The 144,179-nt window shown below is 42.3% G+C and overlaps 1 protein-coding gene across 4 annotated transcripts; it reads right to left on the bottom strand.

Annotated features, from left to right (window-relative positions):
• FAM81A (family with sequence similarity 81 member A) lies at nucleotides 64,315-143,955 on the bottom strand. 4 transcript variants are annotated; one of them, XM_018054284.1, is made up of 10 exons: nucleotides 143,846-143,938; nucleotides 121,911-121,978; nucleotides 120,539-120,812; nucleotides 119,793-119,798; nucleotides 99,634-99,752; nucleotides 81,674-81,803; nucleotides 79,995-80,101; nucleotides 71,832-71,967; nucleotides 70,073-70,268; nucleotides 64,315-66,588 (listed from the first exon to the last, which is right to left on the bottom strand). In XM_018054284.1, exons 2-10 carry the CDS (start codon nucleotides 121,955-121,957, stop codon nucleotides 66,464-66,466), a joined length of 1,140 nt encoding a protein of 379 aa, XP_017909773.1. In that variant the 5' UTR covers nucleotides 121,958-121,978; nucleotides 143,846-143,938; the 3' UTR covers nucleotides 64,315-66,463. The 4 variants fall into 4 exon arrangements, with proteins under 4 accessions (XP_017909773.1, XP_017909775.1, XP_017909776.1 ...); XM_018054286.1 differs by having other exon boundaries at nucleotides 121,882-121,978; nucleotides 143,846-143,918; XM_018054287.1 differs by lacking the exon at nucleotides 119,793-119,798 and having other exon boundaries at nucleotides 121,882-121,978; nucleotides 143,846-143,955.

The raw sequence follows: 144,179 nt of genomic DNA, 5'->3' as shown, positions 1-144,179 counted from the left end.
TAGTCAAAGCTATGGTTTTCCCAGCGGTCATGTATGGATGTGAAAGTTGGACTGTGAAGAAAGCTGAGTGCTGAAGAAGTGATGTTTTGAACTGTGGTGTTGGAGAAGACTCTTGAGAGTCACTTGGACTGCAAGGAAGTCCAACCAGTCCATCCTAAAGGAGATCAGTCCTGGGTGTTCATTGGAAGGACTGATGCTAAAGCTGAAGCTCCAGTACTTTGGCCATCTCATGCAAAGAGTTGACTCATTGGAAAAGACTCTGATTCTGGGAGGGATTGGGGGCAGGAGGAGAAGGGGACGACAAAGGATGAGTTGGCTGGATGGCATCACTGACTCGATGGAGGTGAGTTTGAGTGAACTCCAGGAGTTGATGATGGACAGGGAGGCCTGGCATGCTGCGATTCATGGGGTCGCAAAGAGTCAGACACGACTGAGCTACTGAACTGAACTGAGATATGGGAAGAGGCAACAAGGGAGATATCTCCTGGATCCTATTAGGTTACAAGACAGAGGATCCAGAGAATCTTTTATTATTTATTAATGGGCCTAATCCAGAAATTAACACCTGGAGTGACTTATCAGTGAGGACTTTCACCTGATCTGGGATGAGGCTCCCAGCACCCTGGAACCAAAAAAAAAAAAAAAGAAAAGAAAAGAAAAGATCATGAAATCTCTCCCAAATATGGTCAAATTTATGACTATGGGGAGGGACTATGACAATATCTCTTGCCTTATTAATAAATAAGAAGTGCCACTGCCATCAGTGATTTCTGGCCTCCAAATGTGAATGAGGGCTCCCAAAACTTGGATTCAGGGGATGCTGCCATCGCCCATGGTGACTGCTGAGGAGCTGGAGGGAATGCAAGAAAACAGGTGAACTAGGAAGAGAGACTGGCCCAGATAGCTCAGGTACATATGAAAGGAATGACTTTGGTGAGCACAGAGGACTGCAGTTTCCCAAACATAGAACGCGAAATTCCTTAACTTGATATCTGACCTTTTATGTACACACTACCTTATCCCTTTGTTGCAAACTTGTATATGGTCTAACTTCCCCTCCTGCCTTCTTGAGGCAGTTTTCTCCAAGCTACTGAGATGCTGTATCTGGGGCTCAGAATCCTAAACATTCCCACCAAATAAAATAACTCTCTACTTTTGTTAGGGGAAGCACACTGGCTGGAACCGCCCACCCTGGCCAGGCATCATAGTAACCATCTGCATGAGTTGTTTTATGACAGGAGGTCCTGCTAAGGAACACGGAACTAATAAGCCACCGAACCAGAAGAGTTCGGGAAAGGTCAAAAGGAGACACCACATGTCCAACCACCTCCCAGAATCCTTCTCTCTGACATCCAACTTGGCTGAACAAGGCGTGCACCACCAGGAAGGACTCTGAGTCAGAATAATTGGCTAAAGACAACCCGGAAACTAATCCCATCACCATAAAACCCGAGACTGCAAGCCATGTGGCAGAGCTGTTCTCCTGGGTTCCCTTTCCCTGCTGCTCTCCACCCGGGTGCCCTTTCCCAATAAAATCTCTTGCTTTGTCGGCAGTGTGTCTCCTCGGACAATTCATTTCCAAGTGTTAGACAAGAGCCCAGTTTCGGGCCCTGGAAGTGCTCCCCCTTCCGCAACACTTTCAGGTTGTGACTACATTTTTTAGGAAACAGCTCTAAAGAAAACATTAAAGAATGATCTTAAAGCTGGAGAATTCAGTCCCAGGTAGAAGCAAGAAATGAAGACAGGAACAAGGAAGAAAAAACCAATAAATCTAAATGAATAGAAAACAGTCACAGCTACATCTCATGGGGTTTTAAGTGAATTAGAACTTAAACATTTGGCAAAAATAGCATGTAAGTCAGGTGGGATGGAAATGGACTCAAAGTATCTTAAAATTTCTAAGGTTATTAGTAACAAGGTAAAAGCACCAACTACCATTAGTTTTCCAAATTGATACATAGGCTCACTGAAATCAATTCCAATATAAATCTTGGCCTTTTTGTAGAAAGAATCAAGCTGATTCTAAAATTCATGCAAAGGACTTAAGTTAGCCAAAACAACTTTGGAAAAGAACAATATTGAAGAGCTCACACTATCTGATCTCAAGACTTATCTTGAAGCTACAGTACTGAAAACAAGCTTAATATTAGTATAAAGATAGAAAGATAGATCAGGGAATAGAACAGAAAAACCCATGTACATATGAACTGAGTTAAAAAAAACAATAACATACGCCAAGCCGGTGCACTGGAGGAGGATAGTCTTTTCAAGAAGTAACCTTCAAAAAACTGAATATCCATATATCAAAGAAGAAGAAGAAGCTTGGACACATACCTCTAACTCAAAATCATATAAATGTAAAGTTTAGAATGATCCTGTCTAGAGGAAATCACAGACAATCTTTGTGACTCTGGGTTAGACAAGAATTTCTTCAATAGGACTTTGAAAGCACAATATATAAAAGAAAAAATGATAAAACTGGATTTCAAAATTAAGTATTCCTTCTCTCTGCAAGACTCTGTAAAGAGAATGAAAAGACAAACCACAGACTAGAGGAAAGATATTTATGGAGGTATTTTAAAAGACTTCACAACAGAAAACTATTCAAAAGATTTCTCAGCTCAGCAGTAAGAAAACTACCTAATTTAAAAATAAAATAGGCTTAAGATCCAAACACTTCACCAAGAAAGATATAAAAGTGGCACACTAAGATGCTTAATCTTTAGGAAAATGTAAAATAAGACCACAGTACCTCTGTACTCCTATTAAAATGGTAAAAATTAAAATGATTGGTCCTATCAAGTGTTGTTAAGAATATGGAAAAATTGGAACTTCCAATGAGAATGAAAATAGTACAACTGATGAGAATGAGAAAAATGGTGCAGGTACTTCAGAAAACAACTTGGAAGTTTCTTTAAAAAGTTATATACCTATGATAAAATCCATCCATTTCATTCCTACATGTTTACCCAGAAGAAAGGGAAATACATGTCCATACAATGACTGTACACAAATGCTGGTAACAGTTTTTGGAAGAAAAAAAGAAAAGAACCCTGAAAAAACTCCAATGTCCATCAACAGGTAAATGGACAAATTGATAAATCCCAACTGAGATATGACTTCCCTGGTGGCTTAGATGGTAAAGTGTCTGCCTACAATGCGGGAGACCCTGGTTCAAACCCTGGGTTGGGAAGATCTCCTGGAGAAGGAAATGGCAACCCATTCCAGTATTCTTGCCTGGAAAATCCCATGGATGGAGGATCCTGGTAGGCTACAGTCCACGGGGTCGCAAAGAGTTGGACACGACTGAGCAACTTCATTTGCAACTGATATATAGTGATGGGCTTCCCTTGTGGCTCAGCAGGTAAAGAATCTGCCTGCAATGCGGGAGGCCTGGGTTTGATCCCTGTGTTGGGAAGATCCCCTGGAGAAGGGAAAAGCTACCCACTCCAGTATTCTGGCCTGGAGAATTCCATGGATTGTATAGTCCATAGCGTCACAAAGAGTCAGACAGGGCCAATCAATTAAGTTCGTCACTGTGTATCTATAGTGACAGGGGCTTCCCCTGTAGCTCAGTGGTAAGGAATCTGCCTGCAATGAAGGAATCACTGGAAACGCGGGTCCGATCCCCAGTTGGGAAGATCCCCTGGAGCAGGCTACGCAGTCTACTCCAGTATTCTCGCCTGGAGAATCCCCGTGGACAGAGAAGCACAGGGAGCTAGAGTCCACACGGTTGCAAAGAGCCGGACATGACTGAAGCAACTCAGTGCAAACAGCGCAGTCTACAGAGACTGGTGTCTTAGGGAGGGAAGGGGTGAGGAAGGAAAGTGAAGGAAAGGGACGGGAGAAAACTTGGGGGCACGATGGACATGTTCATTCACTTGATTGTGGTGATGGTTTCACAAATGTTGACAATCAAAACTTAAATTGCACGCTTTGAATATCTGCACTTATTTTATGTCAGCCATACCATAGTAAAGTTGTTTAAAACTACATTAAGGTACGATTCGTTCCCTATTAGATATTTAAAAATTAAAATATGACCGAACACACAGATGAGACTGTCCAGAATGTAAGGAACTCTCTCTACAGAGAGCATGATAATTAGAGACACTAATTATCAACATGAAAACTATGCCTCCTCTGACCTGAAGTGCTATTCCTAGGAACTCATCCTATGGCAGGAAGTATGTTAATATGCATAACAGATGTATTAGGATAAGACTTATTGAAGCATTGCAGTAAATAATTGCCAAGTAGTAGAAATACATCCACGTCCATCAATAGAGTTTAAAGCTAATTAAAATCAGTTATGGTAAATTGCTGTAAGAACACATTATAGCTATAAAAAGCAGGAGGGAGTTTATATTCTGAGAATGGAAAGATCCTCAGGATATACATTTGACCCCTGGACAACATGGGTTTGAACTGCTGAAACAGGTGAAGTTTTTTCAATAAATTTAAATACCTGTTTTTTCATTTTACAAATGAACACACAAGTCAACTGTGTGGCAAAGTTTGTTTGGTGAGAGACCACAGTATGTGGAACCACAAGAAGTAGAGTTTGAATCCTGATTCTATCAAAACTACTTCAGCTTTCTACCCTTGAGTGAGTCGTTTTTCAATTCCTTCATTTTTGAGACAGACAACAGTCCTTAGATTTTCAACTGGGGAGCAGGCACCCCTAATCCCTGCAATGTTCACAGCTCAATTATACTTTTAAAGGACAAGGTACAGAACAATATGCATATGTTAACAAGAGAAGAAAGGGAGGCTGGAAGAATAAGAGTGAAGACTGGCCACAAAGGTGAAGATAATATTTGCAATATAACATGACATTTCTTTGCACAGTGAGGAAAAAAAGACAAGAAACTAAGAGGCGCAAAATGGTAAGAGACCAGGCATTTACAAGAGAGGATATCCAAATGGCCAATAAACATGAAAATGTGCTGAGCTTCATGTGTGATAGGAAAATCCAATTAAAACCACCACACTGCTGATTGGCTTCAAGTTTTAAAGGATAACAGCAAGTTTTGGTGAGGATGTGAAGTAACAAATTCTGCTACACTGCTGGTTGGACTGTAAGTTGGTGCAACCACTATGAAGACACTTTGGTAGTATCTACTGAAGTGAAGATACTCACACTCTGACTCAGTAATTCCATTCCTAAGTATATAACCATCAGAAATGTTTGTACATGTTCACCAAGATAACATACAAAATTATTCTCAGTTAAGGGGCCTTAACTTCAACAGCCCCTGTAAATTCTGCACACTCAGCTTCAGTGCCAGAGGAGGGTTTTCCCCACACCACCAAGCTATTCTCCAATTCCAGCTGTGTGTCCTACCCCTCAACTCAATTCTGATACAATCTATCCAGTGATAGTATCTAATTCCACAGGTTAAAGACTTAGTCCCACAAGATAGCCCTCTACATCATATGATACTTAGAAACCCATATTAGCTTCTGACCAAATGGCTATAAATTAGAGGTTCTGCAACCCCTTCCTTAGGTTCAATTAGTAAACTGGCTCATAGAAATCAGGAAACCAGTTTACTCACTAGATTTCTGGTTTATTATCAAGGATATTAAAGGATACAAATCAAGAACCAAGTGAGTCTTCAACAAAGTAGCTTCTGTGCTCATGGTACTTTAAAGCCTGCATGGTGGCATGTGGAAACTCTGGTTGCCTAATCTGGAAGCTCTCCCAAACCCCTCCTTTTGTGTTTTTATGGAGGCTTCATTGCACAGGCACTGTTGAGTAACTTATTGGCCATTGGTGATTGATTCAATCTTCAACTCCTCTCCCTTCCCTAGAGGTCATGCAACAGGGGAGGTGGAAAGGGGACTGAAAATTCAAAAGCTCTAAATATATGATTTCTTGCCTGACAACTATTGCCTATTCTTAAGGTGCTTCCCAAATTCAACTCATTAACATAAAACCAGTTGCGGTAGAAGGGGTCTTGTTATGAATAACAAGACACCGATTTTGCCTTTATGAAGCTACCATGAACAAGGGAATAAATATTAGAACAAAAAAACATGCTACCATTGCTCTTATTTCTCAGAAAATTCCAAGGGTTTGGAAAACAATGAGCTAGGAACCACAGACAAATACCAAATACATATTTGTTCTATATCACTATATCATAGCCTTAAACAGGAAACAACTCAAATATTCACCAAGAGTAGAATATATAAATTGTAGCATATTTACATAGTGGAATAGTGTATCCAGCAATAAAAGTAAAAAACTATAGCTATGTACAATATGATCTTAAATAAAATAAGCAAAGAAGCTCATTATAAAAGGATATATAACATATCCATAAGCATATGATGTTATCCAATACCTCCACAAACACCAGTGTTTAGAGATGCAGTGTTTAGAGTCATATCTGACTCTAAGTGACTCCATGGACTGCACCCTGCTGGGCTCCTCTGTCCGTGGAGTTTTCCAGGCAAGAATACTGGAGTGGGTTGCCATTTCCATTCCAGGGGATCTTCCCAACCCAGGGATCAAACTTGTATATCTTGCATCTTCTGTACTGGCAGGCAGATTCTTTACCACTAGTGCCACCTGAGAAGCCATGTGATGTATACATAGGTGATAAAACTATAAGGCAAGGAGGTGTTGACCAATTAATTAGGACAGTAGCTACCCTTTGGGACAGGTCATGACGTGGAGGAGAAGACTGACTCATGCGCTGATGCAGGGCTCTATTTCTTGACCTGGATAGTAATTTCACAGTGTTCACTTTGTAATAACTTGGCAAAGCATTATACATTCTGCTCTTTTCTGCATGTCACATCACTGTACAAGTGGTTAAGGTATACACTGAAAAATCCTACCTGCCACCCACCCTTTTCCTCTGCTATACAGTTCCCATATCCTCTCTGATGTGGAACTTCTTTAATCCCTCTCCTAATATAGGAACATTTTTTACATGGATATACAGATCATGTCCTGGTAACTCATCTGGTAAAGAATCTGCCTGCAATGATGGAGACCCTGGTTTGATTTCTGGGTCTGGAAGATCCACTGAAGAATGGATAGGCTACCCACTCCATTAATTTTGGGCTTCCCTGGTGGCTCAGCGGGTAAGGAATCTGCCTGTAATGTGGGAGACCTTGGTTCAATCCCTGGGTTGGGAAGACCCCCTGGAGAAAGGAACAGCTACCCACACCAGTATTCTGACCTGGAGAATTCCATGGACTGTATAGTCCGTGGGGTCACAAAGAGTCCGACAAGACTGAGCAACTTTCACTTTCACTGACAGGTCATATCAATATTTATTATTACAAGCCTAGTATTGGTCCCTACCTTGATATTTGTCACCTGGGTTGTTTGCTCTTTTAAGTAATAGATCTTAGAGACCCTGCCACATAAATATTCTCTTCTACAGCTGCATAGTTTTACACTGTATCTGTGTACCAGGGTTAGTCCTTTTCTGAAAGACGTTTGATTTGTTTCTAATCTTTCTCTATTGCAAAGAATGCTACAGTGAGTATCTTTGTATACTAAATTTCACGTGAGTGTGCATATATCTAGAGGATAAAGCCCCCCAAAAGTGAATTGCTATAATGAAGAGTGTGCATTTGTAACTTTGATATTGTCAGCATAGAACCTATTTGCACTTCTACCAGCCGTGTTTAAAAATGCCCATTTCCCCACTGCCTTGTCAATAGTGTGTTACTCAACGTGGCAATTTCTGTCAATTTGGTATATCAGCATTGAAGGAGTTCTTGGGCCTAGAAAAGAAAACAGTGGTCTCAAAAGCCCTTGCTGAATCATCTAACTTTGAGGAAAACCAAACTTTAAGGCCCACCCTGATGCTCCTGGCCAGTTGCATCCACCTGGGACTTATCCACCCAAAACCTCCCACCCCCCGTTCAACTACAAATGCCACCTCAACTAAAGATTACCCAAAATGTCCCGCGTGACTAACGTTTCCCTTATCACTTCCACAAACCTCCCTTTAAATATGAAGCCTCCCTGATCCCTCCCATGCTCAGCCTGCTCATTAGGCTGAATGTCGCCCCTCCTTGCCTTAATAAAGGTAAACGTACTTCCATCTCTCCTCCTTTTCTGCCTCGGCCCGAACTATACCTTACAAGCATAGTGTTATTTTCTCTCTAATTACGTGTAAAGTTGAGACTTATCTTTCCATGTATTTTAGAGCATTTTTGTTTCCTTTTCTGTGAACTACTGTTCACTGTTCATGTTCTTTGCACATTTTTCTTATGAGGTTTATTCCTTTTCTTTTTGGTTTCTAGGAGTTCTTGCCATACTGGAGAAATTAGCTCTTTACTCTTATTCTGCGAAACGAGTTGGAGCTATTTTTCTCCATGTTGCTATTTGCTTTTCTTCTTTTCTTAGAGTGTATGTTTTGCCGATTGCAGATGCTCTCTCTCTCCTACTCTCCTTCCCTTAAAGTTATATACCTTCTCCTTATGGATTCTGACTTTTGAGTCACATTTACAGAGATCTTCCCCACCCTAGACATATAAAGGAATTTACCATATGTTCTTCTAGTACATTTATGATTTCCATTTTTAACATTTAAATCTTCAACCCACTTAGAATTTATCTTCGTCAATAAAGTGAGATGTGTATTCAACTTAATATTCTCCTGGATTATCACCTACTATCTTCTGTTTAGTCAATAATCCACTGTTAACTACTTCAGTTCAATTCAGTCACTCAGTCGTGTCTGACTCTTTGTGACCCCGTGGACTGCAGCACGCCAGGCCTCCCTGTCCATCAATAACTCCCGGAGCTTGCTCAAACTCATGTCCATCAAGTTGGTGATGCCATCTAACCATCTTATCCTCTGTCATCCCCTTCTCCTCCTGCCTCCAATCTTTCCCAGCATCAGGGTCTTTTCCAATGAGTCAGTTCTTTGCATCAGGTGGCCAAAGTATTAGAGTCTCAGTTTTATCATCAGACCTTCCAATGAATATTCAGGACTGATTTCCTTTAGGACTAACTGGTTGTATCTCCTTGCAGTCCAAGGGTCTCTCAAGAATCTTCTCCAACACCACAGTTCAAAAGCATCAATTCTTCAGCACTCAGCTTTCTTTATGGTCTAACTCTCACATCCATACATGACTACTGGAAAAACTATAGCTTTGACGAGATGGACCTTTGTCAGCAAAGTTTTGCTTAATACTTTAAGTCTCCCAACAGTAAAATAAAGAATTTATCGTACAGAAGAGATTTTAAGTTATCCACATTCTATGCCCTCAAAGTGCCAAAGATACACAAGTATCTCTTCATCTCTAAGTGGAATGAAGGAAAATCACAGATTCCCCTGTCAAGTATCAGGAATGGTGTAGCCTGAGTAATAGGCCAGCCTCCAAAGCCCTAAGAATGCCAAGTCAGTACTGTTTTCCAGGCTTCCAGATGAACCAACTGAGGTTGATTCATCAAACCTGCCTTTTACCAAAAACTCAGGGTTGAGAAATTCCACTAAATTCTTCACAAGATTATGGTAAGCAAGAAGCTGGTTTACAAAACCAAAAAACTCATTCAATTCATTCTTGCAATGCATTCCTTGCCCCCAACACACCCCTTCCCCCACCCTCCCACTGAGTTATTAAAATCCATCAAAATATTATACAATGGCCAATCTCCATTGAAAATACAAGTAGTTAAAAAAGGGTGTGATGACATTATGAATACATTGTTCTCCCCACGAGCTTAATAACCATACCAGAGTCACAAACAAAGGCATATCAGCAAGGTTAGATGAAAAGATTGGAAAGGAATGCAAGAACATAAACTGGAAAGAAGCCAGATAGCCCAGAGTTTTATTTTCTCCAAAAATATTTTTTACTTATCTCCCTCTCTCGTTTAACCAACAATGTCGAGCACATCCTATGGGGCAAATCCATGTTATCCTCTACTTAGGTGTGGTTGGATCTTGTTTGGAGGACATGTCAACTAAGAGGTGGCTAAAGTGAAATGCCTTCTTTCATTTATGTGGTGTAATGGAAATGGCAATGATGGAGGAGTCCAAAACTTGGGTTTTGCTCTTTACTCAGTGAATGACGGAGAACAAGTCACATAATCCTTTGTCTGGTAAGAAATTGCTCAGTTCTGTCTGACTCTTTGCAGCCCCATTGACTGTACCCACCAGGCTCTTCTGTCCTTGGAATTCTCCAGGTAAGAATAGTGCAGTGGGTTGCCATCCCCTTCTCCAAGGGACCTTCCCAACTCAGGGATTGAAACCAGGTCTCCTGTATTGCAGGCAGATTCTTTACCATCTGTGCTACATGGTAAGTGCTATGTAAGTGTAAGCTAATCCTTGGGTTTTGCTCTTTACTCTGTCAACTTAAAATATAGTCACATCCTGAAGTAGAGACTATTTTATTTGTTGAAAAATCTTAGGACTTCAAGCCCAGCAGACAGCATCCCAAGTAGCAGTAGCCGAGGGAGAAGGAGACAAGGCTATATATAAATCTGCAACAAAGAGGGCAGGTAGGCTCAGTTCCATTCAGTCGCTCAGTCGTGTCTGACTCTTTGTGACCCCATGAATCGCAGCACATCAGGCCTCCCTGTCCATCACCAGCTCCCAGAGTTCACTCAGACTCACGTCCATTGAGTCGGTGATGCCATCCAGCCATCTCATCCTCTGTCGTCCCCTTCTCCTCCTGCCCCCAATCCCTCCCAGCATCAGTCTTTTCCAATGAGGCAACTCTTCGCATGAGGTGGCCAAAGTATTGGAGCTTCAGCTTTAGCATCATTCCTTCCAAAGAACACCCAGGGTTGATCTCCTTCAGAATGGATTGGTTGGATCTCCTTGCAGTCCAAGGGACTCTCAGGAATCTTCTCCAACACCACACTTCAAAAGCATCAATTCTTCATTGCTCATCTTTCTTCACAGTCCAATGCTCACATCCATACATGACCACTGGAAAAACCATAGCCTTGACTAGACGGACCTTTGTAGGCAAAGTAATGTCTCTGCTTTTGAATATGCTATCTAGGTTGGCCATAACTTTTCTTCCAAGGAGTAAACATCTTTTAATTTCATGGCTGCAGTCACCATCTGCAGTGATTTTGGAGCCCCCAAAAATAAAGTCTGACACTGTTTCCACTGTTTCCCCATCTATTTCCCATGAAGTGATGGGACTAGGTAGTCTAAACATCAATAATTATTGTTAAGTAAGGAAAACCAGATAGCAGGTTAAGGAATTTTGTGTTTCCTATGTATGGGAAGATTCAAGAGTCTGGGATTATTGAAGTCATTTCTTTCATATGCATCTCAGCTATCTAGGGCCAGCATCCTGCTTTTTTACAGAGATATTCTCTTTCTTGAATTGCCTTCAGTTCAGTTCAGTCGCTGAGTAGTGTCCAACTCTTTGGGACCCCATGGACTGCAGCACACCAGGCCTCCCTGTCCATCACCAGCTCCCGGAGTTTACTCAAACTCATGTCCATTTAGTTGGTGATGCCATCCAACCATCTCATCCTCTGTCATCCGCTTCTCCTTCTCCCTTCAATCTTTCCCAGCATCAGGGTCTTTTCCAAGGAGTCAGTTCTTTGCATCAGATGGCCAAAGTATTGGAGTTTCAGCTTCAGCATCAGTCCTTCCAATGAACATTCAGGACTGATCTCCTTTAGGATGGACTCCTTGGATCTCCTTGCAGTCCAAGGGACTCTCAAGAGTCTTCTCCAACATCACAGTTCAAAAGGATCAATTCTTCAGTGCTCAGCTTTCTTTTTTTTTAGCTACATCCCTTTAGGATTTTTTTTTTAAATTTTAATTTTTACTTTATTTTGCTTTACAATACTGTATTGGTTTTGCCATACATTGACATGAATCAGCCACGGGTGTACATGAGTTCCCAATCCTGAACCCCCCTCACACCCCATATCATCTCTCTGGATCATCCCCGTGCACCAGCCCCAAGTATCCTGTATCGAACATAGACTGGCGTTCGTTTCTTACATGATAGTATACAAAAGGATCAATTCTTCAGTGCTCAGCTTTCTTTATAGTCCAACTCTCACATCCATACATGACCACTGGAAAAGCCATATGGACCTTTGTTGGCAAAGTAATGTGTCTGCTTTTTAATATCCTGCCTAGGTTGGTCATAACTTTTCTTCAAGGAGTAAGCGTCTTTTTATTTCATAGCTGCAGTCACCATCTGCAGTGATTTTGGAGCCCCCCAAAATAAAGTCAGCCACTTTTCCACTGTTTCTCCATCTATTTGCCATGAAGTGATGGGACCGGATGCCATGATCTTCCATTTCTGAATGTTGAGCTTTAAGCCAACTTTTTCACTCTCCTCTTTCACTTTCATCAAGAGGCTCTTTAGTTCTCCTTCACTTTCTGCCATAAGGGTGGTGTCATCTGTATATCTGAGGTTATTGATATTTCTCCCGGTAATCTTGATTCTAGCTTGAGCTTCCTCCAGCCCAGTGTTTCTCATGATGTACTCTGCATATAAGTTAAATAAGCAGGGTGACAGTATACCGCCTTGATGTACTCCTTTTCCTATTTGGAACCAGTCTGTTGTTCCATGTCCAGTTCTAACTGTTGCTTCCTGACCTGCATACAGATTTCTCGGGAGGCAGGTCTGGTGGTCTGGTATTCCCGTCTCTTTCAGAATTTTCCACAGTTTATTGTGATCCACACAAAGACTTTGGCATAGTTAATAAAGCAGAAATAGATGTTTTTTTTCTGGAACTTGCTTTAGGGCTCTGTAATCACTGATGACTGTAACATCCTTAAATTCTATAAGAAGTGGCCTGCTTGTCAGAATGGCTCAGGAACTCGTGGCTGCTACTTCCTGGCATGACTCAGAAATTCACATTTGAAAGGAAAGAATCACAGACAGCTGTGACATCCTTGTTTGTTGATATGGCAGGAGATATCCAACTTGATGTACGCGAGTTTAAGCAAACACTGGGAGTTGATGATGGACAGGGAACCCTGGCATGCTGTAGTCCATGGGGTTGCAAAGAGTTAGACACAACTGAGCAACTGAACTGAAGTGATCCCATTTCACAACTCATTGAATAACCTAGAATAAGGCACTTAATCCTTTTCCAAACCCAAATTTCTTCTGTAGCATCAAGTAAGATCTCTTTCATCTACAGCCACTATTGGATTGAGTTAAATGAGCTACTATGGAACAAAGGGACTTTTCAAAACACAGAATTATGGGATTTAGACTGTGTGAGTAGACAAGAAAAACAATCCATATGCCCTAACCCAGTAATTCAATATAGAAACTGCCAATCTTGGGAGGGTATGGAAGCCACAGCCAGGGCAGAGTTGGAATTGGAACGCTGACTTCCCAATACCAATCTCAGTGCTTTTTCCAAGCTGTCGTGTTACAGGCCTTCAGCAGGTTGACAGTGAGGGTGGAGCATATCAGTCAGTCACACAGCTCAGGTGTGTCTCCACACCTGCACTTGCCACTAAAAACAGCCTCACACTCTCTAGGTCTTGGTTATCTTTTCACACAAAAGAGTTGGGTTATATGCCCCTTTAGCAATGACATTCTAAGGAGTGACCCAGGGCCAACACACACACACACACACACCCCCACACACATACACAAAAACCTGGCCACAGAAAGGTCTTTGCAGGTCTATGAGTTCCCAACCCACCCTCATCTTCAAGGACTGCTCATTGCCTTAGATCAAGTCAAGTCCAAATACCTCTTTTTAACATTCAAAGCCCTACCATTACCAAACTGCCTTTCCCACCTGAACATAGCCTAATGGGATCCTCACAGTCCCCATATGTTCCTGCCACTTCCCACCTCTGTGTTTTGATTTATTCTATTCTTGAATTGCCATCATTTCCACACTGTTTTCAAGACCCTGGCTCTCTTTAAGGTCGGAGGATGATGGAAAGGATCCTGGTTCCCCTGACATACCACAAGCGTGTGCCATGTCACCAGGGTGTGATGCTGCAGGGGACCTTGTCCATATTCTGTTCTTCTCACTTTGTCCATAGTGTTCAGAGATATGCCTCCAAGCACAAAGCAGGGGCTCCACTACAAACACTTTCTGCTTTTGAGTTTGAATTTTTTTATGTGTACTTGGGGGGGAAAGGATCCAGAGAAGGGATGGGATTGGCCTAACATCACATGACCAATCAAGGACACATCCAAGATAGCTGAGCTGAAAAGGAAGCCTGGATCCCCTGACTTCTAACCAACAAGCTTGATTTGTTTTTCCCCCATGTTGATGAGTTGAATAATTTAGCATTTAAAATATGTGCATGTATGTTTATTAGGGTTCCATTTTTAAGAGTAAAAAAGTCAAAGCCACCGAAATAAGAATAATTATGGTACCATTAGACTATAAAAGCTTATGAGGTCATTAAAACATTTTAATAGAATTATCTGGACTCTTTAAAAAATTATTTAAAAAGTGATTTGTTTATTTTTAATCTTTTGGCTACTCTGCATGGCAAGTGGGGTTTTAGTTCCCCAAGGGATAAGAACCATGTCCCTTGCATTGGGAGTGCAGAGTCTTAACCACTGGGCCACCAGGGAAGTCTCTAAAAGGGATTTGGAGCATAGAAAAAATGAGATAGCTTGTGAAATTAACCAGAATGGGTTGTCAGTGAAAACAAGTGTAGGGGGATGTGTGAAATAATTCATCTGCATGAAAAAGAAAGCATTCACATTTACACACAGGTATGCAGGCACACACTGAACGCCTGTATTGGAAACCAACCCACACTATTGTCAGAGCTTCACTGCACTGGGAGGAGTACATGGAAAATTTTTGTCATTTTTTGTGCTTGTGTGGAAGGAAATGGCAACCCACTCCAGTATTCTTGCCTGGAGAATCCCAGGGAGAGAGAAGCCTGGTGGGTTGCTGTCTATGGGGTCGCACAGGGTCAGACAGAACTGAAGCAACTTAGCAGCAGCAGCAGCATGCATGTGTGGTTTATAATGAACATGCACTATCTTCATAGTCAGAAAAAATAAGGATCCATCCATTTGAAAAGTTAAAATGCAAAAAATCTTAAAACTTTTATGGAGACACAAAAGACCCTGAATAGGCAAAGCAATTTTTAGAAAAATATAACTAGAGGAATCATACTTTGACTTCAGATTACACGACAAAGCAACAGTCATCCAAACAGTATGACACCGGCATTAAAACAGAAATATAGATCAATGGAACAGAAAAGAAAGTCCAGAAATAAACCCACACACCTATGGTCCATTAATCTAGGAAAAAGAAGGCAACACTATACAATGGAAGAAAGATAATCTCTTCAATAAATGTAAAACTGGACAGTTCCATGAAAAAATAAATGAAATTAGAACATTCTCTAACACCATACACAAAAATAAACTGAACATGCATTAAAGACCTAAATAGAAGACTGGATACTATAAAATGGATACTATGTTTTCTTAGAGGAAAACATAGGCAGAATACTCTGACATAAATCACAGAAAAATCTTTTGATCCATTGGAAATACAAGCAAAAATAAACAAATGAGGCCCAATTAAAATCAAAAGCTTTTGAACAGCAACGGAAACCATAATACAAAAAAGTGAAAGTGAAGTCGCTCAGTCGTGTCTGACTCTTTGCAACCCCGTGGACTGCAGCCCACCAGGCTCCTCCATCCATGGGATTCTCCAGGCAAGAATACTGGAGTAGGTTGCCATTTCTTTCTCCAGGGGATCTTTCCGACCCAGGGATCGAACCCAGGTCTCCTGCATTGCAGGCAGATGCTTTAACCTCTGAGCCACCAGGGAAGGCCATAATACAAAACAGAAAACTCACAAAATGGGAGAAAATGTTTTGAAACAATCTGACTGACAAAAGATTAATCTCCAAAATATACAAACAGCTCATGCAGCTCAATACTGAAAAAAAAAGGAAAAACACCCAATCCAACAACTAGGCGGAAGACCTAAATAGACATTTCTCTAAAGACATACAGATGGCCAACAGACACATATAAATTGATCAACATTAGAGAAATGCCAATCAAAGCTACAATGAAAAAAAAAAAACAGCTACAATGAAGTATCACATCAGTGAGAATGGTCATCATCAAAAAGTCTACAAATAATAAATGCTGAAGAGAGAAATGTGTGGAGAAAAGGGAACCCTCCTACACTGTTGGTGGAAAAGTAGATTGGTAGAGACACTATGGAGAACAGTGTGGAGGGTCCTTTAAAAGACTACAAATAGAGCTATCACATGATCCAGCAATCCCACTCCTCGGCATATATCTGGATAAAACCATGGCTAAAAATGATATGTACACCCCAATGTTCACAGAAGCACCATTGACAAAAGACAAGGAAATAAACTAAATGTCTGTAGATAAAGATGTGGTACCTATATAATAGAATATTACTTATTGAAAAGAATGAAATGATGCCATTTGCACCAACATGAATGGACCTGGAGATTATGATACTAAATGAAGTCAGTCAGACAAAGACAAATATCATAATATCACTTATGTGCAGAATTTTTTAAAAAGCTATAAATGAACTTATTTACAAAATGAAAACAGACTCACAGACTTTGAAGGAAAGAGGGAAGAGGGGATAAATTGGGAGTTTGCGACTGACACCTATACATGGCTACATTTAAAGTACATAACCAACAAGGACCTACTGTGTAGCACAGCAACTCTGCCCAATATTCTGTAATAACCTAAGTGGGAAAAGAATAGACATTTGCATAAGTATAACTGAATCACTTTACTGTATACCTGAAACTAATACAACATTTTTAATCATCTATACTCCAATATGAAATGAAAATTTTAAGAGAAAATATGAAATGTATAAAGAGAGAATTCTCTGATAGGTGTACATCCCACCCAGTAGAGGAAATGACAGAGAGAATGCAAACAGGCTCAGCATCGAGACTGTCACAGTCACTCTACTAGGTGAACTCAGACCTCACAGCTTAATTGCTCCCCTGGTTTAAAAGCTTCCCCATTAAGCCCTTAGCAACTGTGTCAGATGATCAAAGCCATTCTTTAGTGATGGAACCTGAGGACAGCGAGGAGGAGAGGGCTACAAATTTCCTCTGTGGCCCCTGGATAGTCTGAGTGTCCCTCCACACTATTTCTAACAGATGAATTTGCTTTCTGCTCCTCTCACTCTTGAGGATGCTTTCTTGGTTATGGTAGGAATTATTAACACAAGGAACTGACCCAACACTTGAGTCTTACTTAGTTCTCTCACTGATTGCAAAAGAAAGGGCCAGTGACCTTCTCTTCCTGAAGCAGTTTCCTCTTTTACAAAATGACACTAACTCTGCTTAGCCCCTGAGATTTTCTCATCATGTTATTTATAATATGTGCAAAAGGATTAATCTCCAAAATATACAAACAACTCATGCAGCTCAATGTCAAAAAAACACATAACCCAATGAAAAAAAATGGGCAGGAGACCTAAATATACATTTCTTCAAAGAAGACATTCAGATGGCCAACAGTCATACCAAAAGATACTCAACACCACTAATTATTAGAGAAATGCAAATCAAAACTGCAATGAGGTATCACCTCACACCACTCAGAAAGACCATAATCAAAAATTCTACAAATAATAAATCCTAAAGAGGGTGTGAAGAAAAGGAAACCTCTTGCACTGTTGGTGGGAATGTAAATTGATACAGCCACTGTGGAGAACATTATGGAGGGTCTTTAAATACTTTAAAGTAGAATTAACATATGACCTAGCAATCCCACTACTGGCCATATAACCTGAGAAAACCGTAATTCAAAATGACACATGTACCCCAATGTTTACTGCATCGCTGTTTACAATAGCCAGGACATGGAAACAACTTACAACTTAAATGTCCAATGGCAGATAAGTGGATAAAGAAGATGTGGTGCATACATATGATGGAATATTAGTCATAAAAAGGAATGGAATTGGGTCATTTGTAGAGCTGTGGACAGACACAGAGTATGCCATACAGGGTGAAGTGAGTCAAAAAGGAAAACAAATATCATCTATCAATGCATACATGTGGAATCTAGAAAAAGGTACAGATGAACCTATATGCAGGGTAGGGATAGAAACGCAGACACAGGAAATGGACATGCGAACATGGCTTGAGGGAGGGGAGGGTGGACAAACTGGGAGATTAGGACTCAAATAGATACACTACCATGTGTGGAATAGGTAGCTAGTGGGAACTGCTGTACGACACAGGGAGCTCAGCTAGGTGCTCTGTAGTGACTTAGGGGGGTGGGGTGGGAGGGAGGCTCAAGAGGGATGGGATAAGAGTTGGACTGTATTGATGCTTTTGAACTGTGGTGTTGGAGAGGACTCTTGAGAGTCCCTTGGACTGCAAGGAGATCCAACCAGCCCATTCTGAAGGAGATCAACCCTGGGATTTCTTTGGAAGGAATGATGCTAAAGCTGAAACTCCAGTACTTTGGCCACCTGATGTGAAGAGTTGACTCACTGGAAAAGACTCTGATGCTGGGAGGGATTGGAGGCAGGAGGAGAAGGGGATGACCCAGGATGAGATGGCTGGATGGCATCTCAGACTCCACGGACGTGAGTCTGAGTGAACTCTGGGAGATGGTGATGGATAGGGAGGCCTGGCATGCTGTGATTTATGGGGTCGCAAAGAGTCGGACACAACTGAGCAACTGAACTGAACTGAACTGAATATATATAGCTGATTCACTTTGTTATACAGCAGAAACACAACATTGCAAAGCAATTATACTCCAATTTTAAAAAATCTAAAAGGAAAAAGAAGCTGGCTTCCAGTTCAAGATGGCAGAATAGAAGGATGTTTGCTCGTCTCCTCTGCAAGAGCACCAAAATCACAACTAGCTGTTGAACAACCATCGACGGGAGGACGCTGGACCCCACCAAAAAAAGATACCCCAGGGCCAAAGACAAAAAAGAGGCCACAACAAGAGGAAGGAGGGGCGTAATCATGATAAAATCAAGTTCCATACCTGCTGGGTAGGTTACCCACAAACTGGAGAACAATAGTACCAAAGTAATTCTTTCTCTGTTATGAAGGTTTTGAGTCCCAGTTCAGGCATCCTAGTCTGGGGATCTAACCTTGAAGGCCAGCAGGATTTAACTATTGTCAATCAAGTCCAAGAAGCACAGAGTACTAGGCAGAATAAACCCAAGCAGGAACGCACCAAGACACATAGTAAAATCAAACTTGCAAAAATTAAAGACAAAGGTAAAATATTAAAAAGCAACAAGGGAAAAACAAATAACATATAAGGGAACTCCCATCAGGTTATCAGCTGATTTTTCAACAGAAACTCTACAAGCCAGAAGGGAATGGCATGATATATTTAAAGTGAGACTATAGTCTCACCGTAGGTGAGGAGACCCTACAGCCAAGAAGAGGCTATCCCACAAGCTTCTCCTTCAGATTTGATGGAGAAATCAAAAGCTTTTGAGGCAAGCAAAAGTTAAGAGAATTCAGCACCACCAAACCAGCTTTACAACAAATGCTAAAGGAATTTCTCTAGGCAGGAAACACAACAGAAGGAAAAGACCCACAGAAAATAAACCCAAATTTTCATAATTGTTTTATTAAGAAAATGGTATAGGATCATACATATCAATAATTACCTTAAATATAAATGAATTAAATGCACCAACCAAAAAGACATAGACTGGCTGGGCAATGAAAACCTAACCTGCGCATGTATGTACTTTGACTTACCACATCACTCTGCTTAACCTTCTGAACTGTATGGAACTCTTTTATATTGTAGGTTAATCATGTTCCCATTATGGCTTGCAATTGTAATTATCTTTTTTTTTCAATCTGGCTCCTGACTGTGAAAACTGATAAACATCTTTTACTGTTGTGATTATGTAACTATTATTCACTTAATATCATTGTAACATGATCTGTCAACAGAAAACTAGACTTCTGTATCACCAAAACTACCATTTAGTAGAAAACTCTGTAATCACTTTTTAAAATCCAGATGCATATTAGAATTATCTTGGAATTTTCTGGAAAATACAAATGCCCAGGTATTGCTTTTTTCCTCCAAAGCTCCAGATGTGTTTCTAATGAGCAGCCATGTTTAAAAACAACTGGACTATATGATGATCTTTAATCTAGTTTTTTCACTTTTTCTATTTCATAGTCGGTGCTCTCATTTCATTTGGTTTATGTTTTCCAATTTCTCTTTTTTTCTGATTTCTTTCTCACACCTTTATCAACTGTAGTAGAAAAGCTTTTGTGCATGTGTCTGTGTGTATATATATATAGTATGTATAACATATATTTTAGAAAACTTATAGAATTTTTGCCTAACTAAAAATTTGACATTTTAATTCCACTTGTTTGACTCAGTATGAACAGAACGTTAGATTTCTAATTTTAAATAAATAGATACACAACAAAGGTTTACTGGATAGCACAGGGAACTATAGTCAATATTATAATAACCTGTAGTAGAAAATAATTTGAAAAATAATATAAACTGAATCACCTTGCTGTACACCTGAAACATTGTATGTCAACAATACCTCAATGAAATACATATATTAAGAAAAAAATAATGAACCCCTGTGCTATCCACTTGAAAGAAATGTAACATTTTAAATCAATTGTACTTCAATAAATCAACTTTTTACGTGCAAAAAAACAATGTCATGTCCAGAACTTGGAGTTCTGTGACCGGGGATTGATTTCCTCTGTGAATGTGAAGGGCACCAAGATTAATTAATAAATGAAAAAACAAGGCCTAGAAGAATGTGCTGTGTTCATCCTTTTTGGGTGGGGATATAAATGACATGCTTTTATGTGCTAGAGGATTTCTCTATAGACTCAAACTTAGGTGGTCTGAGGGAAACATGGTTGACATGAGCAAAGAAGCCCTTCTCATTTTAGTGTCATTTTGTTCTGTCTGAATTTTATCTTGTACTACCTTTCAAACAATTTAAATTAAAATAGATAACGCTATCTACCTCATGAGCTAATTAAAAAGACTAAATGAAGCTGTCTGTATACAACTTTTCTGTAAAGTTCGACTCACGAATGTCAATTTTATTCTTCTTAAGAGAAGCAAATATTTATTGGATTCTAGTCTAAATCACCTGAATTAGAACTTTCATCTTTAATATTCTTGATGGTTTGAGACGGGAGACCAGTCACCATCTTAGGGTGTTGTATGGGCCACCAAGGGTTGGCCCATCTCCCCCCACCTTCCCCCCCCACCCCCCGACACCGAGGTCACCACCCTGAGGCCATATCACCATCTAACCAGGCTCCCTGCTCCCTTGCTCCTAGCTCTTCTCACAGCGGTTACAGAGAAAGAGCTCAAACTCAAGCAGTCACTGCTCTGCTCATGCCCTTCCAATGGCTCCTAAGAACGTTGCTCAGTCGTGTCCGACTCCTAGCGACCCCATGGACTGTAGCCTACCAGGCTCCTCTGTCCGTGGGATTTTCCAGGCAAGAGTACTGGAGTGGACTGCCATTTCCTTTACATCAGCCAAAATCAGATTCCTTACAAAGGTCTTACATCCTCCACCTGCCCCTTCCACGTTGCAAACCACTTCGCCCACCCCTTTAAGCATGGCTCCAGCCATGGGTCTCATGGCAGCTCCTGGCCCACCGACGCCTCCCTTCCTCAGAGCCTCTGTTCTTACTCGCATTCCACTATCTGTACCCGTGTCCCTGGTTACCTGCATGGCTCACTCCTACAACTCAGGGCTCAAATGTCACCTTCCCAGGGCAACCTTCACTGATCCGCCACTTCCATGTTATATCCCTTCACACACACACACACACACACACACCCCTTTCCTGGTTTATTTACCTCCCTAACACTTACCACCGTGTTTTTTATACTTTTCATTATTGCCTCTCTCCCCTTACTGCAAAGTTCACTCCATGAAGCAAGGAAAGTCATCGCCAGTCCCTAGAACAGTATGTCACACATAGAAAAGAAAAAGTGAAAATGCTAGTCACTCATTCCTGTCGTACTCTTTGCGATCCCATGGACGATAGCCTGCCATGCTTGTCTGTCCATAAAATTCTTCAGGTAAGAATCCTGGAGTAGGTTGCCATTCCCTTCTCCTGGGGATCTTCCCAGCCCCGGGATTGAACACTGGTCTCCTGTACTGCAGGCAGATTCTTTACCCCTGAGCCATCAGGGAAGTCATGACACATAGAAATTGCTTGATAAATCTTGTTTTACCTAATTCTGGCCATGGGGAGAGTAAGTAATGAATTAAGCTACCAGTCAGAAGAAAAGACAAGAACTCAAGTAGGTAGTTTGGACACCCTCTTTGGCAGGGAGAGGAGGGGGGGGGTCTTTTTAAAATTGGCAGAGGGTGTTACACGATGAAAGCAGAAAGAAAACCATCTCAATGAGATAATAGAACTATTCGCTTAATTGGTAGGAGTTTAAGGTTAGACATGAGCCATGCAGTTGCTAAAGTTCATAAAGGGCTTCCTGACAATATTCAGAGTGCAGTCTTCCAGGTTGGAGATGAGGAAATATTCTTGTAACAAGTAAACACACAATCAACACAGTCATTAGGATAAATACTGATACTGTGTGCTGATTCATGTTGACATATGGCAGAAACCAACACAATATTGTAAAGCAGTTATCTTCCAATAAAAAAAGTAAAAAAAAGTACTAATTGATAAAACAGGCAAGGTTAAACATTTACTCTGCCCTCACAATAAATGTATTAGCAGATCATAGATCAGGAAATACTGGGGCATTTCCTGGATAAAGTCAGATTAGAAGCAATAATTACTTCTCTTTTTTTTTTTTTTTTACTTTATTTTCCTTTACACAGTACTGTATTGGTTTTCTTTTGATCACTTCACCGGGGTGGTTTCCCCTAGTGTCAGGGTTGCTGTCAGTTTTACAGCTGTGCCCACCCAGCTAGTGGCTCAGGCATGTGATTTTATTGCCCTGATCACAAAATGAAGTGCATGAGAAATGAACAATGGAAAGAAAGCCCTCTAAGAGTCAATGAGTCTTCTTGGGATGGTATAGTCAGTCACAAACAGGCAGAACCCCCACTCTTGTGCGTCATGAGGAAACCAGAGAGGTCTCCAGAACTTGAATGTGAGATAAGACCATTAGATATTCCCAAACAACCCAAGCAAAGAAGCTGCACTTCCTTTAACACACCTGTGCAAATCACCTGTGGTCATCCAGGCCACCATGGGAATGTCCTTTGTATTTCATGAGGTCAGATCTTGTATAATAAGAGGGGTGATCCCATTCTTGGAGAAGAGTCATTTCATTCTGCTATGAGCAAAGCTCTGCTCCTCTTGCCACTTATTTCCAACCTTCTCTTCAGCCTGTTCTATCTCCTGCCCTTCCTTCTCTGTTAGATCCCAGTTGCATTTCTCTCCCACTTGTATTTCTCTCCCAGTTCCCAGTGACTATCACACAGTACATGACACCTTTGAGTTGGAGGGTCTTAGTAGGAAAAAAAAAAAAGGGGGGGCTGGGCAACTGGTCTATTTATTCTGGATGTCATTCATACCTAAAAGCCTGAGCAAGTCAGTGATCAGTTCATTTATTGGAGGACCAAGTAAGAAACGTGATACAAAGATATGAAACGGACAAGACATAATGTAGAACTGGAATGTGTCTAATACAAAAATGTATGCCAGAACATCTCATGTCTTTAAGAGGGTTACAGATTAAATTCTAAATTTTCTACCTGGAAAAAAGGACTATCAGTAACAGAAGTCCTAGGGTCTATCCGATTCAAAAATAAAATGATTTGAGAAACACATACCAGACATGATACCAATGGGAGAAAACAAATTACAATGTAATGAACAATGTCTCATTACATTTAGAATGTTCTAAATGAGTTTCATGAACTACTTCTTAGAAAGTGAAAGTGAAGTTGCTCAGTCATGTCCGACTCTTTGCAACCCCGTGGACTATAGCCTACCAGGCTCCTCCATCCATGGACTTTTCTAGGCAAGAGTACTGGAGTGGGTTGCCATTTCCTTCTCCAGGGGATCTTCCCAATCGAGGGATTGAACCTGGGTCTCCCGCATGGCAGGCAGACGCTTTACCATCTGAGCCACCAGGGAATCCAAGCCCTCCAGAAAACCCATGGCACCTCTCCGCGGAGCCCTTTATTGACAGCAACTCGAGGAAGGCCAGGTTTGGAGAATCAGTCCATCTGACAGCCCGTCACATGCTAGCAGCACATACACGGCTCTGGTGTAGCTGGGACTGTTTTGTGATTGCTACTGCTGTTAAGTTAATCCCCTGAGCAGGGATGTGTGTGCCTCAACTCTCCTCCCACTTTTGCGTTCACTCCAGTCATTTTGTCTATTTATGTTATACAACTGGCCTCTGAAGACATTGTGTTGGAGACAGTCATTCATCTGCTCACGTAGGTATGTCAGTATCTCTTACTGCCTGATAGTGTTCTCTGCAAGTAAGCAAACAACATCCTACCTCAGAAAGCTTAAATCCTAGTACAAAGGAAGGGGCATGTGGTATCAGATAGGCAAGAGTTACAGAAAATAACAAAGCAAGAGAAAGGAAGGGCTGGAGGGAGGAGGAATCTAGGGAATAGTTAGGGAAGGTCTCACTGAGGAGGTCACATATGAGTCATGACCTGCAAGAAGTGATTAAACTATGTGAATGGCTGGGGGAACGGCAAGTACAGTGGCCCTGAGGTAGGGAAAAGAAAGTGAAAGTCATTCAGTCATGTAAAACCCTTTGCAACTCCATGGACTGTATAGTCCATGGCCATGGAATTCTCCAGGCCAGAATCCTGGAGTGGGTAGCCTTTCCCTTCTCCAGGGGGTCTTCCCAACTCAGGGATCAAACCCAGGTCTCCCTCATTGCAGGTGGATTCTTTACCAGCTGAGCCACCGGGGAAGACCCTGAGGTAGGTAGAGGATTGCCTAGTAGGACAAATGGAATACAAGCTAATGTGACCGCAGTAACAAGTCTAGGTGAGCCAAGAAGCCCGTGAGAGAGAGAAGGAATGGTAGGAGGGCAGGGCAGGTAACATGGGACCTGGTAGATCACCGTAGGTACTTTAGAAAAAGTCACTGGAGGGTTTTGAGTGAAAAAGCGACGTCATCTAACTTAAGTATTAGAAGGACAGCTCTATATAGCAGATGCAGCTGAAGCTCATCTAACGACCATTGCATTCATCCACTGATTCAGAGAAATAGAAACTGTCTATTATGTGATGGCATAAGTCCTTTTGAAGGAGGTTGCCACTATTGCTATTAACCCTATCACAGTTTGGCCTCAGATCAAACTACAGGGAGGGAACACAGCCACATCCAGTAGCAGAAAATTGGATTAAAGATTTGCTGAGGATGGCCATGTCCACCAGACCAAGACCCAGTATGAAAAGGCAGAAAGACAAGACACTGAAAGGTGAACCTCCCAAGTCAGTTGGTGTCCGACATGACACTGGAGACAGTAGAGAAACTGCTCCAGAAGGAATGAAGAGGCTGAGCCAAAGCAGAAACAACACCCAGTTGTAGATGTGTCTGGTGGTGAAAGTAAAGTCCGATGTTATAAGGAACAACATTACATAGGAACCTGGAATGTTAGGTCCATGAGTCAAGGTAAGTTGGAAGTGGTCAAACAGGAGATGGCAAGAGTGAACATCGACATTTTAGGAATCAGTGAACTAAAATGGACTGGAATGGGCGAATTTAACTCAGATGACCATTATATCTACTACTGTAGGCAAGAATCCCTTAGAAGAAATGGAGTAGCCCTCATAGTCAACACGAGTCTGAAATGCAGTACTTGGGTATAATCTCAAAAGTGACAGAATGATCTCAGTTCATTTCTAAGGCAAACCATTCAATATCACAGTAATTCAAGTCTATGCCCCAACCACTAATGGTGAAGAAGATGATCAGTTCTATGAAGATCTACAAGACCTTCTTGAACTAACACCGAAAAAAGATGTCCTTCTCATCATAGGGGACTGGAATGCCAAAGTAGGAAGTCAAGAGAACACTGGAGTAACAGGCAAGTTTGGCCTTGCAAAATGAAGCAGGGCAAAGGCTAACAGTCTGCCAAGAGAATGCACTGGTCATAGCAAACACCCTCTTCCAACAACACAAGAGACGACTCTACACATGGACATCACCAGACAGTCAATACCAAAATCAGACTGATTATAATTTTTGCAGCTCAAGATGGAGAAGCTTTATACTGTCAGCAAAAACAAGACCAGGAGCTGACTGTGGCTCAGATCATGAACTCCTTATTGCAAAATTCAGACTTAAATTGAAGAAAGTAGGGAAAACCACTAGCCCATTCAGGTATGACCTAAATCAAATCCCTTATGATTATACAATGAAAGTAACAAGTAGATTCAAGGGATTAGATATGATAGAGTACCTGAAGAACCATGGACAGAGGTTCATAACATTATACAGGAGGCAGTGATCCAAATGATCTCCAAAAAAAAGAAATGGAAAAAGGCAAAATGCTTGCCTGAGGAGGTCTTACAAACAGCCAAGAGAAGCAAAAGGCAAAGGAGAAAAGGAAAGATAAACCTATCTGAATGCAGAGCTCCAGAGAACAGCAAGGAGAGATAAGAAAGCCTTTTTAAGTGAACAATGCAAAGAAATAGAAGACAACAGAATGGGAAAGACTAGAGATCTCTTCAAGAAAATTAGAGATACCAAGGGAACATTTCATGCAAAGATGAGCACAATAAAGGACAGAAATGGTATGGACCTAACTGGAGCAAAAGATGGTTAAGGAGAGGTAGTTAAGAATACACAGAAGAAGGTCTTAATAACCGGAATCACCAAGATGGTGTGATCACTCACTTAGAGTCAGACATCCTGGAGAGTGAAGTTAAGTGGGCCTTCGGAAGCAACACTATGAACAAAGCTAGTGGAGGTGATGGAATTCCAGTGGAGCTATTTCAAATCCTAAAAGATGATGGTATTTCAAATCCTAAAAAATGCTGCACTCAATATGCCAGCAAATTTGGAAAACTCAGCAGTGGCCACAGGACTGGAAAAAGTCAGTTTCATTCCAATCCCAAAGAAGGGCAATGCCAAGGAATGTTCGAAGTACAGCACAATCATACTCCTTTCACATGCTAGCAAGGTAAGGCTCAAAAACCTTCAAGCTAGGCTTCATCTGTATGTGAATCAAGAAATTCCAGATGTACAAACTGGATTTAGAAAAGTCAGAGGAACCAGAGATCAAATTGCCAACATCTGCTGGATCACAGAAAAAGCAAGAGAATTCCAGGAAAACATCTACTTCTGCTTCATTAACTACGCTAAAGCCTTTGATTGTTTGGATCACAACAAAGTGTGGAAAATTCTTAAAGAGATGGGAATAGCAGACCACCGTACCTGCCTCCTGAGAAATCTATATACAGGACAAGAAGCAACAATTAGAACCAGACATGGAACAATGGACTGGTTCTAAATTGCGATAGGAGTATGTCAAGGCTGTGTGTGTGTGTGTGTGTGTGTGTGTGCGCGCGCGTGTGCGCGTGTGCGTGCGTGCGTGCGTGTGCGTGTGTGTGTATCTTTAAATAGAAGGAAAAGAGACCAAACATTTTATAGAAAAATAAAAGTCACAGAGAAAAGTCAATTGATATAAAATGATATAAAAAGGACACTGAAATATGTGAAATCTATAAGCAAAAACCTGAGAAACTGTATGTAGGTCAAGAAACAGTTAAAACTGAACAGGGAACAATGAACTGGCACCAAAAATCAGGAAAGGTGTACATCAAGGCTGTATGTGGGCACCCTGCTGATTTAATTTATATGCAGAGTACATCACATGAAATGCCGGGCTGGGTGAAGCACAAGCTGGAATCAAGATTGCCGGGAGAAATATCGATAATGCCAGAAATGTAGAATACACCACCCTAACGTCAGAAAGTGAAGAGAAACTAAACAGCCTCTTGATAAATCTGAAAGAGGAGAGTAAAAAAGTTGGCTTAAAACTCAACATTCAAAAAACTAAGATCATGGCATCCAGTCCCAATACTTCATGGTAAATAGATGGGGAACCAATGGAAACAGTGACAAACTTTCTTTTCTTGGGTTCCAAAATCACTGTGGACAGTGACTGCAACCATGAAATTAAAAGACGCTTGCTCCTTGGAAGAAAAGCTATGACAAACCTAGACAGTCTATTAAAAAGCTTTTAATTTTGCTGACAAAGGTCTGCATAATTAAAGCTATGGTTTTTCCAGTAGTCATGTACTGATGTGAGAACTGGACAATAAAAAAAGCCTGAGCACTGAAAATTGATGCCTTTGAACTGTGGTGTTGGAGAAGACTTTTGAGAGGCCCTTGGATGGAAAGGAGATCAAACCAGGCAATCCTAAAGGATACCAACCCTTAAATATTCATTGGAAGGACTGATGCTGAAGTTGAAGCTCCAATATTTGGCCACTTGATGTGAAGATCCAACTTACTGGAAAAGACCCTGATGCTGCAAAAGATTGAAGGCAGGAGGAGAAGTGGGCAACAAGGGATGAGATGGTTGGATGGCATCACCAACTCAATGGATATGAGTTTGAGCAAACTCTGGGAAATAGAGAAGGACAGAGAAGTCTGGCGTGCTGCAGTCCATGGGGTCACACAGAGTCAGACATGACTGAGTGACTGAACAAACCACCTATTCAAGAAGTCCCTCATAGGGAGAGTTTCTTGCAGACTTTGTGGCAAAGAGCAGACATGTTGCTAGCTCAGGACAAGCCATGATATTTAATCAACAGCAGGGCTGAGAGTACAAACTTCAGAGGGCGACTGAGATGGGTACCGGAGACAGCTGCTCTGCCCCTCCCATAGGAGAACCAACAGAGCCTTCACAAGTCAATCTGCTGCTGCTGCTGCTGCTAAGTCACCTCAGTCGTGTCTGACTCTGTGCGACCCCATAGACGGCAGCCCACCAGGCTCCCCCGTCCCCGGGATTCTCCAGGCAAGAACACTGGAGTGGGTTGCCATTTCCTTCTCCAATGCATGACAGTGAAAAGTGAAAGTGAAGTCGCTCAGTCGTGTCTGACTTTTCGCGACCCCATGGGCTGCAGCCTACCAGGCTCCTCCGTCCATGGGATTTTCCAGGCAAGAGTACTGGAGTGGGGTGCCATTGCCTTCTCTGAGAAGTCAATCTAAGTCAGCACAAACAGGAGTGACTAATACCCACTGGAGCTGGGCTACAACTGTTGGCTGGAAACTCCAAACAGCAGGTGCAACAAAACTTTTATCAACTTCCTCCTAAGAGCAAGGTGCCCAGGGAACATGGAGGTCTGAGCAAAGCTACTTCCTGGTGAATCTAGACTGGGAGGTAAATGAAATCTAATGCTGCCTTCCTGGGATCATAATAATCAGTTAAAACATGATTAAAAGCAAAGGCTTCTGAAGGAAAGTTATTGTCTGGAGAACAATAGCCCTTTCTTCTAGTCTGTAAGGGTTTCTACCTGTCCTAGCAGTTCAGGCACCTGAGCAGGAAGAGCCCTGCCCCCGCCACCCCCCTCACCACACACAAATGGCCCAAGCCTCTGTGAGGCACCTGAGTGCAATGCGCAAGCACTCTGGGTGCCCCAAGGCTGCACCTCATAGCAGGGAACGTCAAGCAAGTAGTGTCTCTGAGGTACAGTGTCATCTCCAAATGGGGAGTTTCATGAGGATTTGATGAGATTATAAATACGAGAAACAGAGCACAGTTCATCATGAAAATTCTTTCAAATCACAGGCTCCCTTGGCCTTCCTCTGATCTACGCTGACCAAGAAGGGTCCCCAAGTAGGGCCCCCAGCACCTCTGACTGCTTTTCCACGTGACCTGCATTTCCCAGGTGCTGGCTAGAGAAGTCTGAAGCTCCCCAGTCTGTGTGTTCAGTTCAGTTCAGTTGCTCAGTCGTGTCCGACTCTTTGCGACCCCATGAATTGCAGCACGCCAGGCCTCCCTGTCCATCACCAACTCCCGGAGTTCACTTAGACTCACGTCCATCGAGTCTGTGATGCCATCCAGCCATCTCATCCTCTGTCGTCTCCTTCTCTTCCTGCCCCGAATCCCTCCCAGCATCAAAGTCTTTTCCAATGAGTCAACTCTTCGCATGAGGTGGCCAAAGTACTGGAGTTCCAGCTTTAGCATCATTCCTTCCAAAGAAATCCCAGGGTTGATCTCCTTCAGAATGGACTGGTTGGATCTCCTTGCAGTCCAAGGGACTCTCAAGAGTCTTCTCCAACACCTCAGTTCAAAAGCATCAATTCTTCAGCGCTCAGCCTTCTTCACAGTCCAACTCTCACATCCATACATGACCACAGGAAAAACCATAGCCCTGACTAGACGGACCTTAGTCCGCAAAGCAATGTCTCTGCTTTTGAATATGTTATCTAGGTTGGTCACAACTTTTCTTCCAAGGACTAAGAGTCTTTTAATTTCATGGCTGCAATCACCATCTGCAGTGATTTTGGAGCCCCAAAAAATAAAATCTGACACTGTTTCCACTGTTGTTTCCCCATCTATTTCCCATGCAGTGATGGGACTGGATGCCATGATTTTCATTTTCTGAATGTTGAGCTTTAAGCCAACATTTTCACTCTCCACTTTCACTTTCATCAAGAGGCTTTTTAGTTCCTCTTCACTTTCTGCCATAAGGGTGGTATCATCTGCATATCTGAGGTTCTTGATAGTTCTCCCAGCAATCTTGATTCCAGCTTGTGTTTCTTCCAGTCCAGTGTTTCTCATGATGTACTCTGCATAAGTTAAATAAGCAGGGTGACAATATACAGCCTTGACGCACTCCTTTTCCTAGTTGGAACCAGTCTGTTGTTCCATGTCCAGTTCTAACTGTAGCTTCCTGACCTGCATACAGATTTCTCAAGAGGCAGGTCAGGTGGTCTGGTATTCCCATCTCTCTCACAATTTTCCACAGTTTATTGTGATCCACACAGTCAAAGGCTTTGGCCTACTCAATAAAGCAGAAGTAGATGTTTTTCTGGAACTCTCTTGCTTTTTCCATGATCCAGTGGATGTTGGCAATTTGATCTCTGGTTCCTCTGCCTTTTCTAAAACCAGCTTGAACATCAGGAAGTTCACGGTTCACGTATTGCTAAAGCCTGGCTTGGAGAATTTTGAGCATTACTTTACTAGCATGTGAGATGAGTGCAATTGTGCAGTAGTTTGAGCATTCTTTGGCATTGCCTTTCTTTGGGATTGGAATGAAAACTGACCTTTTCCAGTCCTGTGGCCACTGCTGAGTTTTCCAAATTTGCTGGCATATTGAGTGTGGCACTTTCACAGCATCATCTTTCAGGATTCGAAACAGCTCAACTGGAATTCCATCACCTCCACTAGCTTTGTTCATAGTGATGCTTTCTAAGGCCCACTTGACTTCCCATTCCAGGATGTCTGGCTCTAGATGAGTGATCACACCATTGTGATTATCTTGGTCATGAAGATCTTTTTTGTACAGTTCTTCTGTGTATTCTTGGCACCTCTTCTTAATATCTTCTGCTTCTGTTAGGTCCATACCATTTCTGTCCTTTATCGAGCCCATCTTTGCATGAAATGTTCCCTTGGCATCTCTAATTTTTTTGAAGAGATCTCTAGTCTTTCCCATTCTGTTGTTTTCCTCTATTTCTTTGCATTGATCACTGATGAAGGCTTTCTTATCTCTCCTTGCTATTCTTTGAATCTCTGCATTCAGATGCTTATATCTTTCCTTTTCTCCTTTGCTTTTGGCTTCTCTTCTTTTCACAGCTATTTCTAAGGCCTCCCCAGACAGCCATTTTGCTTTTTTGCATTTCTTTTCCATGGGGGCAGTCTTGATCCCTGTCTCCTGTACAATGTCACAAACCTCATTCCATAGTTCATCAGGCACTCTGTCTATCAGATCTAGGCCCTTAAATCTATTTCTCACTTCCACTGTATAATCATAAAGGATTTGATTTAGGTCATATCTGAATGGTCTAGTGGTTTTCCCTACTTTCTTCAATTTGAGTCTGAATTTGGTAATAAGGAGTTCATGATCTGAGCCACAGTCAGCTCCTGGTCTTGTTTTTGTTGACTTTATAGAGCTTCTCCATCTTTGGCTGAAAAGAATATAATCAATCTGATTTCAGTGTTGACCATCTGGTGATGTCCATGTGTAGAGTCTTCTCTTGTGTTGTTGGAAGAGATTGTTTGTTATGACCAGCACATTTTCTTTCTTTCACACACAGTCTGTGTGTAAGGCCAGGGAAACCCACCGAGACCTGATGGGTTTGTTGCTAAGGAAGACCAAGCAGATTCTTGGTAAGTTCTGCTTGACCCCCTACCTATCACCCCCACGCCCAGCCCACACACTGCCCTTGCCCAGCACACGCACCACCGAGGAGAAGGCCCTGGGCAAGCCTCCCTGAGGAAGGTTGTGGCAGCTCCAAACCAATAGCACCTCAAGGCCCGAACACTTAGCACAAGTATTTCTCTCTACCAAATACAGAACATGCAAGGTTGCCTAAGAGGTTTCGAGAAAGATAAACAGGAGCCTCTTCAAGGAAAAGGAGAGTTTTTCTGGGTGTTACAGAGGTCAGCAAAGTCCCAAGGTCTCATGTAGAATACAAAAGAGGGAGGGCTCAGGCCACAGCTGCCTGGACACAGGATCCCCACCCTCTGCAGCCTCTGCCCTGTGTGGCTCTTGGCCTCACTCATAGCCCCCTCCCAAGGTAGTAGAAGCCAGATTCAACTGGCAGATAGCAGGACAGAGAGGGGAACCAAACTGCTGCAAAGATGAAGCCCAAGAAATAAGATCCAGAAGGCCAAACTGCCAACACCTGTAAAGCCACCTGGGGCCCAGACCTCTCCTTCCTTTCAGGTCTCCCTGGGCGGCTTCGCTCAGCTTCTCCTGCTTACTCCACAGGAACAATGAACCCACATTTCCTGAAACAATGGACTCTAGTCCTTCCACACAAGGACGTCATGGTGCTACCGTGCACCTCCCCTTTCTAGAGCTGTTTCTATCTGAAGCATCAGGACACTCCAATCTGAGCTCCCCTTCTCTGGCTTGTGTGACATAACCACCTCCCAACTTCATTCCAGTTCTTGGCCCCACCTCCCATTTCTTGCTCCTCACATTCACACATCATGACCCCAGGTGCCAGAGCACAGCAGGACAGGCCTCAGGACTTTGGGGTCACCCTTGCCGGATTTGGAGGTATCCAGAGTCTCCTCTCACACACTCCTATGTGAAATATGTCTCTCCTGTAAGGAAGCTGGATTCGCCACCCTGTAATACGTCTCTTTGACATATTAATTGTTCTAAGCTGGTCATTTTCTGAGAAATAACATGGAAAGGGCTCTGAAAATATATAGGAGTTGCTCTTTTGTGAGAAACACCGTTGTAAGGGGAATCTCCATTTTTATGGGCAACTGTCTGTACCTGGAAGTAAAAGATGACCAATTATCTAGCAACTGATCAATGGACAAGGCAATGGCCTAAGTCCTTATGCCCTGCCGCTGTTTACTGTGCTTTTCCTGGCCACTTCCCAAAACTGACTCTCCCCACCCTCCACCTCCGCCCATGTCTTCAGTTGAAAGCGCTACTCAAGGTGAAGGTTTCACCCATTTTGATGAGTTACTCATTTTTCCCCAGTCTCTCTCACATACCTATGTTATTAAACTAAAATTTATTTATTTTTAATTGGCAGATAATGACTTTACAATATTGTGTTGGTTTCTGCCGTATCTCATATTATTAAACTTGATTTTTCTTCTGTTAATCTCTCCAATGTCAATTCAATTCTTAGACCAGCCCGAAGAACATAGAAGGGCAGAGTAAAAGGTCTTCCTCTCCAGCACCACCCTTTGGGCATCTCCTGACATAGGTCTGGCTTTTATCAGTTTCAACCCAAAATACTGCACCTCTCCAGACTCCAAACTCAAGTTCTGATATGTCTCGCCTCAGCTCCATGGGGACTAGGTCCCCAGGTGACCCAACAATCCTACCACTTCAGCTCCACAGACTCAAAATCTCAGAGCAGCAAGACAGCTCAGAAGTCATCACATCTTTACAATTTTTTAAATTCCTTCTGCCATAATGGAGTGTGACCTCCTTGAAAAGAAGCGTAGCCCCCACAGTCCCAGGGGGAACCAACCAACCACCCTTGCTGGACATAAATGAGTCCCCTTGATATCCCATGTCATCCTTTGGATGACACGTTGTCCCTCAGGCCCCTCCTCCTCCCGAAGCAGCCTGTCCAGTGTCAAAGTGCTTACCTGCCTTCTCCTGTTCTTTCTCCTCTCCTCCTGGCTCCACATCCTCAATTTCTTTCACGCCTGCTCAGATGCCTCTGTTTTGAATCCCCTCATTAGCTTCATTTCTCTCTCTTTAAATATACCCTGAGCTCCACATGCTTCTTGCACCTTGACATACATGAAAATCACCCAGCCTCTCCCTGGCATTCCTGCTTGGGTTCCACAGTCTGGGATCTCACTTGGGATGTTTCTACTCAGAATCAGCTGGAGCTTGTTAGAAATGTAGCTCCTTGGCCTCATCCAGACTTTTTGAATCAGGATCTGCATTTTAACAAGATCCAAAGGTATATTATATGCCATTTAGATTATGAAAAATATATATACGCTGGTAGCCATGACTGAACATTTTACTCATTGGAGAAACTGGAAAACCCATCCCATGATCCAGCAGTACCGCAGACCACTTACATCAGAGGCTGGAATCCAGGCATCAGTGATTTTAAACCTCCCCAAGTGATTGTAACATGCAGCAAGGATTGATAACTCTGCTATCGAGTATGTTAAAGTGCAGACCCTCTCTTTGGGACCACTGCCAGGGAATGCCAGGATGGTGCGGGGGACTGCCCGTGAAGGGTTAAGTCTTGGGAGCTGCTCGGCGTTATGCAGAGCCTTAGGCACGTCCCTAAGCTCCCTGTCCCGCCCCCCTGAAGAATTTACTACCCTTAAGGCTCCGGGACGTCTCGGTCTTGCAACATTTCATAGAAGATAGATTAGCTTATTGATAGAAGATAGATTATCTATTTGTGATCTGTACACAATGGTAAGGGTCTTGTGATTGTATCTGGAGATTAATATACAATCTTGTGAATGTCAGAAGTCACGTACTTTATCCTGTATATACTGCACCACAATAAAGGAAGGCATCAGCCATTTTGGTCTGATCCTCTCAACCCCATCTTTTGTCTCTCTCTTATTTTTCTTAGCGGGGACGCTCCGTTCTCTCCCTGTGCAGGTGCGACTCTTGCTTGTGCTGGCCACGGCAGGATGGTATGCAGGAAATGCTCTGCAACCTTGAATTCTTCAGGTCCTAGCAGGAGGCCCCATTTGCTCAGGGCAGCCCTCCACACTCAAAGAGCAGGACCCCATGGTCCTTCCTCCCTATGTCCTCTGCCTGCCTTTTGTCTACAGAAGAACGTTAGTCGAAAACAATTTAATCAGAGAAATGAGAAAATGCAGAAGCGAAGGAAACAGGCAAACAAGACCAAGTAATAAAAGTTTATTCATTAAGCAAAGTCAAGGACCTTTAGTTCTTCCTCAATGGCCCTAGGTAGATAATATTCTGAGCAATATGCTTTGAGCTGTTCAGTAGATACTGAAACTCACTCATACTCAAACTACATGATAACCATGTAGTTAACTAACTGTAGCCATGATGTAAGCTGCTACAATCTGAGAACTGGCTTCAAGAAAATGGAAACCAGTTGACTCTGGAACTAATGATTAACTAACTGTATTTTTAAAAATCAAGATAATGCTGATTAGACCACTGGATGATCAGTTTCAAGATGACCATCAGAGCTAACTGCTGTTTCTGTATGCAGCTCCTTCCCTCTGCCTACAACCTTGAGACTCTTCTTTGATTGTCAGGGGGAAGCTAGCTGTTGTCTGCCATCCTCCCCATCTGCCCACCTCTGAAATAAAGCAACCCTGACTCTTAAGTATTGGCTTCTGAGGAGCGAGCAGATGGACCCAGTTTTGGTAACCACAATGCTGACTCTTTGAGGCAGTACAGAGAAATGATTAGGAGCACTATTCTGGAGTCAGGCAGACCTGGAATGAATCCGGAGTCCAATTTAATTAGCTGCATGATCTCAGAAAATGTACCTCATTTCTCTGGGCCTCATTTCCTTGGGAGTAAAGTGGAGCCAAGACAACTACCAACTAAAGTCATTGTCAGGGCTGAATTAAATGAGAAGGGCATGCACAGGTCTTAGCACAGCACCAGCCCCAAGTGACAGGCAGTGGCTCACTGCAGTTACTAACACTGACGCTGAAACTCCCGACAGTTGGCATGTGCAGCTGCTACACCACAGGGACTCGGGGTATGCATCGAGGTTTCCCTTCACAAGGAACTCCAGCTTAACCAGTTCTGGGCAGGAGAGAGATGTATCACAAGACATGCCCAGAACTAAACACAGGAATGGAGCCAGCTCCAGGGGTCTCACTGGGAAACTTTCAGTGATGTCCTGGGAAGGATTCAGTCTCAACAGCATCCATGAGCCACTCAGCTCAGGGTTCAGGTTTTCAAGCCAATGTCTGCTCTGGTCAGCCAGGGTCACCTGCCCGCTATGTGGTAAGTAAGGGTCCCTGTAACTTAGACTCCCAACAGGACCAAGCTCATTCTCCAGAGAAATCAGAGACTGTCACCTAGAGAAGTGGAGGCTGGCCAGACAAAAGGAGATGTTCACTTCATCCCCTTAAATCTTGGATCCAAAGGCAGGACCACACATTTATTCTTACTATATTTTTATATTATTTTAATATTTATTTTATTATAGTGTTTTGGCTGTGGAGCATTTGGGATCTTAGTTGCCCAACCAAGGATTGAACTGATGTCCCCCACAGTGGAAGCTCAGAGTCTTAAATACTACACTATCACGGAATTCCCACTACATTTTAAAAAATATTTTTTACTTATTTATCTTTGTTGCTGCTTGGGGGCTTTCTCTAGTTGCAGAGAGCAGGGACTACTCTCTAGCTGCCATTCAGGGGCTTCCCACTGTGGTGGTTTCTCTCGTTATGGAGCACAGTCTCTAGGCTCACCAGCTTCAGTACCTCCAGCATGTCGGCTCAGCAGTTGCGACCTGTGGACTCCAGAGCAGGGGCTCGATAATTTTGGCCCACAGAGCTAGCTTCGCTGCAGCCTGTGTAATCTTCCTGGACTACGGCTCAAACCTTTGTTCCCCGCACCAGCAGGAGGATTCTTATCCACTGAGCCACCAAGGAAGTCACCCACTACATTTTTTAATGGAAGCATTTCTTTCTTTTTTGAGTGTTCTAATGACAGCTTTCCTGAGATCTAATTCACTCTTAAAGTGTACAATTCAGGGGACTCCCCTGGCAGCCCAGTGATTCCACTACAAGGGGTATGGGTTTAATCCCTCCTTGGGGGAACAAAGATAGTACTCTTGCCTAGAAAATCCCATAGACTGAAGAGTCTGATAGGCTACAGTCCATGAGGTCACAAAATTCAGACATGAGTGAGCAACTTCACTTTCACTTTCATGTCACAACTAAGACCCAGTGTAGTAAAATAAATAAAAAAATATTTCCTTAAAAAAATAAGAGGGATTCAGGACTAACGGGGTGGGGAGGATCACCAGAAAGAAAGGACTTCTTCCTACTAAAACGTGTTTTCAATCTGAGAATAATGACTACCTGTGAGGCTTTACTCATGGGGCCAAGCACCTACAATGGGCTTCCCAGGTGGCTCAGTGGTAGAGAATTTGCCTGCCAAGCAGGAGACTTGGGTTTGATCCCTGGGTTGGGAAGATACTCTGGAGAAGGAAATGGCAACCCACTCCAGTATTCTTGCCTGGGAAATGCCACGGACAGAGGAGCCTGGCTGGCTACAGTCTGCGGAGTCTCAAAGAGTCAGACACAACTTAGTGACTAAAAACAACAACAAAGAGTTTTCCTGTTTGTGTATAGCTCAGCAAAGTCCCCTCAAGGTCGCATGTAGAAGACCAAAGAGGGAGGGCTCAGGCCACAGCCGCCTGGGCACAGGATCCCCACCCTCTGCAGCCCCTACCTATGCGGCTCTTGGCCTCTCTCCCAGCCACCACCCAAGGTGGCAGAGCCAGATTTAACTGGCAGACACCAGATCCACACCAGGACAGAGAGGGGAACCAAACAGTTGGAAAGAAAGAGTGTAAGAAATAAGATCCAGAAAGACAACCTGTCAACACCTGTGAAGCTGCCCGGAGCCCAGACCTCTCCTTCCCAAATCTCCCTGGGTGACTTCCCTCAGCTTCTCTTGCTTACTTCACAGGAACAATGAACCCATGTTGCCTGAAACAATGGACTCTAGTCCTTTCACACAAGGACGTCATGGTATTACCGTGTACCTCCCCTTTCTAGCTGTTTCTATCTGAAGCATCAGGACACTCCAATCGGAGCTCTGCTTCTCTGGCTGGTATGACATAACCACCTTGCAAATTCACTCCAGTTCTTGGCATCACCTCCCATTTCTTGCTCCTCACGTTCACACAACATGCCCTGGGTACCAGAGCACAGCAGGACAGGTCTCAGGACTTTTGGGTCACCCCTGCTGGATTTGGAGGTATCCAGAGTCTCCTCTCACACACTCATGCATGAAATATGTCTCCCCTGTAAGGAAGCTGAATTTGCCACTGTGTAATATGTCTCTTTGACATATTAATTGTTCTAAGCTGGTCATTTTTCTGCATGGGAAGGGCTCTGAAAAACAAATAAGAGTTGCTCTTTTGTGAGAATCACCGTTGTAAGGGAAATCTTTACTTTTTATGGGCAACTATCTGTCTACACCTGGAAGAGAAGGATGACCAATTCTCTAGAAATTGATCAATGCCGAAGGCAATGATCTAAATCCATATACCCTGCCCCTGTTTACTGTGCTTTTCCTGGTCACCTCCTATAACTGACTCCCTACCCTCAACATCCTCCTGTGTCTTCATCTGGAGATGCTATTCAAGGTGAGGATTTCAGCCATTTTGATGAGTTACTCAATTTTCTCCAGTCTCTCCCACATACACAAGTTACTAAACTTGTTTGATTTTTCTCCTGTTAATCTCTCCAATGTCAATTTAACTCTTAGACCAGCCCGAAGAACATAAAAGGGCAGAGTAAAAGGTCTTCCTCCCCAGCACCACTCTTCAGGCATCTCCTGACATAGGTCTGGTTTTCATAAGTTTCATCCAAAATACTGCACCCCTCCAAACTTCAAACTCAAGTTCTGACATGTCTCATCTCAGTTCCACAGGGACTAGGTCCCCAGGTCACCCAACAATCCTACCACTTCAGCTCCACAGACTCACAATCTCAGAGCAGCAAGACAGCTCAGAAGTCATCACATCTTTACAATCTTTTGAATTTCTTCTGCCATAATGGAGGTTGACCTCTTTGACAAAAAACGTAGCCCCCACAGATCCAGAGGAAACCAACCAACCAACCACCCCCGCTGGACAGAGTCCCCCTGACCTCTCAGGTTGTTCTTTGGATGACACGCTGTCCCTCAGTCCCCGCACCCCGCCACCACCCCCCGCCTGAAGCAGCCTCTCCAGGGTCAAAGTGCTTACCTGGCTCCTCCTGTTCTCTCTCCTCTCCTCTTCTCCTGGCTCCACATCCTCCATTCCTTTCATTCCTGCTCAGATGCCTCAGTTGTGAATGCCCTCATCAGCCTCTTTGCTCTCTCTTTAAATATACCCTGAGCTCCGCATGCTTCCCACTCCTTAACATGCATGAAATTCACCTGGCCTCTTCCTGGTGTTCCTGCTGGGGTTCCATAGGTTTGGGTGGGGCCCAGGAGTCTAAATTACTAACAAGCTCCTGGTGAATCTGCTGCTGCTACTGCTCATCACTCTGATTAGGAAGACTTCTACTCAGGGTGGCATTTCTACTTGGAATTAACAGGCACTTATTAGAAAACTGACTCCTGGGCCCCATCCAGATCTCCCATAGCAGAATCTACATTTTAACAAGATCCACAAGTATATATTATGCCCTTCAAATTTTGAGAAAACAGAAGTCAGCAACCATGCCTGCATATTAGAATCACAGGAGAAATTGGAAAATTCATCCCATGGCCCAGGAGTACTGCTGACATAGTACATCAGAGGGGGGAATCCGGGCATCAGTTGTTTTAAACCTCCCCGGATGGTTGTAACACACAACAAGGATTGATAACTCTGCTATGGAGTATCTTGAAGTGCAGACCCTCCCTTTGGGAAACTGCCAGGGAATGACAAGGTGTGCCCTGCAACCTGGATTCCTTGGGTCTCTGCTGGGGGCTCCATTTGCTCAGGACAGCCCTCCATACTGAGAAAGCAGAATCCCATGGTCCTTCCTCCCTATGTCCTCTGCCTGCCTTTCATTTATAGAATGTCAGTCGAAAATAAGTTAATCAGAGCAATGAGAAAATGCATAAAAAAAGGAAACAGGCAAACAAGACCAAATAATAAAATTTAGTCATTAAGCAAAGTCAAGGACCTTTAGTTCTTCTTCAAGGGCCCTAGATAACATTATGAGCCATATGCTTGGAACTGTTCAGTAGATACTGGAACTCAAAGCATGCAGAAGCTAACTACATGATAACCAAACTGTAGCCATGATGTAATTCTCAAAATCCTTCAGTTAGACTTCAACGGAACTTACAGATTTATAGGCTGGGTTTGGAAAAGGAAGAGGAGCCAGCGATCAAATTGCTGACATTCTCTGGATCACAGAGAAGGCAAGGGAATTCCAGAAAAATATTCACTTCCATTTCATTGACTACAGGAAGTTTTTTGATGGTGTGGGTCACAACAAACTGTGGAAAATTCTTAAAGAGATGGGAAAACTAGACCACCTTACCTGCCTCCAGAGAAATGTGTATGCTGGTCAAGAAGCAACAGTCAGAATCTTACATAGGAACAACTGACTGGTTTAAAATTAGGAAAGGAGTATGATAAGCCTTTATATTGTCACATTCTTTATTTAACTTCTATGCAGGGTACATCATGCAAAATGCCAGGCTTGATGAATCACAAGCTGGAATCAAGATTGCCAGGAGAAATATCAACAACCTCAGATATGCAAATTACACCACCCTAATGGCAGAAGTTGAAGAGGAACTAAAGAGCCACTTCATGAGGGTAAAAGAGGAGAGTGAAAATGTTGCCTTAAAACTCAACATTCAAAAAACTAAGATCCTGACATCTGCTCCCATCACTTCATGGCAAGTAGAAGGTGAAAAAGTGAAAGCAGAGACAGATTTTATTTTGGGAGGCTCTAAAATCAGCATGGCTGGTGGCTGTAGCCACAAAATTAAAAGATGCCTGCTCCTTGGAAGAAAAGCTACAACAAACATAACCAATGCATTAAAAAGCAGAGACATCACTTTGCCAACAAAGGCCTATATAGTCAAAGCTATGCTTTTTACAGTGTGGATGTGAGAGTTGGATCATAAAGAAGTCTGAGTGTTAAAGAATTGATGCTTTTGAACTGTGGTGCTGGAGAAGACTCTTGAGAATCCCTTGGACAGCAAGGAGATCAAACCATTCAATCCTAAAGGAAGTCAACTCTGAATATTCATTGGAAGCACTGATGCTGAAACTGAAGCTCCAATAATTTGGCTACCAGATGTGAGAGTCTTTTCGTCGGAAAAGACCCTGATGCTGGGAAAGATTGAAGCCAAAGAAGAGGATGGTAGAGGATGAGATGGGTAAATAGCATCACAGAGTATATGGACATGAATCTGAGCAAACACTAGGAGATAGTTCATAACAGGGTAGTCTGGCGGGCTGCATTCCATGCAGTCACAAGAGTCAGACATGACTTAGTAACTGAACAACAACAAAAACAAAAAGCTGCAACAATTCTGAGAACTGGCTTCAGGGAAATGGGAACACATTGCCTCTGGAACTAATGATTAACTGCACTTTAAAAAGTCAAGATGACTCTGATCAGACCATTGCATGATCACTTTCAAGATGACTGTCAGAGCTGACTCTGCTGTTTCTGTACGTAGCCTCTTGCTCTGTCTACACCCCTGAGACTCTCCTTTAAAAGCTCTTGCCCACTGATTGTCAGGGGGAAGCTGGCCTTTGGACATGAGTCTGCTGTCCTCCCCATCTGCCCACCTCTGAAATAAAGCAAACTTTCCTTTCTACCAGCCCTACCTCTCAAGTACTGACCTTGAGCCATGAGCAGACGGACTCTACTTTCTGTAACCACAATGCTGACTCTTTTTGAGGCAGTACAGAGAAATGATTAGGAGCACTATTCTGGAGTCAGGCAGACCTGGAATGAATCCGGAGTCCAATTTAATTAGCTGCATGATCTCAGAAAATGTACCTCATTTCTCTGGGCCTCATTTCCTTGGGAGTAAAGTGGAGCCAAGACAACTACCAACTAAAGTCATTGTCAGGGCTGAATTAAATGAGAAGGGCATGCACAGGTCTTAGCACAGCACCAGCCCCAAGTGACAGGCAGTGGCTCACTGCAGTTACTAACACTGACGCTGAAACTCCCGACAGTTGGCATGTGCAGCTGCTACACCACAGGGACTCGGGGTATGCATCGAGGTTTCCCTTCACAAGGAACTCCAGCTTAACCAGTTCTGGGCAGGAGAGAGATGTATCACAAGACATGCCCAGAACTAAACACAGGAATGGAGCCAGCTCCAGGGGTCTCACTGGGAAACTTTCAGTGATGTCCTGGGAAGGATTCAGTCTCAACAGCATCCATGAGCCACTCAGCTCAGGGTTCAGGTTTTCAAGCCAATGTCTGCTCTGGTCAGCCAGGGTCACCTGCCCCCTATGTGGTAAGTAAGGGTCCCTGTAACTTAGACTCCCAACAGGACCAAGCTCATTCTCCAGAGAAATCAGAGACTGTCACCTAGAGAAGTGGAGGCTGGCCAGACAAAAGGAGATGTTCACTTCATCCCATTAAATCGTGGATCCAAAGGCAGGACCACACATTTATTCTTACTATACTTTTATATTAATTTTTTTATTATTATTTTTTGGCTGTGGAACATTTGGGATCTTAGTTGCCCAACCAGGGATTAAACTCATGTCCCCTGCAATGGAAGCTCAGCATCTTAACCACTGAATACCAGGGTATTCCCACTACATTAAAAAAAAAAATTTACTTATTTATCTTTGGCTGCACTGGATTTTGTTGCCACTTGCGGACCTCTTCTAGTTGCAGAGAGCAGGGACTAGTGTCTAGTTGCCATGCACGGGTGTCTCATTTTGGTGGTTTCTCTTGTTGTGGAGCATAGCCTCTAGGCACACTGGCTTAAGTACCTGCAGCAATGTGGGCTCCAGAGTAGGGGCTAAATAGTTCTAGCCCATGGACCTAACTGCTGCACAGCATGTGAGATCTTCCTGCACTAGGTGTAGAACTCATGCCTCTGCACTGTCAGGAGGGTTCTTATTTACTGGGCCACCAGGAAAGTCCCCCATTACTTTTTGTTAATGAATTTTTTTATGTTTTCTTTGTATGTTTTCTTAATGACAGCTACATTGAGGTTTAATTCACTCTTTTAAAGTATAAAATTAACGAGAATTCCCTGGTATTCCAACGGTTAGGAACCCACGCTTCCACTCCAAAGGGCACTGGTCTGATCCCTCCTCGGGGAACTAAGATCCATGCCACATGGCAAGCCAAAATAATAATAATAATAATGTGCACAATTCAGTATTTTTAATAACTTACCGAATATCACCACCATCCAACTCCAGAACATTTCATCAGCCCAAAAAGAAACCCTATTCCCATCTTCCCACTACCTATCACTCCTCATTCCTTCTCCTCTACAGCCCCCGACAACCACCAATCTACTTTCTCTTTGAATTTGCCTACTCTGGACATTTCATATAAGCAGAGTCATAATATTTGTCTTTTTGTGTATCAAAATTCCATTCCTTTTTATGGGAAAACAATGTCCCGTTATATTTATATACTATATTTTGTTTATCCATTCACTACTGGATGGCCATTTAAATTGTTTCCACCTTTTAGCTATTATGAATAACACTTCTATCCAACATTCTTGTACAGATTTTTGTACCCTAGAATGTACACTAAGCAGCTGTGGAATAAATATCCACATAACCCAGATATTAGCTAATTTATATCAATCTTATTTCACCATCTCATCCCCTAGCAAGTGGAAGGGATTACCATGCAAGTTTAAATAGCTATAGACACAACAGCTTTTTAAAAAACTCAACTTTTCACACCTGTGAGTGGCTCTCTTTGATAGGGTGTCCACCTTGGTTCAATCAGCTGTGACCAGGACCATAAGCCATCTGGGCAAAAGATTGTGTGCAGAATCATATCATGTAAAGAGCTGTGGCAAAGAAGTCACCCAAACTGACATTCCTAGAATAACTCAGAAGGTGCCCAAGTCACAGAAGGTCTTCTGAATGTAAATTTTATGATAGAGTGCTCCATATATTTGGTGTTATTTGCTGAACTGCTGATGCTTCAAACCATCCACTTTCACATTTCAATATGTGTTCAGTAATAACCATTATCAAACAAACTTACTGATTACCTATTGGTTCCTTGCCCTTTTTCTAAGCATTAGAATAAATTTATATTTTAAGAGGGATTCAGGGGACTTCCCAGGTGGTCCAGTGGCTAAGACTCCATGCTTCTGATCTAGGGGGCCCTGGTTTGATCCCTGGTCAAAGAACTAGATCCCACATGCTGCAACTAAGAGTTTACATGCTACAACTGAAGATCCCTCATGCCCCATCTAAGAAACACTGTAGTCAAATAAATAAATAAATAAATATGAGGGATTCGGGACTAAGGAGGTGGGGAGGATCACCATAAAGAAAGGACTTCTTACTACCAAAAAGCATTTTCAATTTGAGACTGACTACCTGCGGGGCTTTACTCAAGGGGCTAAACACCTACAATGGGCTTCCCAGGTGGCTCAGTGGTAAAGATACTGCCTGCCAAGCAGGAGACTTGGGTTCAGTCCCTGAGTTATGAAGATCCCCTGCAAGAAGGAATGGCAACCCACTCCAGTATTCTTGCCTGGGAAATTCCTTGGACAGAGGAGACTGGTAGGCTACAGTCCATGGGGTGCCAGAGAGTCAGACACAACTTAGTAACTGAACAACAGCAACAAAGAGTTCTCCTGAGTGTTACACAGGTCAGCAAAGTCCCCTCATGGTCTCATGTAGGAGAGCAAAGAGAGACGGTAAAACCACAGCCACCTGGACACAGGATCCCCACCCTCTGCAGCCCCTGCCTCTGTGGCTCTTGGCCTCTCTCCCAGCCACCACCCAAGGTGGCAGAGCCAGATTTAACTGGCAGACACCATATCCACACCAGGACAGAGAGGGGAACCAAACTGTTACAAAGATGGAGCCCAAAAAATAAGATCCAGAAAGTCAAGCTGCCAACACCTGTAAAGCCACCTGGGGCCCAAACCTCCCCTTCCTTCCAGGTCTCCCTGGGAGGCTTCACTCAGCTTCTCCTGCCGATGTCACAGGAACAATTAACCCACACTGCTTGAAACAACGGATTCTAGTCCTTCCACACAACGACATCATGGTGCTACTGTGCCCCTCCCCTTTCTAGAGCTGTTTCTATCTGAGGCATCAGGACACTCCAATCTGAGCTCCCCTTCTCTGGCTGGTATGACATAACCACCTTGCAAATTCACTCCAGTTCTTGGCCCCACCTCCCATTTCTTGCTCCTCATGTTCACACATCATGACCCCAGGTACCAGAGCACAGCAGGACAGGTCTCAGGACTTTGGGGTCACCCTGCTGGATTTGGAGGTGTCTAGCACAGAGTCGGACACGACTTATGCGACTTAACAGTAGCAGTACTCTCCTCTCAAACACCCCTGTGTGAAATATGTCTCTCCTGTAAGGAAGCTGAATTTGTCACCCTATAATACGTCTCTTTGACATATTAATCGTTCTAACCTGGTCATTTTCTGAGAAATAACATGGGAAGGGTTCTGAAAAACAAATAGGAGTTGCTCTTTTGTGAGAAACACCATTGTAAGGGAAATCCCCATTTTTATGGGCAGCTTCTATGTGTACCTGGAAGAGAATGACTAATTCTCTAGAAACTGATCATTGGCGAAGGCAATGACCTACATTCACATCATAACCTTATCCCTATTTACTGTGCTTTTCCTGGTCACCTCCCATAACTGACTTGCCCCACCCCCAACATCCTCCTGTGTCTTCATCTGGAGATGCTATTCAAGGTGAGGGTTTTAGCCATTTTGATGAGTTACTCAATTTTCTCCAGTCTCTCCCACATACACAAGTTACTAAACTTGTTTGATTTTTCTCCTGTTAATCTCTCCAATGTCAATTTAATTCTTAGACCAGCCCGAAGAACATAGAAGGGCAGAGCAAAAGGTCTTCCTCCCCAGCACCACTCTTTGGGCATCTCCTGACATAGGTCTGGTTTTTATTAGTTTCATCCCAAAATACTGCACCCCTCCAAACTCCAAACTCCAGTTCTGACACGTCTCGTCTCAGTTCCACAGGGACTAGGTCCCCAGGTCACCCAACAATCCTATTCAGCTCCACAGACTCACAATCTCAGAGCAACAAGACAGCTCAGCAGTCATCACATCTTTACAATCTTTGAATTTCTTCTGCCATAATGGAGGTTGTCCTCTTTGACAAGAAATGTAGCCCCCACAATTACAGGGGAAACCAACCAACCAACCACCACCACTGGACAGAAATGCATCCCTCTGACCTCCCAGATCGTACTTTGATGACACGTTGTCCCTCAGTAACCCCCCTCTCCCCGAAGCAGTCTCTCAGGCATCGAAGTGTGTACCTCCATCCTTCTGTTCTCTCTCCTCTTCTCCTGGCTCCACATCCTCCACTCCTTTCATACCTGCTCAGGTGCCTCAGTTTTGAATCCCCTCATTAGCCTCATTGCTCTCTCTTTACACATACCCTGAGCTCCACATGCTTCCCACTCCTTAACATGCATGAAATTCACCTGGCCTCTCCATGGTGTTCCTGCTGGGGTTCCATAGGTTTGGGTGGGACCCAGGAGTCTGAATTATTAACAAGCTCTAGATGAATCTGCTGCTGCTGTTCACCACTCTGAGTAGGAAGTCTTCTACTCAGGATGGCATTTCTACTTGGAATTACCCGGCACTTGTTAGAAAACTGACTCCTGGGCCCCATCCAGATCTCCCAAAGCAGAATCTGCATTTTAACAAGATCTATGAGTGTATATCATGCCCTTTAAATTTTGAGAAAATAGAAGTCAGCAATCATCCCTGCATATTAGAACCACAGGAGAACCTGGAAAAGCATCCACGGCCCAGGAGTGCTGCCGACACATCACATCAGAGGGCGGAATCCAGCCATCAGTGGCTTTAAACCTCCTCAGCTGGTTGTAACGTACAGCCAGGATTGATAACTCTGCCATCCAGTGTCCTAGAATGCAGGCCCTCCCTTTGAGACCACTGCCAGGGAAAGGCTAGACGTGCTCTGCCACCATGAACTTCAGGTCACGGCCTGAGGTCCCATTTGATTAGGGCAGCCCTCCACAATGAAACAGAGCAAGACCCAGTGGTTCTTCCTCCCCAGTCCTCTGCCTGCCTTTGTCTATAGAAAACTGTTAATCAAAATAATTTAATCAGAGAAATGATAAAGTGCAGAAACAAAGGAAACAGTCAAACAAGACCAAATAATAAAAGTTTAGTCATTAAGTAAAGCGTAGGATCTTTAGCTGCCCTACAAGGGCCCTAAATAATATTCTGTGCCATATGCTTTGAGCTATTCAGTAGATACTGAAAGCAGGCAGAAGTTAACTACATGATAACAAAACTGTAGCCATGATGTGTAATTCTCAAAAATCCGACAAGTTAGGCTTCAGCAGTATGTGAATCGAGAACTCACAGACATACACATTTGGTTTAGAAAAGACAAAGGAACGAGAGATCAAGTTGCCAACATTCACCGGATCACAGAGAAAGCAAGGATATTCCAGAAAAACATCTACTTCTGCTTCATTGACTACAGATATGCCTTTGACTGTGTGAATCACAACAAACTGTGGAAAATTCAAGAGATGGGAATACCAGATCACCTTACCTGCCTCCTGAGAAGCCTGTATGTGGGTCAAGAAGCAACAGTTGGAACCTTACAAGGAACAACTGACTGGTTTAAAATTGGGAAAGGAGTACAACAAGGCTGTATATTGTCACCCTGTTTATTTAACTTCTATGCAGACTACATCATGCAAAATGCCAGGCTGGAGAATCACAAGCTGGAATCAAGATTACTGGGAGAATTATCAACAACCTCAGATATGCAGATGAGATCACCCTAATGGTAGAAAGTGAAGAGGAACTAAAGAGCCTCTTGATGGAGGTGAAAGAGGAGACTGAAAAAGTTGGCTTAAAACTCAACATTCAAAAAACTAAGATCATGGCATCCAGTTCCATCACTTTATGGCAAGTAGAAGGTGAAAAAGTGAAAGCAGAGACAAATTTCATTTTCGGGGGCTCAAAAATCACTGTGGATGGTGGTTGTAGCTACAAAATTAAAAGATGCTTGCTCCTTGGACAAAAGTCTATGACAAACCTAGGCAGCATATTAAAAACCAGAGACATCACTTTGCCAACAAAGGTCTATATAGTCAAAGCTATGGTTTTTACAGTAGTCATGTATGGATGTGAGAGTTGGATCATAAAGAAGTCTGAGTGTTAAAGAATTGATGCTTTTGAACTGTGGTTTTGGAGAAGACTCTTGAGAGTCCCTTGAACTGCAAGGAGATCAAACCATTCAATCCTAGAGGAAGTCAACTCTGCATATTCATTGGAAGGACAGATGCTAAAAATGAAGCTCCAATACTTTGGATACCTGATGTGAATGAAAAGTTAAAATTTTACATCACCTCCTGCTTGTTCTGCCTCTGTAACTCAGCTTGTTCCTTGCAAAGTCTGGATCATGAAGGTCATGTAGTCTCAGAAGGTGGGGACTTACTAGGAACTGGAGCTTATCTCACTGACCCTTGTCCTGCTCTTTGCAATTGCCCAGTCCCTGCAAACCTGCTTAATCATGCCTGTTCATGTAAAGGTCAGGTAACCCCCTCCCCAACTTGACTGCTGTTACTGTGTGCACAAAATCCCTTAGTTTAAACCAGTCTATTAGCAGCTAGTGTTGCCCACTATAGTTTATCTATAAGAACTCTTAACCCCTTTGTTCAAGGCTCAGACCTTACAGTGTTAACTCCTCTGGACCCACCAGCATAATAAACCTGAGTTCTCCAACTCTCTGAGTGTGGTGCTTGGTTTTTCGAGTACTGGTTTTCTGCAACAGGAGAGCCAACCTACTGGAAAAGGTTGGCTTTTTCAACCTTTTGGAAATCTTTCCCTAGGAAAGATTGAAGCTAAAGGAGAAAAGGGTGGTAGAGGATGAGATGGTTAAATAACATCACCAACTCAATGGACATGAATTTGAGCAAACTCCGGGAGGTAGTTCATGACAGGGAAGCCTGGCGTGCTCAGTGGTCACAAAAGAGTCGGACACAACTTAGTAACTGAACAACAAAAACAACAAAAAAGCTGCAAAGGTCTGAGAACTGTCTTCAAGGCAATGAGAACAAATTGACTCTGGAACTAATGATTAACTTAACTGAACTTTAAAAGATCAAGATGACACTGATCAGAACACTGCATAATCAGTTTCAAGATGACTGTCAGAGTGGACTCTGCTACTCCTATATGTAGTCACCTCCTGCCCACACCCTTGTTGATGCGTGCCACGTAGCTTCAGTCATGTCAACTCTTTGTGACCCCATGAACTATATAGCCTGCAGCCTGCCAGTCTCCTCTGTCTATGGGATTCTCCCAGCAAGAATACTGGGGTGGGTTGCTGTGCCCTCCTCTGACCCAGGGATCGAACCCGAGTCTCTAATGTTTCCTGCATTGGCGGGTGGGTTCTTTATCACTAGTGCCATCTGGGAAGCCCTCTACACTGCTGAGACTCCCCTTTAAAAGCTCTTGCTCACTGATTGTCAGGGGAAAGTTGACCTCTGACAAGAGTCTGCCGTCCTCCCCATCTGCCTGCCTCCGAAGAAAAGCAAACTTTCCTTTCTACCACGTCTGCCTCTGAGCAGTATTGGCCTCTGAGCGGTGAGTAGCCAGACCCCACTTTCGGTGACAACGCTGACCCTTTTTGAGGCAGTACAAAGAAACAGTTGGGAGCACTACTCTGGAGTCAGGCAGACCTGGACTGAATCTGGAGTCCAACATTAACTAGCTGCATGATCTCAGAAAGTGTACCTAATCTCTGTGTGCCATATTTCCTCATTGGTAAACGAGAGCTAAGACAGCATCCACCAACTACAATCATTGTGAACATTGAATTAAATGAGAAGAAGCACAGTTCTTAGCACAGCCCAGTCCCACATGTGACAGGCAATGGTTCACTGCAGTTACTAACAGTGACACTTGAACGTCTGATATATTGCATGTGCAGCTGCTACAACATAGGGACTCAAGGTATCCATCGAGGTTTCCCTTCACAAGGAACTCCAGTTTAACCAATTCTGGCTAACCTAGGCAAAAGAGAGGTACATCATAAGACATGCCAAAAACTAAACACAGGAATGGAGCCAGCTCCAGGGGTCTCACTGGGAAACTTTCAGTGGTGTCCTGGGAAGGATTCAGTCTCGACAGCACCCATGAGCCACTCAGCTCAGGGTTCAGGTTTCCAAGTCACAGTCTTCTCTGGTGAGTTGGGGAAAGAAGGGGCCCTGTAACTCAGGCTCCCAACAGAACCACCGGAAGGGAGCTAACTGTCCAGAGAAATTGGAGACCTAGAGAAAGGGAAAGAGGAGAGTGAAAAAGTTGGCTTAAAGCTCAACATTCAGAAAATGAAGATCATGGCATCTGGTCCCATCATTTCATGGGAAATAGATGGAGAAACAGTGGAAACAGTGTCAGACTTTATCTTTTTGGGCTCCAAAATCACTGCAGATGGTGACTGCAGCCATGAAATTAAAAGACGCTTACTCCTTGGAAGAAAAGTTATGACCAACCTAGAAAGCATATTCAAAAGCAGAGACATTACTTTGCCAACAAAGGTCCGTCTAGCCAAGGCTATGGTTTTTCCAGTGGTCATGTATGGATGTAAGAGTTGGACTGTGAAGAAAGATGAGCACCGAAGAACTGATGCTTTTGAACTGTGGTGTTGGAGAAGACTCTTGAGAGCCCCTTGGACTGCAAGGAGATCCAACCAGTCCATTCTAAAGGAGATCAGCCTTGGGTGTTCTTTGGAAGGAATGATGCTAAAGCTGAAACTCCAGTACTTTGGCCACCTCATGCGAAGAGTTGGCTCACTGGAAAAGACCCTGATGCTGGGAGGGATTGGAGGCAGGAGGAGAAGGGGACGACAGAGGATGAGATGGCTGGATGGCATCACTGACTCGATGGACATGAGTTTGAGTGAACTCTGGGAGTCGGTGATGGACAGGGAGGCCTGGTGTGCTGCGACTCATGGGGTTGCAAAAAGCTGGACATGACTGAGCGAGTGAACTGAACTGAACTGAATTCACTTAAAGTTTACAAGTCAGGGCACTTCCCTGGCAGTCCAGTGGTAAGGGCTCTGTGCTTCCGCCACAGTAGGCACAGGTTTGATCCCTGACTGGGGAACTAACTCCTGCTTGCCATGTGGCACTGCAAAAAAAAAAAAAAAAAAAAAGTAGAATTCAGTGTTTTAATATATTTACTGAGTATCACCACCATCCAATTCCAGAACATTTCATTACCCCCAAAAGAAACCCCATTCCCATTAGCCATCACGCCTCATTCCTTCTCCCCAGCAGCCCCTGACAACCACCCTACTCTGGACATTTCATATAAGTAGAATCAGAATATTTGTTCTTTCATGTATCAAAATTCCATTCCTATTTTATGGCTAAACAATATCCCATTGTATAGATACACCACATTTTGTTTAACCATTCATCACTGGTTGGCCATTTGGGTTTTGGTCCGCCTTCTGGCTATTATAAATAATACTGCTATGAATATTTTTGTACAGATTTTTGTACAATAGAATCTATACTAAGCAGCTGTAGAGTAAATATCCATATAATTCAGATATTAGCTAATTTATATCAATCTTTCTTCACCACTTCATCCCCTAGCAAGTAGAAGTGATTGCATACAAGTTTAAATAGCTATAGACCCAACTCAGCTTTGTTCACCTGTGATTGACTGTCTTTGACAGGGTGTCCATCTTTGGTCCAATGGGCTATGACCAGGGGCACAAGCCATGTGTGCAAAATATTGTGTGCAGAAGTATTTCATTTAAAGAGTTGTGGTCAAAGTACTCACCAAGACAGACATTTCTAGAATAATTCAGAAGGTGACCAAGTCACATAAGGACTCCTGATTATAAGTTTTAGGATAATGAGTGTTCCATATATTTAGTGTTATTTGTTAATTTGCTGATGCTTCAAATAGAAACACTACCATCCAGTCTTATATTTCAATATGTGTTCATTTATCCAACAATGCTTACTGAGTGTCACTTGTCCTTTTTCTAGGCATTAGAATACGTTTATATTTTAAGAGGGATCTTCCCTGATGTTCCAGTGGCTAAGACTCCATGCTTTCAATGTAGGGGGTCCTGGTTCGATCCTAGGTCAGGAGCTAGATCACATATGCTGCAACTAAGAGTTCATATGCCATAACTAATGATCCCCTATGCTGCAACCAAGACTCAGTGTAGTCAAATTAATTAATATTTAAAAAAATAAAATAAAAGGGATTCAGGACTACGGAAGTGGGGAGGATCACCATGTAAAGAAAGGACTTACTACCAAAAAGCATTTTCAATCTGAGAGTAATGAGCACCCACAAGGCTTTATTCAAGGAGTCAAGCCACCTACAGCTACCTACAACGGGCAGGAGAAAACAAAAGGAGGTGTTACAAAAATATCTGAGAAAGGCAGCAGGAGAAGTGAGACAAAGGGAGAGGAATTTTTTTCAGGCTGAACCGCCTGTGTTTTTCACACTGATGCTATAACGGAAACTTCTCCTTTCTCATGCTCCCTTCCTCCCCTCTACATCTTTGCAGGGCTGTGAGATGCAGAGCTAAGGGGATCTGTGCAGAAGGCTCTGACATACGAATTCCTCCCCAGCAGCTTGAGGGATGTAATAGGTTGTAGTAGGAAATGCATTAAACATGGCATTGAAGAACGTGTGGGTGCTCAGCCTTCCTTCGCCAGCTGTATGACCTTGACCAAACTTGTCTGAGGTTTATTAATAGGTTCCCTATTGGTAAGATGGAAATAGTAATCTCTTACTCATTGGATTATGGTCAAAATAAATGCGACAAACAATTTTAAAGTGTCCAGCACATAGTAGATGTTCAGTTAAAATGATTAACTTTGCTTTCTTTATCTAAGAATGAGAATAATAACAGTAACAGTAATGCTGGGGAATTATGAGGGCTAAGTATTTTAGACAGCGTTTTGTAAATTACAAAGTCATATACATGTAATCAGGTCATCATTCTTTAAGAAATTTGACAGTTGGGGTGGAAGTTATGGGGTGTCAGTTTTTCTTTGTTGCTTCTTTAAAATCTACTTTATTGTTCCATCTAGTAATAGACTTAATAGCTCTATAATTTCTACAGGTTAGAAAAAGAGCCAAAATGAGGTTGAGCTGAAACGACTTCTTCTTCTTGAGCCAGAGAAGTTTATACTGTCTGGCTTTCAGAATGCCTATTTAAGATAGGTCTGCCATAAAATTTATTTTTCACAGTGTTCTGAAATAACAGTAAATGAGATAATGTGCAAAAGACACTTTTCATAGAGTAAGTGCTCAATGAATGACTAATACAGTTGATCCCCCAAATTTTTGCCTTCCATTTAGAATTTTGCCCCAGACACAAACTCTTTAGAAAGATTAGTTTTTGAAAAGTTCATTAGTGTCCAGTGGTAAAGAATCCACTGCCAATGCAGGGGACACAAGTTCAATCCCTGGTCCAGGAAGACCACACATGCCTCAGGACAACTAAGCCCATGTGCTGCCAACTGGAAGAAGACCCACGCACAGCAACAAAGACCCAGCCAAAAATAAATAAATGTGTTTTTTTTAAGTACATTAATTAAAGTTAATGCATTTCACTTTTCATTCATCAAAGACCCTAGCCCATCTGGAACTATTCATTGGAATTTCTAACTAATCTAGAGCAGGAAGCTGCCCTACAAGGAGCTGTTATAATGGGAGACAACATAAGAAAGCCGAAAAAGTTAGTAAATCCACACATCTTCTCATAATTAGCATCTGACTTCTCTTAGACATTTTGAGATATCTGGGAAAATGTGACAATGCCTTCAAGTAGATCAAAGAATCGAGTATATCCAGGTATATGTAATGGGATAATACTTTGAAATTAGCTAATTTACTAATTGTATCTTTGCATATCCTTGCATTTCACCTGTCCCCTATTCTACGGAAGTATCCATTGGCCAAAGAGGGAACTGGGACAGCGATAGCAAGGATGCCTAGAGAAGGCAGTCCACATTGAATTTTGAAACCCAGAATAGCTATCTTGAACACCCAGACAAATCTCAAAAGCCAGGCTTTGTTATGAGAGAGTTTTCTAAATTTAACTCCTAGGAGGCGCATGGGCCAAGGACTTGGTCATAAAGCAAACTGGCCTCCATGGTGCAGAAAGAATATTCCTTCTACCATCAGGGGCTTGGAGTGAGGAAGATGAGGCTGAGTGGGGACCTGGTCCACATAGGAAGCAGGAACAGGAAGCACAGCCCTCTCTTTCATCCCGGGGTTGGGGGGTGGCGTGAGGAGGAAAGAAGACAGCTAACAAACATGCCATCCCTTTTCTCCCTCTTGGGGTGAAACCTAGAGATGGAAAACTGGTCCAAATGTCCACATGTGTTTGAAGAAGCTGAGAACTGTGGTGATAGCAGACGAAGCTGAGCTCTGTGAACTGAAAAAACAATCCACAACCTAAAAGTTGTGTTTCTTTTTTTAAGTGTTGATTGATTGACTGACTTTTGGATCTTCATCGCTGCGTGGGCTGTCCTCTAGTTGTGGTGAGCAGGGGCTACTATTTAGTTGTGGTGTGCCAGCTTCTCATCACAGTGGCTTCCCTTGCTGTGGAGCACGGCCTCTAGGACATGCGGGCTTCAGTAGCTGTGACACGTGGGCTCAGTGCTGGCAGTTTCCCGGCTCTAGAGCACAGGCTCAGTAGTTGTGGCACAGAGCTTAGCTGCCTCACAGCACATGGGATCTTCCTGCATCAGGGATCGAGCCGGTGTCCCTGGCACTGGCAGGAGAAATACCACTGAGCCACCAGGGAAGCCGGACTGCCTTCTCTAGGCATCCTTGCTATCGCTGTCCCAGTTCCCTCTTTGGCCAAAACTGAGAACTTAAGCCTGGGACATAACATCTCAGATAACTCTGAGGGACTGTTCCAAAGAGGCAAGGAGGGGAGCCAGGATATATAGGAGTTTTTGCAACAAAGACTAGGTAATCAGAACATCAAAACATTACTGTACATTAAGGAAAAGCAGGTATCGCAAAGGAATTTAGCACTTTTCTATGTAAGGGAAGATACAAAGCCTGGGCTTTTTGAAATCATTCCTTTGCTATGCACCTCAGCTATCTGCAGCCAGGATTCTGTTCTTATCCAGACTCTCCTCAGGGTGCACTGACAAGGATAGCTGCAGCGGCTGACTGCTAGATGGAGGGGGATCGTGCCTCCTTCCTGAGTGCCGTCAGGGCTCACCTTCTGGGTGAATGTAATGTGAAGGTTTGATGGCTGCAACATTCTGATAAGGCAGGCGATATTTTTCATTCACAGGTTCTAACTTAAGAAAACTCAGCATGTAGCCCTGTCCAACCTGGTTTGGGAAGCAACCAAACAGCTGTTGGACAGCTCCTGGCTAGATTCTAGAGTGCTCAGCTGAGGCAACTGCTGGTAGACCTGCAGGGGGGGCAGGGACAGAGGGACTGCTCTGTCCGGACTTCTGGGCAGATACAAGGATCAGCATGATGTGGGACACACTCAAACAATCTTAGCTAATAGAGGTGGTGCTGGCTTATCAGCAAGCACAAGCCCGGAAGTTCCAAACGTTGATGCAAATACTCAATCAACAATCTACGAAAGAAACAGAAAAAAAAAAGAGTTTCACTCAGCCCGACTAAGGACTACAGCCCAGGAGTGTAGGCTCTACCAAGAAGACAGCCCTCTGGAGAAGCATGGCTTTCAGCAGAGCTTTATATCTTGTCAGAATGAAGAACATCAACGATGGTAGAGGTATTAACATATTCTTTAAAGGTTTCAAATGAAACAGATTAGCACATAAATAGCAAGTCAATGTGACCTCAGTACCTGGGAAGGGAATCTTGTCTTTGAAGGAGTACTAGCCTGGGCACTGTCTGGGGGGCATTCATCCTTATCTTCACAGTGGACATAATTTAGTTCCAGATCATGCATTCTTCTCCGAATGGCTAAAGCAGATGTAGAATGCATTATAAAAAGGCTATAAGACAGGCCATTCTCAATGCCCGAATTCAAGCCAGACCATGTGTAAACTAGAATGAATTCGCCATACCTCACTGGGTGAACATTTCTTCCATCACAAAGATCTTCACGGCACTAGAGAACCACATCCAAATTCAAGCCAAACCATGTATAAGCCAGAATGAATCCCCCATCTCTCAATGGGTGAACACCTCTTTCTTCACAAAGATCTTCACGGCACTGGAGGAGAAACACACATATGATGGGGCAGAGCATGTGATGATCCCAGGTGCAATTCACTCCTTACACATTATGTCAGCATGGCACCATTTGGGAAGACAGAAACCTGCTGAGGATCAATATTTCATGCACAGAATTTACTACAGGGAGTTGGTCATCCATGGTATGGAAATTGAGAGGCCAAATAGGGAACAATGAGGCAATCAGGGATGATAAAAGCATGAAAAATAAAAAAGCTACTGTTGGAGAAGGCCGACACATTAGTAGCTAGATGGGTATGGAATGCCTGAACTGTAAACTGTGTTGTTTTATAAAAACAAGAAGATAGAGGTGAATTCTTCCCCTGGGTAGCTGCCTGGCTCCCCGCTTACTTCCATCAGGCCTTTGCATCTGAGCAAGGCCTTCCCTGGCCATCCTCTTTTACCTGGCACCTCCCTTCCTGGAACTCCCTATTCCCAGCCCCTGCTTTATTTCCCTCCAAAGTGCTTACCATCAACCGACCAGCTTGGCATTTACTTGCCTATTGTTTTTCTCCCCAGCCTCGCCTCACACTAGGCTTGAAACTGTATAAAGGCAAGTTTTGGTCTGTAGCGTCCACTGCCACATTCCAGCTAGTGCAGAGCTGGCGCTGCGTCACCAGCACGGTTACAGCTTGTCTACAGCACTGTCACGCGTCCTCACCTGCAAAGCCTACTTCTAATTTCTCTGGTTTCCTGTTCTGGAAAATGCGAGCTGAGCTCAAGGGTCTCCAAGGGCTCTTCCACAGAGGCATTCCTTGGTTCTGGGTTCTTCCGAGTGGAACACATTCCCTACATGTGGAATCTGAAAAATAAAACAAACATGACTATAACAAAGCAGAAACAGACTTACAGATATAGAGAACAAACTAAGCATTACCAGTGGTGAGAGAGACCAGGGAACCCTGGTGGTCGAGCGGTTATGGCTCTATGCTTTCACTGCTGAAGGCCCAGGTTCAATCCTTGGTCAAGAAACTAAGATGGGCTTCCCTGATAGCTCAGTTGGTAAAGAATCTGCCTATAATGCAGGAGACTCTGGTTCAGTTCCTGGGTTGGGAAGCTCCGCTGGAGAAGGGATAGGCTACCCACTCCAGTATTCTTGGGCTTCCCTTGTGGCTCAGCTGGTAAAGAATCCACCTGCAATGCAGGAGACTTGGGTTTGATCCCTGGCTTGGAAAGATTCCCTGGAGAAGGGAAAGGCTGCCCACTCCAGTATTCTGGCCTGGAGAATTCCATGGACTATATAGTCCATGGGGTTGCAAACAGTCAGACATGACTGAGCAACTTTCACTTTCATTTTCAGTGGGGAAAGAGGAGGGGTAAGTTAGGGGTAGGGAATTAAGAGGTATAAACTACTATGTACAAAATAAATAAGCTACAGGGATATACTGGACGGCAAGGGAATACAGCCAATGTTTTATAATAAACATAAATGGAATATAATCTTGAAACATTTTGAACCACTATGTGTACACCTGAAACTAATATTGTAAATAAACTATAGTGAAAGTGAAGTCGCTCAGTCATGTCCAACTCTTTGTGACCCCATGGACTGTAGCCTACCAGGCTCCTCCATCCATGGGATTTTCCAGGCAAGAGTACTGGAGTGGATTGCCATATACTGCAATTTAAAAACAAGGTTTTCCAAAAGTTATTCTACTAGAAAAGACCATGATGCTTGGAAAGACTGAAGGCAAAAGGAGAAGGCGGCAGCTGAGGATGAGATGGTTGGATAGCATTACTGACTCAATGGGCATGAGTTTGGGCAGACTCCAGGAGATAGTGGAGGATGGAGGAGCCTGGCATGTTGTAGTCCACAAGGTGGCAGAGTCAGCACAATTTATCAACTCATCAACAATAAGAAGTTTCTATTCCCTCCACATGGGGGCAGCAAAGGACAGCAAAGGGCTGGCCAGGTGGCGAGCTCTCTCTGGGATGCCAGCAAGTGATGAGACAGAGCAAGCATTTTCACCTCCTTCCATCCCGCTCCCCTATGGCCTCCGGAGTCTCAGAAAGGAGTCAGAGCTTAGCTTTCTTTGTGTCCCCATCCTATCACCAAGGAAACTGGGTCACAAGTTTGAAAATTAGACCAAGCATGACAATTAGGGATAAAAACAGACCAGAAGCCCCCTAAAGCAATCAGAACGTGCCTGAGATAAGCTAATAACAATCACTGAGAAGTCAATTTAGCTACAAATTTCTAGACATCTGGGCACGGCCGGGCTTAGGATGAGGTGAGTGAGCCCTCATCTCACTCACCAAATGTAAGAAGAGCAGCCCAAAGATAATAGTACTTTTGTACAATATTTCTAAAAATAAAAACCAAAAAACAACAAAAATACCATGATGCACAAAAGTAAAATGTTTAAATAAAATTATATAGAACATGTATATGGGGCACATAATTTTCTTTCTGCCTCAGTTCCAGAATAGCTTCAGACAGCACGGTTTGAGGAGGTTTGATATTTCGTTCATTGTGCACTTTTTGGCATTATTTTTGATTGTTAAAAAATATTTCATTGACATACTATTTGCCTTAATTGCAGAGGTTTTGACGTCCCTTCATATTTTCCATTTTGGCTCACTCTAATTCCTGGCCTGCCAGGGGCTTCCCAGGGAGTGCTAGTGGTAAGAACTAGCCTGCGATGCAGATGTAAAAAGACACAGGTTCCATCCCTGGGTCAGGAAGGTCCCCAGGAGAAGGAAATGGCGACCCACTCCAGTATTCTTGCCTGGGAAATCTCATGGACAGAGGAGCCTGGAGGACTATAGTCCGCAGGGTCACAAAGAGTTGGAAGCATGCAGGCAACCCAGGCCTGCCAGGTCTGGCTCCCCAGGGGACATCAGTCGCTCAAGTCCCCTGGCTGACAAACTCCTGCAGGGCATCCTCCATGCCTGGGATGTCCTGTGAGAACCTGTCAGAGGCGCAGCACCCAGATGGCAGCCCTGCCCCTTGGCTCACATGCCTTGGCTCTTCCCCCAGAGTCCAGCACCAGCCTCTGGATCCTTCTTGCCACAGTCCAGGCAGCAGGATCTACGGATCAGAACTGCCAGGTGAGACAAAACCACATAAGGACCTGGGAAATCATCTCTATCAGGGACAACTGACATAATGTTGTAAAGATGAGGCTGGAGGGAAGTTCCAGATCCAAAGCTCATTTCACGCTGACCAATGAAGGTACAGAGTTGTGGACGGAGATGTCAGTTGAAAAGATGAGGAAATTATTGCTGTAGATCAGGGCTGTCTGATAAAACTTTCTGTGACAATATAAATATTCTATATCTGTACAGAACAATACTGTAGCCACTAACCACAGGTGGTTACTGAGCATGCAAAATAGGGCAAGTGCAACTGAACAACTGAGTTTTTAAATTTACTTAATTTGGACTAATTTATATTTAAATTTGGGCTTCCCTGGTGGCTCAGCAGTAAACAATCCGCCTGCCAATGCAGGAGACTTAGATTCAATTCCTGAGTCAGGAAGATCCCCTGGAGAAGAAAATGACAACTCACTCCAGTATTCTTGCCAGGGAAATCCCATGGACAGAGGAGCCTGGTGGGCTACAGTCCATGGGGTCACAAAAGAGTTGCACACAACTTAGCAACTAAACAGCAACATATTTAAATGGTTGACGTGACTAATGGCTATTGTATTACAGTGCAGTTCTAGAGCAGCAATCCTCAAACTTCACTTGCATTGGAACCTTCTGCAGGACTTCAGTTAAAGTAGACTGCTGAGTCCGTCTCAGAGCTTCTGATGCAATAGGAGGTCTGCGGTGGGGTGCCAGAGATTACATTTCTAACAACTTCCCAGGTGATGCTGATGCTGCTAGTCTGGAGACACACTGAGACCACAGATCCAGAGAGGATTATGATTCCAATAAACTATGGGATTATTAAACCAATCACATTATGTTGTGGGTGTTGGCTTGCACATGTGCGTGCTAACTTGCTTCAGTTCAATCGCTTTGTCATGATCAACTCTTTGCAACTCCATGGACTGCAGCATGCCAGGCCTCCCTGTCCATCACCAATTCCCGGAGTTTACCCAAACTCATGTCCAATAATGGAGAAGGCAATGGCAACCCACTCCAGTACTCTTGCCTGGAAAATCCCATGGATGGAGGAGTCTGATAGGCTGCAGTCCATGGGGTCACTAAGAATCGGACATGACTGAGCAACTTCACTTTCACTTTTCACTTTCATGCATTGGAGAAGGAAATGGCAACCCACTCCAGTGTTCTTGCCTGGAGAATCCCAGGGACGGGAGAGGCTGGTGGGCTGCCATCTATGGGGCGGCAGAGTCAGACACGACTGAAGCGACTTAGCAGCAGCAGCATGTCCAATAAGTCGGTGATGCCATCCAACATCTCATCCCCTGTTGTCCCCTTCTCCTCCTGCCTTCAATCTTTCCCAGCATCAGGGTCTTTTCCAATGAATCAGTTCTTCACATCAGGTGGCCAAAGTATTGGAATTTCAGCTTCAGCATCAGTCCTTCCAATGAATATTCGGACTGATTTTCTTTAGGATGGACTGGCTGGATCTCTTTGCAGTTCAAGGGACTCTCAAGAGTCGCTTCAGTCGTGTCCAGATCTTTTCAACCCTATAGACTGTAGCCTGCCAGGCTCCTCTGTCCATGGGATTCTCCAGGCAAGAATACTAGAGTGGGTTGCCATTTCCTCCTCCAGGGGATCTTCCTGATCCAGGAATCAAACCTGTGTCTCTTATGTCTCCTGCACTGGCAAGCGGGTTATTTGCCACTAGGACCACCTTGGAAGCCTTGGAGCAAAATGGCAGCCTGGGCTTTAGAGAAAGATAAGACTCAAATCCCTGCTCCTGCTCTAATTAGCTGTATGACCTTTCATAATTGCTCCATCACAAATGGAAATAACAGTACATACCTAATAGGGTAATTACAAAGATTAAACATGATAAGGTATACATGTCATTTGATGTTTCAAGATCATTCCCTGCTCTGAAAGTGTACTAACAAGATTATATATGCAGACAATGCAATTTGTAACATAATTTGTGACATTTCCACAAAATAATTCCGTCAAGATTTCCAAGTGTTGTTGTGTTAATTATTGTGTAAAACAAATTACCCTAAAATGCAGTGACTTCAAAAAGCACATATTTATTACCTGCAGTTTCTGCAGGTCAAAAACTCAGATGTGGTTTAGCTGGGTATTTCTAGCTCACTGTCTCCCTTGAGACTGTAATAAAACTGCTAGGGCTGCACTCTTACCCGAAGTCTTTATTCAGTGGTTTAGGAATCCACTTTTTAAAAAAAATATTCTTCTGGTAACTATACATAAAATTCACTATTTTAATCAGCTTTAAGGGTATGGTTCTGTGTCATCAAATACATTCACACTGTTGTGTAGCCATCACCCCCATCCAACTCCAGAACTTTTTCATCTTCTGCACCTGAGACTCTGTATGGATTAGATATTAACTCCGTTTTCCCACCACACCCCTCAGCCCCTGGCAACTATGATGCTACTCTCTGTCCCTTGACTTTGACTTCTCTAGGTGGCTCAGCGGTAAAGAATCCGCCTGCCAATGCAAGACATACAGGAGACACAGGTTTGATCCCTGGGTCGGGAAGATCCCCTGGAGAAGGAAATGGCAATCCACTCCAGCATTCTTGCCTGGAGAATCCCCATGGACAGAGGAGCCTGGTGGGCTCCGGTCCACGGGGTCACGAAGAGTCAGACATGACTGAGCACGTGCACAGGTGCCTCATACAAGTGGGATCATAGGCTACTAGTCCCTTCACGGCTGGCTTACTGCGCTTAGCGTAGCGTCCTTGTGGTAGCATGTGTCAGAACCGTCTCCCTTCTTATGGCTGAAGAGTATTTCATTGTCTGCATACACCAGGTTTTACTTACCCGTTCAACTGTCAGTGGACACTTGGGCTGATACAATCTACATACAAACAAGTCTCAAAGGCCAACCAGCCATTTGGGCGCAGCCCCGCCTGTTCTGCTTTTCAATTCCCGACTAGAACTCTGGGCTCTGCACCCTCAGCCTCCCTATCTGCCTTTACCCTTCTTCACCTGGAGTCTGCCTTTCCTGAGCTCTGATCCATGGATAAGACCAACTAACTTAAGGATCTGCCCAGCCCTTTCCTACACTTAGGGATTGTCCCCATGCTGATTCCGGGTACTTAACATCTTCACCCTGGCTATACTGTTCTTTCCTGTCTCAGGCTAGGATATCACTTTCTTTGGAGATTAATCACTGCCCATACAGTCCCCACAGATAATGGGACACTTTGGACCAAAATAGGAACCCCCATATATTTCCTATGTCTCACCACCAATATTAATCCCCCAGGCCCATCCCACCACTTGCTACACAATATTGCATAAATTACTTCAGCATTTTCAAAGTGATAAACCAGCTCCTTCTTTTAAGTTATTATAATCTCCACTCTACAAATAAGAAAAATAAGCCTCAGTGAGGTTAAGAGAACTGCCCAAGGTCAGACAGCAGTAACAGAAAAACTCCACATAGTTACCACTGAGTTCCCAGGATGTCCTGAGTGGTATGTGATTTTTTTTTTTCCAGGCTGAAAGCCTAGGGGGGTGACCACAATTTAGAGGGGTCTGTCTTTCTTATTCTGTCTGCTCTGTACTCACCCAATACAACCCATCCCCAAATGCACAGAGCCACTACCTTGGACAGCTAAAGACAGGGGATGAAATGCCTGTGATACTATAGTCCTGTGGCATCAACTACCCCACCTTCACTGAAACAACCAGAGGAAGACATCTGACCAAGCAAAGGTAGTTAAGACTGCCTCTCCCGTGGGCTGTGCTCTCCGAATCTGCGACCCCGTGGACTGGGGCCCACCAGGCTACTCTATCCATAGAATTTTTCCAGGTAAGAATATTGGAACAGGCTGCCGTTTCCTACTCCACGGGATCTTCCCGACCCAGGGATCAAACCTGCATCTCTTCCATCTCCTGCTTTGGCAGGTGGATTCTTTATCACTGTGCCACCTGGGAAGCTCTTGGAATTGGAGCATTAAAATGCAAAAGGACTCAGATGGCAGAACTGTAAGGTTACACAGAGATGGGTTGGAGTCAGTGGCCTGGCAAGTCCAAGTTATGTGGGAAGCAAGGCTGTATCTTTAGAGGTAGGGGAGTGCACTGGTTAGGTATCCAGACTGTGGAAGTAAGCTGCTTGGTTTGGATCATGGCTCCCACTTACCAGCTGCAGGATTTGGGGGAGGTTGCTTCTCCTTTACGTGACTCAGTTTTCTCATCTGTAAAATGCGGAAACACACAGTATTCAACTCCATGCACTGTTGTTATAATGAAATGAATGAATACCCACCAAGGTCGCAACGTGGGCATACAACGCATGCTGGGAACTGCCCGCTGCCATTAGTCCAGAGCCGAGATAGCACCCAGAGCTCCGGAGACCCAAGGATGGAGCAGCTCCCTGTGACTTTCCAAGTCCCAGCAGGTCTGCCAGGTCTCAGAGCACTTTATTTCAACCACCAAAATGTTTCCCCAGGAAGCAAGAGATTTTCTACCGTATTTTACCTAATTTACCTCCCATGAAAAGGCTTTTAAGAATCATACACCACATTGATTTGGAAGTTTTATTCTTTTTATTGCAAATTTCTGGTAAAGGAATGTACAGGGAAGCTGATTCTCATTTTAACTTTGGTGAAAAGAGGACGTGGAGCTTAGGGACTCACAACACGTGAGTCACCTGGGGGCCTCTGACACATGCGGCTGCCTGCATCCCCTTCCAGAGGCTCTGACTTAGCTGGTCTGGGGGAGCAGCCCAGGCACTGGTAGCTTTTTGAAGTGCCCAGCTGATTTCAATCAGCCAGAGGGGCGAATCCCCGCCGAACTCCCGACAGGGGGACAGAAGCATCACCTGGTCACGTCACCCCTTGACCTTAGCCCTGCCAGTTCCCCTCCTCCCAGGTGTGACGTGTGCTGATTCCCCCTCCTCGGGGCTCCCAGAGGAGAGAGATGCTTGAGGAGCCGTGGCTGTCTGTGCTGTGGTCTGTGCTTAAACCAGGAGAACTGTATAAACACGGTTACTCGAGCACAAAGAGAAACTCACTTTCTGACTGCAGAAGAGCATTAACCTTTTTTTTTTCATTGTTAAGTGGAAGCAGTCTTCCTGAATAGAGATGGGAAGATTTGTGACAAAATAAGGAAATATATGTTGAATGACATAGTCTTTGCATGACTTCTCAGGTACAAATTAAAAAGAAAAAACTTTGTCAAGCCACTGAGGGTAAACTATTATGTACTTTAGCAGCATAATTTATATGGGTAAACAGTAATAGCCAGTTACAGATTTCATTCACGATTTAGTCTAAAATAGAAAATGCTTTAATTTTCCTGAGTCCTTGGCAGACAAAAAAAAGCTTTTAAAATTTTCAAAGTATTCTTGTTTTCTTTTTCTTGGGTACCCTCACAGTTTGGAACGGCATGTGTCTCACTGTTAGTTTTTACATATACAGGTGAACAGATACCACTGGTGCCAGTTTCCAATGACTAATCAAATATGGCGATTGAAAAAAAACACCCATCATCTACGAAATTGCTCAAAATGAACATTTCTTGACATCGTTATAAATGCAGTATCAATTTGATTTTCTGGCCATACAAAAGTATGAATTTCTATTCCATTAATGATACTGAATGATTAACATCATAACAGTGATAAAATTTTTAAAACATTTAAAAAATACATAGGATCCCATTTTTACATCATAATTCTGATGTGCTATTGTGCCTTCTATTTTGTCTGCAAAACTTCTATAGGGTACAGTGCACTGATGTGATAAAACCAAGGCACAAGAATACAGTTACAATAATTGTATATAAACCTTTAGCACTCTGTGCCAATTTTGGAAAAATTTAGAGAGGAGATCAAAAAGCTTGAAAAATTTTCACATCCCATATGATTAACGAACAATCAATTATGTAATAAACAAGCTATTACCACCATTCCATTATTGAATATATGGCTCTCACTATATAGGCTGTGGATAATTGAAAAAGGCTTTCAGTATTAAAACCTGGTATAACTAGGTGGCTGATACAGATAATTGTGCCTTGCATTATCTAGATAACTGTCTTAAGTTTCCATTTTAATTTGTAGTCTATATGGCAGTTATCAATTTTTAAACTATTTTCATTGCATAAGTGGTAGATTCTTTTCCCAAATGTTAAATCCCCTCCCCCTACAAAAGACAGAAGATTTACAAGAAGAGAATCAATATAAGAAATGCACAGATAACAATAATAAAATCCAAATATGGACTCAAAGGTTGAATTCTAATCCATCAAAACATTCTCTTAATTTAGAGTGAGGAGCAACACATTCCCAAGATGATTAATTAGTTTCTTAATTTAAAAAAAAATCACCGTGACATTTTCAAGAGTAAAGTCTTGGCTAGAGAGCATCACGAATCAAAGGGAAACTGTTAAGTCTTTTCATTCGTAAAATGAAAGGGATAAAAGCCTTTTAAAATCCAGGGAGGGGAGGATATCTGATCGAATTTGAATAACGTGGTAAAAATTGTATGTAATCCTTTTAAAGAAGAGTGTTTTCAAGACTCAAGGTAAACATTTAGACCCATGAAAACACATTTCTTGGCACATGCACACCATGAGCAGAACAATCCTGAATGTAGCGACAGCCTGGCTACAGAGGTATCCAGCTTCTGGCCCCACTGGCAAAACCACCTTTGAGGTCCATGTCCCGAGTCCCTTCACATGGGAGCTTCTGGCTTCTGCATCTGTTGGATTTGCTTCTGTAGCTGGTCCTTGTCCAGCTTCATCTTGGCTTCAAGAACTTGCCTGAGGGATCCTATGCTTTCATAGATGGCGGTAAACCCTTTAAGAAAGGGTAAATTTCACAAGAGTTAATATTTAAAAACAACAACAACAACAACGCTGTATCAAAGCCTACAGCAGACAGTACTCCTTGATTTGGGCAAAAATTATCAATAGATTCTCAAAGTACTGGAATAAATGTTAAATGGGAAACAGAATAGTTGCATAGCTTCACAGTGTCTCCCCACAGATACAAAGGGAAACATGAAATATTACCATAGAGAAATATGACAGACACCACTTTAACCAAGGGTCGAAGCTATCTTCACCAACACTGGGAGGATCCAACATTATGTACCCCTGATGAGAAAACCCTGGAAAGGAGCCTGGGCTCTGCATGCTAAGACAGACCACCTCAGTGCTGTCTGCACCTAAGTGCTCTCTGACTCAAGAAGCTAAATTCTGTGTCTCCATTAGTAGGATGCTCATGGTCTTCCTTCTTCACATTGATTTTGGAGAAGGGATTTCAGTACTGCCTCATGACATCATTACTGGAAGTAGAGTCCTTCAGTTTCAGTCTGCTAAAAGATCAAGCCCTGAGCCTCTGGAGTGGGAGAACTGACTCTAAGACCCTAGACTATCAGAGAACTCCTAACCTTAGGGAGTATCAAATAGTGAGAACTTCCAGAAAGGAAACCACTTGAACACAAGACCTGACATCACCCAGCCACCAGTAGCAGCCCCTTGTGCAGGACGCCTCATCCAAACAACAAACAAGACAAAAATACAAACCCAATCATCAGCATTCAAGATTACCATGTCACTCAGCCCTGCCCATCAGAGGAAATAAAAAACTCAGCACAAATCTCACCCTATGTGAAGCTTACACAAAATTGGACCAAACTTAGGAGAAAGTTAAAGTGAAGTTGCTCAGTCATGTCTGACTCTTTGCGACCCATGGACAGTAGCCCACCAAGCTCCTCCATCCATGGGATTCTCCAGGCAAGAATACTGGAGTGGGTTGCCATTTCCTTCTCCAGGGGATCTTCCCGACTCAGGGATCGAACCCAGTTCTCTCACATTGCAGGCAGATGCTTTAACGTCTGCACCAAACTTAGGAGGGGAGAAACCAAAAGGAAGAAAGAATTCAACCTTGAAACCTAGGAAAGAGACCTCAAACACAATAAATTTAAAAATAATGAAAATCAGAGAAATACTGCACAATTGAAGGAACAAACTTAAACACAGAAGTCCAAATAAATAAAGAGGAAACAAGCAAACTATCTGAAAAAGAATTCAGAATAATGATAGTAAAGATGATCAAAACCCTTGAAAACAGAATGGAGAAAATGCAAGAATCAATTAACAAAGACCTAGGAGAATGAAAGAATTAGCATCCAGAGATAAACAACACAATTACTGAAATTAAAAATACTCTAGAAAGAATCACTAGCAGAATACCTGAAGCAGAAGAATGGACCAGTGAGCTGGAAGATAAAATGGTGAAAATAACTGCTGAAGAGCAGAACAAAGTAAAAATAATGAAAAGAGCTAAGGATAGTCTCAGAAACCTCTGGTAAGATATTAAATGCACCAACATTTGACTTATAGGGGTCCCAGAAGAAGAGAATAAGAAATGGTATGAGAAAATTTTTGAAGAGATTATAGTTGAAAATTTCCCCAACATGGAAAAGGAAACAGTCAATCAAGTCCAAGAAGCAAAAGAGTCCCATACAGGAGAAACCCAAGGAGAAACACGCCAAAACATATACTAATCAAACTAACAAAGGTTAAACACAAAGAAAGAATATTAAAAGCAGCAAGGGAAAAGCAACAAGTAACATACAAGGGAAACCCCATGCATTTAACAGCTGACCTTTCAGCAGAAACCTGGCAGGCCAGAAGGGAATGGCAGGATATAATTAAAGTACTGAAAGAAAAAACGCTGGGAAGGACACATCACTTCTGCAGCATGTCTGTCCAAAACACACAACCTGAAGTGAATTAAAAAGAAGCAAGAAGACCCAAACGGTGGGACATTTCACAAAATACTGGCCTGTGTTCTTTAATGATGACAACATTACTGTGAAACTGATCCAGATTGAGAGAGACTAGATAAGCAACATGGTAACTAAATATGATGCGGTGATTCTGGATGAGAACCTGGACTGGGGATGGCTTGCTGTAAAGGAAACAATGGTGAAATTTGAAAACTGAATATTGAAAAATGTTTCGCCAATAGGACATTGTAGTATACTTGTTTAGTATACTTGTTTCATGATTTTCCACTAAGAAGTCTGTTTTCATAATAAGAAAAAAGTAAATGTTTTTAATTTTTAAAAGGCTCATATGCATTTCTTATCACCATCTCATTAACCACTAATGAAATAGTCAAATATCATACTCTACTAGCCCAAAACACCAAGAAAGAAAATTCACTTTTATCTCCACAAAGTTCTAAAAGTCATAAATTTAATGGCACCCTCTCCTTAAATAAAATAATTAACTTGAGGTGGTTAAATAAGTAAGTAAGTATTAGCCATCTAGTTGTGCCCAACTCTTGAGACCCCATGGTGGTTACAACAAAATCATTCTTGGGATGGGGCTACTTTTCTTCTCATGTAGCCAAAATAGAACAATTCCATGCAGAAAATTCACAGAACCAGAGGAACAGAAAGGAATCAGGAGATAATTTAGTTCCCCTTCCCATACTACCTGACTGTCTTCTCTTTCCTGACCACGGTCAACCAACCTTCACTTAAATACTTTCAGTAAAGAACTCCCAGGTTCACAAAGCACCTGTGTCTTTCTAAGACTTCTAACTGTAGATACTTCTGCTTCATAATATGTATTCACGTAACTTCTGATTATTGGTCCCAGTTCTGTATTCTAGAGTTCAGAGTATAAATTTAATCCCTCGTGGGACTTGCCTGATGGTGCAGTGGTTAAGACTTTGAACACCCAATGCAGGTGGCCTGGGTTCAATTCCTTGTCAGGGAACCATATGCCACAACTAAAAGATACTGCAAGCTGCCACCAAGACCTAGGGCAGCCAAATAAATAAATGTTTAAAATGTAAATCTAATCCCTCCTTTATCTGGCAGCACTTTAGAACTTGAAATCAGCTCTGACACTGTGTTCCTAACATGTGTGGAAGAATGAGCCCTGTAGGCTTCTGAGCAGAGAACACCATCCACTGCCATGGTGGGATACTGCCAGCAGTATAAAATAAGCCTTCAAAGGCCTCTCAAAGATATATGCTTGTTTCTGAGGCATACTGACCTTGGCTATGATCAGAAAAGAATCTGCAGATAGCACTAAAGCTATGTATGCAAGCTAAGCGATTTTAGGTTTGTTCGCCTGTCTCTCGAGGTCTGTCTGTCTTCATGTCCTTGAAGTTGAAGCAATACTTTAGCTCTACTTGGAAAATTACCTAAGGACATTCCATTATCCAGGTCTGTAGGCAGTTGTGGGGGAATACTAATTAGCTGACTTTCAGATCATACAGAAAATGAAGTGCGAGAACTGTTTCCTTACTGGCCTACCTGCATCAACTTCGGCTTTCATTTCCTTCATGTCTTCGGTCATCCGTAACTCAAGCTTGCTGATCCGCCCATGCACCTTCTCCTCCTCTTGTTTTGTCCTCTGTACCTCCATATTCTTCTTCTGACTCTCTTCTATTTTGTCCAGTCTGGCTGACATCTGGCTGAGCTTTTTCTCCATGTCCCTTTCACTGGCTCCCTGAGATCCATGATAAGAACAGCAGGTGATTACTCCAAAGAGTCTGTATTGCATTCACATCAGTCATAATATCATTTAAGAACAATCTGCAGAGAACAGAATCAAAAAGGTTACTTGATGCTCACCCCAATATCCACTCTCCCCTTTTTCCATAACAGATCTCCAGTGTTCAGCTGGGTATAAGGTCACTCAGAATAAAGATTACCTTTTCTATTGTCTCTTGAGTTTGGTGTAGCCATATGATTAAGTTCTGGGTAATGAGACATAAGTATAAACATATGTGGCAACTTCTAGGAAAAGTTAAAAAAAAAAATAGCTGAGACATAAATAAAAAACCTCTTCTTTCTTTCTTCTGTTCCTGGAATTCAAATGTAATGGCTGGAGCTCTAGCAGCCATATTGAGCTATGTATGCAAGGGTCACTCTCTAGGACTGGTAGAGACTTAAGCCAGAAAGATCATGGTTCACTGAGGATTGATGAGCTATCGTAACAGCCCTGCAATCCCTATACCCAGACTTCTTTTATGTGAAAGATAAATAAGCTTCTATCATATTAAAGTCACCATTATCCTGGAGTGTGTTAGTTATTAAGTCACCTCAGATATAAAAATAGTGATCCAAAGACACAGAAGACTACAAATCAATCAGTAGATCTGATAAAAACATGGAGACATGTAAAGAAATAGTTGAAATAGAACATTTTTTTTCCTTTTCTCTCTATCATGCTTAGTTCTTATGAGAATCTGGGTCTGCAGGCAAGCTTTAGAGGCCAGGACTACAAATACCAAGCTGTAAGTGGGCTAAAGCATAACAGAACTCTCATGATGTGCCCAGGGCACAGTCTGCAATTCAACAGCTCGGCATCAAGAGAGAGCAGAGCCAGAGATGCAATCTACACCAGTCACTTGTGCTCCATCAAAGTCCAAGGGAGAGGAAGCAGTGCAAGAAAAGAGAAGGGAGAGGGAGGTCAGGCTAGATAACCAAATCAAGAAGCATTTGCTTTCAAGTACTGATATTGAATGCTATATATGCAAGGCTTTCTGGGTATGGTTTTTGAGCACTTCTGCAAACCTTAGGCCTACAGGAGAGTGGGGTGAAATGAGAAGGAACACAGAAAAGAAAACTGGATTCTGCTGAGATGTTGCCCTGTGACACCTCATGCTGGGTTTACAGTGTGATGGAGGGGCCTGGAGGGAGAAATCTAGTCAAGGCGGCTTTTACCAGGCCATGAAATGAAAACTAAGATGAAGTATGTAATTGCTATTTTTATTTAGAAATGCAGCTGGACAACTTGGTTCTTTAAGGTCTTGATTTGGATTTGTCTTAGTTGAAAGTACTGAAATTTTCTATTATTTTTCTTTGTTAACCAAACAAGTCAAAGTGCTCTGTCTCTTTATAACAAAGAATCAGTATGAACCATGGAAAGAGATTATAAGGCAAGAAACAAGCATTAACAGCTTAATGTAATGCTAAATAAATCAAACATACGTTACAAGGTATTATTCAAACGTTGCAGGTCTCACCGAATAACTTAACTATGTTATGGTTGAACATCAACACCTACACTGTTTTCCTTAACAACCAAGGAAAGCTGATCGATTTTCTGCAAAAGTTCTTTTTCTATCCGTTCTTGTTCCTGTTGCAACCAATTCCGCGCAGATAAAATCTGGTTACTGAGTTCCTCGATTGTACCTTTAAATCTAAAATAAGAAAAATTAGCTGTTAGATATAAAGCAACTTTAAAATGACATCAAACAACCTCCGTCTCTATCAAATCTCTTGGAAATATGTAAGCATTAAATTCCGTTCACTCAGAATTACACGTTTTCCTTTTTCATAGAATTGCACTTGGCACTAAATTGAGAAGGAAGAAGAGGAGGATGTAACAGAAAAGCACCTGATAGTACTCCCACCCGTGCAGACCTGATAGTGTGAGTACCAAGGCGTCACATACAGAGCCACTCCAAGCGCCTACCTCTGCAGTTTAAAAGGCCCAGGCTACTCCTGGCTAAAGACACAGTAGCCTGGCTCTCTTCTAGGCTCCTCCTTGCCCAGGACTCTTCCTCCTTCTCCATCTTTTCTCCCAGGACTGGAGCCTGGATCCCTTTCTCTCTTATGTTCTGCCAATTGCTCTTGTCCCATACAGATATTTCTTAGTTTAAATCAAACAGAGAATTTTTTTAAAACTCAAATTTCCATTCCTATAGTCCTCTCCCTTTCCAAATACCTTAAAATAACATCCCACTGCCTCCCCATTTGAATTATTTTTATTATGAAAACAATAAAAGTACACAAGAATATATGTGACTTAACAATAAAAATAATAAAATGTACCCCTCCCCTGTGGTATAAGTCCCCAATTCTCTGCAGTATCTGTTCTCTTCTTCCCTATTAAGAAACCCTCAAATGTGACCTGAGTCCACAACTACCTAGTTAAGACTACACTTATCAGCCCTCCTGGCAGCTATGTGTGGCCACAGGACTAAGTCAGGCAATGGAACATGCATTGAAGTGATAAGTACACTCCCTGGTCATATCATCAAAAACAAAGCTTCTCAGTCTTACATGGGCAGGAAGTCAAGCCAGCAGTCCTGCCCCACTATGGAGACCCACCTGACCTGGGGGCCTGAGCACAGAGCACAGCAGCTTTTATGAATTCATTTATCCTAACAGTTCTTTGAGGGAGTCTTTAGAGTTTTCTCTATAAGATAATATCTGCAAGCAGGGATAACTTTGCTTCTTTTTTTGTTTTGAGTGTCTTTCATTTCTTTTTCTTGCTTAGTTGCTCTGGCCAGGACTTCCAGCACTATACTGAATAGAAGTGCTGAGAATGGGTATCCTTGTCTTACTTCCGATATTAGAGGAAAAGCTTTCAGAATTTCATCACTGAGTATTATGTTAGTTGTGGGCTTGTCATATGTGCCTTTATTATGTTGAGATACATTCTATTAATATACTCAAATTGTTGGGAGTCTTTATTATGATGTTGAATTTTGTCAAATGCTTTTTCTGCATCTGAGATGGTATTGTTTTTATCCTTCATTCTGTTAATGTGATGTATCATACTGATTGACTTGTATATATTGAAACATCCTTGCATCTCAGGGATAAATTCCACTTGATTACGGTGCATGACTCTTTTAAAATGCTGTTGAATTGGTCTGTTAGCATTTGCAACTATGTTTATCAAAAATATTGGTCAGTAATTTTCTTTTCTTGTACTGTCTATGTGGTTTTGTTATCAGAATAATGCTCCTCGTAAAATGAGTTTGGAAGTGTTTTCTTCAACTTTTTGGAAGAGTTTGAGAATGATTGGCATTAATTCTTCTTTAATTGTTTGACAGAACTCACTCATGAAGCTATCTGGTCCTAGACTTTTTCTTCATTGAGAGGTTTTAGATTGTTGATTTAATCTCCTTACTCATTATTGGTCTGTTCAGATTTTCTATTTCTTCATGATTCAGTCTTAGTAGCTTGTTTCAGGAGTCTATTCATTTCTTCTAAGTTATGCAATTTGTTGTCATACAATTGTTCACAGCAGTCTCTTACGATCCTCTGTATTTCTGTGCTGTCTGTAGTAGTAGTTCCTCTTTCATTTATAATTTTATTTATTTGAACCCTCTTTTTGTTTTGGTTAGTCTAGAGAAAGTTTTGTCTGTTTGGCTTGACAATTACTTTTTTAAATTTTCCCCCAATTTTTTTCTGTTGTTTACTCTTCTCTCATTTATTTCTGGTCTATCTTAATCATTTCCTTCTTCCTGCTATCTTGGGCTTAATTTGTTCTTCTTTTTCTAAAATTCCTTAAGGTATAAAGTCAGGTTGTTTATTCAAGGTCTTTCTTTTTTCTTAATGTAAGGATTTAACACTGCAGACTTCCTCACAGAACTGCCTCTGTGGCATCCCATAAGTTTTGGTGGGCTTCCCTGGTGGCTCAGATGCCTGCAATGCAGGAGACCTGGACTCAGTCCTGGGGTCAGAAAGATCCCCTGGAGGAGGGCATGGCAACCCACTCCGGTATTCTTGCCTGGAGAACTCCACAGACAGAGAAGCCTGGTGGGCTACAGTCTACATATGCTGTGTTTCCATTTTCATTTGTTTCAAGATTTTTAAAAATCTTCCTTTTGATCTTCTTTGACCCACTGGTTGTTTAGGAATGTGTTGTTTAATTCCACATATTTGTGAGTTTTTCAAATTCACTCCTGTCATTAATTTTCAGTTTCATAGCATTTTGGTTTGAAAAGCTACTTGACATGACTTCATCTAGTTTCTTAAGACTTATTTTGCTGCCTAACGTATGATCTCTCCTGGGAATGTTCTGCGCGTACTTCAGAAGCATATGTATTCTGCTGCTGTTGGGTGGCATGTTCTGTAGCTGCCTGTCAGGTCTCTAGCTGGGCAGGGCTACTGCCCATGCTCTGAAGCACAGGCGGAGGGAGACTGTTGGCTGGGCTCAATGGTCACGTGATTCTCCTGGCTGGACTTCCAGGGTAGGCAGGGCTGCTGGCTGGGTTGCACAGTCAAATGGAGCCACTAAATGAACTCTGCCATTCCCTCTGGTCAGGTGGGGTCACTGTGTTCCCTGGTAGGGTGGTTGGACCCCCATGATAGGGCTTCAGGCTCCACAATTGGGTAGGCTGCTAACTATGCACCACTGGTAAGGAAAGTCACTGGCCAGAATCCTGGTCAGGCAGGGCCACCAGCTGTACTGTGAAGTCAAGTGAATCTGGAGGCTGTGCCTGTGGTCGAGTGGGATTGCTATCTTGGCTCCCTAGTCAGGTAGGGTCACAGGGTATGTTCTGCTTTTAGGAAGTGTTGTTTGTTCGGTTCCTTGCTAGGGCAAGGCCAAAGGCTCTACTAAGCAATAAAGTGGGGTAATAGGCTAAGTTCCACTTCTAGGTAGAGTTATAGGCTGGACTCCAAGGCACCTGGGTCACTATTAGGCGCCCTGGTCAGGGAAGTTACATTTTGTTTTCAATGACTATATTTTCTAGAAGCCCAATTTGGTTGTTTGTCAATTCTGACTTTTTATTTTTTGGCCACACCATGTGGCTTGTGGGATTTTAGTTCCCCAACTAGGGATTGAACCCAGGCCCTCAGCAACAAGAGCACAGAGCCCTAAACACTGGTCTACCAGGAAATCCCCCTGACTGTTAATTTTTGGTACACTCTTATTCCTTTGTCATATTTTCAAAAAGTGTGTGTGTGTGAATACTCACACATACGCATACATACATATATACACACACATCCGTTTTATCCAATAATTCCTATATATGCAGTACTTAGGAGTCTGATTCTGCTTATTGTTGTTTCTTCTCACTTTATTATTTATGTGATTTTTTTTCCTTGTGTTGGTCTATAATTTCTGATTTACATTTATGTTCCTTAGAACTTAACTTGCCTGTGGGGGGCCTTGAAGACTGCATGTTTGTATTTGCTTCTGCCAGGTGCCTTAGGCTACTACCAGAGATCATTCTAAGGTAAAATGTCTATTCTGGTTTCTTCAAAGTGGTTGGGTTATGTGAATCCTAAGTCTAAATCCACATAAAGGTTGTACTGTGGTTTAGAATGTTTTAGGAATATCTTTTACACTTCTACTCAGAATCAAGACTAAGACAGGTAAGTTTCTTTATGAATTCTCTGCAGAGTGTGTTTTTTCCCTAGTTCATCCAACCAGGGTTCTACCTTTGGGTCTCTAATCTGTCTTTCTCCCTGACAAAGGCCCCAGGCTTAGTACCCTTTCCTCTGCGAACAGCCTTTGTGTCTAGACTTCTGGACTTTAAATTGTAGGAAGAAAAATAAAGATGTTCATGTCTGCTGACTAGTAATATCTCCTAAGGAGAAAATTCACAGAAAAAAAATACTAATATATTTATTTTCTTCCTGTACAATGGAAAGAAGGGGTCAGGAGATCTTTCTGTACTTGGCAAGCTTGTAGGATCTATGAGAAAGAGTGACATAACTCAGGAATGATATAAATACAGATAATTAGAGGACAGGAAACATGGTTTCTGTAAGGGAATTCCTGTTAAATCATCAACGACCTTGAAGTGGTATTAAGCATGGAGATAATGAAACAGAAGAACCGGAAGAATGATTAATTTAAAATTTCCAGAGACTTCCCCTGGTGGCTCAGCCGGGTAAAAGTATCTGTCTGCAATGCAGGAGACCCAGGTTCGATCCCTGGGTCAGGAAGATCCCCTGGAGAAGGAAATGGCAACCCACTCCAGTACTCTTGCCTGGAAAATCCCATGGACTGAGAAGCCTGGTGGGGTACAGTCCATGGGGTCACAGAGAGTCGGACACGGCTGAGAGACTTCACTTTCCCCTGGCAGTGCAGTGGTCAAGACTGCGCTACCACTACAGTTCCCCTAGCCAGGGAACCAAGGTACCATATGCCGCATGGTGTGGCCATAAAAATAACAATGATAATAGAAAACTGTCACAAATCTCTAACAAAGTCAGCTTCTAAAAAATATAATCGTCAAACACAAACAAACGTATATGGTCACTATGGGCTCTGCTTTGGCAGGAAATTTGCCAAGCTTATGAAGATTTGTGACAGGGAAAAGTATATGGTTCTATGATTGAGCAGAAGAGCAGCAGATGAGTTTCACTGGGGGGCAAATCCAGTTTAAAGTGTCACTGAAACACAATGCAAAGTATAACACCATACAATGTCCTAACGAGACAGCTCAGCTTCCCCCCAGCACAGATCTCTCTCATCTAAATGCCTACAATGCCCCCAATCCACAACTCGGCTTTAGCCCTTGTGATCCATCTTCCAACTGCAATCAAGACCATTTTAAAAAATAACATAAATTGACTATATCACCCTACCTGCTTAAAATCCTTCAATGGCTTCTTATTGCTCTAGAGAAAGAAACAGGAAGTCCTGACTGTGTGAAGTCCTGTACGCTGGGCTGCCTCCTCTCTAGCCTCATTCCCCACCCTCAGGCCCTGACCCAGCCCCTTCTACACTGTGCATATCCTTCACGTCACACTTCTCGCACGACAGGCTCTTCCATCTCCTGGGTCCTCACCGCACTGTTTACTTTGTTTTTCAGTTGCTAGGTCAAACCCTGCTCTTTGCGACCCTATGGACTATAGCATGCCAGGCTCCTCTGTCCTCCACTGACTCCTGGAATTTGCTTAAACTCTGTCCATTGAGTTGACGATGCTATCTAACCATCTCCTCCTCTGTCGCCCCCTTCTCCTTTTGCCTTCAATCCTTCCCAGCATCACGGTCTTTTCCAATGAGTTGGCTCTTCACTTCAGGTGGCCAACGTACTGGAGCTTCAGCTTCAGCATCAGTCCTTACAATGAATATTCAGGATTGATTTCCCTTAGGAGTGATGGGTTTGATCTGCTTGAGTCCAAGGGCTAGGGAATGCCATTCATTCTTCAGCTCTCACTGAGAACACCACCTCCCCAGGAAGGCCCCACAACCAGGCCTCTGTCACTCACCCCAGCAGCCCTACTGCATTCAGTCCCTCAGCTGCTGTGACAAATCACCATACACTTGGTGGCTTAGAACAACACAGTTATTCCCTTTTGGTCCTGAGGGCCAGAAGTCTAAATTCAGTCTCACTGGACTAAAGTTGGGGTATGAGTGGAGGTGGTCCCTTCTGACGGGTCTGAGGGGAGAATCATTCCCTTGCTTTCTTCAGCTTCTAGAGACTGCCGGTCTTCCATGGCTTGTGGCCCCCTTCCCCACCTTCAAAGCACATCACACGACAATCTCCACTTTCATTGTCACATGGCCTTCTCTCCTGATTCTGACCCTCCTGCCTCCATCTTACAGGGACTCTAGAGAGTACATCAATAATGATGATACAGATAACATTACTCATCTTAAGACCCTTCATTTGATCACATTTGCAAAGTTCCTATTTGCCATTTAACATGCCATAATTCAGCAGTGGCCACAGGACTGGAAAAGGTCAGTTTTCATTCCAATCCCAAAGAAGGGCAATGGCAAAGGATGTACAAACTACCACACAATTGCACTCATCTCACATGCTAGCAAAATAATGCTCAAACTTCTCCAAGCCAGGCTTCATCAGTACACGAACCGAGAATTGCCAGATGTTCAAGCTGGATTTAGAAAAGGCAGAGGAACCAGAGATCAAGTTGCCAACATCCACTGGATCATCGAAAAAGCCAGAGAATTCCAGAAAAACATCTACTTCCGCTTCATTGGTAATGCTAAAGCCTTTGACTGTGTGATTCACAACAAACTGTGGAAAATTCTTAAAGAGATGGAAATACCAGACCACCTGACCTGCCTCTTAAGAAATATGTATGCAGGTCAGCAAGCAACAGTTAGAACTGGACGTGGAACAACAGACTAGTTCCAAATCGGGAAAGGAGTACATCAAGGCTGTATATTGCAACCCTGTTTATTTAACTTATATGCAGAGTACACCATGAAAAATGCTGGACTGGATGAAGCACAAGCTGGAATCAAAATTGCAGGAGAAATATCAATAACCTCAGATATGCAGATGACACCACCCTTATGGCAGAAAGCGAAAAAGAACTAAAGAGCCTCTTGATGAAAGTGAAAGAGAAGAGTGAAAAAGTTGGCTTAAAACTCAACATTTAAAAACCAAAGATCATGGCATCTGATCCATCACTTCATGGAAAATAGATGGGGAAACAAAGGAAACAGTAACAGACTTGATTTTCTTGGGCTCCAAAATCACCGTGGATGGTGACTGCAGCCATGAAATTAAAAGACGCTTGCTCCTTGGAAGAAAAGCTATGACAAAACTAGACAGCATATTAAAAAGCAGAGACATTATTTTGCTGACAAAGGTCTGTATAGACAAAGCTATGATTTTTCCAGTAGTCATGTATGGATGTGAGAGTTAGACCATGAAAGAGCTGACTGCAAAGAATTGATGCTTTCAAACTGTGGTGTTGGAGAAGACTCTTGAGAGTCCCTACAACTGCAAGGAGATCAAACCAGCCAATTCTAAAGGAAATCAATCCTGAATATTCACTGGAAGGACTGATGCTAAAACTGAAGTTTCATTACTTTGGCCACCTGATGTGAAGAACTGACTCATTGGAAAAGACCCTGATGCTGGGAAAGACTGAAGGCAGGAGAAGGGGACAACAGAGGATAAGATGGTTGAATGACATCACCGACTCAATGGACATGAGTTTGAGCAAGCTCTGGGAGACGGTGAAGAACAGGGAAGTCTGGAGTGCTGCAGTCCATGGGGTCACAAAGAGCTGGAACGGTTGAGTGATGGAACAACAATGCCATAACATATTCACAGGAATTAGAACATGGTGATATTTGCAGGAACCATTAATCAGCCTGCCGCAATCATGTACCTTTCCTTCAAAGCATGTATCACCATTTAGTAATAACATAGCATATACTCATTTAAGTGATTATTCCATTAACATTCATCAGCTCCCTAGACTATCAGCTCCACAAGGGTAAAAGCAAAGCCTATTCTTCTTCAGATTCTCAGCACCCAGGCCATGTTCATCTAGGCCCAGAAATATTTATTGGATGAATAGATGGATTATTATCCAGTTACTAAAAACAATAATTAGGAAGGTAAAGTGGTAACAGGCTACAAGGAAACTTTCCCTGTGAACTCCCATTATGGTTTTCACTTTGTACAATAAATAAAAACCAAAAGGGGAAAAAACTGTAGTATAAAGAACATCAACCAAAACAGATTTTTCTAAGTTGATTACTCACTTAGTATCCAAAAGCTGAAGCTGGTGGTTACTATCTCTGTGGGACATCTTCAGTTTGGTGCTTTGCTCTGATATTGATAAGTCCACTCTGTTTAAGAGCTGAGAGATCTGGAAAGGAAACTTCACTTGTAAATACCACATCAAACCTTTTCAGAGGTAATTTCAGAAAACATTAGTGACATGTATTCTCGTCCATGGCATTAAATTCAATCTAATGTAATAAATTCATTTAGGAGTCCACCTAATCTCTCCACTTCCAATTCTTTTACACACACCCATCAAAAATCAAGACCAGAGGAGTTTCCTGGTGGCCTAGTGGTTAAGATTCTGGGCTTTCACTGCTGTGGTACAGGTTCAGTCTTTGGTCAGGAAACTCAGATCCCAACAGGCCGCAGGGCATAGCCAAAAAAAAAGTCAAGACCAGCAGCACTGCCAAAATATTCATCATGCAGTGAGCACTCAACTACAGGTCTCTGTTGAGCAAGCCCAGCTCCTGCCCAGGACCAAGACTTCCCCCTGCTGGCACAAAATAGAAGTCATTTTTACCTTGAAATTTCCACCGTTAGTGTGGCTACTAGTCATAAAGGATGGAATTCTTATCACTTACAAAACCCATTAGGTCTCAGATTTACCCCCAGATGCAGGTTAAGTTTCAGGAAACATAATTTTTCAGCTTCCCAGGTGGGGCTAGCGGTAAAGAACCCACCTGCCAAGGTTGTTGGCATTGGCATGTAAGAGATGCAGGTTCAATCCCTGAGTCGGAAAGATCCCCTGGAGGAGGGCACAGCAAACCACTCCAACATTCTTGCCTGCAGAATCCCCATCGACAGAGAAGCCTGATGGGCTACAGTCCATGGGGTCACAAAAAGTCAGACATGATTGAGCGACTAACACTTTTTCTTTTTTTTCATTCTAATAAAAGGGGGTACCTAGTCAATTTATTGGATTAGACATATTTGGGTCCTAGCTGCCTCCAATAAGGATCCAAAGCTATTTCTGTAAAAAAATTAATTATTATAAAACCATGAAGCAGAATTCTCCAGGCAAGAATACTGGAGTGGTCTCTCTTCAAATGAAGAACAGCAAGTAAAACAGACATTGTAGAGAAAGACCTAGAAGACAGGCCCCGTTATGGCAAAGGAAAACTTCTAAGCAGCCAAAAAACAAACTGTGAAATGCCAAGAATTTTGCTTTAAGAAATTAACCTGTGAATTGCAAGGTGGAATACTCTGAAACTTATTAGCTAGCCAACCCTCTAGCTTTGTTCTAATCTTTCCCCATATACAAACTATGTGATGAGGCAGCCCATAAATCCTATGAATAAACTATTTCCTGAATCCAAAATTGAGATTAGTGGCCTGTAAAAGCCTGTAAAACCACACTTTTGTCACTTACCTGGCTAAGAAATGGTTCTGGAGATGTAAGTTAGAATTTCTGGAACACATTGTTTGAAGAATGAGGGAAAAGAATACTTAAAATTAGGAGTATACTGACAAATCTTGGCATTTTGGTTGCATTCTTACAAAGGGCCACTCCAGTGAAATAGAAGGAGGAAGAAGAAGAGGGATGCTTATGCTGAGCGCCCTGACTAGTTTCTCCTGCAGGAAATAATTAAACCCATGTTATTCTTAGATAAGAACAAATACCCACTTTCAAAAAGCTACCTGAAACAGGTCATACCTGTCCCTCTGCGTCTTTGATTTTTGTTTCCAAGATGAGTTTGGCAGCTTGCTGTTCTTTGTTCAAGTGCTGGAGGCCCTCATAGGTCGTTTTGTGCTCGGCAGAGAGTCTGGCTATGCTGGCGTCACATCTATCCAGATAAACAACAGAGGAAATTCTTATCAAAGTTTTAAAACATGAGCTGAAGCTTCCTTGCATACTATAAAGTGCATGATCCCACTCAGAGAAACTACACTATGAATCATCCCTTTTAACAAGAGATTTGGATGAATTCAGAGAGCTGCTCACATTATGGTTTTTAAGTTAAACCACAGGGATGTTGCTCAGTAAGACTAGAGATGTAACCATTGACAAAACAAAGGCTTTACAATGCTCATCAGTACAAAACTGAATATGCAGTGAGAGCCCAGTAACAAAAAGCTTACAGAGTGAGCCAGATGTGGCCTGTCACTCTACAGTGCCCCCTCCACCTCTCAAGTTCAGGGCCTCTGGATTTTGAAGGCAACTTCTACCACATCTGAAAGCACTGTTCCCATTTTACCAAACCACCTATAAGGCTATGTGCCTTCAGTGTGCTCCAGAGCATGGGAAAGTTCTGCAGCTGGTCCCAGGTACTTTGCCCTTGAGCCTTATGACTTGGCAGTTCTAAAGGTATGCAAAGTATCTGTGGTAATCTGGGCTATGAAGCCTCTGTCAAACACAGAATGACCTCCTAGGAATTGAGAGCAAAGTCATGTCCTGTTCCAACACAATCATTCCTGCGCTAAGAAGGACCTGCCAGCTTGCTACTGGGCTCCAGTAGACACGACATGCCTAAGCAGGGGTCACTGGGGGACCAGGCAATCTGGGCAGCCCATTACGAACACCAAGCCACAGATGTGGGCACATGGGCAGGACACCATCTTGGAGGGGAAGGAATATGTAGGCATCAAGCCTAATGGTCCTAAAGGCAGAAGTAAATTACGTGAGCCTGGGCCCCCGTGGCTTCTATTCTTACTACTGCCAGCTTTCCTACAACTCACATGTATGGCCTCGGATCAAGTGAGCTTAAAGTACATACGTGTTAGGTACTCAAAAAGGAAAGATAGATTAACATCCATCACGAGAACTCTTATTCTTTTTTAAGTAGAGATAAAAAAAAGCACAAGCGGTTAAGAGAAGAAAATTAGAAATCCTAAAAATAAGCTAAAATTTTCTTAGTAGACCTGACAAACTCTAGACTAAACATGATTGAAGATAAAATCAATGAATTATAAGGAAGTAGCAAGGAGCCTGCTCAGAATGCACCAAAGCCAGACAGAGATGCAAAACATGAAGAAATAGTGAAGAAAGAGAGAGGACAAATAAAGAGATGCTAACATAAGTCAAAGGGAGGTTGAAGAATTTAAAAATAAAAAATGGAGAGAATGGCAAAGAAGCAATATTTCAGGTGTGAGTGCTGTAGATTTTCTAAGACTGAAGAAAGGCATGAGTTTTAAAGTATTCAATGAATACCAAGTGGCATAAGTAAAACTAAACAGACTATGGTGAAATTCATATAACCCAAGATAAAGATAAAATCTTAAAAGCTACCAGATACCAAAGACAAAATGATTTTTTGACTGACTATAAGATTGATAGCACACTATAGATACCAGAAGACAATAAATATCAGAAGATATTGGAGAAACAGCTTCTACGGACTGAGGGGAACAAATCTATCATCCAAGAATAAGTGCAAAATAAAGACATTTCAGACATACAAAGATTAAGAAATGCATCGCCCACACACTCATATTGAAAAAGTCATTAAATAATGTGCTTCAGTAAGAAGAAAAGAATACCCAGAGAGAAGGAGTAGGATGCAAGAAACAACAAACTGAGAAAATTTTTGGAAAATTTAATTTTTTGTAGACTCTGAAAAAAGTAAGCTACCAGCTCAATTACTTCAAACTTCTTGAGATTTTACTTGGTAATGACTCACATTTTCTCTAAGTTGAACAACCCGTTTAGCTTAATCATTTGATTAAAATGCTATAATCCTCTTAGGAAATAACAGAAAATGTATTAGGATAAAAAAATGTAATATTGATGAAAATATTTTTAATATTTTGAAACACAATCTGAAAACTGCATATATACAGGTGTAAATTTCAACAGTCATAATAAAATAGACACAAAGCAGCAATCATGTCACTATCCATCTATATTGGAAATATTTTTAACATTTACTGCCCAACATTGGAGTTTGTAGAATTAAGCTACATCACACATTGCAGGTGGAACAGTAAATTTTACAAATCTTCTTGAGGGCAACTTGGCAGTATATACTCCAAATCTTGAAACATGAATATATTTCGATGTACCTTGCAATCTAGGTATTAACCCCAAAGAAACAAAAGTGTGAGCAAAGAAAAATCAAACTAAATTCTGCCTAAATTCTTTGTACAATTTCCTGTTTTTCTAGGATAAAACCAAAATCCTTCAAAATGCTTAGAGTCAGTCCCAAGCCACCTACCTCCCTGCATCATCTGATATATTCTGTCCCTTTTTTCCTCTATACTCAGCCACACCATTACATTGCAGGCCTTTGAACTTACTTCACTTCTTCCCCACTTTAAGGCCTTCACCCAGGCTGTTCTCTCTGGATGAAGTCTTCTTCCTTGACCTTATCACCTGACTAGGTACTATACATCCTTCAAGCTAAGCACAATAGTCACTTCCTTACTGAACCCTTCCTGGAGATCAGGTATAGCAATTAAACACTTTCCAGATACCCCACATTTTTCTTTTGCTGAACTTCTTAAAATTTATTATTATTACTATTACTACCACTATTATTATCATTTTCTACTGGCTGTTGTTGTCCAGTCACTCAGTTGTGTCTGTCTCTTTGCAACCCCATGAACTGCAGCATGCCAGGCTTCCCTGTCCTTCACCAACTCCCAGAGCTTGCTCAAACTTATGTCCGTTGAGTCTGTGATGCCATCCAACCATCTTATCCTCTGTTGTCCCCTTCTCCTCCTGCCTTCAATCTTTCCCAGCATCAGAGTCTTTTCTAACAAGTTGGCTCTTCACATCAGGTGGCAAAGTATTGGAGTTTCAGCTTAAGCATCAGCCCTGCCAGTGAATATTCAGGACTGATTTCCTTTAGGATTAACTGGTTTGATCTCCTTGCAGGTCAATGGAATCTCAAGAATCTTCTCCAACACCACAGTTCAAAAGCATCAATTCTTCAGTGCTCAGCCTTCTTTATTGTCCAACTCTCACATCCATACATGACTACCAGAAAAACCACAGCTTTGACCAGACAGACCTTTGTTGGCAAAGGTCTGCTTTTTAATATGCTGACTAGGTTGGTTATAACTTTTCTTCCCAAGGAACGAGCATCTTTTAATTTCATGGCTGCAGTCACCATCTGCAGCTCACTTTATTCATGGCTCACTTTATTCAGTTAATTATTTTTAAATAACTGTTCCTATTTTAAATCCTGTGTCATCATTCCCTTGTTCTCCTTTCAAGACTGTATTGCACACACACATACATGTCTGTTTATGTATTAATATATATATACACATATATATTGTAGAGAAGGCAGTGGCAACCCACTCCTATACTCTTGCCTGGAAAATCCCATGGATAGAGGAGCCTGGTAGGCTGCAGTCCATGGGGTCACTAAGAGTCGGACATGACTAAGCGACTTCACTTTCACTTTTCACTTTCATGCACTGGAGAAGGAAATGGCAACCCACTCCAGTGTTCTTGCCTGGAGAATCCCAGGGACAGCGGAGCCTGGTGGGCTGCCATCTATGAGGTCACACAGAGTCGGACACGACTGAAGCGACTTAGCAGTAGTAGCACACATACATATTTCTTAAAAGCATGTGTATGTGTGTATTAGTTGAATTCAACTGTTACAAAAGCCATAATGTCATAAGTAATATTTTGATACTTATTGTTTTCACTTATTGCTAAGCTTCAACTATATTGTTAAACACTACAGTAGTTATTCATCTTAACTACAAAATAACATTCTATTGTTTGTTACAATTTATTTTCCAAACTTCCACTAATGGGCACTTTAGGTTATTGCAAGACTTTGCTATTTTGAACAATGATGCTATGAACATACCCTCCTGTGGTACAACTTCAGCAAGTTATCTTGGGCATAAACTGATGGATCTCAAAGTACGTGGATGTTCAGCACTGAGAGGTAATATCAGCCCTCACTAGGTGCACCTACACGCTCTCTACCGCTTGGCATTTTTGGACATTTTAGATGTCAATCTACTGGGAGTGAGAAAGCATATATTGCTGCTTTTTGAAATTTTCATTTCAATATCAACCAATGCTACTGAATCTCCTCACATGTTTATCGGCCATGAGTGTTTCTTCTTTGATGTCAGTTCATGTCTCTTACCCACTGTTACACTGGATTGTTTGCATTATTCTCAGCTTGTACATATATTCTTGACACAATTTTTTACTATACAATGTCTTCCTCCATTTGTAACTTCTCATTTTCTTATTTAAGAATGGTGAGCAACACTTGAAATTTTAACATAAACTTCTCAATGCCTTCTATATCAAGAAGAAATCCTCCCCTACCAAAAGGTCTAAAAGATATTTCTCTATATGTTTCTATTAAAAGTTTTAAGTCTTATCTTCAGCATTTAAGTCCTTTACTCATCTGGAGGTGATTTTATATCTGATATGAGATAGGGAAAAAAATGAATCTTTTTTGAAATGGATAATAAATTTTCTAGCTCCATTTACTTAACAGTCTCTTCTTTCTCCATGGATCTGCTACACCATCTATGACATATATCAAAGTCCCATACATGTGTGATTCAATTCTGGACTTTCTATCCTGTTCCACTGTTTAATTTCTCTATCCCTAAGCCATCAACATAACATCTTAATAACTACAGTTTCATAGCAAGTCTTGGTATCTAGTAGGGCAACTCTCCCCTCTTTGATCATCTTCATAAGTATCTTGAGTATTTCTGACTCTTAACTGATGTACAAACATTAGGATCATCTTATCAAGCTTCTCCATAAAACTCTGGAATCTAATTGGAATTTCATTGATTCTGAAGATTAATTTGTGAAAACTGATATTTTTAAAGATATTAAAGACTTCCTACCCTTGAATATAACACCTGTTTCTATTTATTTATATTTTCTCATTATTTCTTAACCAATTTTTTTTAATTTTCAAGAAGTGTTGAACAATTTTTGTTAGATATATGCCCAGTTATTACACATTCCCTGATTTTAGTTTAAATAACATCTTCATTTTAAGTATGTTTTCTAGTTATTTCCTATTGGTTTTTAGTAAAGAAACTGATCTTTGTACTTTAATATTAGTAACCACCTTGCTAAATTTACATTAACAGATTAAGAGAGAAATCTGTGATTTGAATAGATGCAAAAACACTTGAGAAAACTCAATACAAATTATAAACAGTCTTAGTAAATCTGGAGTGCAAGAAAACTTCCCAAATCTGATGAATCCATGATTAATCATCATCCAAAAAATGGAAAAACTCTGGAAGTATTCTCATTAAAGTTGAAAACAAGAGAAAGATGCTCATTGTTAAATTTCTAATGAACTGTACTGAAGATTTTACCCAGTACAAGATGACAAAAAAGACAAAGGATATGAGGATCAGAAAAGAAGAAATTAAACTGCCAATATATGCAGATGATACGATCATTTCTATAGAAACTCCCCCCAAATCTATAAACCAGAATCATAAGTAAAATAAATAATTATTTTGCAATAATTTGCTTAATGTCTATCTCTCCTATTAGAAGGAATATAAACTACATTTAAGGAAGAAGGGCAACTGCCTTTTCTATCACTAAAACCCTAGTGCTGAGCACATTGCCTTGCTTGTAGTAGGGGCTCAATAAATACTTGCCAATGAATGACTATAAGGAATATTTACTTCGTACCATGCACTGTCCAAGATGCATAATATTATGCATGAATTAAACACGGACTTATGCATGAACTAAATATTAGTTCATTTAGTCCTCAAAATCATCCCACTCACAAATGATGCCTAAAAAACAATATCAAATACAGACCCCTCTTTTTAACTTTGAGCTCAAAATTTTTAAGCAAAACATTATCTAAATTATATTTGGAGAAATCGGAATTTTTAAGTTACCATGAAATACAAAAATATTATTTTCCAATTCAAATAACAGCTTATTGGATGGAAATTTGTTAGATGGAAATTTACATCATAGCAGTTTATCATCTTCACAAAGCAGTTCAAGGGACAGACTATTTTAAATAAGTTACTTGAAAAGGTCTCAAAATGATCCTAAAGCTCATGGCTCACAGATTTGCACTAGCTATAGCTTGGCTTCCATATTTTGTCTCACTTGCAAACACAAACACTACAACATTGTTGTTGTTCAGTCACTCAGTCATGTCTGACTCTTTGCAACCCCATGGACTGCAGCACACCAGGCTTCCCTGTCCATCATCTCCTGGAGCTTGCTCAGACTCATGTCCATTGAGTCAATGATGCCATCCAACCATCTCATCCTCTGTCTCCCCCTTCTCCTCCTACCCTGAATCTTTCCCAGCATCAGGATCTTTTCCAATGAGTCAGCTCTTCGCATCAGGTGGTCAAAGTATCAGAGCTACAACACACATTTCCATTAATACAGGAGTGGCTAAATATATTAAATTATGATACATACATGGAACAGAATATCCCATATTTAATTAAAAAGTCAGTCAGGTCATGTGCATCCTGGAAGGAGGCCCACAATATACTGTCATGAAGAAACACGTGACGGAATAGTATGTCTTCCTGAACCAGGGATCAAACCTGTGTCCCCTGCATTGGCAGGCAGACTCTTAACCAATGGACCACCAGGGAAGCCCCCTTCCTTTCTTCTCAAAAAACACACATCATAAAAGGCAGTCTTGAGGCTCACATGTAGCTGTAGGCATGACTCAATAGATTTAGTTAAACAAGAACCTCCACTGAATTCTGACCAGTTGTCCTGTTTTATCTTGATGTAATATTACAGATGAACTACTGATGTATTCATTCCAAAATTTCCCTTTTCAGGTCTTTGGGCAGCTGTCTTCCAGGTACAGCTCTTGGTTGCGGCAGTTAGGTGGCAGAATGACTCTATCACTTGGCTGTCTGATCAATGATGGCAAGGAGGTGGTTAAAAGTCCAGAACAGGGTCCCAAATGTCTAACCACAGACATGACTTGAGTTTCATGCTTAGGCAGATCTTCTCTTACAGCTTGTGACATGGTAGCATACGGCATTTAAAAAGCAATGACACTTACAGAATGCCTATGTCATTCATTTTACTTCATCTCTTCACATAGGCATTTTATAATCTCACAACCTTGCAAACGTAAATACACTACACTAAGATATTCTGAGAGAGAGACCACATTCATACAATATTTTTTACAGTAAACTCTTATAATTATTCTATTTTATTATTAATTATTGTTAATCTCTTATTTTGCCTAAGTTATAAATTAAACTTTCTCACAGGGATAAGTATATAGGAAAAAACATAGTATATATACAGGGAGGCTTCAGTGCTATCCCCAGTTTCAGGCACCCACTGGGAGTCTTGGGGTATATTCCCTTGGGACTACTGTATCATAATCTAAGCTTCTAATATGGGTGTTACGGCCTAACAAAATATTGGCATGATCAAGAGGTGTTATGATATGTATGTATGGCTGAGTCCCTTCACTGTTCACCTGAAACTATCACAACATTATTAATAGGCTATGTGTGTGCTCAGTCACTTCAGTCATGTCCAACTCTGCGACCCTATGGACTGTAGCCAGGCTCCTCCATCCATGGGATTCTCCAGGCAAGAATACTGGAGTGGGTTACCAAGCCCTCCTCCAGGGACCTTCCTGACCCAGGGATTGAACGCACATCTCTTGCATTGCAGGCGGATTCTCTAATGCTGAGCCACTGGGGAAGCCCTTTAATCAGCTATATGCCAATACAAACTAAAAAGTCTAAAAAAAAAAGAAAAAGGAGGTGAGAGACGGGAGTAGAAACAGAGAGAAACATCCTATATCATCCTGAGAAGACGTTATTATTGCTCTACAACTTGTTTGTCCCCTTTGTGTAAATTTTGGTCTGTTCCCATGTTTTCACTGCATTTTGTAAGAGAGCCTCGGGATATATCTATATTAGAAAATAATTCAACATTAATAAAAGGGGTTCATGATATAGGAGCACCTCAATATATAAGACAAATACTAACAGACATAAAAAGAGAAATTGACAGCAACACAATCATAGTGGGAGACTTTAACACCCCACTCACACCAATGGACAGATCATCAAAACAGAAAATTAATAAGGAAACACAAGTCTTAAATGACACATTAGATGAGACGGATCTCATTAATATCTTCAGGACATTCCATCCAAATGCAGAAGAATACACCTTCTTCTCAAGTGCACATGGAACATTCTCCAGGACAGACCACATCTTGGGTCACAAATCAAATCTCAGTAAATTTAAGAAAACTGAAATCATGTCAAGCATCTTCACTGACCACAACGCTATGAGACTAGGTATCAATTACAAGAAAAAAGCTGCAAGAAACACAAACACATGGAGATTAAACAATATGTTGCTAAATAACCAACAGGTTACTGAAGAAATCAAAAGGGAAATCAAAAAATTTTTAGAAACAAATGACAATGAAAACATGACAACTCAAAACCTATGGGATGCAGCAAAAGCAGTTCTAAGAGGGACGTTTATAGCATTACAATCCTACCTCAAGAAACAAGAAAAACATCAAATAGCCAACCTAACTTTACACCTAAAACAACTAGAAAAAAAGAACAAAAGAAATAGTAGAAGGAAAGAAATCATAAAGAGCAGAGCAGAAACAAATGAAAAAGAAATGAAAGAAACAATAGTAAAGATTAATAAAACCAAAAGTGGGTTCTTGGGGAAGATACACAAAATTGACAAACCTTTAGCCAGACTCATCAGGAAAAAAGAGAGAAGAATCAAATCAACAAACAGGAGAGGTTACAACAGACAATGCAGAAATACAAAGGATCATAAGAGACTATTGTGAACAACTATATGGCAATAAAATGGATAACCTGGGAGAAATGGACAGATTCTTAGAAAAGTTCAATCTTTCAAGACTGAATCAGGAAGAAATAGAAATTATGAACAATACAATTATAAGCACTGAAATTGAAACTGTGATAACTGTGATCAAAAATCTCCCAAAAAACAGAAGCCCAGGACCAGATGGCTTCACGGAAGAAATCTATCCAACATTTAGAGAAGAGCTAATGCCTATCCTTCTAAAACTCTTTCAAAAAACTGCAGAGGAAGGAACAACAGACTGGTTCCAAATAGGAAAAGGAGTATGTCAAGGCTGTATATTGTCAACCTGCTTATTTAACTTATATGCAGAGTACATCATGAGAAACACTGGGCTAGAAGAAGCACAAGCTGGAATCAAGACTGCCAGGAAAAATATCAATAACCTCAGATATGCAGATGACACCATCCTTATGGCAGAAAGTGAAGAGGAACTAAAAAGCCTCTTGATGAAAGTGAAAGAGGAGAGCGAAAAAGTTGGCTTAAAGCTCAACATTCAGAAAATGAAGATCATGGCATCTGGTCCCATCACTTCATGACAAATAGATGGAGAAACAGTGGAAACAGTGTCAGACTTTATTCTTTTGGGCTCCAAAATCACTGCAGATAGTGACTGCAGCCATGAAATTAAAAGACGCTTACTCCTTGGAAGAAAAGTTATGACCAACCTAGATAGCATATTCAAAAGCAGAGACATTACTTTGCCAACAAAGGTATGTCTAGTCAAGGCTATGGTTTTTCCAGTGGTCATGTATGGATGCAAGACTCTCATGTATGGACTGTGAAGAAAGCCAAGAGTCGAATAATTGATGCTTTTGAACTGTGGTGTGGGAGAAGACTCTTGAGAGTCCCTTGGACTGCAAGGAGATCCAACCAGTCCATTCTGAAAGAGATCAGCCCTGGGTGTTCTTTGGAAGGATTGATGGTAAAGCTGAAACTCCAGTACTTTGGCCACCTCATGGGAAGAGTTGACTCATTGGAAAAGACTCTGATGCTGGGAGGGATCGGGGGCAGGAGGAGAAGGGGACGATGGAGGATGAGATGGCTGGATGGCATCACCGACTCGATGGATGTGAGTTTGGGTGAACTCCGGGAGATGGTGATGGACAGGGAGGCCTGGCATGCTGTGATTCATGGGGTCGCAAAGAGTCAGACATGACTGAGTGACTGAACTGAACTGAACTGAAGGAACACTTCCAAACTCATTCTAAGAGGCCACCATCACCTGATATGAAAACCAGACAAAGACAACACAAAGAAAGAAAACTACAGACCAACATCATTGATGAACATAGATGCAAAAATCCTCAACAAAATTTTAGCAAACAGAATTCAGCAACACATCAAAAAGCTCACCATGAACAACTTGGGTTTATTCCAGGGATGCAAGGATTCTTCAATCTACACAAGTCAATCAATGTGATATACCATATTAACAAATTGAAAGATAAAAACCATATGATCATCTCAATAGATACAGAAAAAGCCTTTGACAAAATTCAGCACCCATTTATGATTAAAACTCTTCAAAAAATGGACATAGAAGAAACCTACCTCAACACAGTAAAGGGCATATATTATAAACCTACAGTAAACATTATTCTCAATGGTGAAAAACTGAAAGCATTCCCCCTAAGATCAGGAACAAGACAAGGGTGTCCACTTTCACCACTATTATTCAACATAGTTCTAGAAGTCCTAGCTACAGCAATCACAGAAATAAAAGGAATCAAAGAAATAAAAGGAATCCAGATCAGAAAAGAAATAAAGCTCTCACTATTTGCAGATGACATGATACTGTACACAGAAAACCCTAAACATAGTATTGGAAAATTACTAGAGCTAATCAGTGAAATTAACAAAGTTGCAGGATATAAAATCAATGCACAGAAATCACTTGTATTTCTATATACTAACAATGAAAAATCAGAAAGAGAAATTAAGCAATCAATCCCATTCACCATTGCAACAGAAAGAATTAAATATCTAGGAATAAACTTACCTAAGGAGACAAAAGAGCTGTACACAGAAAATTATAAGACACTAATGAAAGAAGTCAAAGATGACATAAACAGATGGAGAGATATTCCATGTTCCTGGGTAGGAAGAATCAATACTGTAAAAATGACTATACTATCAACCACAATCTACAGATTCAATGCGATCCCTATCAAACTACCAATGACATTTTTCACAGAACTAGAACAAAAACATTTCACAATTCATATGGAAATACCAAAGACCCCGAATAACCAAAGCAGTCTTGAGAAAGAAGAATGGAGCTGGAGGAGTCAACCTTCCTGACTTTAGATTATACTACAAAGCTACAGTCATCAAGACAGTATGGTACCGACACAAAAACAGAAATACAGACCAATGGAACAAGATAGAAAGCCCAGAAATAAGCCCACACACCTATGGGTACTTTATTTTTGACAAAGGAGGCAAGAATACACAATGGGGCAAAGACAGCCTCTTCAATAAATGGTGCTGAGAAAACTGGACAACTACATGTAAAAGAAAGAAATTAGAACACTTCCTAACACCATACACAAAGATAAACTCAAAATGGATTAAAGACCTAAATGTAAGACCAGAAACTGTAAAACTCTTAGAGAAAAACACAGGCAGAACACTTGATGACATAAATCAAAGAAAGATCCTCTATGACCCACCTCCTAGAGTAATGGAAATAAAAACAAAAGTAAACAAGTGGGACCTGATTAAACTTAAAAGCTTTTGCACAGCAAAGGAAACACTAAGCAAGGTGTAAAGACAACCCTCAGAGTAGGAGAAAATAATAGCAAATGAAACAAAGGATTAATTTCCAAAATATATAAGCAGCTCATACAACTCTATACCAGAAAAACAAACAACCCAATCAAAAAGTGGGGAAAAGACCTAAACAGACATTTCTCCAAAGAAGACATACAGATGGCTAACAAACACATGAAACAATGCTCAACATCACTCATTATTAGAGCTATGCAAACCAAAACTACAATGAGATATCGCCCTACACTGGTCAGAATGGCCATCATCAAAAAGTCTACAAACAATAAATGCTGGAGAGGGTGTGGAGAAAAGGGAACGCTCTTGCACTTTTGGAGCAAATGTAAATTGACAGCCACTATGGAAGACGGTATGGAGATTCCTTAAATAATTAGGAATAAAACCACCATATGACCCAGCAATCCCACTCCTAGGCATATACCCTGAGGAAACCAAAATTGAAAAAGACACATGTATCCCATTGCTCACTGCAGCACTATTTACAATAGCTAGAACATGGAAGCAACCTAGATGTCCATCAACAGATGAATGGATAAAGAAATTGTGGTATATATACACAATGGAATATTATTCAGCCATAAAAATGAATGCATTTGAGTCAGTTCTAATGAGTTGGATGAACCTGAAACCTATTATATAGAATGAAGTAAGTCAGAAAGAGAAAGATAAATATATTCTAATGCATATAGATGGAATCTAGAAAAATGGTACTGAAGAATTTATTTATGGGGCAGCAATAGAGAAATAGGCTTAGAAAATAGACTTATGGACATGGGGACAGGGGAGGAGAGGGTGAGATGTATAGAAAGTGTAACATGGAAACTTACATTACCATATGTAAAATAGATAGCCAATGGGAATTTGCTGTATGGCTCAGGAAACTCAAACAGGGGCTCACATGCTAGTAAAGTAATGCTCAAAATTCTCCAAGCCAGGCTTCAGCAATACGTCAACCATGAACTTCCTGATGTTCAAGCTGGTTTTAGAAAAGGCAGAGGAACCAGAGATCAAATTGCCAACATCCTCTGGATCATGGAAAGAGCAAGAGAGTTCCAGAAAAACATCTATTTCTGCTTTATTGACTATGCCAAAGCCTTTGACTATGTGGATCACAATAAGCTGTGGAAAATTCTGAAAGAGATGGCAATACCAGACCACCTAACCTGCCTCTTGAGAAACCTATATGCAGGTCACGAAGCAACAGTGAGAACTGGACATGGAACAACAGACTGGTTCCAAAAAGGAAAAGGAGTATGTCAAGGCTGTATATTGTCAACCTGCTTATTTAACTTCTATGCAGAGTACATCATAAGAAATGCTGGGCTGGAAGAAGCCCAAGCTGGAATCAAGATTGCTGGGAGAAATATCAATAACCTCAAATATGCAGATGACACCACCCTTATGGCAGAAAGTGAAGAGGAACTAAGAAGCCTCTTGATGAAAGCGAAAGAGGAGAATGAAAAAGTTGGCTTAAAGCTCAACATTTGGAAAACGAAGATCATGGCATCTGGTCCCATCACTTCATGGGAAACAGATGGGGAAACAGTGGAAACAGTGGCAGGCTTTATGTTGGGGGGCTCCAAAATCACTGCAGATGGTGACTGCAGCCATGAAATTAAAAGACGCTTACTCCTTGGAAGAAAAGTTATGACCAACCTAGGTAGCATATTCAAAAGCAGAGACATTACTTTGCCAACAAAGGTCCGTCTAGTCAAGGTTATGGTTTTTCCAGTGGTCATGTATGGATGTGAGAGTTGGACTGTGAAGAAAGCTGAGTGCCAAAGAATTGATGCTTTTGAATTGTGGTGTTGGAAAAGGCTCTTGAGAGTCCCTTGGACTGCAAGGAGATCCAACCAGTCCATTCTAAAGCAGTCCTGGGTGTTTATTGGAAGGATTGATAGTAAAGCTGAAACTACAGTACTTTGGCCACCTCATGAGAAGAGTTGACTCATTGGAAAAGACTCTGACGCTGGGAGGGATTGGGGGCACGAGGAGAAGGGGACGATAGAGGATGAGATGGCTGGATGGCAGCACTGACTCGATGCACGTGAGTCTGAGTGAACTCCGGGAGTTGGTGATGGACAGGGAGGCCTGGCATGCTGTGATTCACGGGGTTGCAAACAGTCGGACACGACTGAGCGACTGAACTGAACTGATTATATGTATACGTCATTAGCCCTTAAATGCTGGTGATGGTTTAACTGAATCCGACTAAACAGCAATTTACATCCTAGGACATTGTCAAACACAGCACAGCATAATGGATGCATACTACTGTTACATACACAGGGCTCCCCTGGTGACTCAGGTGGGAAAGAAACTGCCTGCCAATGCAGGAGACTCAAGAGACACAGGCTCGATCCCTGGGTAGAGAAAATCCCCCGGAGAAGGAAGTGGCAACTCATTCCAATATTCTTGCCTGGGAAATTCTATGGACAGAGGAGCCTGGCAGGCTATATATAGTCCATGGGGGTCACAAAGAATCGCACAAGACTGAGCACTCATGCACTCAGATACATAAAATAGATAACCAACAAGACCTACTGTATAGCACAGGGCACTATACTCAATATTTTGTAATAATCTATGAGGGAAAATAATCTGAAAAATATACATCTATATATACACATATTTGTATAATAGAATCACTGTGCTATACATCTGAAACTAGCATAATATTGTAAATCAATTATACTACAACTTAAAAAAGAAATATATTGGGGATAGTAGGTTGCATAATACAATAAAAGCAATTTTTAAAATGATTAAATTGCAAAGAAGAACAAAGTAAGCAAACAGGAAAGAAAAAAACAGTAGAGTAATCTGCAAGGAATCAGTGGAGCCTAAGATTTGGGTGTGACACCAACAGAGGCAGGCAGCTTAATAAAATAAGAAGGGATAGTCACAGAGAGCCTTGCAAAAACTGCTATCATCACAGGCTGACTGTGCAGCCTCTGAGGATTGGCATCACTCCTGTCATGAGAGGCTTCATGTTGTGGGAGAAACAGACATCACTAACATAGGCCAGCTAAGTCACTTAACCAAACAAACAACAAAAACAAGCCCAAGGGCATCAGCTTCCAGGACTGCTACAATATACTACCTAAATATCCAGTTTTTAATTAAAGTTATAATATATACAAAGCATATTACTCAACACCTATACTCCTAGGTATACACATCCAAGAGAAATTAAAGCATATGACCACACAACCTCGTATGTGAATGTGCATAAGAGCATTATTTATAATGGCCAAAAAATTTTAACTTGCTGATATCCAATCGGTTTCTTTTTTTCTTTGCCCCTGGACTTAATCTGAGGGAATGTGCACACCTGCCTCAGTACACAGGTATTTTTCCTCTGAAACTCTGATACCATGCAAACGGATCTCAGAGAGGAAAGTGGAGGAAGCTACTGAGTCCTGGACAAATAAAGATGGTAAGCCCAAAAATGGACCAAATGTCCCAGTAGGAACAGAAAAGCTAGACTCCAGGCTTTGGGTTAGGGAGGAATGGGAAACTCTCTGAGACAGTCCTGTTCAAGTGTGTTCTGCTTAGTGAAGTAAGGGTGTCTATCATTTCTGCAGAGAATTATCCTTTGCCCTTTCCTGTTGGCTCTCCAGGGAGGTATCAGGGTTTGTTTCCTATCAATTACTTCACCAATGGATCCATGAACACTATAAACTAAAACCTGAAATAGTACTGCAGCCTGGTAATCCAAGACTATCACTTAAAGAGTTCATATCCTTTCAAAACCATGACATAATTAATGCAAGAAAGTTAAAACTTTACCCAGGAATTATTTCACATGAGTTTGTTTCAACAACCAAAGCCTCATTAGCATTCCAGAAGAAAGATGGAATGCTAAAATAAAGCAAAAATATGTGGTGTTCACAACACATTATTTTGACTGTTTCAGAGTAAAAGCATTTGTTACAGAGAAGGAACAAGCTGGGTAAAGACGTTAATAAGAAACTGCAGAGGAAAAATGTAAAATTCCTGCAAGTGTTTCAAAACAATTTCTCCATTTTGTAATTAGAACCAGTGTTACAAGGATAACTTCATGGCCGCTGCATAACAGGTCCTGTCTGCTCTATATTCACTCCATCTCAGGTACACACTAAGCCCCTTCCATATATCACCTCACTCAACCTCCATCTGCAACTCAAGTGACTAGGAAAATTTCTAGAGTTCTCCTGAAGTTCCTACTCTTGCCTTGTAGCTCTGAAGCTCTTTAGATCCTCCCAATTCTGAGAGGTATAACAGAGCTGGGGTTTCCTTTCAGCTGATCTCCACACAAAAAAAACTTCAAGTCCAATTAACAGTGATTTTCCAAATCTTAATTCATCCAAATAAACATTTATTGAGTATCTACTATCTCCCAGAGACTGGTTCTATGCACTGAGGTTACAAAAAGATGACGTACTCCGCCCCAAGGCAACAGAGAGACTCAACAGCACAGAGAGTGGTAGGTAAGTTCAGGAGAAAGGGATCTGGGAAAACTTCCTGGAGGAGGTAAAACTTAAGCTGAACTTTAAAGGCTGACTAGAAGTTAGGAAAGAAGGGGAGAGGGCAGGTATAAGAATAAGTGAAGTCACTCAGTCATGTCTGAGTCTTTGCAACCCCATGGACTGTAGCCCACCAGGCTCCTCTGTCCATGGGATTCTCCAGGCAACAATACTGGAGTGGGTTGCCATTTCCTTCTCCAGGGGATCTTCCCGACCCAGGGATCAAACCCAGGTCTCCTGCATTGCAGGCAGACGCTTTATCCTCTGAGCCACCAGGGAAGCCCAAGTACAGCAAGCACAAAGGCACAGATATAGGAGAGCCTGATCCAATCGGGAATAACAAGCAGTACTGCTCAAAGTACAGTGCAAGGGGAGAGAGACATAAGGCGCTCAAGGGGGCATCTGCCACCACGGGCCTTACAGAGACTGGGGTTCACCCAGATGAGGAGAGAACTCACACAAGAGTGGCAACCAGGAGCCCTCTGCCATGAGACTGACGTCATCCAGCAAAGCTGAATTCACAGGCCCAATATTCAGAGTCCTTCAAGTTTTGTTGGCACAAATACCCCCTAAAATCCTGTCTGGTCCAAAGAGACCTTGGATTCTTTCCTCCCTTGCCACTCTCTGCAGACCACCCTCACTTTCACTGCAAGCTGATTCAAACTGCCTGTTAACTCCACATCTCCTGTGTACACTCATGCTTGACTCTTAATATCAGCAGAGGGCAGAAGAGGCCCGAGAATGCTTCAGAGGTTGTGCATTTCTGACAAGCCCCCGGTGACAAGCCCCCGGTGACAGGGACGCTGCTGGTCGGTCCATGGGGCACTTTTTCAGTAGTAAGTCCCTAGAAAAGCACCCTTCCTATGACCTGAGAGGAAAGGTCTCTTTTTCAAGTGTACAATCTACCATGGACTGATAATTTCAGAAAAGGTAATAAAAAAGAATAAGGAAAAGATTTAAAAATTTTATTTTTTATTGAAGGACAATTGCTTTACAATATTGTGTTGATTTCTGCCATACCTCAGAGAAAATGAAATTTTAAAAAGACACACCAACTACTGTATAGCAACTATAGTCCAATAAAAATTAATTTAAAATGAGAAAAAATAGATGTTAGATTTACTTTATTAATAAAAATTTTAAAATCAGTTAGTCTTGATCATCTTAGCTAATAAATGAGATATATAAAATGCCCTCTTCCAAAAAAAGACATACAAACTATAAGTTCCAACATTGTATTATTGGGCTCAATAAATATAACATTAATCTAACAAATTACACAGGTCAGCTGAGCCCTCCACTCATCACCTTCCACACACACAGCTCCAACTACAGAAGTACAGTTGAATCAGGGCTACTCAAAACAAGGTCTAACTTCTGCCAGTAGATTTTATGGGCAAAGGAGACAATGTACCAGAAAAAGACAAAGACTGCTTTGGTGCTTCATAAATATATTCCCCATTAAAATGAAGTTGATGAGAAATCACTCTCGATACACAGAGATACAAATACCTGACTACCCACCTGGCCACTCTTCCCCGGAGATCCCCCAGGCCAGAGAGCTGCCTCATCTCCAGGGTCTTTAAGGCAGAATTAGTTCCGTAGCTAATGTTGTCCCGGGCACGGATCTGCTCCTGGAGTACCTGGGCAACACACAAAAACACCAACGAGGTCATCTGGGAACTCACAAGATACCACAGACGCATTTGATACTTCTGGCAAAAATAAGACTGTTTAACTCCTTTCAGAAGAGGCTCCTTTGTAAGCATAACCTGATGTACACATCCACAGAGAACCAGGGGCTTAGAAAGAGACCTCAGAGATGTCACTCAGACCAAGCTCCTGCATTTACCAGTAAAAACATTTAGACTCAGATGTCAGGTGACTGGATGGAGGTTCCACCGTAGGCAGAGGCAAAGCTGAGACTAGGAGCCTGGACACATGGAAGGTGGTACAGAGGTCTTACCCCACCCTAGTGTGCTTTTTGATTGTTATTGTTTTAGGCAAACAATACCTAAATCTGAGAAGTAATATATCAAGAAAAAGGAGCAGAGTAACATCAGACAAAGAGGTTCAAATGTCAGTCCCTCTAGCTGTGTGATTCTGAGCAAGCGTCTAGAGCTTTCTGAGCTTCCTTTTCGTCATCTGTTGATAGTAACGGTGACTATATTCTTAAGGCCACTTTATGGGAAATTACATAAGATAATGCATAAAGCACTAAGCACAATGCCTGCTGCTGCTGCTAAGTCGCTTCAGGTCCGACTATGTGTGACCCCAGAGATGGCAGCCCACCAGGCTCCCCCATCCCTGGGATTCTCCAGGCAAGAACACTGGAGTGGGTTGCCATTTCCTTCTCCACTGGGTGAAAGTGAAGTCGCTCAGTGGTGTCCGACTCTTCACAACCCCATGGACTGCAGCCTACCAGGCTCCTCCATCCATGGGATTTTCCAGGCAAGAGTCCTGAAGTGGGTTGCCACTGCCTTCTCCAAACACAATGCCTACTACACGGTAAATACAACAAATGCTAATGATTCTTTTTAGTACTTATTCGGTAACAATATTTATACTGGACTGGTAGAATGCATCTCAGAGAAAAGACATTAAATGAAAGCAGAACTGCTGAAAGATGGAGTGACCCAGCACAAAAACAAGACCCCAAGGAGCATCCATCCCGGGAAATCTGCAAAGGAATGATGGCAATGAAGAGGACACCCCTGAGGTTTATTGAGCACGTCCTGGGAGGAGCCTGGGGCTGCACTACATGCTGACATGCACAAATCCACACAGCATTGTGAGGGAGGTACTCTCAGGGTCTCTCAGGCACCAAGAGCTGAGCTGATACATCTGGAGAGCAAGTGGCTAGCTGGGACTGGCCCAGGCTTCTTGGCTCCAGAATCTGCGCTCCCAACCATGCTGCAATGTTGCCTGCCAAACCAGCAAAGAATCAGAGACTGAAGCACTAAAGAGAGACAGACAGACAAGAAAACCTGAATTCTAGGGAACAGGAGATCCCTCAAAAGCAAAAGTCCGTATCAGATGTTTCTCTGAACATTTCATGATTCTTTTGCTCATCCTTTTCTTTCTCTTCCCTCCTCCACTCCCCATATTCTCTCCTCCACACTCCCTGCCCCACTAACCACTCTCTTTCCATCTTTCCAAAGAGAATGCTTTTGACTTCTCACAGTATCCTTCCCCTTTCATTTTTTTTTTAAATTTCCGATTTGTCTGATGTCAGCCTAAGCATTTATGAATTCTCTTTAGCTTTTTTTTTTTAAACTTTTGGTTTTAAATTTTAAAAGATGAGCATGACATTCTTTTATTTTAACTATTTCTTCCTTAATAATGAAGATATTTTCCCTTTAGTACACCATTTGCTGTGTGCATAGGTTGGGTGTAAAGTGTTTTTACTGTTTCAGTTTCAATTTTGAATTTCTCTTTGGTCTAAGGATATCTAAGTATCTTTAGAATTACTTAGAATTTCTTCATTTCCAAGTTTTCATCACTTTTATTATTTATTTCTAATTGTATTAGCTTATGATCAAAAGTATGGTCTGTAATATACCTAATTTTTTAATGTATTAAATTTTGCTTTGTCACATATGACTGATTTTTCCAAAGTTCCATGCAAAAAAACTACCTGAAGAACAAAAGTTTCAATATTGCATATTAGACCGAGTTTGCTGATTCCATTACTCATTTTCTTTTCTTTTTTTAGAGTTTTTATTTATTTGGCTGTACCCAGTCTTTGTTGCAGCATGTTAACTTTTGGTTGCAGCATGTGGGATCTGATTCCTTGACCAGGGATGGAACCGAGGCCCTGTGCAATTGGGAGCATGGAGTAGTCTTAGCCAGTGGACCACCAAGAAAGTACTCATTATTCATTTTCTCTAGATCTTGTCTATTTTTGCCTACTAGATCTTGAATTCTCTCACTGTAAAATGTCTTCCTCAAGTTCTCCTTTTATTTGTAATGCCGTTTACTTTATTTAGCTGCCATTTTATTTGGCACATACAGATTTAAGATCAAAGTGCCCATGGCCATTATATAATAACCTTCCTAATGGCAGAAAGTGAAGAGGAACAAAAAGCCTCTTGATGAAAGTGAAAGTGGAGAGTGAAAATGTTGGCTTAAAGCTCAACATTCAGAAAATGAAAATCATGGCATTTGGTCCCATTACTTCATGGGAAATAGATTGGGAAACAGTGGAAACAGTGTCAGACTTTATTTTGGGGGGCTCCAAAATCACTGCAGATGGTGACTGCAGCCATGAAATTAAAAGATGCTTACTCCTTGGAAGAAAAGTTATGACCAACCTAGATAGCATATTCAAAAGCAGAGACATTACTTTGCCAACAAAGGTATGTCTAGTCAAGGATATGGTTTTTCCAGTGGTCGTGTATAGATGTGAGAGTTGGACTGTGAGGAAGGCTGAGCGCTGAAGAATTGATGCTTTTGAACTGTGGTGTTGGAGAAGACTCTTGAGAGTCCCTTGGACTGCAAGGAGATCCAACCAGTCCATTCTGAAGGAGATCAGCCCTGGGGTTTCTTTGGAGGGAATGACGCTAAAGCTGAAACTCCAGTACTTTGGCCACCTCATGCAAAGAGTTGACTCACTGGAAAAGACTCTGATGCTGGGAGCGATTAGGGGCAGGAGGAGAAGGGGACAACAGAGGATGAGATGGCTGGATGGCATCACTAACTGGATGGACGTGAGTCTGAGTGAACTCCGGGAGATGGTAATAGACAGGGAGGCCTGGCGTGCTGTGATTCATGGGGTCGCAAAGAGTCAGACACGACTGAGTGACTGAACTGAACTGAATCTGATTTAGTGCTTGTAATATTGCGTCATCTTACCTAATATTAAAATTGCTACTAGACTTTATAAATAATAAAGCAAACATTGCTTGGTCTAATTACACTAGGCACTGTTCTAAATGCTGTAGGTATGTTAACTCGTTTAATCCTTACAACACCCTATTAAGGAGGGACTGTTATTATCCTCATTTCACAGATGGTGAAACTTCTAAGTGGTCAAGTAACTTGCCCAAAGCCACAGTCAATACATGAGGGAGCTGGGATTGGCACCAGGAGTCTGGCTCCACTGACTGTGCTCTCACTCATGACATTATGCTGCTTTCTGTCTTTGTTTGTCCCTCCACCTCACTTTTTTAAAAAAAATTTATTGTTGTTGATTTACAATGTTACGTTAATTTCTGTTGCACAGCAAAGTGACTCAGTTATACATACATATATACATATTTATACATATTTATATATACATATATATATATACATTTTCATATTCTTTTCCATTATGGTTTAAAATAGGATATTGAATATAGTTCCCTGTGCTATACAGCAGGACCTTATTGTTACATCTCACTTTATATTTACAACTTATGTTGCTTTTTGTTGTTTCCTTTCTCCTTTCCCCTGTTTTGCCTGGTTTAATCAGGTTACCATGCATTACCTTTTCTCCCCTTTGTTATCTGGGGAGTGTCCCTGGCCATTGATAGTCCATGAATGGCTCAGCTCACCTTTCCCAACCTTTATACCATATCTGCACCTACTCCTGGCTCTTTCCCTGCACAGCACTGCTCTCCTCCACATAAAGCACACCTGCCCTCCTTCACCCTTTACCCAGGATGACTTACGTGGAAGGATTTTTACTTTTGTTCCCTCTTGCTCTTCCCCACACCAACCATTCTTTGCTAAAATAACCCAGTACTTCTAGTTGAGATACAATCAGAATTTTGCTTGAATGGCCCTTCTTGTCTTTTTTTTTCTTCTTCTTTCTTTTTTTAAGGCTTCTGTTAAATTTATTGACATCCACTTACATGAAATGATAGGGTTTTGGGGTGGTTTTTTTTTGAGTATAGTTGCTTTACAATGGTAGTTTCTGCTGTATAGCAAAATGAATTGGCCACACCACAGAGCACTGAGCAGAGTTCCCTGTGGTATACATTTAGTTCTCATTAGAAATGATAGGTCTTTTTCTAAAGATCACCAATTATCTTTCGTGTTTCTCCTTTTCCTTTCCCCCATCTTAGGATCTCCGGGCACCATCATTGTGTTTTGGTTAGAGTCCTTCCTCCAGCATTTTCCTTAGACCAGACACTTGGATGAAAGACCCTCTGGATCCCTGCTGTGTCTGTTCTCTTCCTCCCTCATGGTGAAGGATGGGTGATAAACTGAAAGGGTATGAAATTCTTGACATAAATGCCTTTCCTCCTGGTGAACTGTGAAGCTGACAGGAAGTCTGATGCTTCTTCCCCTTAAAGTACCTTGCCTCCTTATGCCTGCTGCTGCTGCTAAGTCGCTTCAGTCGTGTCCGACTCTGTATGACCCCATAGACGGTAGCCCACCAGGCTCCCCCATCCCTGGGATTCTCCAGGCAAGAACACTGGAGTGGGTTGCCATTTCCTTCTCCAATGCATGAAAGTGAAAAGTCAAAGTGAAGTCGCTCAGATGTGTCCAACTCTTAGCGACCCCATGGACTGCAGCCTACCAGACTCCTCCATCCATGGGATTTGCCAGACAAGAGTACTGGAGTGGGGTGCCATTGCCTTCTCCTTCCTTATGCCTAGATGCTTGTTTTTCATCTTCAGAATTGAGGATTTTTATCAGGAAAAAAACTGTGGATTTTTTTAAAAATTCATTTCTACCTAGAACTCATTGAACATTTCAGATTTACCTTCAACTCAGGTAAACATTCTTCTATTATTGTTTTTTCTCCCTCTGCTTTTTGTCTCATTCTGCAGTTCCTATTATTCACAAGCTGGCTGTCCTGGATCCGCCCTCCAAATCTTGTATCTTCCCCCTCATGATTTTTCTCCCCTTGTGTCTGGCACTGATTTTTCAGCACTTCATCTACCTTCCCTTGTAGGCAACTAATTCAATTCATAAAAGCAATCATCTGTGTCTCTACTGACTTTTACAAATTTAAGTTCAAGGAAGAAATTTTATGTTGTATTCAGATCCCTTAATCTCTGTCTTATTACTCAGTTGAGGCTGTTATACCGAAATACCTTATAAATAATAAACAGACTGAGTAAATAAACAATAAATATATATATTTTTGCAGTTCTGAAGGCTAGGAAGTCTGAGATCTGGGTGCCAGCATGTACTATGAGGGCTCCCTTCCTGGCTTCTTGACAATTACCTTCTCATTGGGTCCTCACATGCCAGAAAAAAGGAGCTCTACCTCTTCTTATAAGAGCACTAATCCCATAAGGGCCCCACACTCATGATCTCATCTTAAACCTAGTTACTGCTCAAAGGCCCCACCTCTAAATACCATCACACTGAGGTTAGAGCTTCAGACATGAATTTGGTGGGGGCGGGGGTGGGGGCCACAAACATTCAGTCCATAACTTGTCCCAGTTATTTTTCACTCAAGGGCCACCTTCATTTAGGTCTGTTCTAACGGCTGTGCTTATTCTTCCTCCCTCTGGCTGCTGGGCCCCCTTAGGTGGGACATCTCTTCTTGTTCTCCGTTCACTGGAGTAAGATTAGTGGAAGGGTATGCTGGAAGAAGCTGAAGAGCTGGAGGTGCAGCCAGTACCCTCACAGAGCCTGCATCCAGGTGAGGAGCCAGGAGGGAGCACCTCTGCACCCTCCTCTCTGAAGCCTGCCCAGCCTGTGAGGGCAGAAGACAGCTCAGTCACAGGGTGCATGAGCCCAGGGAGACTGGCCTTCTCTCTCTGACTCCTAAACCACTGTCCTCCTCAACCAGGACCTCACTGTCATGCTCTCTCAGGCCAGGTCTCTGCCAGCTCCCCCAGGCCTTCCCGCCTGCCCATCCCAGCTGATCAGGAAGGTGGCCCTAGAACCGGTGATAGGAAAGAAGGCACACCAAGCCCCTGACCTTCCTATGGCCTCCTGCACCAATCTAGACATTTAAGCATACATTCATGTATAACTACTTGGTTGCTACCATTTCTGGAAATTTGGTGATTTCTGGTATCCTGACAATTTGCAGTCCAATTTGCAAAAAACAGGCAAGCTCCATTAGAAAATATGTTTATGCCTTGCATAACTGCTTCTGTGCTCCCTTCTATCAACTATTTTTAAAATTTAATTAATTTATTTATTGGCCACACCATGCGGCATGGGAGACCTTAGTTCCCCAACCAGGGATCAAACCCACAGCCCCTGCAGTGGAAGCACAGAGTTTAGCCACTGGACTACCAGGGAAGTCCCACTATCAACTATTTTTTAAGTATAACATATAGGCAGAAAAGTACACTTACATACATGTTTTTAAGGATTTTCAAATTTCCTTGTAAAAAACAGAAATGAGGAATATGAGGATTCTGCATTTTCTTTAATGGAAATCTGGCTGAAGTCACTATAGACTGAGTAACACTGATAGGGACAGTAAAAAAAAAATTTCACTGAAAGGAATTTGGAACTGCGAGACCTATCTTCTTTGCTGCAGTTTCCAGCTTTTTCTGAATGAACCTGCTCAACAGAATAGAAGAATGCAAACCCACTTACAATCACCTGTGAATAATAAAATGTTAGTCATCAGAACACAATCTTGCAAGAAAACTTGAAATCTGACTAATCTGGTTCTGACACTCTCCCACTGATTAAAATGTGCTGGTGAGCTCTTTCTCTTTTAATAGGAAATAATGCTTATTGTTACAGCTAATAGAAAGTTAATACTTATTTTTTGGTAGATAATGCTTCAAATCTTTGTTTCTAATAAAGCTTATGACTATGGATTCTCAGCCATCTTTGGGGTGTGTAAGGACACCCACGTGGCCTGTTAAACACACAGGTTTCTGGACCCCACTCCAAGGGAACCAAAGCAAGGGCCCAGAAATATAGAAGGTCATGGTTCACAGACCCCTCCTGAAGAAACACTGCATTAGACACTGTACAAATGACAAAGGCTCCAACCAATAATTTCGTCTGTTTCTCAATCAAAAAAGTCACCACGCAGGGCCTCCCTGGTGGTCCAGTGGTTAAGAATCTGCCTTGCAATGTAAGAGACACAGGTTCAATCCCTGGTCTTGGAAGAGCCCACACGTCACAGAGCAATTAAGCCCCTGCGCCACAACTGCTGAAGCCTGTGCTCCACAACAAGAGAAGCCACCGCAAGGAGAAGCCTCCACACCACAATGAAGAGTAGCCCCCACCAGGCAAAGTTAAAGAAAACCAGCAATGAAGACCCAGCATAGCCAAAAAATAAAACACATAAATAGATCTTTTTTTAAAAATCACTAAGCAAAGAACATGAGTGCAATTCACAAAACAGGTGCTAAAAACAAATGACACTTTTTTTAAACATCCAATCTTTCTATAAGCAAAGAAACAAGAAATAAAACCATACCATTATAATGTACCACTATGCTGCAGATAAGGACAGTGCAGGAGGCTGTGCTTATGTGGGGACAGGGGTATGTAAGTCACAACTCTGCACTTTCTGCTCAAGTCTGCTGTGAACCTAAAGTGGCTCTAAAAAGTGATGTCTATTTAAAAGTAAAAAATTTTAAATCATACCATTTCCATCTATTAAAGAAGTAAATACTTTAGTCAATTTATAATTTTAAAATGTATATCAAAAATTGAAAATGCACAGTTGGCCTTCATGCTACAACGCTTCCAGAGCAGTCCTTCAAAAATATATTCATAATGTTCATAACCTTTGACCAGTTCTTGAAATAAATCTTAAAACAAACAATAAGTATTATGACAAAAATGAATGCACAAAGATGTCTTCATAGTATGATGCATAGACCAAGTATTTTACAAGGTATCTACATGGTATATTATTATGTAACCAGTAAGAGGTTCATGGAGTGCTCTTAGAAATCAGAGAAAATGTGTACAATTTACTATTAAGCAAAAAGAAAGAGTATAAATAAATACACAGCATGATTCCTGCTGTGTATAAGGTGCATAAAACATAATACTAGAATATTAACGCCTCGCTTATCTCTAGGGTTAGATTACGGTTGATTCCTTTTTTGTATTTTCCACAACGTGTTTACATCATTTTTATAACCAGAAAAAAAGTGAGTGTGTGTGTGTGTTAATGCTTAGAGTATATGTGTGTGTGCTTCAATGCTCAGAAAAGCCCATTTAACTTTCAGAATTCTTATGCAGATGAATGAGATATTATATTAGAAGTGTTTTCTTTGAATAATCCAGAGAGAATTATGTCTGAATTTAACACAACATTCACATTACTGAAAAGTTATATGAAAACAGAAGGCATTCTAGAGCTTATTACTTAAAGAAATTCTATGATGAAGTCTAAGTGTCAGACATGACTGAGCAACTGAGCACCCCCACATGCTGAAGCCTTAGAAAAACAATCCTTCTGTAAAGCCAGAAATGTTCTCTAATTTGTCATTTGGGGACAATATATCATCATGATGTGTTTACTTTAAAAAGCATATCATCAACTCTCCATTATTGCCGATTCAATTCAAGAAACTCTTTTCTGCAGAGCAACTATGTGCTGAGTACCAACCATGCCTTCAGGAAGCTCAGTTGTAGCAAGTAAGACTACAGGGTGGGAAGTACATGGTCTAAATCCACATGAGTAGAGAGAAGAGGCCAGTCACCTTGAAAAAGTGATGTCCTGAGTCTTCATGTATTTTTTCTAATATGTGGCCTATCTTTAAGGATGATCACTTGCCAGAGGCAGTAGGAAAGGCCCGCCCTGTGTGAGCCTCACAGCCTTCTATCATGCCTTTTATGCAAAGGAGATATAAACCCATGCCCAGGGATCTCACCACAGACAGGCTAGGGGTGCCATGACCAAGAACAGCCCTCCATGTTTTTCTTTCTTCAACTCTCCTCAGATTTGTGAGGACTTGGGAATGAAAATATAACTCCAAAATCCCATGAGGAAGGACCCAATTACAGCAGCGCGGGGCCTTATAAGACAGCATCTCCTGACAATGGCTCTTTAATTTTCCCACTGCTGCTGCTGCTGCTAAGTCGCTTCAGTCGTATCCGACTCTGTGCGACCCCATAGACGGCAGCCCACCAGGCTCCCCCGTCCCTGGGATTCTCCAGGCAAGAACACTGGAGTGGGTTGTCATTTCCTTCTCCAATGCATGAAAGTGAAAAGTCAAAGTGAAGTCGCTCAGTCGTGTCCAACCCTTAGTGACCCCATGAATTGCAGCCTACCAGGCTTCCCTGGTGGCTTAGAGGTTAAAGCGTCTGCCTGCAATGCAGGAGACCTGGGTTCGATCCCTGGGTCGGGAAGATCCCCCTGGAGAAGGAAATGGCAACCCACTCCAGTATTCTTGCCTGGAGAATCCCATGGATGGAGGAGCCTGGTGGGCTACAGTCCATGGGGTCGCAAAGAGTCGGACACGACTGAGCAACTTCACTTTCACTTTCAGGCTCCTCCATCCATGGGATTTTCACACTAGGACTTAAAAAACCCCCAGAGTTCCAGCCTCATATATCAACTGCCTTCTTGGCATGTCCACCCGGATATCTGATGTGTGTGTGCTCAGTCGCTCAGTCATGTCTGACTCTTTGTGACCCCCATGGACTGCAGCCCCACAGGCTCTCTGTCCATGGGATTCTCCAGGCAAGAATACTGGAGTGGGTGCCATTTCCTCCTCCAGGGGATCTTCCTGACCCAGGGACTGAACCTTCATCTGCTGCGACCACTGCACTGCAGGTGGGTTTTTTTACCACTGAGCCACAGGGGAAGCCCTGATGGACCCTAAACCTTGCCAAGTCCTAAGCAGAAGTCTTTCTAACTCTAATGTGCAGGAAGTCCTATCAGCGCCACTTCCAAGGCAGATCTAGCACCCATCCACTTCTCTCCATCTCTACCCTGACTCCCGAACCCAAGCCACTCTGGATGCCCTCTGCCCCCATTCTAGCTTCCCTACATTCCCTTCTCCAGGCAGCAGTCAGTGTGATCTCTCTGAAATACAAATCAGTCTGTAAGCAACATGAGGGCAAGGGTTGTTTATCTGTTTTATTCCTAGCATATCCTCAGTACCAGACATATGAATGATTTCTCTAAATTCTTTTGTTTAAAATTAAATAATGGCTTCCCATCACCCACTTCCACCCACCTCCCACCCATGACACTCCAGTCCCATTGGTCCTCCTTCTGCTCCTCTAACATGCCAAGCTTCTTACACCTTATGCCTTGGAACCTGCAGTGCCTCCTCTTCAGAATGTTCTCTTCTGCGTGTGTCTCCTCCCCCCACCCCATCACCTTGGCCTTGCTGGCCCTTCTGTCACTCCAGTCTCAGTTTACATGTCACCTTATACCCCTACCCAAAACAGCCCCACAATCACTCTCCATCAAATTACCTTTTCAGAGCCCTAGGCTTAGGCTGAAATTACCCTGGCCACTTAGGGTTTACACCTATAAATCCCACTAGAACATGCAGCAGGCCTAAAAGCAGGAGTCTTGTATGCCTGAGTCACAGCTTTAGCCCTCATATAAGGACTGGCTCCAAGTAGATGGCTGAGTAATTTATTATTTTACCTCCATGTTCTAGGATTTGATCGTCTACACTGAAGGCTCGAAGACTCTATCTAGCTGGTGCCTAGAGCTGATCAGGCCCTCAAAGATGGAGACAGACAAGCTAAAATGTATTACAGACAGAGCAGACACCAAAACACCAATTTGTTAATTTACATGGAAAATCTTTACCAAATATTCAGAACTAAACAAATATTCAAACTCCATTCACTATCTTCTCCAAGCCACATGACAAGCCAAGTCTAGTGGGTAGAGGTAAAAAAAAAAAAAAAAAAAAAAGAATTTGGATAATGTGATAGTTAATTACGTCAGCTTAACTAGGCCATGGGATGCCCAGACAGCTGGATAAATATTGTTTCTGGGTGTGTCTGTGACGGTGTTTCCAGAAGAGATTAGGATTTGGATTGGTGAAGTCAGTAAAACAGAAGGTCTTCCCCAACTTGGGGAGGCATTAGCCTATCCATTGAGTGTCATAATATAAAAAAAAAGGAGAAGGAAGGTGGAATTTGCTTTCTGCCTACCTGAGCTGGGATACTGGCCTGCCCTCAGCACTCCTGATTGTCAGGTCTTCAGACCTGGACTGAAGTGAATCCACACTATTGTCTCTCTGGCTCCCAAGCCTTGGAATTACACCACCGTCTTTCCTGTGCTTACAGATAGCAGATTGGTGGAACTTCTCAGTCTCCATAATCAAGTGAGCCAATACCTTATCGTAAATATATGCTATTGGTTCTATTTCTTTGAAGGTCACAGACTAATACACATGACAATCATCAATGTTATTCTACTAATATGTCTGTTCCAATGGGACAAGACGACAGAGCCACCAGCTAAAATTCCCTTTTTAGGTAACTATATGAGGTCCAATGGCCAAGGTTCTCTCCTCACTGACGGTGCCCTAGATTCACGACGAACCAGGTTCCTGTCTGTTCATCCGACTATACGTTAACATCATTTGTCCACATCTCTGCTGTGACATGCTAATAAGGGCCCCTATGCACTCATCACTTGACTTTAGCAAACTCTTCAACAGCCCATTTGCAAATTATTGAGACAGAAAATTATGTATCATCTAGTGAATTAAATAAGGGTTTGATACATTTTCCCATTTCCCAACTCAGTCAAAGGAAACACTCCAAGCCAGCAGGACATTATGAAACCTGAGCACATGGAAACCAGGAGAAGGTCTTCAGATTCCAACCAGCTGGGTAGCAGACCCCACTGCTTGGCTCCCCAAAGGCCAAAGACATGATGAAAGGCCCGAGGGGAAACAGGGGTCCCAAATACTTCCCTAGGCCATCAAATCGGTGGGAAAGGGAAAGCTCACCCTCCCCTCCCAAAAAAAGGGCCATGGACTGCTTACCAGGACTTGGCTCCCAGGGACTGATATGAGCTTAAATCAAAAACAGTATAGATAATCCAGACATGTATAATTCATAGTTGACTACCTCTTTTGAATTTATGATGATGATAATTTGTGGAAAGTTTCTAAGGAATACATAATTGATAACATACTCCATATAGCAATGCAAACTGCCAAGGAGACAATGAGTCAGGATGTATTAAAACAATAGATCCTTTTAGTCAACATTTATCAGGCACCTACTAGATACTAGCCGACAGGAATCATCTGTTTTGATCTTTGTATCTGCTGAAAGAAAATGGGCAATAACTATAGGGTTTTCAAAGAACCAAGGACCCCAGAGCCTTTGATTATGAAAGATTTCTTGAGCTCCTACAATGTGCTAGACACTGTAGAGGTGCTAAAAATAAATTAAGATTCATTTCTAGTTCTTGAGGATCACATAGGCCAGTGGTTTAACAATATATTTTACTTTTCTTCTTGTATATAACTGTGTACAGAGCCACATGATAATCATAACGACTTATTGAGCCAAACTTACCAAGATAGAGTATTTTCTTAATATTTATTTATTTATTGGGTTGTGCTGGGTCTTGGTTGCAACACATAGAATCTCAGATCTGCATGGCAGCATGTAGGATCTTTAGTTGTAACACGGGGGATCTAACTTCCTGACCAGGGCCTCTTGTACTGGGAGCACAGAGTTTTAGCCACTGTCCACCAGGGAAGTCCCAGGATGTAGTATTAACATACCTCAATTCAACTAGCTCCATCAGGAGCCTGAAGTGAGCTGTACATGTTGAGAATGGTTTCAGCTTTAGTTTTCTACTACAAAATCACTCTGTGGGGATATATTTTTACAAAACAAACACCCAGTAAATTTTACTGAGTGAACTGGGAAACCAGTGTGAAGCAGTGATGAAAATAACCTAAAAACCAGGCAAGGACTTCCCTGGTAGTCCAGTGGCTAAGAATCTGCCTTCCAATACAGTGGTGGTGGTTGTTAGTCGCTAAGTCATGTCCGACTCTTTTGTGACCCCATGGATTGTAGCCCACCAGGCTCTTCTGTCCACAGGATTTCCCAGGCAAGAACACTGGAGTAGGTTGCCAAGCCCTCTTCTAGGGGATCTTCCTGACCCAGGGATCAAACCTGCATCTCCTGCTTAGCAGGCAGATTCTTTAACATTGCACCACAGGGAACATGGGTTCAATCCTCGGCCCAGGAAGATCTCACATGCTGGGGGGCAGCTAAGCCCATGCGCCACAACTTCTGGGTCCATGCTGTAGAGCCCGTGCTCTGTCAACAAGAAAAGCAACCACAGTGAGAAGCCTGTGCAACACAACTAGAGATCTTGTAGCCCTGTTTGCCACAACTAGAGAAAACCCACACACAGCAACAAAGACCCAGGGAAGCCAAAAGAATATTTTTTAAAAAGGCAATTTACAGAATAAATTCATTAAGAATCTACAGACAAAAAATACACCTTTCATATCATTTAAATACAATTTGAGTATCTTCACATCTCTTTGCTTTAAATGTGCATATCACCTATTCATAGTATCCATCCTTACAATTTTATGTTGTTTATAAATAAAGACTTACTTTTAGTACTTTAAAAATTTTAATCTACACTATGGTTTCATTTTAACAGAGTTTGGCTACAATGTGGCAATTCTGATGTCTCATTAAGCATCTTAATTTTAGTTATGTTTGGGTAAACATGCTTAGGCTCACAATATATAAAAAAAACTATGTAATTAGTGTTTCATATAAAAGTCTATTAAATTTCCAAACTATCTTCTGTTACTTCATACTGATATACAGTTATAACTAGTTATAAAAAAGTAAGTGCTCATATATGCAAAGTAAAATTTTTTTCCAGAAATAGATTTTCTTCAGACTTCCCTCTCTAAAAAGGAAATCATCTATTCATTTGCAAACTACACACTCCAAAAATATATGTAAGTGGAAGAGTGCTGTCTGGTTAAGGAAAGAATAATCATTACTTAAAATGTGTTTCAGATGGAAAAAACAGAAGAACTGAAATTACTATAAACCCCCACTGTAAATTATTTTAAAAATCATCTTAAATACACATTAAAGAAAAATCATGTTAAAAACATATTCTAAGAAAAGTAATTAGCAAAAGCCTAAATGATTGATGATTTTGGATTTCTAGGCATGCTTGCTATTAACTCACATTATCTAGGCAGTTCAATGAACTCACACCAAAAGAAAGAGAGAGTAGGGTATAACTCAGTGAGAACTTCATCTTTAATTACTTAGTTTTATGAAGAAATTCTTCCTGGGGGTGGGAGAGGGGCCAAGGGTAGAAATACTCACAAAGCAAAGAATGACTGAATAGCCCTGCCTGTCACATTTGAGAGTTAGTTACCTAAGATCAGAGTTTTAGAAGAGCTTTCAAGAGGCAAAGTAGAAAAGTGAAAGGGGCTCATCTTCAGAGTTTAACAGTCTGGGTTTAGATCCTGAGAGCTAAGAGAAAGAAAGGCAGAGGAACCAGAAACCAAATTGCCAACATCTGCTGGATCATAGAGAAAGCAAGGGAATTCCAGAAAAACATCTACCTCTGTTTCATTGACTACACTAAGGCCTTTGACAGTGTGGATCATAACAAAATGTGGAAGACTCTTGGAGAGATGGGAATACCAGCCCATATTACCTGTCTTCTGAGAAACCTGCGTGTAGGTCAGGAAGCAACACAGAACCTTATATGGGACAACTGACTGGTTCAAACTGAGAAAGCAGCACAACAAGGCTGTTTATTGTCACCCTGTTTACTTAACTTATACACAGAGCACATCATGAGAAATGCCAGGCTGGATGACTTACAAGCTGGAATCAAGATTTCCGGGAAAAACATCAAGAACCTCAGATATGCAGATGATACCACTTTAATAGCAAAAAGCAAAGAGGAACTAAAGAACCTCTTGATGAGGGTGAAAGAGGAGAATGAGAAAAAGAATTGAGGCCAGGAAGGGAACCGGTGGTGAAGGCTTCCTAGAATGAACGAGCTATTAAACAGCACTGGGGGCTCAGCTGAGGTTGGAAATTACATATTGAAATGGTTCTGATTGTTGGATTAGTACATAGCAGCTACCAAAGGGGAAGTTATCCCCCCAGATATCCCATAGCTGCAGCGTAAGTACTATCACCTCATTTGCAGACAGAAAAAATTCTATACTCTCTGCTTTTACCTGAGGATAGTACTGCAGGATGGTTTCCAGTCTCTGATCTGTCCACCACCCACATAAGCAAACAGAACCAAGCAGAGTACCCACAGCGAAATGCTGGGTGTGGGAAGAATGGGGAAGTCACACCATCTTCTAACATGAAACATGAGGGTTTGCAATTTTTTGAGACACATTTCTCACCACTGGTAGAAGGATCAGGGATTTGAGCATCATCGTTTCTCCCCAATCACTTTGATATTATCCATCACCCTTTACAGAATGGAGTACAGCAGGGCTATCAGCCTCCTAATATATCTCGCTCTTCCAAATGGAAATGTTTAAGTTGGGGTTCTTCAATCTTGAGAAGGTGCCAACTTGGGGCTGCCAAATTATTCAGTCTCTGGGATAAAACTGCTTTAGCACTCAAATATAATACTGGAAAGATCATTCTAAATATAGACACCACTTTCCGAAAACAAGTAAATTATCTGCAGCAGTCTCTTACATGTTCTATGCCTCTTGGATACCATTAGAGTTCTTTGGCTGCCAGCAACTGAACCTGATTCTGGCTTAGGTGAAAAATCTGGAATTTATTGGAAGGCTATAGGGGAGAAGTGCGTACAATCAACAGGGCAGCTGGGGATCCAGACTGAGAAAAATGACAAAAGGCAATTCCTAGGGTCCAGGCAGTAGGACCACTACCTAGCACCCTACAGGTACAGCTGCTGGAAAGATACTCATGTCCTTGGGACACTCTGCTCAGGTTTCAGACTCCAGGAAGTGACAGTCTCAATGCTCTGGTTTGTGTTATGGACTCCAATCCTCATTATCTAAAAATGGGATAAGGCACTCTGATTAATAGCCATCTTAGCCTGTATCCAATGGAAAAAAGGTAAACTCCAAAGGGAAAATAAAATGCTATGATCCAAAGAAACTGAAATGGATGCCATCAGTCACCAAAGCAACAAAGATCAACTCCATCCCCTTATAAAAACAAAAACACATGGTCCTTTTCTTTAAACATCAAAACAAGCATAGACCAGAAATTTTAGAACCCTGAAGACCAATGTACTCCAATAGGATACAACTCTGAGTAAATCTCTGTCCTCAGTAAAGGTGTGCTGTAATCTCCAAAGACAGTGAAAATTGTTAATCATGTGGTACTCTAGGTTCTCCCTTGGGTATAAGCTGAGTGAGACTTCTCAGGAAAGGAAGTCAACTATGCACACAATAGTCATAAAGAGCTGGAATAGCTATATTAATACCAGACAAAAGAGACATGAAGACAAGAAATATTACTAGAGATAAAGACAGACATCTTATAATGATAGAAGAATCACTGTATCAGGAAAATATACACATTACAAATGTATACACATGTAACAACAAAGCCCTGGAATACGTGAAGCAAAACTGACAGAACTGAAAGGAGCAATAGGCAATTCAACAATAAAAACTGGACACTTCAATAGCTGGAAAAAAGTCTCAGGACTTCCCTGGTGGTCCAGTGGTTAAGACTTCACCTTTCAATGCAGGGGGTGCAGGTTTGATCCCTAATCAGGGAGCTAAGATCTCACATGCCTTGCAGCCAAAAAACCCAAAACATAAAACAGAAGCAATATTGTAACAAATTCAATAAAGACTTCAAAAAAAAAAAGATGCACATCAAAAAAACCTTTAAAAAAAAGTCTAAATAAATTTAAAGAGATTAAAGATATACAAAGTTGTTCTCTGCCCACATTAAATTAGAAATCCACAAAATATCCCCTAAATATAGGGAAACCCCAAACATTCAGAAATTAAATAACATACTTCTAAGTAACACATGTATCAAAAAAAGAAATCACATGGTAAATTTTATGATACTTTAAACCGAATGAAAACAAAACCACAACATATCAAAACTCATGGAAGCAGCCAAAGCAGTGCTCAGAGGCCACATTATGGCTTTAAACACCATTATCAGAAAAGAAGAAAGATCTCAAACCTATTCCCTAAGCTTCTACCTGAAGAAACTAGAAAAGCAAACTAACTTAAAATAAGCAGAGAAAAATGAAACAACCTAGAGTTGAAAACAATGAAATAGAAAACAAAAAAGCAAATATGAAAAAAATAAAACCAAGAGCTGATGCTTTGAAACACTGAAGGCTCAATATTAAGACAGAAATTCTCCCCAAACCGATCTATACATTCAAAGCAATCTCTGCCAATATCTCGGCAGAGTTTTTAATAGAGCTAATCCTAAAATTTATAAGGAAATACAAAGGACCTAGAATAGCTGAGACAATTTTGACAAGAGCAAAGTTGGAGGGCTTACACTGTATGATTTCAAAATGTACTCTTAAGCTAAAAATTAAGGCAATGTGGTATTGGCATAGGAAAGCCATACACTCAATGGCATTCAGAAATTAACCCTTAAATTTTATGATCCATTCATTTTTGACAAAGGGGCAAAGGGGAAAATGACAGATTTTTCTTGGATATCCATATAAAAAAAATTAACTTAGATCTTTAACCTCACTTTATACATGAAAATTACATGAAAATTAACTCAAAGTAACTCACAGACCTGAAGGTAAAAACTAAAATCAACTTTTGAAGAAAACAGAGCACAAAAGCCTTGACCTTGGGTTAAGCAAACAGTTCTCAAGACATACCACCAAAAATATAAACCATTTTTTTAAAAAAACTTGTAAGTTGGACTTCATTAAAATTTGTGCTTCAAAAGACACCACTGGGAGAATGAAAATAGAAGCTACAGAATGGAAGAAAATATTTTGCAAATCTCCTATCTGATATGGGACCTGTATCTGTAATATACAAAGAAATCTTACAATTCAATAATAAAACAAATGACCTAATTTAAAAAATGGGTTCTGACACATGTTACAACATAGATTAATCTGGAAATCATTATGATAAGTGAAATGACAGAGACACAAAAGGACAAATACTGTATGATTGCACTTATGTGATATACCTAGAATAGGGACAGAAAGCAGAATACAAGTTATCCAGGCTGAGGTGAAAGTACAATGGAGAGTTATTGTTTACTGGGAACAGAGTTTCTGTTTGGGATAATCAAAAAGTTTTGAAAATCGACAGAGGTGATGGTTTGCATGTAACACTGTGAATGTAACTAATGTGAATGAACTGCACACTTTAAAATGGTTAAAATGATAAATATCTTACCACAATAAAAAATAATTTTAAAAAATGGGCAGAAGACTTGGGTAGACACTTCACCAAAGAAGACACACAAATGACTAATAAGGACATGAAAACATCATTAGTTATTAGGGAAATGCAAATTAATAGCACAATGAAATACCATCACAAGGCCACGATAATGACTATTATCAAAAAGAGAGATGATAGCAAGTGCTGGGGATGAAGTAGTGAAACTGGAATCCTCACACATTCCCGGTGGGATTGTAAAATGGCATAGCCACTTTGGAAAAGGGAGAGAGTGGGATGATTTGGGAGAATGGCATTGAAACATGTATACTATCATGTAAGAAACAAATAGCCAGTCTATGTTCAATACAGGATACAAGATGCTTGGGGCTGGTGCACGGGGATGATTCAGAGAGATGATATGGGGTGGGAGGGGGGTTCATGATTGGGAACTCATGTACACCCGTGGCGGATTCATGTCAATGTATGGCAAAACCAATATAGTATTGTAAAGTAAAATAAAGTAAAAATTAAAATTAAATTAAAATTGAAAAAAAAAAAACTTAAACATAAGCTTACTGCAAGACCCAGCAATTCCACACATAGTCATCTACCCAAGAAAAATTAAAATATATCTCCATACAAAGACATGTTCACATGTTCACAATACCTTTAGTCACAACAGCTAAAAACTGGAAACAATCCAAATGTCGATCAGCTGATAAGTGGAAAAACAGAAAGCTGTATAGCCATATACTAGGATACTATTAGGTATGCTTGGGGGTGCCTGGTGGGCTGCCGTCTATGGGGTCACACAGAGTCAGACACGACTGAAGTGACTTAGCAACAGCAGCAGTCGCTAAGTCATTTCCAACTCTTGCAATCCCACAGACTGTAGCCTGCCAGGCTCCTCTGTCTATGGGATTCCCCAGGCAGGAATAGTGGAGTGGGTTGCCATTTCCGTCTCCAGGGGATCTCCCCGACCCAGGGATTGAACCCAGAGGTCGAACCTAGGTCTCCTGCATTGCAGGCAGACTCTTTACCACTGAGCCACCAGGAAAGTCCAATAGGATACCACTCAGACATAAAGAGAAATGAAATACTGATACGTGCTAGAGCATGGTTGCACCTCAAAAAGATTATGCTATGTGAAAGAAGCTGGGTGCGAAAGACTTCATATTGTAAGATTCTGTTCATATGAAATGTCCAGAAAAGACAAATTATCTATAGAGACAGAAAGCACACTAGTGGCTGCCTGGGTCTGGGGTAGAAGGAAGGATTACCTGCAAACAGGCTGATAGAAATTTGGGGAGTGATTGAAATGTTCTATAGCTGAACTGTGTTGATGGATGCACAACATTAATTCTATTAATTTACTACAAATCATTGAATTGTACACTTACAATGGGTAGACTTCTGTGGCTTTTAAATTGTACTTCAGTAAAGCTCTTAAAATAAATAAATACAAACCTGAAACTGAAAAAAAAAAGTCTTGATTTCAGGAAGCATAATTAAAATACAATCTCCATGATATAAGACAAAGGTTTTCCTTAATCTAGCCATATACCTTTTATTCGTATATTTTCAAACTACATGTGTAAGATACTGACATTGTTCAGTGATGTCAGCCCAGGCCCTAAATGATCTTAAGCTTTCTGAATTAAATTCTGTGGTCCCTGTGATTGCTCAATAAACAGCAGTAAATTTACAAACTCTAAAAATAGACAATATTGGCCTTTTCTTGGGCTCATTTCAGAGAAAAATAGAGCAATAAAAGCGAGCCTGAGAAGCAATTCAAATCCCCAGATTGTCTGAGTAATCAACTGTATTATATATAATCATTATGACCTAGAAACATTTCATCTGAAGCAGCAAAGGCTGACCTAGTAATTGATTTAATAGCTGTCTTCAACGATAGGAAGGGTTTTACAGGGAAACTATCTGACGAGTTCTCCTCTCTTTCCATTGAGAGCCAAACAAAACAAAGTGATTTACTAATCAGCAAGGTACACAGAGATTAAACCCAAGTAACACTGACAGTAACTGCTACCAGATACTGGAATACACTTAATATATTTGTTCAAGCCGTTTCCTTGGCAATCATTAAGACTGGACAAGATAGAAGGCTGTGGTCTGATGGCAGAAATGCCTGTGAGGGTCATCAGGTGTGGGGCAGATCTGTCTGTGGGAACGCAGCACACTTCCGCATGCCATACCTCGATATCCCGATTCAGTTGCTTCACTATGGCAGTGATGTTTCTGATGTGCTCCTCCAAGAAAAGCCTGGCCAAGCGGTCGCCTCCCCCTTTGTTCTGCATTTTCTGCAAGCTGCTGACGATGTCGTCTTTGATCCGGAAGGCGTGCTCCACAAGGGCAGCCGTGGTTTTCTCGTGGCAGAGGATCCTGTCTTCCAGTTGCTCCACTAGGCTTACGGATGAGTAGGGTGCCATGGTCAGGGACTGGCTGTGTCGGGGCATCGTTCGAACTCGCCTGCAGAAGGGAGCCCCACATTACTAGGGTTGTCAGTTGGGAAAAAAATCATTTTTAAAGCCAGATTCAAGACTTCCCAGGAAAGGCAAATTATCTATCCTTACAAGCTAAATGAAGATTTGAAGCAGTTTCTGCCCCAAAGAGTTTTCTTTGTGAAACAGGCAGTAGCTTTAATCAATGGTCCACAGAGAGTCAAGTGCGCTGGTAGCAGGCTCCATGCCCTCCCAATGCAAGAGGCTGCAGGATCAAAGCTTATTAACAAAATCACTGGACCTGCTTTCCTTTCCCCTTCCCCTAAAGCAGAGGCTACAAACTCAAATGCCTCCAACGGTCAGGCTGTGGATATAAATGAGTGAAGCATACCACACAGGATACACTAGGGCATGTCAGGGACTTTGGGAAACTGAAAGGGGCATTCCTCACCTAAGGGAGCCACAATTCTGCTCCACCTATGAGTAACCATTTGGGAATGCAGATTCTTTTTTTCCAGATCATCTGATATTTCAAGAAGAACCAAGAATTTTAGGCTTGTATGTGAAGTCACCTGATTTTTATTTATCTATTTTTGGCCACGCCACAAGGCATGTGGGATCTTAGCTCCCCGACCAGGGATCGAATCCATGCCCCTAGCATCAGAAGCATGGAGTCTTAACCATTGGACCACCAGGGAAGTCCCCACCTGATTTTTAAAATGTTAACAACTCATTTAAAAAGTATTTAAGATGATCCAGGCCAAACAATGTATTACTTCTATGAGCCAGTTTTGGCCTATGGACACCCAATTTGCAACTTCTCATTTAAAAGTTTTAGTGGGGATATCAGCCCATAAGCCTCCAGAGGTACATTTTATTGTTAATCAGAAGTATAAGCATAATGCAGGGCTACCGTGAAATCCCCACCAGTCACAATCACTGAATGGCCCATAGTGTCCTACAAGCCAGAAGCTGGAGAGGGGACATGACAGTACTACTCTTGCCCTTAAGAAAAGTCATCATTGGATATCAAAGAAGCTGCAAGCCTTCATGCCCACTAGCAGCCCTCATGGAATTGGTGGAAAGAAAAAGTATACCTTAGATGCATATTTTCCATATATTATACCTTTCCTCGGTGACAAGAGAAGGAAATACAGTGCTCCGTTGGGCCATTTTCTTTCTAATAATTCACATCTGTTGAAAAAATAAGCATTAAATTATTTAACAGTTTATATCTAGAACATAAATGACCTTGGGGATTTCCCTGGTGGCTCAGACAATAAAGAATCTGCCTGCAATGCTGGAGACCCAGGTTCAGTTCTTGGGTAGGGAAGATTCCCTGGAGAAGGGAATGGCAACCCACTTGCCTGGAGGTATTCTTGCCCGGAGAATTCCATGGACAGAGGAGCCTGGTGGGCTATAGTCCATGGGGTCGCAAAGCGTCAGACATGACTAAGTGACTAACACATACATATACACAAATCTTATTATTAAGTTACCAAAGGGATCAAAAATTATGCTGACATGCTGATCAATTATATTATTAAATATCTTACATATTATAGAAACAGGAGATGTCTCAAAATAAGGAGAAAAGAATCAAGAATCAAAATGCTTTTGAACTTAATACCATAAGCCCTGCTGGATAGATCAACATGCGTGCGTACATGCTAGAGTCAAGTTTCCTGAAGTTTTCTCACCCCATATCTGCATCTCAAGTTTGAAAAACCACTTTTATAGAAACAAGATAGTTCCTTCAACAGACTTAAGTCAATCTTGTACTTCTCCCTAGAACTGTACAGAAAACTATCCTAGGAAATTTATCTCAGCAAATTTAGTAAATTCCATAGCAAATTAAGAGCATTATCTTTAAAATAATCTTAATAGAATAATACATGATCAACGGGATCTGATTTGGGTGAATTTATCTATCTACTAAGAGAATGAAATGATACTTTTCATTAAAACTTTGCTGTATTATAAGATATGATCATTTATATTACATCAGGTGTATATAAGGAACATTTGATCATCACAATGCATCAGACATCTGAAAAAATTAGAGGTTTTAAAAATATTTCATTACTTAGGTTTCTCAATACTGCTGTTAATTGCCTTAAAACAGTGAAAGCCTAGTAACTATGATAAGATTCAGTAGTTAGTTCTCATTTAGATGCTGGATTGAGAAACGGTTTTCTGATTGAAACCATTGTTTTGGCATCATCTATCCAGTATGTTATTTTTAGAGTTTCAAAATGTGAACTTTTCCCTTTCCTAGACAAATAACTTTGAATTTAAACAAATTACATTTAAGAAAAAAAAGTGTTCCATGCCAAACAAGCTACGATGCCAAAAGATCTCTTCAGTATTAAAGAAAATAATTTCTGTCATTTAAACTACAAAAATTAGGCCAGTGTGAAATATTCAGAATCACAGAATCTTTACAACTTTAAAGTTGTAAAATATCTTAGTTGAGATACTAATCTATAGAATAACCCAACCTAAGAGACATTCATTGGAAGGACTGATGCTGAAGCTCCAATACTTTGGCCACCTGATGCGAAGAGTCAACCCACTAGAAAAGAACTTGATGCTGGGAAAGACTGAAGACAGGAGCAGAAGGCGATGACAGAGAATGAGACAGTTAGATGGCATCACTGACTCAATGGACACGAGTTTGAGCAAGCTTCAGGAAATGGTGAAGGACAGGGAAGCCGAGTGTGCTGCAGTCCATGGGGTCGCAGAGTCAGACAAGACTGAGTCACTGAACAACAACAAAGAGACATTTGGCATCTACTGTATAGTCAACTAACCTAGACAGATACAACAAAAATCCTCTCCCTGAAGAGCTTTCTATCCTACAGAAACAGTAGACATCTAAAGCAACTTTGAAACGACGCAGTAAGTGGCCAACTAACCATATGAACAAAAATGCATGGGTAGAAAACACTAACTCATAAAGTTACATTTAGGGACTTCCCAAGTGGTCCAGTGGTTAAGAATCCACCTGCCAACGCAGGGGACATGGGTCAATCCCTGGTCTGGGAAGATCCCACATGCCTTGGGGCAACTAAGTCCATGCACCACAACTACTGAAGCCCATGCATTCTAGGGCCCACAGGCTGCAACTTCTAAGCCTGTGCACCCTAGAGCCTGTACTCTGCAACGAGAGAAACCACCGCAATGAGAAACCCACACACCACAACTAGAGAGTAGCCCCGCTCAATACAACTAGAGAAAACCTACGCAATGAAGACTCAGCACGACTATAAACAAATACATAAACAAATATTTTTAAGTTATATTCACCCTCATGTTCAGTTCAGTTCAGTTGCTCAGTCGTGTCCAACTCTTTGCGACCCCATGAATCGCAGCACACCAGGCCTCCCTATCCATCATCTACTCCTGGAGTTTACCCAAATTCATGTCCATTGACTCAGTGATGCCATCCCACCATCTCATCATCTGTTGTCCTCTTCTCCTGCCCTCAATCTTTCCCAACATCAGGGTCTTTTCCAATGAGTCAACTCTTTGCATGAGGTGGCCAAAGTATTGAAGTTTCAGCTTCAGCATCAGTCCTTCCAATGAACATCCAGAACTGATCTTCTTCAGAATGGACTGGTTGCATCTCCTTGCAGTCCAAGGGACTCTCAAGAGCCTTCTCCACCACCACAGTTCAAAAGCATCAATTCTTCCATTCTCAGCTTTCTTCACAGCCCAACTCTCACATCCATACACGACCACTGGAAAAACCATAGCCTTGACTAGACGGACCTTTGTTGGCAAAGTAATGTCTCTGCTTTTGAATATGCTACCTAGGTTGGTCATAACTTCCCTTCCAAGGAGTAAGCGTCTTTTAATTTCATGGCCGCAGTCACCATCTGCAGTAATTTTGGAGCCCCCCAAAATAAAGTCTGACACTGTTTTCACTGTTTCCCCATCTATTTCCCATGAAGTGATGGGACTAGATGCCATGATCTTTGTTTTCTGAATGTTGAGCTTTAAGCCAACTTTTTCACTCTCCTCCTTCACTTTCACCAAGAGGCTCTTTAGATCTTCTTCACTTTCTGCCATAAGGGTGGTGTCATCTGCATATCTGAGGTTATTGATATTTCTCCTGGCAATCTTGATTCCAGCTTGTGCTTCATCCAGTCCAGCATTTCTCATGATGTACTCCGCATATAAGTTAAATCAGCACGATGACAATATACAGCCTTGACGTACTCCTTTTCCTATTTGAAACCAGTCTGTTGTTCCATGTCCAGTTCTAACTGTTGCTTCCTGACCTGCATACAGGTTTCTCAAGAGGCAGGTCAGGTGGTCTGGTACTCCCATCTCTCTCAGAATTTTCCACAGCTTATTGTGATCCACACAGTCAAAGGCTTTGGCATAGTCAATAAAGCAGAAATAGATATTTTTCTGGAATTATCTTGCTTTTTCCATGATCCAGCAGATGTTGGCAATTTGATCTCTGGTTCCTCTGCCTTTTCTACAACCAGCTGGAAGATCTGGAAGTTCACGGTCCATGTATTGCTGAAGACTGGCTTGGAGAATTCCGAGCATTACTTTCCTAGCATGTGAGATGAGTGCAACTGTGTGGTAGTTTGAGCATTCTTTGGCATTGCCTTTCTTTGGGATTGGAATGAAAACTGACCTTTTCCAGTCCTGTGGCCACTGCTGAGTTTTCCAAATTTGCTGGCATATTGAGTGCAGCACTTTCACAGCATCATCTTTTAGGATTTGACACAGCTCAACTGGAATTTCATCACCTCCACTAGCTTTGTTCATAGTGATGCTTTCTAAGGCCCACCTGACCTCACATTCTAGGATGTCCAGCTCTAGGTGAGTGTGAGTGATCACCCCTTCGTGATTATCTGGGTCATGAAGATCTTTTTTGTGTAGTTCTTCTGTGTATTCTTGGCACCTCTTCTTAATATCTTCTGCTCTGTTAGGTCTCACCACACACATACAAAACTTTGTAACTCTGTGTGTTGATACATGAGACTTATTATCGTGATCATTTTGCAATATGTACAAATACCAAATCATTTTATTATGTACCTGGAGTTAATACAATGTTCTATGTCAATAAAACCTCAATTTACAAGTTTTTAACATTTTTTTAAAAATGGGGAGGAAAAAAGGGAGAGCGCTTTGTTTTCTTCCTGGTTAGCAGCCAGATCAGGAAAGAACTGATGAGAATGAATAGGATTTCCCAAAGTAGAGAATGGAGAGATTGTGCCATACTTTTTCTCTTCCACATTCCCGCCTTACCTCTGTGTCCTTTACTCTCAACATACTCTGGCCTAACTCCTCCCAGCCTCATCCTAGGCCACTGCATGCCACAGTCATGTCCTCCAGCCAGCTCTAACCTGCGTGGCGACACTCCCCACCACTGTCCTTTAGCATGCAATGCACTTCACTACCATCATAGCTTTGCCTGTGTGCTCTATCAGAAATGCCCTTCCCTTCCCTGCCTGCCTAGAAACTCACCCCCATCCTGAAAGAGCCCACCTGCCCTTCAAGTCAATAATACGGCTTGTCTGTATTCTTCAGCTCTTTATCCTATGAGTTTTATATTTTATATTTATATATTACATTTTATATTTATACTTATATATCAGCTGTTTAGCAGTCTGTCTCCCCCTACTTATATGCCACTTAAGGGCGTGTATCAAATATTTTTTTCTTTTTAAAAGATCTTTTGGATGTGGACCATTTTTAAAGTCGTTATTGAATTTTTTGCAATATTGTTTCTGTTTTATGTTTTGGTTTTCTGGCCATAACGCATGTGAGACCTTAGCTCTCCGACCAGAAATCAAACCCGAATCCCCTGCATCAGAAGGTAAAGTCTTAACCACTGGACCACCAGGGAAGTCCCTCAAATTTTAAGGGGCACAGAGCTGACCTACAAGGATCTACACAAAGAGAGCATGACTAGCACTCCAGTATCAGAAACTGCAGCAAGTAAGGCATTAGAGTGGAGAAGGTCATGGTAACCCACTCTAGTATTCCTGCGCAGAGAATCTCATGGACAAATAAGCCTGGAAGGCTACAGTCCATAAGGTCGCACAGAGTCAGACAGGACTAAAGCAACTTAGCACGCATTTACACACGCAAGGCATTAAAGAATATGGTTTAGTTAAACGTACAGTTGGCTTCCCTGGTGGCTCAGTGGTACAGAATCTGCCTGCAGTGCTGGAGACCTGGGTTCAAACCCTGGGTCAGGGAGATCACCTGGAGAAGGAAATGGCAACCCACTCCAGTATCCTTGCCTGGAGAGTTCCAAGGACAGAGAAGCCTGGCAGGCCTCAGTCCATGGGGTCGCAAAGAGACGGTCACGACTGAGCGACTAAAGCACATCACACGCAGTCGTCAGGCTGCCCTACTGGTCCACTGGAAGTCCCCTTCCAAGGCAGTGGACTCAGGTTTGTTCCCTGGTTGGGGAACTAAGGCCCCACATGCCATGGAGCCTGCGCACCACAACAGAAGATCCCATGTGCCGCAGCCAAATAAATAAAATTTTTTTAAAAAAAGAATCATTCTCTACTGAGACTCCAACCCCAACATTAGGCACTCAGTATAATACCTGTGAATGAATGGAGACCTTTGCAACACCCTTTTCCGAAGGTCATTTTATCCACCTGGAATTATCCTGCCTGAGCTATAGAAACCCAGTCATACCCCATTTCTGAAAAACAAGTCTATCCACTACTCATTGCCTGAGATTGCTTTTCAATAACACATCTCCCTGTAACAAACCAAGCACTGTGCACTCTCCGTGACAGAAAATGTCCCAAGGCATGAGTCCACAACACATACTGAGGTCTGTTCCGAACTGGCACCCCTTTCACGAGTGTGGCAGATGTGTTTATCTGTCAGGTGTCTTAGTTGGTTAGTGTTCTTTTTGGAACAATCTTTGGCGATCTGTATTGCCAATAAATAAGGATTCATAATAAACATCGGATTTTGAATCGGATTCAAAGTCATGGGATTAAGTGACATCTCAAATATTCTTTCCAGATCTTCCCACTGTCAGTTCTGCCCACTGCCTTAAGTTTTCAGCTCCTGCGCATTTTATAAATCTGCCCTCTAGCACACGAGTGGGTCTGAAATATGAACAGGCAGGTCTAGGTGGTACACTGTTTTGATTGTGCCATGTTTCACTGTTACAGTATCAAACTTCAGTTTATGAGGTTAGAAACTTTGGAAAATTTAGGGAAGAGACAGGTAGGTGAAGCAAGGGCAGGAGAATTAAAAGAAATAAGAAAAAACAAAATCTCAATGCCTAATATATGCAATGTATCAACAGAATTTGGAGGTTCACATAAGAGTAAAGGAAAATGCTGTTATCTAAACCAGAACACTTATTTGTGGTTAGGAAGATTCTAGGTACATACATATGTATCTATATTCTCAGATACATATATATGATATTTTAATGACAAAAGGAGATGTTAATGCCAAGCAATAGTTCTATTTTTCTAAGCAAGATGACACTAGAGTATTATTTTACTGTAAAACGATACATGAACAAATTAAAATGATAATTCTTACAGAAAAATTAAAATTTAGTTTTTCAGTTTACTATTAAAATACAGCACTGATATGTTCTACCAAGTGTCAGAATTAAAAAAAAAAAAAAGGGCAAAGCATTTATGAATAAAGTGGTTGTAATGCGGTGGTGGGAAAAAAAAAAACCCTGATTTTCTTATAGTTAAAAATAGTGAAAAGATAGAGGGCGGAGAGTAGTGGAAAGCATGTCTAGGAAGACAGGTGGGAGTGTTCCCTAACTGATCTCAGAGGCCAGGCTCAAGCATAGACTGTGTCCTGGTGCAGCGAGGAGTGATCAGGGATGGAAGACTCAAGGGTGGTGAACGGCCAGCTGCGAGAGCAGCTCAGAATAGGGGAGAGGTCACAGTGGTAGATGCTGCACCAGAATCCAGACTAGGAGGCGTGGGATGGGGCCAGGGAGGGAGGAGGAACAGAGGGTTCCCCCAGGGCCCCTTTCCTCCTTTCTCCCCGTCGCGCTTCAGCCCTTCTTCCTCCCCTCTCACTGCCTCCTGTCATTTGATTTTCTCTCTCTTTTTTCCCACTCATCCCTCTCCATCCATCTTCCTTTTTTCTCTTTCCCTCTTCTTCACTTCCCCTTTCCATGGGCCATTTTCCTTCCCTCCACTGTCTCTCCTTTCCCCTCCCCCTTTCCACGGCTACAGTCTGACATACCTTTCCATCATGGAAGACAAGGGTGATGGGGTCCTTACTTGATGGGGTCCTTACTTGGTCCTTACTTGAAGCATGGCTCCCCCAATAACTGTATGATCCTAGCAGGCTGACCTCAGCTTATCCGGCTGGGGACACAGAACTAACAGCTGCTCCCTTTTTGGGGTGTTGACCCCTAGTCAGGCACTCAAGCAGCGTGTTTATGGACATTAATGGAATTCACCCTCACAATCATTCGTGAAGGGACTGATCTTATCACCTCCATTTAACCAGAGGGAACTGAGACCTACAAATGTTAGGCAACTAGCTTGACGTCACAGGAAAGAAGACAGCAGGGACCTGGGCCTAAGGGCCCCACTTCTTCATCAGCAGGCATCATCCACAAGGAGGTGGCAGGGTGTCTGGAACAGTCTGGCTTCAGGGCACTTGATATGCTTCCAGAAAAGGCTCTTCCTCTCACTTCCATAGTTAATATACCTTCATCACATCTGATAGAAAATATATCTATCTTAAAAACTAAAACATATAAAAAGTTCACCAAATAGTATTCATTTGCTTAAAGTGATGCTGTTTATTGTGGGGAGCTAGTGGAGGAAATCATTAGGTACTTGCTTTCACGCTTTCATTGGGCCAAAGCTGTTTCTCCTGGCACAAATATACGCTGAGGTTACAGCTGGACTGACACCACGCTACTATCACTTATATTTTCAAAACCACACCAGCATACACACACACACAAAATGCCTTGCAACACATGTACTTTGTATGAAGAAATTTGGAACATTTTAAAGAACACTTTTCCTTAAAGTGAAAAAATGCTTTTCATGATTAATAAAATAACTTTAAAATTTAGGCTCTACATAAATGCATGAAGAACAAATTGAAAATCACCACTCAGTAAGTGCTGATGTTTATATCAGCTTACCTTTTTTTGAGATCTCTTTTCAGAATATACATAATTTTTCCTTTTTTGAAAAAAAAAATGACATCCTACTCTACACTATAAGTACCCTGCATTTCCTAAATGATACTATATCCTGAACATTCTTCTATCAATATATGAACATACATATCCCAATTTCTAATGCCTGCATAATATTCCATTAAATGGACATACTGTCATTGTTGGGCAGCTCCTGACTGATGGATATTTGCACTGAAATACTAGTTATAATTAGGGTTTGGTTCAACTTTTTGGTCTCTTATTTTCCCTTTGTTCTATGAAATAACACAGGTAGTATTAAAAAGTCAGTGGGGCAAATTGCAAGCTACTTCCAAAACTGAAGTTTAGATGAGACTCTGCCCACGAAACCTAAAGAATCAAGAAGGGATGAAGTCAGCATATCTGTCAGAACAACCCAAGGTCCTGCCAACGCTTACAAGTGAAACATGGCAAACAGTCACCACACCTGTGATCACTGGCTCACTGTCAGCCTTTGGCTCTATGCTGTGAGCTCCATGGGAAGCTGTACCGTCCACAGCTCAATCCCCAGCACCTGATCAATACGAGTTTGCTGGTGAATCAGTCTCAAGTATAGAGGACTAAAACAAAGTCATTTCAAAATGCTGAATTTAATCAACTAAATTATATTCTGACAAAAGAAGGAATGTGCAACCAGAAAGGGAGATGGTACACACAGCGTGTCTAGGAAAAGCAGAGTACCGAGAGGCTAAATTGATCAGTGTTTCCAAGAACCTGGGGCAGCAGGAAGAACCCTATTGTGGAGAGGGATGCATTAAGCTCTCGGCTCAGTGACACCGACCACTAAGAAGATCCTGCTCACTCCTCCTGCCCTGAGCCCACACTCATCAAGCACATCATTTAGTTTCCAGTGTGGATGTGCACAAAAGGAGAAGACAGGAACCAGCAAACTCGAGGCCCAGGCTAACAGCCAGCTACTCTTATCATGAATCAATACTCTGAAATGACACCCCTGATGAGACTTGGACTTGGGTAACTCAGTCTTCTGAAATCTGAACGTCTCTGACTGTCCTAATAGGGCTGAATATTTAAACCATGATGCTGAAACATGGTGATCACAACATGGTACCTATTGTGAAAGCCAGGCTTCTATGTAGGTGGCCCCCACGCTCCTCACTCTCAGGAATTCATACCAGTGTAAACCCTTCCCTGAGTGTGGAGGAACCTGGGACTTGCTCTTAACCAACAGAACACAGCAGAGTGGCAATTACCTGGCCTCTGCCAGAGGGTGTAGTCACCTGGGACTATGACACGAAATTATATAGGGTGTGGTTCTCCTTACTGGGAAGAAAATAACTATGTCATAATCTAACATTTAAGTCTGTTAATAGATTTCTAAATGGTTTCTTTGCTTAGAAAAATCTCAAAAGGATACTGTAGGAAGAATAAGAATTTTAACACTTTTTTTTTCTAACGTTGGCTCTGTTGTGGCCAGTAGAAGCAAATCATGAAATAAATCTAGTTTGCTGCAAGAGACAAAAACACAAGAAATACCAATTAATCCCATTAGATTGGCAAGTGAAGTTTGAACAAGAACACATGGGACACACTAGGGACAACGGGAACACCAGGTGGGAATGTGGGTCAGTACCATGACTTTGGAAAGTAATCTTCAAGATCCAGGAAAGCTGAAGATACACAAGCCTCATGGCCCAACAATTTCACTGCCAAGAACTGCCCCAAAAGCTTCTCACACATCCACAGGAGACCTTTAGAAGAATACTTAAGGCAGCACTGTCTTCTAAGAGCAAAAAAGTGGGCAGAGAGGGGAACTGAACACCCATCATTAGGCAAATGGATGGATAAACTGTGACAGTCATGAAATGAAAGAAGTAGTAGTTGTGGGAAAATTGGATTACAATGACGAGTCCAAAATGAATGAATCTCACAAACATATTAAGTAAAAAAGCAAGCTGAAGAAGGATATGGACATGATGATGACATTTTAAAGGTTGACATTTATGACACCATAAAGGTTTAAAATGTGCTAATTAACCTGCCAAATCTATAATATCTAAAGATGAACAAGGAAATGACCAACACCAAATCAGGGTCATATTCATCTCTCAGTGGGAGACAGAGGACTACAGGAGGCTTCAACTCAATGTATAACACTTCAGTTTTTCAATTTAGTTGTCATTATATCACTGAAAAAGAAAGTAGTAGTTCCTCCTGTCCCCACCTTAAAAAAACACAAATCTGTAAAGATCATGAGCTTGAAGGGGGTCAAACTGTTAGTCCTTCAAGGACATGCACAGAACTCAAACTTGCCCTGTACATTCTGGGGAGCACCAGATTAGAATTACAAGGCAACAGTAACTAATCTCCATCAAATTTCTACCCTTCATGCCTTTTTCCATACTTAATATGTGATCTTATCTAGACGTTAACATCTCTATAAACACCTATTGGTTAAATGTCCACCAATAAAAGAGTAGTAAATTAAAATTAACTGTGGTGTTGGAGAAGACTCTTGAGAGTCCCTTGAACTGCAAGGAGAGCCAACCAGTCAATCCTAAAGGAAATCAGTCCTGAATATTCATTGGAAGGACTGATGCTGAAGCTGAAGCTCCAACACTTTGGCCACCTGATGTGAAGAACTGACTCACTGAAAAAGACCCTGATGCTGGGAAAGATTGAAGGCAGGAGAAGGGGATGACAGAGAATGAGATAGTTGGATGGCATCACCAACTCGATGGACATGAGTTTGAGCAAGCTCTGGGAGTTGGTGATGGACAGGGAAGCCTGGCATGCTTCAGTCCATGGGGTTGCAAAGAGTCGGACACGACTGAGCAACTGAACTGAAATGAAAATTAAAATATGGCACACCCACTCAAAAGGATATCTATAGCTATTTAAAATAATGGTTACAAAGAGTATGAAGTAACATGGAAAAGATTTACTGTCTATCATGTTAGGGATTTTTTTTTTTAAGAACAAGATTTGAAAATGGATTTTCAATACTATATAAAACCATAACCAGGGCCTGGAAACAGAGCTTTACTCCATGGCACCATAATTTAGGTGGTGCAAACATTTTATTTAGAGGACCCATCAATTTTTAAGTTCTACCTCTGCCACCTCCCTCTCCTCTACCTCTCCAAGGTGGGGTACTTGCCCAACCTGGGGCCAGCAGAGATGGATGAGTCATCAAGGACAAGACACCTACTGCCCTTCCGGGTGTACAGGCCACCCTCACCTGCCTCCATCCCTCTCTCATCAGACTCCCCTGGGCCCCTCTCTGCATGCTTGCATGCTCTTGCCACTTGGGGCTGCTTTCCCAACCCACCCCACTCTGTGCCAAATTACTAATATTGTTCTGTGGTGTGAAGAGCCCATATCTGAGCAAATGATGTGTTTTCAGTAAAAGGAAGAGGAAGAGGGCTGTGCAACTGAGGCCAGAGATGATGACTTTCAAAGTCAAAGTATCCAGATTGATAAGAAAGTCAAAGAGCTTTCCATAAATTAAGACAGAGTGCAGACTCGGGGAATGTCTCTGAATTATGTGCACAAATAGGCATCCCCTGTCTCCTACTTAGAGACAGGCAGTTTCTCTCTCCCAACACCAGGTCAGACTTTTGGAGAAGAAATGAGTATCTTTTTTAAAATATACTGGGTTGGCATACTTTGGGAGGTAGATGCATTATGGTTATGAGGTGGATCTGGGGGAAATCTGGGTAAGTCACAAAGGATGGAATGTTATAAGGCTTTGCATGTGTGCATGCTAAGTCACTTCAGTAGTGTCTGACTCTTTGCAGCCCTATGGACTATAGCTCACCAGGCTCCTCTGTCCAAGGGTTCTCCAGGCAAGAATACTGGAGTGGGTTGCCATACCCTTCTCCAGGGGATCTTCCCAACCAGGTATTGAACCTGTGTTTCCAGCACCTCCTGCACTGGCTGATGGATTTTTACCACTAGTGCCACCTGGGAAGCCCGTCATAAAGCCTTACACAGCCTCTAGGATGTTGCTGCTAAGTCGCTTCAGTCGTGTCCGACTCTGGGCGACCCCACAGACGGCAGCCCACCAGGCTCCCCTGTCCCTGGGATTCTCCAGGCAAGAACACTGGAGTGGGTTGCCATTTCCTTCTCCAATGCATGAAAGTGAAAAGTGAAGGTGAAGGCGCTCAGTCGTGTCCGACTCTTAGTGACCCCATAGACGGCAGCCCACCAGGCTCCTCCATCCATGGGATTTTCCGGACAAGAGTACTGGAGTAGGGTGCCATTGCCTTCTCCCTCTAGGATGCTAGGCATCCTCATACCAAAACGTCCCTCTTTGGACACACTGCTGCTGCTGCTAAGTCGCTTCAGTCGTGTCCGACTCTGTGCGACCCCATAGATGGCAGCCCACCAGGCTCCTCCATCCCTGGGATTTTCCAGGCAAGAACACTGGAGTGGGTTAGGTCAATGGCAAATGAAGCTTACCTGACACAGCCTAATATTTTTTTCAACAGCACATTACACCAGCAACCCAGAAATCCCTCAGCCATTCTGGAGACCGTGGCTGGGGTTCAAGTTAGAAGTCCTACTACAATAATTTTTTTTAATAGTGCAAAGAAATAAATCAATATATAAATAATGGCACTGGATACATTTCTATTCTACTTTTCCTTCTTTTCAAAATACTTCAATGAGTGTACTATTTTCAAGACAAAACTTTAAGTAAAAATTTATTGCATAAAAGAATGAACCAGTGAGAAGACACCCAAACAAAAACTGCAGAAATCGCCCATTTCTAGCTATCAAAACCAAGGAAACACAACTGATCTTGGATTTAAAAGACAAAATGGTTCAGTTAAAGTAAGTTTACTGTTCAATTTTTACTGTGGTTTAAAACATGTAATAACATTTACCTTAAACATTTGTAAGTTTACAACACAGTGTTAACTACTCACACAGTGCTGTACAACAGATCTCTAGAACTTTTTCATCTTCTAAAACTGAAATTCTGTATCAGCTGAACAACTCCCAGTTTGCTAATTTGTACCTGTTTCCTGTGGGCCAACGCAGCAGACTTAAAAAAGACGTGGCTCAATTCCTGGGGTGGGAAGATTCCCTGGAGAAGGAAATGGCAATCCATTCCAGTATTCTTGCCTAGAGAATCCCAGGAGAGGAGCCTGGCAGGCTACAGTCCATGGGGTCGCAAAGAGTTGGACACAACTGAAGTGACCTAGTACACACCTGTGGGCACCAAATGAGACTTGCGCCCAGGACCCTCATTAAAGCCCTCATGGAGCCCCTGATCACCCTTATTTCAGGCTCTGGGCTGCCCAGTGAGAGACACCAGCACAGCATTCCAAATGCATTAGGCTCCAGGGAGAGTGTGAGATTTCCCTCCCACCCGACTCTGCCACAGGGTCCCAAGACAGATATTTTCAATTACTTTTGTGCAAATGGCCTTGATTCTACTTTGCAAGAATTCTTTCCTTTCCCCTCCACGCTACGGCATTCACCAGAATTCTGTTGAGACTGGAAAGGTGAAGCGTGGCTGTATTTCTGACCCCTGCAAAAACGAACTTCAAAACATTCAAAGTATTTACAGTGGCCTTCCGGTCAAGGCCGGGACCATTGCATAACTGATGGGATCTCGTAAATCTGCAGCACACATGTGACTCTGGCAGGTCCAGAGGGATTCATGAGTGGAAACTGAAATCACTAGGACCCCTGGAACCCAAGGAATGGCCACAATGCTGCTCTAATCCACTCTGCACAGCTTAAAATGATGCTAACAATTTTAGGAGAACCCCTGCAAAAACAGATTGGTTTCTGTTCCCATCTATTAATAACAGCTATTTTGAAATGCTATTTAAATCTTCTATTGTTATTTGAACTTCTCCTGGATTCTGTTTCCCCAGCTGAGCTGCTGGGGGGCAGCAAAGACTACATAGCCCGTGAGTCTGTAACCCCCGGAAGCTCAGTACAGTGTCCCTACACAGATGCTGATAAACATTTCTTCATTTGCTAGTCCTTCCTTCGTAAGGCCCATCGTTCTAATTAGTTGGTGGCCCTGCCCAAGTGACATATCAATTGCTGTCTCAAGGTCCCTTCCAGCTGTGAGCTCAGCAGGCTGCTTCAGGGTCCCCTGCACTGAGACAGGCTCTCACCCGTGCCCACACCCACACCACAAGTGTGTTCGTATTACCTTTCGGATGTTTTAGTATGATCAACAGCTATATTTGGCAACTTTTCTTTCTAGCATTAGAGAAGGCATTAGAGAATACACATTACCGAGTGTTAAAAAGGGAATCTGCCAAATGCACCAGCTAGAACAGAAAAAGTATTATTAAAAACCAGCGTAAACGCTCTCCCTCCTAAACCACCTCCACCTCCGATGCATCCAGGATGGAACAGAAGAAGGGAAGGCATCATGACTCTATACTCACACAGACACAACGCTAGTCGTGACTCTGGGGTTGTACCCAACACGAATCTCTGGCTGAAAAGCTAAGGATTGGGGATGGGAAGAAAGATCCAGCCTCCGGTCTCTGCCTTTTTCCTCACACACAGCGGGAAGGGGCTGGACTTCTCTGCTGAATACAGGGGTCTGTGAGAGACTCTTTTATTTGGAGGAATGACTTGAGTTCAGCACATTAATATTATAACTATTTTAGAGCATGGGAGACCTCCTGAGCTCTTCTAGAGATAATTAAAACCGGGGGGGGGGGGGAAGAAATCTGAAATAAACAAAAAACGAGCTGAAGGCACCAGAGGTTTCTGAATAACATCTTCCTGGTAAAACAATTTTAAGAATTTCATAGTGCAAAAGCAACCCTACTCATTCTCTCCCACATAAACACGCCTGTTATTCCAGCCCCACTCAGTCAAGCAGCAGAATCTCTTGCCTTCACTTCTGTAGCTACTCTATCCAAAGACGTCATCCACACAAAAGCGTTCTTAGGACAGAAAAAAGGCTGACCACAGCCAGCCAGTGAGGCACATCACGAGGAGGAATATTGTGGTTCCAGTAACCTCGACAACTCACCATCCTGCAATCAGATTGTTAAGCACAAATACCAATTTTGCCTTAACAGAGACTGAAAACTTCAGGTCTTTCGATGTTTATCAACCAGTATGTTCCTGGTAATTTTCTTGCTGTAGCAGAAAGATAATCAAATAAACCATTTTCAGGACTGTCCTGGCAGTCCAGTGGTTAAGACTCTATGCTTCCACTTCAAGGGCACAGGTTTGATTCCTGTTGGGGGAACTAAGATCCCACATACTGTGCAGCAAAGAAAAAACAAAATTTCATTATCACTGATAACTACATTTTCAAACACCAAGGACTTCTGACGCTTGGGGGTATGTGTGTGCTCAATCATGTCCGACTCTCTGTGACCCCACGACTGTAGCCTGCCAGGCTTCTCTGTCCATGGGATTTCCCAGGCAAGAATACTGGACTGAGTGGCCATTTCCTGCTCCACAGGATCTCCCTTACCCAGGGGAAGAACCCGGCTCTCCTGCATTGGCAGGTGGATTCTTTACCACTGTGCCACCTGGGAAGCCTGACCCTTGGAGGGGATGGGATCAAAAAAAAAAAAAATCCACCAAAGTACAAAGCCATTGTTTTATCCTTTTTCACCTGTTTCTATGTTAAAAACCCACGGAATGTCAAATGGTATCCAAGAAGTCAAAAAATAAAATCATCAAACTAGGAAGAGGGAAGAACACAGATTTATTAAGAGAGAGAACAGGCAGAAAGAGTGAAATAAGGAAGAGGAGCCAGGGAAGGGAGCGTGGAGGGAGAAAGGCAGTGCTCACGGGAGCAAGGGAGAAGGCCAGACAATGGGGAGGAGAGAACAGGTGGTTCCAGGGCTCGAGGGAGGATGTGAGCCTGAACTGCTCCTCACACATTCAGCTGCTCACTTTGGGTGTGAAGAAATAGACGGGCCATTTTTAATATGCTGGTAGGTTTCTCTACTCTTTTTCAAGCCAGTCTGCCCTCTCTTTGTCTTGACACGTAGATGCAAAGTTAAGATGTCATCGGGAGAGAATCATTTACTCCACTTACAACATGGAAATACCTTTCTGAATTACGCATCATTTTGCTAGGAGGCCTTACTTTGAGCTCACACCCACCTGACTCCTGGAGTAAAGCACAGGTTTCACACCCACCACCATGTACCACATGGCAGATAACTCTAAGGTCAGCCTGCGCCTTTGCTTAATGATTTTAATCAAGTCAGTTAGTCCAGTCAACAAATACTCATTGAGCCTCTGCAGTGCTGAATAAGACACAGCCCCCGCACTCAAGAGCTTCGCTTCAACAGGGAACTAGAACAGACAAGCCACCGTGCAGGAATAAAGAGGCTCGTACTAGCTGAGGGGTGGGGCTGCCTCCAGACAAGAGGCAGGATGGGTTTGAACTGGGCCAGCCAGAAATGCATTTGAGAATCAGGCATGTGAGTGGGATATTCAAAGGGGTGGATCAAGTAAAGGCAGGACAGGTTGAGAAAAGGTGGAGGGAGGACAGAGCAGAGGAAGTACTGACTGGTGAAAACTGACATGTACAGGGGCTCCTGGTGGTAAGCCATGAGGAACAGTCACCAGGACCACGTACAGAGGCCTGGATTCCACAACAGGACAGAAAGAAGGAATGGAGGAAGGGACACCCTAAGGGAGATGGTGCAGGGAGCGCTGCACCACTCAGCAACCGGCTGCATGGAGGGGTGTGAAGAGTAAAGTCAGAATAACCCAAGAGAGAAAAAGCAGGTCACAGAGAGCGTGACGACAGCACGGAAATCATGTCAGTGCACCAAGAGGGAGACAGGATCTCCCTTTAGGAGGCTTCCCTGATGATGGATAACCTGGATCTACTGCAAGAGAACTGCAAACCCAAGTTAAAGGGTATTCTACAAAACCACCAGCCTTGCCCTTCCTAAGTGCCGAGATCACAAAAGACAAGGGAATGACTGAGGAACTGTCCAGAATAAAAGCAGTGAACAAGGCAACTAGAACAGCACAAGGTCCTGGAATGGATCCTGGACAAGTAGGAGGCGTGTGTGTGTGTGTGTGTGTGTGTGTGTGATTTTTCCCCTTCTTTTGCTCTAAAACATGTTATTAGGACTTCTGGTGACACTTTCAAAAGGTCTATAGAATAGATAATAGTATCAACAGAATCAATGTTAATGTACTGATTCTGCTGCTTGTTATGTCAGAAAATGTCTCTCTTTTAAGGAACTATACACTGACATACTGGAGAGGGAGGTAAAGCAGCATCATGTCTATAACTTACTCTGAAGCTTCAGGAAAAATGACAAATATATATGTGCGAGTCTGTGCATGATGTGTGCGTCTATGTGTGTAGAGAGAGAGTGAATGCGTGAGAAAGAAAAAGCAAGTGTGGTAAACAGTTACATTTATAGAATTTGGGTGAAAAGTATACAGGAATTATTTAAATCTTGCAACTTTTCTGTAAATCTGAATTATTTCAAAATAAAAAGTTAAAAAGGGGAAAAAGATTAAGGAAGCTAGGAGGAAGAGCTCTTTAGAGACAAAATAGCTGGGTTTCTGGGTATGATATTCTGAATGGGGCTTCCCTGGCGGATCAGTGGTAAAGAATCCACCTGCCAACGCAGGAGACACGAGTTCAATCCCTGATCTGGGAAGATTCCACATGCCGCAGGCAATTAAGACTGCGCACCACAACTGCTGAGCCCATGCTCTAGAGTCTGAAAGCCGCGACTACTGAAGTCTGCACGCCCTAGAGCCTGTTGCTCCACAACAAGAGAAGCCACCCAATGAGAAGCCCATGCACGGCAGCGAGAGAGTAGCCCTCGATCTCCGCAACCTGGGAAAGGATCATGCAGCAGTGAAGAACCAGCACAGCTAAAAATAAATAAATAAAATTCTTTTTTAAAAAAATTCTGAATGAAATTCAGAAGGCAGGGCTGGAAATGGAAGTCTGAAGGCATCTGGGGGAGCTGAGCAAAATCTGGCTAAAAGTGGAGCTCGAAGGCTGGGACTGAGTAAGGAGGAACCAAAGAAATTAGAGAAAGGGAATAACAAATGGAGCAAGTTCCCAAAAGAGGCAAGAAGGAACGGGGAAAGCCCAGAGGATACCGCATGCAGAGCGCACAAGTTAATCTTGGGTAAGGGACTGACAGACATTTTCTTCCTCAGATGAAAAAAATAAAGAAGGTCAAAGAAGAATTAAGAAAGAATGCTTAAGGACTTTCCCGGTGGTCCAGCGGCTAAGACTTCAAGTTCCCAGTGCAGGGGGCTCAGCTCAGGGAACTAAATCCCACATGCCTCAATTAAAAGATCCCACATGCTTCACTAAGACCTGATGCAGCCAAATAAATAACTAATATATATATATATCAAAAAAAAGAATGCTTGGGGTAGTGAAGAGGGTACAGTGGAAACTTACATTAAAGCAGAGGGCAGTTAGCTCCAGTGTAAACATCCTTAATTTCATCAATGAAAAAAAAAAAGGAAGGAAACTGACTGGATGTTTAAGGAATGGAAAAGTCTGGCATCACCTCTAAAGAAATGCAGCTGGGATTTCATAAAAGATGGATTTCTTTTTTAACAGAAAAGTAAGACCTAGGTGAAATTAGAGCTAGCATAAATCTGCAGTGGGACCAGTGCAAAGGTCTTTGTGATAACTTGGCAGATAACATGGCAGACTGGGAGAAGAAAAAGCAGATGTTGAGGGTGGTTTTGAACTGACAACTGGAATATGAGAAGCCCAACATGTTAAGACAAAGGATTTGGGATTCCAGACAAAACCAAAATGGTTGGGAAGTATATTCTCCAAACAGAGAAACGGAGCCATAGAAAGATTAGCACAGCAGGTGACTAAGAGACCAGAGTCCTCAGTGATGGTTAGTCTGGTGTAGTAGGTGGGAAAAATCCACCAGGAAAACTGACATCCAAGTTCCAGATCTTGAAGGTGGAAAAAATTCCCATGACTACACAAATCCAAGAAGTGAGCCATTAATGTGGAAACTAAGGCCACAGGCGTTGATAGGAATGACCTTCAAGAACTCGGTGAATTAATAGAACCTCAACATAAACACCAAAATCACCGGCGAGAGACAAGGTAGAAAGAGAACCAAGTTAATTAATCATGTTTGTTTGTTAATTTTTTTTGTAGCATCAAGTGAAATGATTCTGTCAACTTAGAAAAAATGTACAATGTGAGAGTTTCGAGTTAAGTTTTATTTGGCACAGAAAGAGGACTGCAGGCGGGGGGGGGGGGGGGGGGCAGCACCTCAGATAGCTTTGAGAAACTATTCCAAAGAGGTAGTGGGAGAAGGTCAATATATATGACTGGTGAAGCTTCCCTGGTGGTTCAGAAGGTAAAGCATCTGCCTGCGATGCAGGAGACCTGAGTTCGACCCCTAGGTCGGGAAGATCACCTGGAGAAGGAAATGGCAACCCACTTCAGTATTCTTGCTTGAAGAATTCCCATGAACAGAGGAGCTTTGCAGGCTACAGTCCATGGGGTCAGAAAGAGTTGGACCCGACTGAGCAACTGGCACATCAGTTCACTTTTTGGTAAAGGAAGAGTTCACATAAACAAGAACTTATCTTTGCCATGGTTTTTTGCTAGTCACAAGGAACTGATGTCACCACGAAGGGATTAAGTGCTTTTCTAGATATGAGGAGATGCAAGGATTGGGTTCATAAAATCAGTTCCTGAAAATATCTAACTATCCGAAGACCTGTTCTGCCAGTTTTCCCAAAGCACAGACTGCCTCATTCCTGTTCTCCACCCCCCTACCCCCACCAGCTCCCTTTAGGACATGTCGAAGGTCACACAGTTGCAGTAACACTGGTTTCAATTCCCACAGAGGCAGATGGCAAATGCCCTTGGCAAGCACCAATTTGTAGTTAATTCCCAAACTCGGGCGTATATCAGAATCACCTGAGGAGTTTTCTTTTCCCCTTCCCATCTCTCCTCCCCTTCCTCTTCCTTCTTTTAAGGTTTGTTTTAAAATTAAAATGTTTAGGTCCTCCCAATGCGGTATGTTTGGGAGAGTCAAAGCGCCATGTTTTTCAAAATGCTCCAGGTGATTCTGAAGAGCCACTAGGTTGGGCAAGCACTGACTCAGACAAGAAGAAGGAGGGTATGGAGCACAAGCAGATGGCAAGAACTGTAGAGAGAAGACTGTTAGGGATGGGTTAATGGTTTGGAGGCGGCACTGGGAAGCAAGAGAAAACCCAGCCCTGCACCAGTGAGATGAGAGAGGGATGTTCTGAGGGAAGTTGTTCACTCAGCCTCTGGGGCTAGGGAAGGGACAGGAGATGGACTCAGCTGCAGCAAAATGACCACAAAGGCATGTGGCTGCAGGAGGTACAAAAACAAGAGACTGAAAGGCAGGCTGGAGACACACAGGCTAGCAGCCTACAGGACAGGAGGCTGAATAGTTGGTTACTAAGGGATCCAAGGGTAATGAGGTGTGATTCATTAAAGGATTCCAGGGCTTAGTGGCGGGATTCTTGGGCAGTAATGATTTGGTATCTGAACGCTATCAGATTTCTAATATGTAAACCATTTAAGATCACTAAACCTTCGGGTAAACAAGCTTGCAGAAGCTTATTCATTAACACTGGAAAATCTGTCTTCCCAAACCACATTTTTATGCAGATGAAATCACACTGGAAGGAATATCAAGGTTTGCTTTGGAGCAGAAAGCCGGACAGGGCATTGCCTCCCTTCCCTCTCCCAGGAAGAGAGAAATTCATGAACTGAGAATATAGAAACGGGGCCCCAGCCAACGTCAAGGACAGAAGAGGTGATACAACTGACTGAGTCTCAGAAGCACTACTACCCACCCACCCCCCAACATACCCCAGTGGGCAAATGCTAGGGAGCTTTCTCAGTAAAAGCTTAGTTACCTTCACAAACCCAACTCATCTAAAGAACAGGCGGCAAACATTCACCCCTGCTTCTCAGAGAGCTGCACTTTTGCGGATTCAAATCATTCGAGCATTATTTCTGCTTACTCCTATGAAATAATTTCTGACACTGACACACACAGCCTTTAAGATGAGGGCGTGAGCGCAGCCACACAAGCACGCGCTCGCACACACACAACCTCGTGCATACTGAAGAAATGACTCACTTAATTTGCTGCTGCCTGCCACTATTGGGTTTTGATTCTACCTGTTCAAATACAAACTTTCCTATTAGATTAACTACAGGAAACAAGAACTTAGGAGCTTTAACCCTGATTTTCTTCACGACTTTAGAGCACCCAAGAGGCTACCTGGGCATCATGAGAAGCCACTCTCTAATCAAGCCACTGCTTTCTCTCCACAATCTTTCACAAAACGATAACATATCTTACCACTTTGAGAGCAAATTAATGGAAACTCCTGGTAGAATTAACATGGCTAAAGCTTCTATGTCCGGCACCTGCAGTACTTGGGGGACCCTTCTCAGCTCACAGTACCATGGCAGCACCCAGGAACTGCAAAGAACCCGAGCCCCTCCTTTTAAAGATGAGAGAAGGGTGGGGAGGGGGCAGAGAGATGAATCCACCGAAGGTCACTCAGCTCTGAGTAGCGGGACAGCTGACTGGGAACACTGCCCCCGGGAATGTGTGCTCCACCCCAGCTCCCCCAAACAGTCCCTCGGGGCTTCTGCTGGTGTGCCAGCATGCAACCTCCCCCGGCCCCCGCAAAAATGCAATGCCAGTCGCGCTCGGTGCCCAACTTCATCCCTTCGCGTCAGCATGCAGTTAACCCTCTCGCCGGCAGCAAGTCACATGGGCCACACTCAGCTCTCTCTCCCCCAAGCCTGGCCCACCTCACCCCGGGGGCCGTCCCAAGGTCACCAGCGGGCCCCGGGCGCTCCCGCCACGGGGGACGGGAGAAGCCCGGGCGGGGGTCCGGGACGCCGCACTCACCGGCGCGGGGGGCGGGCGCGCCGCGGCTGCCCATGTCCTCGCCGGCGCGGCTGGGTGCGGCGGCCGCTAGCGCGGGCTGTGCGGGGCGCCCGGCTGCGGGCCCGCGCCGCGGGGAGCGCCGTCCAATCAGCGCGCGCCTGCCGCCTGGCCCGGCGCGCGGCCCGGCCGGGTTCGCGGCTCCCGGGGGGCGCGAGCCGCCGCGCGCCGCCCGAGCGGCTTCCGGGCGCGTTGCCTGGACGCGGTTGCCGTGGCAGCCCGAGCTGGAGGCTTTCCCCGCGCCCGCGCCCGGCCCCGCGGCGCCGCCCCTCCTCCCTCCGCGTTCCCACACCCAAAA

This window comes from Capra hircus, chromosome 10, assembly GCF_001704415.2.
Source record: "Capra hircus breed San Clemente chromosome 10, ASM170441v1, whole genome shotgun sequence".
Taxonomy (NCBI): Eukaryota; Metazoa; Chordata; class Mammalia; order Artiodactyla; family Bovidae; genus Capra; species Capra hircus.
The sequence above is the reverse complement of the archived record's forward strand: the minus strand, read 5'-3'. Positions and strand labels throughout refer to the sequence as shown.

What these genes read in the sequence shown, in the direction of transcription:
- FAM81A (XM_018054284.1), bottom strand. Translation starts at nt 121,957, where the DNA reads ATGGCCCAACGGAGCACTGTATTTCCTTCTCTTGTCACCGAGGAAAG. An exon ending in TGGTTGTTAAGGAAAACAGT is followed by an intron (nt 70,269 to 71,831) that starts GTAGGTGTTGAT and finishes CATGGATCTCAG; the next exon opens with GGAGCCAGTGAAAGGGACAT. An exon ending in GAAAGCCGAAGTTGATGCAG is followed by an intron (nt 66,589 to 70,072) that starts GTAGGCCAGTAA and finishes CCTTTCTTAAAG; the next exon opens with GGTTTACCGCCATCTATGAA.